Source organism: Falco cherrug, chromosome 15 (genome assembly GCF_023634085.1).
Source record: "Falco cherrug isolate bFalChe1 chromosome 15, bFalChe1.pri, whole genome shotgun sequence".
Lineage (NCBI taxonomy): Eukaryota > Metazoa > Chordata > Aves > Falconiformes > Falconidae > Falco > Falco cherrug.
Window position 1 is genome coordinate 3,056,667 of NC_073711.1, and position 121,896 is coordinate 3,178,562.

Consider the following 121,896-nt stretch of genomic DNA (forward strand, 5'->3'; position numbering starts at 1 on the left):
TCGGCGGGATGGGGGCCCCAGGAAGCCCCCCCAGCAGTGGCGCAGGGTCTGGGGTCTCCTCCTGAAGCCAGAGCCGTGCCACCAGAGACCAACACGCTGAGGATGACAGCAAAATGGGGGTGTCTGCGCTGGCCCCTGTGTCACACCTGGGCGTGGGGGTGGTGGGGCAGAGCCACATCGCTGTGACCGTGGGGCCAGCATGTTGCCTCATGCAGGTTTTCCCCATTGCATCTCCTCCGGTGACAGCCGTGCCCCCCGATGTCCCTGGAGCTGCTCCAGGACCAGCTGTGTTAGAGGGTTTCTGGCATGGAGGAAGCCGTGGGACCCACAAGGCTTGTGCCAAGCGGCCGACGGAGCAGAGGGCGCGATGGCCCCGTAATTCCCTCTTCAAGGGCATAGTGTTGCCAGCATGAATAATTCCCAAACACTTGGGGAGCTTGTGTGGTTGGGCTTGATGGAGCCATGGCTGCTTGGAGGGCACAGGGATGGCAGGAGGGAGCCTTCCTGGTGCTGTCAGTGCAACGGTGGCAGGAGGGCACCCAAAACCATGCTCTTCTGCAATGCCTGCCGAGAGGCGGCAGGCTGGTACCCAGCAGATTCGGGGCTCCCCCGGTGCCATCCTCCTTTTATATTTCACGGTGGGATTTGTGAAGGGGAAAGGATGCTCCTTTCTGAAACCCAGCGCTGCTGGGAGCCCATTAAGGAGCTCTTCAAACCCCACTCTTGCAGGAGAGAACAAGTACGACCCTTTCTGGAGAGCATGGCTGAGGGCCGGAGGTTTCTCCCCTCTCTCCTTCCCACCATTAAGAGGCACCAAATTCTCTTGATTCAAAGGAAAAAGTGTGAGTGGGCAAGCTGCATCCCCAGCAGGAGCCGCGGGGCTAAATATAGCCCATTTACACAGAATGAGAGCGTTGCGGTGAAACAGCATCGATGAGCGCTATGGTGGTAATTAGCAGTTCCCTAATGAAGAACTGGGAAAGCAGGGGGTGTCCCGGGGGAGAGCAGCGCCTCTGCCAAGCATTGTGCAAATGGTGGGGGGTTACCGATGGCAGCAGGGGTCTGCAGGGATGGGCCTGGCAGAATTCCCCCCATCACCCCTGTAGAAGTGGCCGGGAGCCTCCTCTGGGACTGAACCAGGGAATAAATCCCCCCATCCAGCACGGGAGAGAGGAAGGTGAAGCAAAGGGCCAAGGGTCCGAGCGGGCACCCCTGGGAGGTGCCTGACTGTGGGACGGGGATGCCCCTCAGCAATGACATGCAGCGGGGAGAAAGGCTGGCAAGCACCGAGCCGGGAGGAGATGGGTCCCAGGGACCTTGGCAGCTGGCCTTGGTGACCCGGTGGCCTCATTTCCAAAGGGGACAAAGCCACAGCTCCCCCGGCGCTGCCAATATCGCACTTTTGCAAGTGAGGGCACCGGCTGCGTTGCAAAGGGATCAGCCCTGGCACTCCCAGGAGCCGCATGTTTTCCTAGGATATAGAGGGCCCCGGGAGGGATGGGTATTTAACGAGCTGGTGGCAGGGAGCTCATCAGTGTCTCCTTCCATCACTGCAAAGCCACCACAGCCCCTGCAGCTCCCCATTTCCCCGTGGTACCCAAGCCCAATGTCAAGCACTGCACTCATCTGTATCCCTCCCTGGTCCCCGCCACCTCCCAGCCCTGTGATGTCCCCAAACTCAAGCTTGTCCCACACTCGGGGATCTGCCCGGGCATCCCTGCACCTCCACGGCTGGGGAAATAACCGGGCATATTTTGACACATAACTGTGTCAAAAAGTTAAGAGTGAAGGGGAGTTTGGCCGGGAATTGTTTGGAGTTGTGTTTTTTCTGTCACAAGCAGTGATTAGGGTAACGAAGGGATCCTCTCCCCTCTGGTGCCATCCCTATAGCAACCAGCAGCCTCTTCCCGTTAAACAAGTGACTCATCAAACGTGATTACACTGGTATCAGGGAAGATGATTGTGACTTCTAGCTCTGACAAGAGAGCTGAGTTTCAGGAGAAAAAAAAAATTAAAAATAAGGCAAATAGCTCAAAACTGGATGGGAAGGTGCAGTCCCATGTCTCATCCTTCCCATCTGTCCCACCACTCTTGCCCTGCTTGGGGACTCCCAGGTGGTAAATAAAAAGGCAGATCAGATGCAAACAGCCTCTGCGCTGCGAAGCGTGAATCCCTTGTGGCTTGGTGCTGGCGGTGGGACCGGCACTGCGAAGTGAAATCCCCTGTGGCTCTCTGCCGGCGGGCGGTGGGTGCAGGACATCAGTGACCATGGGGTGACACGTCCCTGGGGCCAGGCACGACCTGTGCCGTGCACCCTGCTTCTGTCTGTGCCATGCATCATGTTCCTGTCCATGCCATGAGCCCTGTTTCTGCCCATGCCACGCATCATGTTTCTGCCAAGGCCACACATCGTTCATCGTTCCCTCACCATGCGAGGGAAACTGCTGCTCTGGTCCCCGAAACTCCCACCAAGACCTACCTCCTCAATCCCTTCAATTTGGCAGGTTTAAAGTATTTGGAGGGTCTTTCCCCACTGCTAGTTCACTACTTTCTCGCTTTCTCTGCCAAGTGCCTTTCTACCATAAATTCAGCGCGGGAGTCTTGGGGGGATGATGTTTCTCAGCCAAGTGACCTCCAGCAGCGCTGTGGGGAGAGGCACAGCACAGCTCTGGGGTAAAGTCCCCAGGGCAGAGGGAAATCCTTTGGGAATAGAGGCTTTCCTGGTTTAAACCCCAGCCTGGAGGATGGAGAAGGCAGATTCCCAGTATATTTAGCAGCTCCCCACTCCAGCTGGGTGTTCGCACTCCTGGAAATGTCTCTTTTACCCTGGGAAAATCCCCTCCTACTGAGACGCAGCTCTGGGCAGTGGTGCCCAAGGAGAAAACATAATGTCCGGGGGGGGAAAACACCTCCATACATCCAAAATCCAGGTGTGTCCGGCTCAGGCTGAAGGTTGGGATGAGAGCCAGGTTGCTGGTGAGCCTGGCTCCCCCAGCAGCCATAGCCTGCAGCAAGGCTGCCTGCAAATGCCAAATGCCCCCCCATGCCTGGGGACAGGCAGGGACCGTCACCACCCCTACTGAAATATTCACGGGCACAAATGGCATCACCTGCATAATTGGTAAGGGAAGGACCTCACGCCTGCGCCCTGGGCTGGGGGAGCAACCCAGCCTTTCGGACGCAGGGGGCTGAAACCTGCCTTTTCCGTGTTGTTTCTGCTACTAAGAATTTTAAGGGCAACCGGGCATTTTTAGCTCCTTTTGGGACTCATCCTGCTGGGCTGGGCAGGGCTCTGGCTTGGGCACACAGGCAGTGGGAGGGCGGGGGGAGGCAGCATCTCACTCAAGCCCCAGGGGAGCTGCTCCTGTCGGCTCCCGGCTCTTGGCTTTACCCCGTTATAACTCTCCCTAACTCAAGCTGGGTTTTTTTTCCAAGCCAAGCAGTTGCTTTATACAAATTATTTCACTTACCAGCAAGCAGCTGTGACCTTTTTCCAACAAAGTCCTAGCCTACCCCATATTTCAGACCAAGGCTCTGGACCTGGGAAATGTGGTCCCCAGCCTAATTCCAGGGAATGTGCCTGTGCTTGGGAGATGCTCAGTGGGGAGCCCGGTGCCATGACTCCACGTAGGATCCTGTTTAAATGTCAGAAGCCAGAGTTAAAATCAATAAATAGAGAAGACCGGCTGTGCTTGGGCGAGGGGGTGTTGGAGCTGCCTTTTGCTCGACTTCAAAGCTGAGAACTTGTTCCCCGGGTTTTATGAAACATGATGTCCTTCCTGCTTAGCAGGAAAGGAACTGGGGAGGCTCGAGGTGCTTTGAGTGCTGCCGTGGGGGGCTTCTCCCCACCGGGTGGGCTACCTAACGCCCCTCTGTGCTGGTTCATTGGGAGGGATCAGCACAGGGGTTTAGCGCTTGCAATGGAGCAACAAATCCATCCCCACCAGCACGCGGTGGCTGCAGATTTCTTTCGGTGCTGATGTATCATCGGCTCCAGGGCAGCCAATGGCTTTGCTGCATGGACCTGGGACCTTCCTGGTCCTCAGACCTGCATCTTTGCCCAGTTCAAGTGTTACAGTGGTCCCAGTGTGGGTGCAACAGCCAAGCTCCTCCGGAGCAGCTCGCTCCAAGCCTGGTTTTGGAAAGCTCATGTTGGTGGCAGCAGGTGGCGGGGAGACCAGCAGGGAGGGAAGGCTGCCCTGCACTCGGCTGCAAGACGACTCCAGGTTTTGTGGGCTTTTTAAGAATCTTTCTTATTTTGCTCCTTCCAAACCCACAGAAAAACTTCCTTACCTCTGTGCTGCATCAGGTAACTTAGGTTATTGCTAATTACTAATTATCACAATTGTTTGCCTTAATATTTTGCCTTGCATCCTCTCTCAGTGCACTCTCCCAGTGTTGCCTATGGCTTGATGAATGGCAGCATGGGGGAAACACAGTTACTCCTGATGAGGTAGCCAGCCAGAGCACCAAATTCAGCCTGGGAGAAAGAGGAAAACATGGTGCAAAAGCCCTTTATTTCAGAAAAAACACCCTGCCTCAGAAGCCCTGCTCACTAGAGCTGAGGTGACATATGGCGGCACAGTGCGTGCCAGCAAAGGTGCTTCAAAACGTGTTCCTCTGGCTCAGGAAAGCAGTGAGCTTAAGGATTTGGAGCAAAATTGAGAGGAGAAGTCAGAGCGAGCCTTCAAATCATGCAGGGCTGCTCCTTCCCTCCTGGCACAGCTTGGCATTGCCCCTGCTCGTTTGCCCTGGGGGTCCTGTCCCCGTGCAGGTGCCATTTGGGTCCTGTCCCCGCACACGCACCAGTGGGGTCCTGTCCCTGAGCACGTGGCCATAGGGCCCTGTCCCCATGCCAGCGGGATGCAGGGATGCAGGCTGTCCTCAAGCAGGGGTGGTCCTGGGAGCCCAAACCTGCTGCTGGAGCCTGGCTGGGCCCGGCCCCAGCGATGGGAACCCCAACAGCCCCCTGGGCCAAACCCACCGAAGCAGTTCTGTGCCAGCCGGGGTGCAGCGCACTCCACGTCCCTGCTGTTAGCTGCCCCATGTCCTCCCCTTGGTGCCCGCATTCCTCTGAGGCTGCCGCTAAATGGGGGAGACTCCCAGCAGCGGGATGGCTAATTGCAACAGTGCAGCGAGACACGGTGGCCCCACCATCCCCACCCTGGACGACACCGAGAGAGCTCATTCTGCTGCAGGGAGATCTCACACATCCCCACAGCATGGGGCAGGCTGGGACCTGTGTTCCCTGGTGCTGCAAAAGCCAACTATCCATCCACAGCTCTCGGAGAGGTAAAAATAAGGTTGCAACGGTGCTGCTGCAAGCAGGATGGCAGAGGTCACTTCTGCAAGGGGGGCCCTCCAACGGGCCTGTTCCAGCTACCTGTGAGTGATTTTTCAGCCAAATCAACTGGTTTTTGGCAGAGCCAGATGATTTTACAAGTCAGGCTCCTGCCTGCCTGCCTCCACCGCCTCCACTGCCTGGGTTTGACATCAGCACCTCAACCTCCAAGGCCACCACGGAGCCCAAGTCCTTCCTCCCACCAGGCTGCAGCATCCCAGCCCGGCTGCAGCCCGGCAGCCGAAGCAGCACCAGGAGAAGTCTCCGCTCTGCAGCAGCAGCAGTGAGAAAATGGCCTCATTTCCACCCTGTAGCCGCAAAGATTATGCAAAGCCTTTGAATGTAGGACTTCACGCGCTCTCCAGCGGCGCACGGCCCCCGACAGCCCCATTTTGGGGAGGCTGGCGGGCGCCGCATGCTTGTTTGCCACCCTGATTAGTCAGCACTGCTAATTATAGCTGCGCTTTTCCTTCTTATAGCTCTTCAAGCACCGTTGGAGTAATAGGGAACAACAGAGGCGCTGAAATAAGGCTGTGTCCGCTCGCTGCGGAAAAGATGCCAGTTTAAATACGGGGATGAATTTCCAGCAGCGTGGCTTTGCGCACCCGTCTTGGGGGTCTCCAGGCAATGAACACATGGGATTGCCAGCTCGGCCATGGGATGCTCTGGCAGGAGTGGGAGCTAGGGTGGGAAAATCTTGTGTGATGCAGGGAATAATGATGCTTCCCCAAAGAAAAGGAATAATGCTGATTTTAATGCTTTTAGAGAAGAAAGTGATGGAAAATTGCACCATATCTATTTTATCAAATGTATCCCAGGCATGGTTTTATTACAGCCCACGATGGATAGTGAAGGATGCCCAGACAGGCTCCCTGCACAGTCACAGAGCTGGGGCAGCACCTGGGAAGCCCTGTGGCATTGCCAGCCATCAGCGGTGGCACGGGGCTCGCCGCGTAGCCCAGGGGAACTAAACCCAGCTGCCCGCTGGCTCGGTCGCCTGTGGTTTTTAGGGCATTTCAGTTGCTGTTTGCAAAACCAACACACAGTGGCAAAAATGCTGCCAGACCATCCGCTTCTGCAGATCATTGGCATCGTAGTTAATCCTCTCAGTGAGCTCGGTACCACCCGTTACGTCTATTAAACAGCAGCCCTTGTCCAAACTCCGGTTACCAGCTCTGCCTTGGATGGCCAGGTCATTGGCAACTGCCACCCCATAACCCACCCAGGCATTCGTTAGCTGCCTCTTAAGGCCACCTAATCACCCCACAGACCCGCCTATAGAAATAGCTGCAGTGAAGCAAGTCAGAGATGGGGACAGACATTCAGCGGCTCCCGAGTTCATCCCCTGCCTGCCAGGCAGCCACATTCCCAGCCACTTGGTTTTTAACCAAAAAAACACCTTTTTTAAGGCAGGATGAGACCCAAGCCCTGCTGTGGGTTGACAGCACCCCACATCCCCACGGGGCAGTGCCGGGGGAGGACCGTGTGTGGTGTTTAGCACTGAGCTTCCTCCCAAGGGCCAAACGCCAAGGAGGAAGATGAGAAATGAAGATAGGACACGACAAGGGAAAGCCTTCTCCTTGATGAATGGGATTCCTGGGTGACGATGGTGGCCTCTCGCTGTGTAATTACAGTGTCAGCCTTTTGCTGGTGTCTTTGATTAGCTTTGATTTTTACTCCTCACTATTGAGGCTGTAATTTGAATATAGATAAAGCATACTTAATATATTGTCAAAATGTTCTTGTAGATACCCAGGGAGCTCAGAACATTATATGCAACTATAAAAGGCAGGTGTTCAAATATTACAGTTATGAAGTGTAGTAGCACGTCCTCACAGATGCAACACCGCTTGCACTCGGGGCAGCTTGGGAGGTGGTGTGCCTTGGTTTAAAAATGACCAGATAATGTCATTTTTGTCACCAGTGCCTTAAGGACACCACGACACTCCTGGGGTGCCCCAGCAGCCCTGGCACAATTTCCCCTTTCAGACAGACGTGCCAGCCCCTGTGCAGCTGCTGAATCCTGTAGAGTGGTGCCCAGCATAGGCACCGGCTCCGCTGAGAGGGCATCCTGGAATATCCTCCTCGGTATGGGACCAAAGGGAGAGGAGGACAGAGATGTGTCGGCACAGCCCTGAGAGCTCCTCCAGCCCATTTTGCCACCCGGAGGAGAGACCCTGGGTGAGGATGCAGCCTTCAGCAGCCAGCCCCGGGGCCATGGTACCCAGGCGTGGGGCTGCTTGCGCAGTGGGACAGCAGCAGCAGAGTTGCGCCTGCTGAGGTTGGGCTGTTTGCAGGGTCCGGGCAGAGCCCGGCTGCAGCACGGGGGAGAGAAGCAGGGAAAGCTTCAGGTTCCTGCCTGTGCCTCCTGGCGTGCCGCCAGCCCGATGCACCGCTGTGCACATGGGGGAGCACAGCGCCATGAACCCCAAAAAGATTGATCAGAGACATGGAGCCACTCCTCACTGGGCTGTCGCAGGAGGGCCGGCAGCCCCGATCGCTGGGTGAGAAGCCCGTTGTGATGGGTGCACGGGAAGGGGCATGTCTGGAGCAGAGGGGACAATACCTGCCGGGGACTGGCACTTGCCGAAGGATGTAGGAAACGCATCCTGGGGTTGTGCCAGACGTGTGGTGGGATGTTGAGGGGAGGAACCAAAGGTGGGGAAGGGAGGCAGCAGGGTGGTTTGGGACTACCAGGGCCAGACTGGGGACCCGGCCATCAACCAAGAGACCCAGGTGTTTGAGAGAACCTCTGCGACTGAGACCACTGGAGGGGTTGAATGCTGGAGGGAACGGGAGGCCCAAGCCAACTGCCGGTGGGACCATGGGGTTTGGGGGTCAGCTGAGACCTGTTGGTGTATGTGTGTCCATGCAAGAGGCAGTTACAGACGAGAGAAACCATGGACCAGACTTGGGTAACTGGGTGTCTGAGGGCACTTACTGGGGGGATGCGCGATGCGCCTACACGTCCCTGTCCCTGCTCAGCCTTGCTGCTGGCAGGAGCGGGGGGCTGGCACTGCAGCAGCCCCCCTCTGCCAGGCAGAGGATTTGGCAGCATCTGGTGGGGATGGCCCTGCTGCTCAGACCTGCAGCTGCTCGTGGCCCATCAGCCTGGCTGGGCTGAGGCCACCCGCACTTATCTCAGCCTGGGAGCCCTGGGTGGGCTGTGCCCCTGCAGAGCCCCTCGCACGGCCCTCACATCTCTGCTGCGAGAGCTCAATCTGGCCCATCTCTTGCACCCACCTCCTGGCAGAAGCAGCTGCCGATGGGAGTCAATCAAAGCTCCTCGCCCGCCTCCCCTTTCCCAGGCAGTGCGTAATTACTGGGAGCGGGAGCGAATTCATTCAGCTCTTTGCTCAGATTTCCTCCACCCCTTTTCATGCTGCTCATGTCACTCAGCACACAACGGCGCGCAGTCACGCGGCTGGCAGCCCCAGGTAGATGACGATTCCAGTCCCCTGGGACGGGGCTTGGCCTGATTAAGAATCCAGATGCTCCTAACTGGGGCGACTGGGTTCAGCCCAAACCTCTAATATTCACCTAAATATCTTTGCGCATCAGGAGCTGGAAATCCTTCCCAACATTGAGCTCGCTGCACTGCATAGCCACAGTCTGGAAGAGAGAGGGGGATGAAAGAGTAAAGCTGGAGTGTTATGAAACCAGTAGGGAAGGGGGGAGAAGATGTAGCTGAGATACTGTGTATCTGGGAGCTGAGCATCCCTGCTTTGAAGATCCTGCTCCTGTGCTGAATCGTGGAGCCATTTGTGGCCAGAAAAATAATCGTGTCTTTGGGATTTGTTCCTTTTCAGGCTGATCCTTTTCCAAACAGTCAGGAAGGAAGCCTTGAGAGGGGGTGGGTGCCGCAGTGCAGGGAGAGGGACAGACCCCCATACCCATGGTCCTTGGGCTGGTCCCCCCGTGCAGGAGGGCAGGTGCCAGACTGGGCAGCCCATGCGATGCTCCCAGGTGTTGATCCTCCTCATCCTGGCTTTTACGGTGGCTGGAGGGAAGCCCATGAGGGGCGAAGGCTCTGGGGTGTGAAATCCCCCCCGCGGAGGGATACATCTGCCCCAGCCCGGTTGCGCAGGGCCCCCCGAGCACCCTCGGCTGCCGGCTCCTGGGGGTGCAGGGGAAGCGGCGCTGCCATCCCTGGGTGTTGCCCTTGACAAGCAGGGCAGCCATGCCGCGCCATGCCGGATCACCCCTGTTCCCTTCAGCTCCCCGCATCCCTTGGCACAAACGATAAAAATAAACCTCACCCGGCCGCCTTTGCGAGCTGCCGGGGCCTGGCTGGCGCCCAAGCTGCATCCGCAGGACGCAGGTGCAGAGGGCCCCGACCTTGGGGAGGTGCATCGGGGTGGCGGGAGAGCTCATGAATGAACGCGGGGCGGGTGCAGGCATGGGTGCGTGCGGGTGCGTGCGGGCGCGCGCACCCCCTCGTGCCCGCGGGTGTGGATGTGGATGTGGAGCAGGGAGCCAGCCTTGTTGTTATTCTGATCACAGCGGCTCTGATTCACAGACTTGGATCATGAATATAAGTGAAGACTTTGACGTCAGAGTTGAGATTTATCAGCAGATCCAATGGGGCAGGAATATTAAGTGCAAGTCGATGCCAGCTATCTGCCAACGTTATTAGCAATGCTCGCCGAGGAATGAGGCTTAACACCAAGGACTGGAAGGACTGGGAAGGAAAAAAATAAAAACACGGGGGGAAGCAAGCTGATCCTCGAGCATTAAAGCCAGGTAAAACAACAAGCCCCGGTGGTGGCGGCTGCCCCCCGGGCTGGGCTGCATGCAGGAAGGGGCGATGCTGGCAGCGGGCTGCGGGCAGAGCCCCCCTCCCCTCCTCCGACCTTCACACCTGCCCGGCCCGGGGAGGGGGGGGCAGGATTTACCCTGCCAGGGGGACCGCGCCGAGCAGGGCAGCATCTTGCAGCTGTTGTCAGCTGGCTGGGAGCATCTTGCACCAGTCTCCTCCAAAGGCGGGGAAGGGAGGGAGGCAGGAGAAAGTTAACGCAGGCTGTCCCTCGCCGCTGCCCCCCCCTCGCACCCGCGGCTCCGCATACATGCGGGCTGGCCTATTAATAGTATTTATTTTTACTCACTGCGCGCAAAAAAGAAAGGGCTGCGGGGGGTGCGGGGCGGGTGGTGCGGGGCCTTTGCGCTATAAATAGGCGGCAAAAGGTACCCGCGCCCCGGGGGAGGGAGGGGGACGGGTGCGCAGCCCTGCGGCTCCTGCGCGGGGCAGAGCGCATGGGGGCTGCGGCCGGCGGCGGGGCGCGGAGCCGTGCCCGGCCTCAGCCCGGCGGGAGCGGCGGGAGCCGGCGGCCGGGGCGCCCCCGGCGCGGGGTGCGTGCGGTGGGGGGTGCGGCGGACCCCGGCCCGGGGTGGGGGGGGCACCTCCCGGGGAAGCTGCAGTGGGGCAGGGGGAGGCGGCCGGGGATGCGGCGGGCGGGGGCGGCCCGGTGCGGGGCTGCTGCGGGGGGTCCCGGGGCTCCGGGCGGGGTGGGTGGCTCCGGAGCGCGGTGCGGGGCTCCGGGGGGCTGCCCGGGCTCGGGGCGGGGGTCGGTGCAGGGATCCCCGGGCTCAGTGCGGGGCTCGGTGCGGGGATCCAGCGGGGCTCCGTGCCGCGCTCCCCGGGCTCGGTGCGGGGCTCGGTGCGGGGGTCCCCGGGCCCGGGGCGGGGCTCGGGGCGGAGGTCCTGGGGTTCGGTGCGGGGCTCCCCTGCCTCGTTGCGGAGCTCGGCGCCTGTCCCCGCCGTCCGGTGCCCGTGTCCGCCGGCGGCGCCCCTGACCGCGTCCCTCTGCCTCTCTCCCCAGCGATGCTGCACGGCCCCGCCGCCATGGGGGAGCCGTGGCAGCCGCAGCCGCAGCAGCAGCAGCGGCTCCCGGGGCTCGGCAACGGCTCGGAGCCCAGCGCCTGGCCCTCGGCGGCGGGCGGCCCGGGCACGGCGGCGCCGGGCGGCGGCGGCGGGGCCGGGGGGACCGTCAGCCCCTGGGACATCGCGCTGTGCGCCACGGGGACGGCGGTGGCGGGGGAGAACGCGCTGGTGCTGGCCGTGCTGTTCTACACGCCGAGCCTGCGGGCACCCATGTTCCTGCTGATCGGCAGCCTGGCCCTGGCCGACCTGCTGGCGGGGCTGGGGCTGGTGGCCAACTTCGCCGTGCGGTACCTGCTGCGGCCGCCCAGCGAGGCTGCGGAGCTGGGGGCGGCGGGGCTGCTGCTGGCCGCCTTCTCCGCCTCCGTCTGCAGCCTGCTGGCCATCACCGTGGACCGCTACCTGTCGCTGTACAACGCGCTCACCTACCACAGCGAGCGCACGCTGGGCTTTACCTGCGCCATGGTGCTGCTGATGTGGCTGCTGTGCCTGGGCGTGGGGCTGCTGCCCCTCCTGGGCTGGAACTGCCTGCGGGACCAGAGCGCCTGCAGCATCCTGCGGCCCGTCACCAAGGACAACGCGGCGGTGCTGGCCGTCACCTTCCTGCTCCTCTTCGCCCTCATGATGCAGCTCTACCTGCAGATCTGCAAGATCGCCTTCCGGCACGCCCAGCAGATCGCCGTGCAGCACCAGTTCATCGCCACGGCGCAGGCCACCTCCACCCGCAAAGGGCTCTCCACCCTCTCGCTCATCCTCGGCACCTTCGCCCTGTGCTGGATCCCCTTCGCCATCTACTCGCTGGTGGCCGATTCCAGCTACCCCGTGGTCTACACCTACTCCCTGGCGCTGCCCGCCACCTGCAACTCCCTCATCAACCCCATCATCTACGCCTTCAGAAACCCAGACATCCAGAAGTCGCTCTGGCTGGCCTGCTGCGGGTGCATCCCTTCCACGCTCTCCTCCAGACCAAGGACATCCAGCGACGTGTGAGGACTGAGCACGGAGCGAGAGGCGCTCCCTTGCTCTCCTCCTCCTCCTCCTTTTCCCCTCTGTTATCGTTTCCTACCGGGAGGAACACCCCGGGCCAGCACATCTCGTTCCATGAAAAGATGGCCAAAAAGAGAAAAAAGGAAAAGGGAAAAAGAAGGGGGAAAGAAAGAGAGAGAGTAGAATGATAATGGTTTCCTTTTAGAAATGTTATTTTCTTACACATTTTATTTTTTATTTAAAAACACAAAACACCAAAAAAAAAAAAAAAAAAAAAAAGAAAAGAAAAAAGAAAGGATCCTCGTACGATGGCGTTTGTCTCCTCTCGGGGTAAGGAGCCAGGGGAGCAGAGGGCTTGCCAGCCCTGGCCAGGTGGCTTCCACCTCTCCGGGACATGTCCCATGAGTGGCAGCCACTGGGAGCCACAGGAACCAGGGTGGAAGGGTATTGGTTTTCCCCCTGGCGGGGCTGGTCCCCACATGTGGGGTTGTTGTGCGGGGTGCCCATCCTCCTAAAATCAGGTCTTGCAATGCTATGCAATAATTTGGGATGGGGGGAGGGGGAGGGGGGGGCAGAGAGCTTTGGCTCGGCAGGTGGGCAGGGGAGCGCAGGGATCCTGGGGGTGGTGGGGTGGAGGGGACCTTGGGGGACACACACAATGTCTCTCTGTTTCTATGTCATCTGTGAAGCACTTTGAGAACCTGTGGGGTGAAAGGCGCGCTTTAGGGGGTGGCTGCTGTTTTGGGCTGTTGCAGGGATGGGGTACCTGGGGAATCCATTCCCCCCCCCCAAAAAAAACCCCAAACCAACAAACCAAGGTGACTGTGGGTGGGATGAGGGTTCATGGTGTGCAGGGGGTGACAGCAGCTGGGGCGCCTGCACCCCAAGGCTCTGGGGAGCTGAGGAAGGGCTCCCCTGCCTGGTGTGGGGCCCTGGGGTGATGCACTCCCCCAGCTGCGCTCACTTCCACACTGATTGTTTACATGGGGTGGGATTTTCATCCAAAGACGGGTCTGGGCTTGCTGGGGTCCCCAATGGGAAGCCACTGGAATCACACATGTTATTCTGGATGCTGCCAGTTTTACTTGCTTCATTAGAGAAGCTACGGTACCCTCACATTCCTCTACTGTATCATGTGCTTTGTGGTGTTAGTGAGACCATGATGAAGTGTCCTTTATCTTGTGCTTTCTTTTGGCCGAGAAGTGGAATAGTGCATTCACTTAAAAAGCAAGCAAGAAACCAAGCAACCTTCAGAAAGGTGGCAGGGCTTGGGGGTGAAACATCTTGGGTGGCTTTGGGCAGAGGTGGTGGATGCTCTTCTGGGACCCGGCATGGGAACAGCTCAGTGGTTGCACCAGGATCCCCCCTGCCAGCTGAGCCTGGTGTCCCAAACATGCTGCTCTCCTTTAGAAAGATGCTGTGGTCTCCAGCATCCAAAATGCCACTTTTCAAAGCAGGAGCCAGGTTCTGCCGCACTGTGGGCAAAACCGATGAAGGTTCCTGTCACCACAATCCGACGGCACCTCCGCCGCCAGACCACAGCGTGTGTACACCGTAGTTCCATGGAAAACAGAAATGTTCTTGCTTTGTGAGGCTGTAGTGGTTACAAAGCCACTTTATGGCTGGATACAGACACAAGTGTTTTCTCTCTGGATCCATGCAATGAATTTCTCGCTCCTCAGAGCTAAGTGCACATGAGAAAGCTATGACTGTCCAAAGTGTGCCTGGGGCTTGGATTTAATGTCTACCTTTGAAAGGTGGCCAGTCTCTCTTTTTTTAAAAAAAAAATTCCTTTCTCTTTTGGATACCTTGGGCAATGGGCAGTAGGCACAATGTCAAATCAGCGTCATTGTCAAATTGATTGTCAAATCAAATATTTAAACGTAAATATATAAGAGAGAGAGTAATATATATAAAAAACTTTTCTCTGCTCATTGTAGTACTTCTGGCTTCTGTAAGCACAGCCAAGTCCCTGCAGTTCCTTAATGTGAAAACTCCAGACAGGTTTAGTTCAAACCATTTTTGAAACATTGTGAACATTGTGAAATGTTTTTATACAACCGTGTCAAGAAGACAGTATTTGTTTCTCTGGGCAGCTCATTTTGTATCTTTAAATGAAATGTAGTATTAACTTACCAGCTCTAGAGAAACCTTGACAGAAAAAAAGTTGCATTTTCTTGGCTTTCCAGTCAATTCCCTATTGCTGAAGATTTTGATTTTAGCAATGTTCTTTTTGGAGTTTAATTGTATCCTTGAAATTTGTCTCAGTTGGAGGGACCCACTGATGAGCTTTGACAAAGGCATACAAGAGCCAGTGGAAAATAATTTTCCCCTGGCCCTCCACAGTAGTAGGAAAAAGATTTGGGATGTGAGGAGCTAAAGCGGAGGATACAGTCCCTGCCGGACAGCTGGGCTGGAGAGGAGGTGGAGATGTCCTCGCTGAAATGCCTGGGGCTCACCCAAGCACATTTACAGCAGCTGTGGAAGGAGAACTGCTGCCTGAATTCTGCTCCTTGCACCAAGGAGACTTTTATTCTGCTGCACTAATCCAACTCGCAGTCAGTACCAAGATGTGGCACAAGTATATTGTGTCCTTAGATTTAGTAAATAAATTAAATGCATTTTCTAGGTGTTTTTTCCTTTGCTGTTTTTCCTCTCCTTTTTTATCAGTGGAAAGAGGGGAAACCAAGGAGAAGTGAGAAAGGAGATAAACAGGTATAAGTTCACCTGCCAGGCATTGTGTTGTGGAAATCTCTGACCATTTAACCACACCTTTGCTTTGGTTTTGGTTTTTAGTTTGGTTTTTTCATCAAGAAAATCTTTTACTGGAAAAAGTCTTGAGTGACAATGTTGGACATCAGTGAAGATGTAGGATGTTGGATGTTGGAGCCTCCTGATGCTGGACATCAGGTGAGCTAACTTAAAACCTTAAAATACTTACCAAGTCGGTAATGCTGTGTGCGGGGTGGGAATGCCCTGGGGTTTGGCGTCCTTCAGAGCCGGCTTTGGGATGTGTCTAGTACGGAATACGGGGCCTGGCTTTGGATGAGGTTGTGTTGCCATAAACAAGGAGCAGCTCCCGTGAACGTAATGGTATCACATGTGGATGGGGCACCAATGACAAGAGGAGCACTGGAAAACAGAAAGGGTTTTCCCAGCACAGTGAATCCTCTGTGGATTCACTGTGGATCCCAAACAGCTGCAAACATGGTGGAAAGAGCCAAGCAGCCCTCGTCTAGCTCCTGGGCATCACGAAAAAGACAAAGAGCAACCAGAGTACAACCCATTGCTCTCCATTTTCTGGCGTTGAATGTATTCATAAGCCTCCTCCGGCTGGGGTTCTGAAGTCACAAGTCATTAGAAAAGTAGAGGTCTACAAAAGCCATTGCTTTAATTATTGTGCTTTTCAGATGGGCTACAAGGGGACAGTGGTAGTTCTGCGAAGCACAAGGTCTTTAGCTGGTGGAAATTTACATGTGTCCTTTGATTTCCACCAAGCCTCTGTGGCCATGCCAGGTGGGAACCGGACCTGCTTGGAGAGGGCTGGTTAGCTTTTAGTTGGGAAGACCTCTGTGTCCTCACCCTGGCGAACAGCCCGGATCTTGCCATTGTTCCTTCAAAGACTGAGCTTTGAAAATAGCTTTTGATAAAAATGTGAAAGGCCAGCGCCTGGTCCTGCTTACACTTGTGTCACTACTGGAACCTACAGGAGCTGGTCTAGCTCTACAACAGCAGAAACAGGCAGAAAATTGGTGCTGAGCAATTGTATGAGGTATCTAACCAGCCCCAAGCCTATGGCAGAGACCAGCATAGCCAGAGAAATGAATCTGCTGCTTTTTTGGTTGATTTACTTACAGGTTTCTGCTTGCCTTTGGCTTTTCTACCATGAGTTGGTGGCGAGCAGAATATAGATATGAAATATTTTCTGTGTCGGTGGCTGGCTGTTTTGGTCAAGGTGATGAGGGAAGGGCAAAGATGAGGAAGAAAGAGAAAACATTCCTCAAATAGGCTGTGCGAAGGCCAGGGATGCTGTTGGACGGGACATAACCACAGCTGCACGGACGCCCTGAGTTTTGTGGAGATGTGCTGGGGTGGGTGCAAGCTTGTGCATTTACAACAAGCCCTTGTCCCTGTCTCAGCATGGTTCAACTGAGAAATTTTTAAAAAAGGCTAATAAAATGTATAGACCCAGCAACAAAGTTGCCTTTTTTTTTTTTTTCTTTTTTCTTTCTTTTCATTTTGTCCTATTTGGGACTTTGAGCTGTGAAAATGTCTCTTTTCAGCCAACTTAATTTCAGTAACCAGCAGTAAATATCTCAAGGATCAAAGTCCTGATGTGGCAGCCACAATTTGCTCATCTCAAACAAAGAGTTGGAATTGATCTTTGAATAAAAACCCAAGAAACCATTACTGTTCTCAGTAGGTGATGAAGTACCTCTTTCTTGTAGAAGCATCAAATTTGGGGTGGGGAGGCCTTAAAAAGCCATTGATCTTGGTAATCGCTTGTATTGATGTGTACTGACCAGCATCGACAACTCACGTAATTGTTTGCAATTAATTAACAGTTCACTTTAATTGTCAGGAATAATTGTTCGATGCACATTGTAATCCTTGTAACCCCTTTCATTCACACACAACTTTTTCTCTTGGTGAGGCAGTCACGCTGCTGTACAGCTGACAGCTTCACTTGGGCCATTTGTACCTTTTCTGTTAACGATGTCATTGCCTGCTGCAAAATCCCCTGAAAGCCACCCTTCCCACTGTCCCTGCAACCCTGGGAATGCAGCTTTCCCATTCCCATTGGAAAACTCTGCAACACAGAGCATTACAGAAATAAAACGGATTTTTGGTAGGGAAGACCCAAATCAGAACGGGTGGTCCAAAACTCTTTTGTCCCTCACTTTGAGGGATGTGAATAAATTGTCTCCAAATCCAAGGGGAAGAGTTGCCTTCACAAACTCTCCTTGGTGTTGAGTGGAACTGTGTCTAAACCGAGGTTATTCCTTCACAATTTGAGCACGCTGCAGCGGGCAGGGTGCTGGATGTCCGACAGCGCATCCATCAATGGATGCTGAAATCACAAGCACAGGTTATGACCTTATTGCAGGATCTGAGAGTTGGAAAACACCTGGCTTGTCCCTGGAAAAGCTCTTTTCCAGCTGGGTGGTATCTGGCTGAGGATGAGAGGCAGTGATGGTCACTGCTGGCAAAGCCAGCGTCCTTTCGAGGCTGCTGCAGCCTGGCCTCTTGGCTCTGCCTCACCTCTCCTCTGCACCGCGCAGTGACAAGGACTGGGTTCCTTCCTGATGTCCCTCATGTGTAGGTCAGAATCAGGCCCCAGGCAGGATAAACAGCATCCTTGCTAGAGAGCGGATCCTCTAGCTTGGAGGGACGGATGAGTTTCTGGTGGCAAAGCTCAGTGCGAGACAGCCAGGCTGGGTGGCCCGGGGCCAGATCCTGCCCTGTGGCCACCAGTGCAGCACTGAGCCGCCCTCCCGAGCTCTGAGGGGCAGGTCAGCCCGGCCAGGCGTCGGGCAGTGTCTGGCAGAGTCGCCTTCAGCAGCGCAGACGGACAGAGTGGGCAGATCACTGACCTTCCCCATCCTGCCTCCCACCCTCTCCGCTTCCCCAGGAGCAAGGCCATTTCCACAGCCATCAGGACAGCAGCTTATTTTGATGTAAGTGTTTTCATTAGCTTTTTAACTTGACTGGGAAAGTTGATCTCAAAGAAAAATGTACAATTATCATTCAATTATGGTTAAATCAAGTCCCTTCAATGCACTTTAAGAACGAGTGAAAACAAATCAATGCTGTTATTGCACTGTATCTCTATTGTGTATAATATTATACATTCATCTGTAAGAGTAATTTATTTTTATTACTGTAAATAAAACTGTTAAAGTGATTTGTCAAAAGGATATCCAAAAATGGGGGGAGGGGGTGTGAAATTAAAACATTTTAAGATCTGGGCTCCTGCCCCAGGTATGTGCCATACTGTGCGTGTCTGTGTTTTTATTTCAGCTGAAGCAACTCTAGCACAGGTTTCTACTTCCCCTCACCCAGGGTCTGTGTTTCCACCTGGATTGCGATGAGCTGGTCGAGGATAAGAACTGCTCGAAACATTGGTGGTAGGTTGGGAAGGAACAGCTCCTGCTGCTCGGAGCCTCCGAGCACAACGATGGAGCCTTCTCCCTCAGCAAGCCATCCTCTGCCCTCTGATTACTCAAGCGGTCAGGGATTAAATACCCGTGGGAGTGAATTGATCTTTGAAAGCTGGTTTCTCCAAATGAAGTGTTACAGAGATATCACAGCTTTCTGCCGCTTCTTCTGTGCCCTGGCCTCTAATAGAGAAGGGAGCATCACAGGGCTGATAACGCATAGCAAATGAACCCAGAGAGGGCAAGCCGACAAAAAGCTGAAGCCAAATCTACTTTATCCTCTTAAAATCTTTATTTTTTAATTTTTTTTTTAATAAGCACATGCATAAAGTGTCAACAGTTTGGGATTAAGATGACATTTTTTGAACAAATGTAGTTACAAGCGGTGCTTCGGGTCGTTTCGAGTTTCCTCTCTACACTGTACAGAAGAAAGCTCGTGTTGCGACCGACGCAGTCCCTACCTTTCCATCATCGTGTCACGACAGGCAGAACCCACAACACTGGGGAGAAATACACTTGTTCACACGTAGCAACTGGGTACGGTAGATAGATACAAGCAGCAACATCTACTCACCTATTGACTAAGTGCACATGGTTAAAAGACCCCATTAGACAGTGAACATCTCCTTTTTTAATGTCAACTATATAATAATGGAAATCAAGTTACGGCCTGTAACGGGTGACCCTCGGGACAGATGCCCTTCTCCCGTCAGCTGCTTCTATCAAACAGCAAGTCAAAGGAAATATGGGTAATACTTCTGCCAGTATTAACAAATGAGCCTTTTTGGGGCAGCCCCACCGATGCTGAGCACCCCGGGAAGCCAGCCACAAGGTGCCACCAGGCTGGCACCTCCCTGTCCCTGCAGAGCTGGAGCCAACCTCCGTAAGGACCGGCCACAGCCCTGGCTCCAGGCTGTATGCATCATCGGCTGGTGCCAGAAGGGGAGAAAACTGCTTTTAAAATGCTTGGCTCAAGCTGCCTGCTCCCAGATGTTCTGTTTTAGGAGGTCTGGTTGCCCCAGTGCTCCAGGAGGTCTGCCTAGTTTGTATCTGCTGAGTTTGGGTAGTGCAGAGGGGGTTTTGGGGTGTCTGGGGTGCTCCCAGCCCAGCCTGGATTAGCCTTGGTCCCCGGGCTGCCGGGTACAGGGAGCAGGGGATGGTCCTCACCTGCCTTCATTGCCACCCAAAATAATGCTCCATCAGTGCCTGGCCCCAGCCAGAGGTGTTGGTGTCCCACAACAAAGTGGTGACGGGGTTTGTTCCCTCCCTGCAGGCCCACCATGTCCTCTTGGGGACTGTCCCGTGCCAAAGGTGCAACGTTTGCACGTGCACCCGGAGATGTGTGGTTGGCGGAGCAGGTTTTCCTTGAGTTGGCCACCACTGGAGTAAGCTGCTCCCAAAACTACCCCTGCGCAGCTGTGGGGGTAAAAGCCTGTGCACAAGGAAGGAGGAATCCCAGCGGATGCCTCGGGGTCTGGGCAGGTCCAGGTTTCCACCCAGGTGAGGACAAGCTGAGCACCAGAAACGCTTGGAAATGCTCTGCCCTGCCCCAGCTCAGTGAGCCCCCCCACCCCGGGAGCCCCCCGCTCCTCGGCCATGCCACGGGGACCTCCAGAAAAGGCACTTGTGTCAGTAAGGAGCTGCCACACTGCCGTGGCCCCGTGGCTCTCCCAACGGGAACGCTGGCCCCAGCCCCACGCGTGACACAGCCGCAAGCGGAGGAGAGGGAAGCACCAGCAACGCTTCGGCACCAGCCCCAGCTCATGCTGGGGACATCCCATTTCAGATTCCCCCAGGCAAGTCAAGCAGCCCCAAAATGAAGGAAGTCTATTGAGAAGAGGAGCCGTCAGCCCCAAAACGCTCCTGAAAGTGCATTTTGGAGAAAAAGGTTTCTTTTTGATGGGGGTTTTCTTTCTTTTCCCTAATCTGCTCTGATCTGAGTTGAAAGGCACCACAAAGAGAGGCCACATTCGTGGAACACTGGCCAGAACTAAAGGTAGACCTGAAACATCTCAGTAGAAAAATAACTTTAGGGGGTGGGGGTGAAGCTTATAACAGTAAGGATTTTGGAGACCTGGCAGGACGGTGCCGAAGATGCTCTTGCTGCCAGCGGGAAATCAACAGCTCCTCAACAGGCACCACAGTCAGGTCACCAGGCTCAAAGTCCACTTTGATTCCAACGCAAGACTTTTATGGTTGTTTTTTTCATGGCAAGAAGTGACTTTCTGTGGAGTAAGTGTTCCCAGCTGAGGCGTCAGGCACACTCAAGCATGGGTAACAGGTGAAAAATATTGGGATTTGAAAAACCTGAGCTAGGGTGGGAGCTTCAGGTACAAAAGCACCTCCCTACAGTGGCAGGAGATCCATCTCCTTCTTGTGCTGTGGGCTGCTGTGCTGTTTGCTCTGTTCCTAAAACCTGGTTTCTTAGGAACTGAGTTTGGCAAGTGGCTGTGGTGATAACTGCTCTGGTTTTTAGTGGCTTGCTGGGAAGCAACGCTGGGTCTGGCCTTCCCTCAGCATCCGGGGGAAAGAGACTGAACTGATTTTCTTTCTGGAAATGACATGTAAGTTGTCTGCTTGTTAGTTTTGTAATGCATGTTTTTTGTTTGGATCCTTCAGCTGAGCTACCCCAAATCAAGGGGTATCTTTTAAATTGTTCACCTTAAGGTACCAGCATGGTTCACATGCTGCAGTCTGTGGACCGTGAGTGGTCTGGAGGAGCAGACTGCTGGAGCTGCTGCCTTCTAACTATTGAAATGTGGCAGTAACAGCTGCCCATCCTGATCTTCTGTGGTTAGTTCCCATCCTTCCCTCTCAGGTGTTTATTCTGTAGTGCAGCTTATTCTTATTGTATTCAAGGGTCAACACCAAAACCAGCAAATGGGCACCAAAGCTAAGGGAGAACATGAGCAGGCTGCCCTGGCTGATGGGCAATGCTCTGGGGCTGTAACCTGCTGGGGCAGATCCAACGAGTAGTAGTGCTGCTGCAACCCCAGAGGGGATGAGGCAGAACTACAAACACGCCAGGTTTGAAGAGATGTCCTGAGGACACCTCCACCATGCCCTGGCCCAACGCAGGGTCACAGACAGTGCTCCTTTCTGGTGTTTGCCTACCTGCTTCTCAAAGCCCTCCATGGAGAGCCTCTGTGACCTGCTTCAGGGTTTCTCCATCTTTACCTCAAGAAAGCTTTCCCTGAGATCTGATTCGAGTCCTTTCTGTCACAGCGCAATCCTGTGCCTTGTGCTGCAGCCCAACATGGGCACAGAGCACAGGTCTGTCCTCCCCACCGCCCTCCGTGGCTTTGCAGGGGGCTTCACCTACCGCAGGGTTTTCCTATACAGAGTGGTGGGAGCATAACCAACTGAAAAATGCCAGTCTATTTTCTTTCTGGTTTGTTTCCTCCCCTCTATACTTGAAGACGTGCTATGCAGCTGAGTGCTAGAACTGCCATGGGGCTGAAAGTCCCCCAGGGCTAGCCCAGTCCCCTGGCATTGCCACCGTGGGAGAGGTGTGCAGGGAAGGGCTCACTTCATGCACACTTGGGCTCACAAGACCCTGAACACACTGATAACAGCAAATCTAAGCCTGTTCCCAGCAGGAACGAAAGACTAGAGGGATCTCTGGCTGCTGTTCTGGAAGGTGGCACCTGTGGGAAGGTATCTATTGGGAGAGATGCCCGTGGGAGGATGAAGCATCAGTGATCTACCATCATGTAGTGCTATGGAGGTGTCTGTGGCCTCAGGGTCCTGTACCAATGTCAGACAGACATTAATATTGACGTTGCACCAACACTGCCTTCAGGGGATACTGTGGCCAAGTATGTCCCAACCAGGTCTTGCCTGGGGATTGCCCAGAGAAAGAGCCCATCCCTTGCTGCAGGCTCTGCCTCAGCCTAGTGACAACACCAGGATGGAGTCCTCCTTTGGGAATATTCTAGTGTCCTCTTCCCACCCTGCTTGTGGGAATGGTACTGAAAGCTTTGGGGCACCCCCCACCCCCAACTGATGTTCTTGACTGTTTGGGGTTTTTTTTTTCCTTTCCTCCCCCAGCAAAATGCAGGCATCATTCTTGCCTGGAGAAAGCAAAGCTTGAGTGAATGATCCTAGAAAACCTAGGGTTTGTTAAAGGAAGATCAGATTCACAAAAAACCCACCCCTTTGACTCTCAAAAAGATCAAAATATTTCAAAGTCTTGGCTTGGGTACAAGTGCCTGAAGGAGGATGCTTTGTATGAGCTTAGAGGCCATGGCATGAATTGCATGGGCAGCTCCAAGCGGTGGCAGGTAGGTGCAACGGTGTGCCTGGGCATGGGTCCTGTCACACGGTCATCCCAGGGGAGCACAGCTGTGTGGGGACTGGGAAAGGCTCACACGGAGGGCATGGTGACCCATTCGGAAACAAAACCAGCATGTCTTGGCACTCCTGTATTTTGCTCAGGCACTTTTGCGTGGGGATAGTGAAGGGACAGGAGAGCCCCACCACTGCCTGTCAGCGGGGGGATGCAGTTGTGGTACTGGTCATGGGGTCACCTAAGGAAGGGACAGCAGTCCTCAAAGTGCTGCTGCCCAGTTGAGGGTAAATTCATGGGCGAGTGAGCATTTGAGGCTTCTAAAGTGCAGTGCAGGTTATATGGTGTTTGCTGTAAACTGTAAACTCCTCAGGACAAAGTCCTTGCCCCCCCCCCCCTTTTTTTTTTTAAAAAAAAATACCTGTAAAGTGACATGCCAGCAGAGAAAACCTTACCCTGAAGTAACAATTACTACTACAGGAAAACAGGAATCATGGTGAAAGAAACAGCCTAAGCTCCCCTTGCCAGCATCCCACAACAGGGAGTGCTTCCCATGGCCCTCCATGGTCCACCCACAAGGAAATGGCATGGTGTTCCTGCTGGCCACGCACCCCTGGAAAGCACCATCCAAAATACCACCTCCAGTGCTACAGCCTGCCTCCCTCCGAGGGAAACTTCCACTTCTCGTTAAAGCTGCGGTGTTAATTCAGGCTCTGTTCCCAGGGGAGCGTGCAAAGCCTCTGTTCAGGCTGTTGGGTGTCTTGAAAGGGAGACAGAGATGGAAAAGTTGCTGGGAGGAAACCTGAGGGCTCTTAGGTGAAGGAAGCTCTCTGGAGAAGCCATGTTCAGCCTTACGTCTGTCACCAGAATAAAACCTTCCCAAGATAAAACAGCTGCAAAAGCAGGAGCTCTCATAGGATGTGATGCTTGCTCCTCTCTAGGTGTCTGCCCAGGGTGGAAAGTTAGAAACTAGCCAATCCTTTTTTCCTTCAGGACACTGATCCTCTAAGAGCTGCCAGGCTCAACAGCGAGCTCCAATGTTCACTCAAAATCAAGGAGACCCTGAGGGTGCAAGGCCAGGATGAGTGAACACTGGCAGACTTCCACCAACCTTCATAAAACTTGAGCAAGACCAGACTTCACACCTGATGTAGCCTTCACAGGCAACGACTGGTGTACCACAGGCACGGTGGTCCCCGTAATGTCCCTCTTCAGATAAATCAGCGATTGTCCAAGAGGTTTCTGATGGACCTCAAGGACTGTGGCCTTCTGTTAATATCTCTAAGCAGAACCAAACCGGCTTATTTACTCTTTTGCCAACTCCAGCCCAATTCATTTGCATGCACCCGGAATACGCTTCCCCCTGTTGGCGGTCATATTTATTATTTTTAATCTATGCCCATAAATTGGCAAGTAGGAGAAAGCAGATAAAATGGAAAGAGGAACTCTCGAGAGATCGGTTGGGCTCATTAAATGTTTGGCACTCTGTGATTATCTGTTGGCAATGAAATGCCACCGCTATATTTTAACATGGAACATGAAACCTTAATGTACAGGAGCATCTATCTCCTCAGCCCACTTCTGGTACACTTGAGAGAGGAGAAATTCAATCATCTGCGACCTGGATTGTATTTTTAATGGCTGCTAAGCTAGATAAAATATTTGAATATTCACTTTTATATCAGCCCACGTGAGGATTTGAGCATTTTGGGTTGTGTAATGCAGCATGGCCTATTTCTGGAAGAGTATAAGGAAATAGGCACATATGTACAAAATATCGAGTATGCAGCATATGGGTCAGCCAGCCAGTGTTAATTAGTATTGCACAACCAATTCCAGCAGAGCTAACCCAGCCCAGCCAAGGACTTAGTGTCACTTGTGCTGGATTTCATAGGTCACCTGGGCAAAAAATAGATGAATACACCTAAAATAAAGATGGTCATCCTCAAACACGGCTGAGTCTCCCAAGCAAAGGCACTGAGGATGTTGGCCCACCAGCACAGCTGGCTTTGCAGGAATGGCAGTGTCATGAGATTGGGGTGCTCAGTGCCACCTCATGCTTGCCTGCCTCATGGTGCTGCCAGCAGAGAGCTGGGAAGAGCAAGGTGTGCCATGATCAGACCAGAAATGGGTGTCTCCAGCCCACCCTGACTATACAGGTTACTTCTCCATCAGCTACAGAAGAATCCTGAGCAATGAGCTCTGATGTAGACATCTCACTGGGGAGAGGCTACCTGTGGGATCGGCCCCATCCCTGGTATCAAGATAGCTTCAGTGGAGCTGAGGTGGTTCAGATCCCTGGAAGAGCTGGATTGTGATGTCTTCAAGCAATGGGCAATGCTGGGAGGTTACGGTCCTGCTGACTTGCTTTGGAGTTGAGCGTGCGGAATGGGCTTGGGTTATTGGGGGCTGGGAAGCGGAGAGGATGGTGCAAGAACATGGTGTGAGGAAATGGGGGTGAGCCTTGCTACTTGCACCCCTGAGGCTTCTAGCTGTGCACCTGCTCCGCGGATGAGGCTGTGCACGGGGCAGGCAAGGCCTGAGTTATGTGATTGTCACGCGCTTTTCCACGCAACGGCATTGACCCTGATAGTAGCACGGGTTGACTGACTGCTGCCAGTCCCGAGCATAGCAAAGTTGCTGTGAGGTGACAGGGAAGCAGGGGGCTGCAGGGACAGTCCTGACCTGCCATGCACCAACGGAGTCCTACCAGAATGGCCAGTTTCATGTGACACACACAAAGCAACTAGTGCATGAAAAGAAGGGACACAGTCTTCTAGGGGCACTCTGCTCTTCTCCAGTTCCCACCAGAATCAGCTCAGCTTTACAGAACTGGGGCAGTCATGGACCTCAGGGATGAGCCAGCCCCATATGTCCCAGAGCCCCGTCCCTGCCTGCATGTGCTGGTGGGACTCCTTGGCTCTGCCCGAGTGCCGGCGGGGTCCCTGCGGCCGATTCTGCAGCCCTTTGACCCCCGTAACAGGCAGAAGCCCTCTGCTGTTCTCTCTCACAAAGGATTATTACTCTTCCTAATTATCCAAATAAACACTTGCCCTGCTCTTCACATACAAACAGTATTATGGTCATGTCTATTATTAATAACAGGTGACTGCTTAAACGATGCTCTGGATTTTCACAAGCCTTTCTCCTAGCTTGCTCCTGGCCGAGGAAAGCCCACCCCAGGGGTGCCCTCCCGGCTGCCAGCGCCAGGTTGTGGCCAGCAGCTGCTGGTCCTCTGCATCTCAGAGGGTCAGCACCAGAAACGAGAGCTCTCAATGAGCACCCAGCATCAGGAATTCCCTGCTCACCTGTGGCGCATCGTGTCTCCCTGCCTCCTTTGGTCAATCCTGTTTTACCTGGGTGTTGCAGATGAGCTATTCCATGCATCCCATTGCTCTGCTGCCTCTTGCCTGCCCTGCCTGCTCTGCCCTGCCTGCCTGCACAGCGAGACAGGAGATGCCAAGCCTCCCTGCCAGCCTCCCAGCAGCCATGCGTGGGACCCGGAATTGATCCGTACAGCTAATCCCAGGCTGCTGGGTCTTCCTCACGCTGGGAGAGCTTGCCCATCAACAGGCAGAGTGGGACGAGCACCTGAGCACCTTAAACAGCATCAGCGCTGTCGAGATGAGGAATTCTGGGGTTAAATTTGAGGATTTTATTTGCAGTTCCTGCTCTAACAATCAGCCCTGCTGAAGCCAAGGGGATTTTTCCCTAAGGAAAGGGGGGCTGAACCCCAAACCCTTCCCCATCCATCCTTCCCCTCTCCCACACCCACACTGCTCCTCCGTTCGAGCCCCCCGCTTGGAACCACAGCTTGCAGCCCAGACCTGGAGATGCTGGAGATGCGGGAGGTGTCATGTCCAAGGGACAAGAGGCCACTTTGTGTCACTCAGTGGAAGGGAGGGGCTATTTCTCAGCAGCTGGGTAGGGGGCTCATCACATCTCGCCACGAAGGGTTTCTTGCTGGGGGAAACGAGCAGATGCCTGGGGCATTGTTCAACACCAGTATTTCTCAGGACGAATTTAGGGATCAGCCTTTGAGCCTGCTGGGTCCCAGCTATATCCTCCCACCTCCTTTATAGGGCTGGTCATTTATGGTCAAAATTCTACCTTTGTAGCCACCAACTACACAGTTGCTGGGGGAGCGGGGGAGGTGGGCTCAGAGCCCAGCTCCTCCCCAGAAGAGATGCAACATGGGGACTTGGTTTTCCTCCCTTCGGGGACTGGTGGTATATGGGAACACAAGAGAGGACCTGGGGACACTGTTGGGCAAGTCCACGGTTGGTCCTGGCCCATTTTCTGCTGGTGGGAGCCTCTCCCTGTCTCCGCAGGCTCTTACCCTGACTGTGGTATCTTCCATACTCCCCACCCCTTTGCTCTGCCTTCCTGTGCCTCCTCCCTTTGCGGCTGTGTGAAAAGCCTTCGATGAATCACACTCTATTTTGATGAGCAAAGTGGTATTTTCAGCGCCGTGGTGGGGGCCCCCCTCGCCAGGCTCCCCCAGCAGCGCCCGCCTGTGGGGTAAGGGACGGGGCAGGATCAGGCCAGGGGCAAGTAGTGCCTGGGTCCGAGCTGATCTCAGTTGTACGGGTGCAGTCTGTGGGGCTGCAAAGTGCAAGTTGAGGGTTTACCTAAAAGCAGCATTTTGTCTAATTCATTTTTTTTTTTTTTTTCAAATAACACTGAAATGGCGTAGCGCTAAGACCAAGGAGAGTTGGGCTTGGGGAAGCTCCCAGGACACCTATGCTCCTTTGCTGGCAGCCCCTTCCCCCGCCCCGAGGACACCACACATCGTAGCTTTCAAAGCCCAGACAAGCGCTGGGTTTCCCTGCCAGCTGCAGAAGCCTTGCTTTCACCCCTTTCTCCCAGAAAACTGGTCCTAAGGATGGAAACAGGCTCAGGTCACCACCGCCTTGTTCTTCTGCAGGGAGCGACAGCATGATGGTGACCTTCCCGACATGACTGCCACAAAACGTGGTGCGCTGCTTTATGGGGAAGGCGGCTCCTGCTCACACGCAGCTCTCGGAGCTGCCTGACTCTACTACAGGTGCCGGCGGCGGAGCATCCCCAAACCCAGTGCGCGGCCATCGCTGCGCACCCATGGTGGCACCGGCTGTGCAAACAGGCTGCTTCTCCAGGAGCTTCTCGTTAACACGTTTAACATCGAGCTGGAAAAGCACTACTGCCTCTGGCTATCCCTTCTCTAGCAAAGCACACTCAGGGCTAGTCTCTGGTCTTGCTCCAGGTGTAAACCTGGAGTAATCCTATTAACCTGCCTTCAGAGTATTTTGGAAGTCATTAAATGTGAAGGTGCTGCTAATTTCTGGTCTCACTGCCTCCGAGGTGTATCCTACCAGTGCTGCTGCTGCCCGAAGGGTTTTTGACATAGTGTAAAAGCAAAGCTCCTGAATGAGCGGGGCCGCCTGCGCTTGTTGGCATTGACGTTGGGGAAGGTGCCTATACACACCTGGCATGGAGCCGGGGAGCTCCGCGCCAGCCCAGCCCCGGGGCCCCTCAGTCTGACCACTCGTTATCATCCAGCTCGGAGTCGTCGTCGGACTCGCTGTACTCCACTGCGATCCGGCGGGACAGGATCGTCGCCACGTCATTGCCCACGGGTTCTTTTTTGGCCTCTTGTTCCCATTGCTCCTGGACTTTCCGGAGTTGAATTCCTGTGGTCGGAAAGGGGGGAAGGCTTTAGGGGCAATGTGCCCAGCACCCATGGGTGCACCCAATGTGCAGCATCCCCCCAGTCAAAAGTATGGGCTGAAAGGAGATGGCTGCAGCCTGCCTGCAGGAAGATGCATGCGATTACCAAGATATATGAGATAAGAATGAGATGCGTGCGATTATACAGCTATATAATAGAATACAGCTCCTCCTCTGCTTCCACTCAACCTGAAGAGGCTGAACCTTCTTGAGGGTTAAATCTACTGTTTGAGCTGAAGATCTGCAGGAAGGGGAAATGGGAGACCTTGGAGCACATCATCTGCTACAGCCTGGATGGTGGCCACACTCACGGGAGCTGCTGCTCATCCCTGTGGGGCTCCGTACTGCCTCTGGCAACGGGTTTTCCCCACCTCCTGCACCCCCCTGCCCTGCATTTCTTTCCCTCCCCAGGTCCCACCTGCCTGCCACCATCTTCACGCACCACCTGGCCACCTGGGGCTCACCTGGCACTCAGCGAAGCCACCACCACCCAACTCCACACCAAGAGGTGTTTTGCCACAGCGCTGGGAACCTGCCCATCCCCCTCCCCCCGCCACCAGCCCCACGCTCACCCCTGCGGATGGCTGCCAGCAGGTCGCTCCGGGCATCGCTCATGGGCATCAGTGGGATCTGCGCCTTCCGGGGCTCCACGGCGGGTGCTGGGGGTGATGCCGAGTGCGCCGGAGAGGCGGCAACGGCGGGGGGCCCCGGTGGTGGTGGTGGTGGGGCCACTGGGGGTCCCATGGGGCCGGCCTGCGGCGGAGAGGCAGAGTAGGGGCCAGGGGGTGCGGGGGGCGGTGAGGGTGCGTAGGAGGTGGGGGCAGCCGAGCCGGGGGCCAGGGCAGGGGGAGCCGAGATGGGGCTGTCGAAGGCGGTCTGGGCGGAGGGGATGACGGGCGGCGGGGGTGGTGGGGCAGGCGGCACAAAGTACTCTGCCATCGGCACCGGCTGCGGGCTGCAACAGAAGGGCAATAGCTGTGTCAGCAGCACAAGGAATGATGGCACCCATCACCCACCCCAGGCCCCCGGCTGGCTCTGCTGTGGCTTGGTTTGCTCTGGACCCCCATGTAAGCTCTGTCCCAAGGTCATGGAGTTGGGGGGACTCTGCCAGTGGGCTGGGCTATGGGGCATGCGGTGGTGGGAAGGCAGCCAACACCCCAGGGGAAAAAAACCATCCCCTCCATCCCCCTTGTCCCCTTATCTGGGATGAGGTTACCCCAAAAGTGCTCCTGACTCATTTGGCCTCGGGTTTTGGACCACAGCAGCTGCAGAGAAGGGCTCTCCCCGCTACATCAGCCCAGAAATAGGGGGTCAGGCCCCCCCCCCAAGCCCCCCTTCCCCTGGGCATCCCTCTGTCAGAAGAGGAGAGGCAAGCTGGAGTCCTACCCGTAATCCTTGACTAAGTGAGGTCTCGGCCCATTGAGGATAGCCTCTGGGGGCTGCGGCACGTGGGGCTGCTGGAGGCGGTTGAGGCTGTTCTGCCGGCTGCCCGCTGCCGGGCGATAGACGTGCTCCTGGGGGGGGGCAGCCGCCAGCACCCCCTCCTTGTGCTCCGCTGGGGCCAGGTGGGATGCTGGGGCCAGCAGCTGTGCGGGGTGGTTGGGGCTCGCCGGGTACGAGTGGTCGGCTGCATCCGACGCGTAAGATCTGTGGCACAGGAAAACCCAACCGTCGTACTCCTGGGACGGGGGTTGGCTGGGCTGGGGTATGTGGGTTTGGGAGTATTTTGGGGTTGAGACAACAAAACAAAGAATGGCCACAAAAATATAGATATATGAGCAAGCAGAGAGGTAGTGGAGGGGAGGAGGACACAAATACAGCTGAACCAGTCTCTTCCCTTAGCTGCTAAATGGAAAGTGTTCCGACCATCCCAACACCAAGGCTGCTCCTGAGGTCCAGGAGGCGACCCTGGGGGCACCAGCTGTCCATGAAGCTACCGTGGGTTTATGGCTTCTCACCCCAACCCTGCTGTGGGCAACACGTCCCCCCCAAAGACGGAGAAACCAAGGGAGAGCCGGTGAGCTAAATGCATAGTAGGTAAAACCTGCCTATTATCTGGGGACAGTGATCCTTCCGATGACGCCATGTGATAGGGGGATGGTGAGAACCTGTTATCGGGTCGGAACTCTTTATCATACGCCATCATGTTCCACTCCAGGCGCCGGTTGCGGGCTTTCCTCACTTTCTTCACCTCCCGAGTGGAGTCCTCCACCAGCCGCTGCTCCTGAGGGCAAAGACAAGCCACGGCTCCATCTCCAGCCTGCCTCCTCCGGACCATGAGCGGTACCCAGGGAGCATCACCCCGCCCTGCGAGATGCACCCACCATGAGGGCGGGGGAGTGTGCGGGATGCACCAGAAAAGCGACTGGCCCCCAGGTCCCAGGCAGCCCCGGCTCCAGCCCCTGCAGTGTCCCCTGCCTGCCCGTTACCTTCTGCCTGCGCTTCTCCTTTCTCTTATCTTCCGTCGCCTGCAACATTTTCTCCTTCCATAAGTTGAAGAAGTAGGAGGGGTCAGTGTAGAATTTGAGGCCATCCTTTTTGTCATCCCTGCCGGGTTGGGAAGGGAAAAGGATTATCAGCCAAGGGAAGAGACCCCCCTTCCCCTGCACAGGGGGGTTTGGTGTGACCATGGCCATAAGCTGTTGCCCCACCACGAACATGTCCAGCACAGTGGTCACTACCTGCAGACCACTGTGTGGGGCCACTCATCCCAAGCACCCTACAAAATGGGGATGGTGACACAGCAACTGGAAAAAACAGCCTCTCAGCCCTCACCAAGCAGCAAATGGGGTGCACACACTGATGCCTCCACTGGAAAGGGTCCCCCTGAATCCCCCAGGATCCCCTTGGTCCCCTCAAGGAGCAATATGCCAGCCACCCTACCTGTAGGGCGTGAGGATGTTGAGCGGCGGGGGCTTGTCGCAGCGCTGGTACATCTCCATCACCGGATTGGGGATGGAGTTGCGAGACACCACCTGCTGGTTCTGCACCGTGGAGCTCTTGAAGGCTTTCCGCATGTTGATGTCCTGCAGTGAAACTGGGGGCACGGGAGGGACAGAGGATGCAGGGGTGGCCTCAGCCCCTCAAACCAGGCATGGCGGGTGGCCTGGCCCTGAGCATGTCTCCCACCCGCTTGCACCCGGCTGTCACCCCAAAACAGCCCCAGCCCCTCACCTTCCTCCACGGTGGAGTCCAGCTGTGTCACCTTGATGACCAGCAGGTCCACTCTCTCCTGCAGTGAGTTCATCCGCATGTAGAAGCTGTTGGCTTCGTTGAACAGCTCGCCGAAGATGTCCTCGGCGTGCCTGCCTGGCAGAGGGCAACACGCACCCGTCAGGGGCACCGGTGGCAGGCAGGCAGCCCTCTCCCAGCCCGTCCCCTGGGCCACCCACCTCCCCGCCAGCTCTGCGGGGCTCTCTCCCCAGCCTTGTTCTGTTGGGAGCTGAGCCTCAGCCTCCCCCAGACCTGGCAAAGGGCTGCACGGAGGGAAGGGAGTACAAAGCACCCCCCCTTCTCCTGCCCTCTCCTCTGCACACAAGCATCCTTTTCAGGGCGAGCAGGACCCTCGGGAGGCACTGAACCAGCGCAGTCCGTGCCCCAGAAAGCCTTTGGATCTACCAGGACATCTGCAGCCAAAAACCCACCATCACACCACATGACCTGTGGAAACCCAGCCCTGCAGGTGGAAAACCACGAGCAGGGCAGCAGGGAGAAGCTGTGGTTTGTTTGACTTGAGCAGTTTTTTTCCTGCAGGGCTTGGTGCATCGCTGCGATAGCTCTTTATTCGGGTTATTATTATCACAGGGCTGCGTGGGGCGCCTGGCAGAGCATTGCTGACACCTGCAGGCTACAGCACCCAGCCCAGCACCCCAGCTCCTTGAGGCTTCCTCCAAACCCACGTACCAAACAGCTCCCGAGGTCAAAGCGCTTTTGGTATCTGCTCAGCCTGTCACCCAGCTTGGCCATTTGTATTTAATTTCCTTTTTCCCTGGATGAGGTAGCCACAGCCTGAGCACCCATGGGTGCTGCTCATGTGAGATGCCATGCTTCCAGCAGCTCCCTAAATATAGGTTCTATTTTTCTGGGAGTATTTTAGAGAATAATCTAGTTCTGGAGGTGGGGAAAGAGGGAGAGCCTGCGCGTCTCTCTCTATTTTAAGTTGATATTCAGCAGTGAAATAGGTTGCCCCTATTAAACCTTCACACTGGTGTGCACGGTGCTCTCATCCTCCCCTTTTCTGCTGAAATCAGTCCCAGGGCAGGAAGACAGCTGAGGATTTAGACCTTTTATATAGACCTCTCTTCCTTATAAAGCTCTAAGATTAAAAAGAATAGGTTGGGGTTTTTTAATCTTCACCTGACCTTCCTATTTCTGGCCAAGTCGAGAAGCAAGGGGCCCACAAAGGCTTTCCATCCCCCATAGCACAGAGCAGCCATGGGAGCAAAATGGGTCTTAAAAACATCACCAGGTTCCCCCTTGGGGCTTGGCCCTGAGCATCCTCCTTTTAAAATATTTATATTATATAAATTCATATTTATATTTAAATTTATAATTTGTTATTATATATTTATAATTTTTAATATTTATAACTCCCCCTGAATTAGGGATGGCTGCAGTCTGCACAGCCCCTGTTTCTCTGTGACTGGAACTGGACCATAGCATCTCACCAGCATCCCACCAGTATCCCAGCATCCCATCAGCATCCCCCCACCCTGTTGCCACCCCACACCAATTCGCTGTGACTTACTGAGGCTGCCCAGCTGCTTGATGATGGCAGCCAGTGTGCTGTTGGTGACACACTCCAGCTCACTCGTTACCCCCTCGGGAAGAGCCCCCCGGCATAGATGCCGGGGCTCGATATTCCTCTTCACCAGCGGCATGCTGCCGGCGAGCCCTCACGCCTCTCCTGGGCAAAGGAGAAAGGAAGGAAAAAAAAAAGAAAATACCCAGTTTTTACCAATCACTGATTTTTGTCGCTGTTTCCTTTGGCCTCTGCCTGGGGCACTGATCCTGCCCGTGCTGGGCACGGTGGGTGCAGCCTGTGCTGCAGCAGCAGGGCTCTTCCAAGCAGGGGATGCTCCGTGGTGCAAACCTCCAGATGCCAGTGAGTTCACGGATGCCAGGGTGGAGGTGAGGACCATGCCAGGGCCCTGTCCCTGCTGTTGTGCTCTGCTGAAGCCAACGTGCCCGGGGACCCTTTCTCCCTTACCTTCCTGGAGCTGTGCTTAAACTAGGAGCAAATCCCCATGTGCTGCAGCCCTTCAGCCAGCCCTGAAAAGCCTCATCCAAGCCAAACAGTGGCCAGAAGCGAGCAAGCGCTTGTAATGCCATTATTTCCAGCTCAGTGCAAAGCTCTCCGGGGTTTTATCTGTGCACACACTACACCGAGGCAAGCTGCCACCGCCAGCTCACCCCTGCCCTCCACAGCATCCCTGTGCGGCCCCACAGCATCCCTGCGTGCCCCCCGGCTCTGCCGCCGGTCCCACCTGAACTGGGGATGCTTTATTTTCTATGGGGCTCAAGGAGATGTAGGGAGATGCCTGGACCCAACAGCTTCACCTCCGGCGAGAGCACCCGTTGGGAGGTGAGGAAGGATGAAGGATAGGCACAGTGGGGTAGAAGGTGGGGGTGCTGGGGGCAGGTTACCCCACTGATGTAAAGGGCGAGTGATGTGAAACAGGCTGAGCAAGGAGGGGAAAAAAAAAGAAAAAAGGAGCATTTATTAACCATGGTGGCGTCTCCTGGGATGCTGCAGCCTGGGACTGGGACATGGGCAGGCACAAAGCAGGCCGTGACCCCGCAGGCTGGCACAAGAGGGTCTTAGGTGATATGAGCGCATCAGGACTCTGCTCTGCTCCCAATGCAAAGGCAAACTGATGGCTTTAGCACTGAAATCACTGTGAATTGGATCTCAGGACTGGAGAGCACGAACAGCCTTCCCAGGTCCTGAATGCAGCAAGCTGAATCCCCCCGTTTCACATCCCAGGCACCCCCAACCACCCCATCTTTCACAAAAACCCTCTGCTTCGGCAGTAAAGGAAAACCAGCTTCTGAGCGGAGCCGTTAATAGCTGGGAGTGGAGCAGCCAGGCACCAACAACGGAGCCAGCAATTCTGACCATGAATGGAGCCAGCAATCTGCAGAGTTCACATTTTTTGGCCCCGGGAGCGTTAGACAGAACAGTTTCCCATTGATAGCAACCGGCCAGTGCTCCCGTCCCCCCACCAGCACCACCAGCTCCTCCGCAGTTTTCAAATGCAAATGCAAGCTCTCTCCATGAAAGAGTCCAAAACTTGTTTCTAAATCATTCATATCGAGCTTCCCAAAGGGCTGATTGTGCTCCCAGATCTGTACATACAGGGGGGAGAACGCTGGGCGCTGCTCTGCCCCAGGGCAATCGGGGCACTGTGGGAAGGACCCCAGCCCTGAACCCTCCTTTGGGTTGCACGATGCTTTGGGCTCAGAGCAAACCACATGTCCTCTGGCGCTTCCCAAAGTCACTGTATATGGATGGCGGGGATGGTACTGTTCCTGGCTCCCAAAACCCCAAACAGGTTATTTTTCACCTGGGAAAAATGGCACAGAGTTTGCAGGGGAGGCCCTGGATGTCCGCTGATGGATTTCTGCTCTGGCCATGTTCAGGCACCCCCTGAACACCCCGCCTCCCGGGCTGCATAAAGAGATAAGCAATGCTGGGAGATTCACCCCAAGCTTGCTTTGAGCCAGTTTTATGTGTCCCCCCCAAATCCACACTCAGAGGTTGAGCCCCAGCACATCCCCACGGGGGGCTCCCCCCAAGCAGTGGCTGCAGGGACAGCAGGGCACGGGGCAGAACGGTTAACGAGCTGCTTGGGCCCAGCAATTAGAAACGGGAAACAAAGAGCCATTCTCAGCATCTGCCTGGGACACAGCCACCGGCACCCTGGGCTTTCTGTCCCCACGCAGGGGGCCTGGGAGGAACCAGGGCCATCCGTGCCTGCGTCCCTCATGGGGACTCCAGAGGGGAATGAAAAAAAAAGGATCTGAGGTCTGAAACTTCCCAGCAGGGACAGGCTTGAAGAGGGGCAGAAGGTGAGTACATGGTCTGATAACAGCATTTGAGACCATGCCGTGGGAGAGCATCCCTGGAGAAGAAAGTTCCCTTTAACCTCCCCCACAATAAGCCCTAACAAGACTCAGAGCTTGCAGCAGAAGAAGCCAAGGAGGAGTTAGGCACACATTTTTAAGCTAGGGTAGCCAGGACAGGCAACTTTGGCTGAGCCATGGGAGAAGCTGCCTTTTAACCTCCCCAGCTGATGGCTGCTAGCAGGAACCCAGGGATCAGAAACCTTGCCATGCCCTCCTGCGACAGGTGCCACCTCAACCTGCTGGAACAGCATCCCTCATGCACCAGTGGCACCAAACCTCTGACTTCTGGGTTGAAAACCCAACTTTTGACCTAAAACCTGCGACCTAAGGCCTGGCCTAATGCAGGGGATCACAACGTGTTGGGTGGGGATGGGCTACACGGAACCCCACAGGCACCAACCGCATTTCTGTCCTCACCAGTGCATCTTGCTCACACCCACCAAGAGGCCATGCACAAATCCTGAGTGCTGGCAGCTTGGCCTGAGCCCAGTGAAGGGATGCTCAGTTATGCTCAGTGCTGCTTCTGCACATATTTGGGGTAATTTCCAAGGCTTTGAGGGGGTGATTTTGGTGGCAGGTCCTCAGACCTTCAGGAAAAGGCTCCCAGGAGCAGGGACCTGCCAGGCACAGAGGTGCCAGGTGCAAGGGGGAGAAGCCTGAACATGGACAGAGTTAGGCCAAGAGCAATTAATCATTTCTTCCATACACATGGCCATACCAGAGCCCACCTCAGTGCTCAGCACCATGGCCCAATCCACTGTGTGCACTGGGCTTGGCTGTGACGGCTGTGGCACCCCCAGTACAGCCCAGCTGGGCATTGCCAGGCAACCAGTAAAGCAACATCTCAGCAGCTGCAGGGCCAAATTGCCATCTTCCATGGGCACTGCTAGCCCTTGATGGCCCTGAGCAGCGTCACCTGGGACCCCCACCCATGGGCCCAGGAGGTTATTTAAGCTCAGCTAGGGTGCTAGCCCTGCCTCAAAGGATGCTGCTGGCCTGCAGCCCTGCTCCTGGCCATGCCCTGTTGGACCTCATCCCTGCAAGCAGCTCCTACCCCAGGTGGGTCCCTTAGGTGGGTGCTGGCACCCTGGGCAAGTCCTGGGTTTGGCATCATCTTCAGGGTGGGTGTCCCTGTCCCCTTTGGCTCCTGCCTCCTGGTCACTTGATTCTGGCTGTATCTGGGGCTGCTAGCAGACCCTGCTGCCTGCTCTGCCTGCTGCTTGCTGGCCCTGGGGGCAGTGACGGTGAGGTCCTGCGCTGGGGTCACCCTGGGCTCCCACTCATCTTCCCCTTGTTGCCGCTGGCCCTGCTGCACCCCAGCAAGGGCAGAGGTGGTGAGGCTGGGGCAGCACCTTGCTCGCTTAATGTGGGGGCCTTGTCCTTGTGCTGCAGAGCGCAGCGAGGGCAGGGGCAGCTGGGGGTACATCAGTGCTGCTGGCGGGGGAGACTTGATCCAGGGCAGGTGGGATGCCTGGTCTTGGTGTCCATGCTCAGGTTGGACGTCAGGAAGGGTCTTCCACCTTGCCGGGCTGCTCCAGGTTTGGTGTAAGGTGTCTGACCCTGCCCAGACAGCCCTGGGCTGGGCTCTGCTGCAGAACACCTGCTCTGGCACGGGGAGTGTGAGAAGGAGTTCCTGAAGTCCTCCCTTGGGATACATGTGTCTGTCCTTGCTGGTGATGGATGCCTGTAGGTGGGATAAGCTCTCACCATCTTGCCCTGCTGCTGCCCTCCTCTCCCACTGCAGCTCAGGAGACACACCAGCCCTTGAGGGTTCAGGTCTTTCTTTCCTCTCTAGCTGAGAGTGCGTTAGGAGACACAGCTGATGGCTCCACAGCTGCAGGGAGACCCCAGCCCCAGCCAGCAGTGTTGCCCTGCCCGGCTCAGCACAGCCCCCCTGCTCCCACCTTTCAGCTGCTTTGGGATAACTGTGCAAGCCCTGACGATTCTTCATCTTCAAAGCCCCGCTCAGGTTTAAGTGGTTATACAGGCTTTTCCAACCACCCACAGCAAGGTTTGCTTCTCTTTTTATTCCTCATGCAATGGCCCCGGTTGCTTTCGGTGCTTGGCTGCTCCATGGATGTGGGACTGAAAGGTACAACCTCAACCAGCCAAACCTTCTGCTGACCTGAGCCTTCCCATTTCTCTGCATGTCTACGGGTCGTTTGTTGTAGGGTGAGCATCTCTTCTGCTGGGTCTGGGGACAGCAGCCAGGTTCTGGTATCGCTTACATGGACTAAAATCCATGAGGTGTTGCTGTCTCCTGAGTGGAAGCGAAGAGCCCTCAGTGGGATAACGCCAGTGTCAGGCTGCAGGAGGAGAACTGGAGCCACAAACCCAGCAGGAATTTCCTGGAGGTGGAAGGCAGGAGGAGTGGGACAGACCAGGAGCTTCCCCAGAGCCACTGTCATGGTACAGGTACACTGGGGGGGAGCTCTTCCATCACTCTGCCTCTCCCCAGCTGCTGAGAAAGTTGATAACTCTGAATCTTGTTGTACTGGGAAAAGTCACTAGTGAAAGGCAGCGGTGACAGTCTCAGCTGTCAGGCCAAGGAGAGACTCGCTGCTGCTGCTGGTAACTAGAAAGCGCCCACTTCTCCCTGGTGCATAGCTGCTTCCTGGGGTAGCACACCACTGTTTCCACAATGCATCTGTCAAAGCTCCTCAGCATCCTACCAAGGTGGTGGCACTGACTCCCCCGAGCTGCCTGTCCTCTGGGACACTCATCGGGCTGCTCAGCCCAGGTCCCCACCATCGCCCTGTCTAGCAGGGGCAGCCCACAGCAGCCAGCACAGGGAACGCAGGCCAGCTCACAGCCCCCTCTGGTCTGCAACGAGCCGTGGCTGCTGCTCATGGCCACAGATCCACCCCAGCATCTGCTGTATCCTACCCAGGCTGGGCATTAGCTTGTGCAGATGAAGCCTTCCAACGGCTTTCCAAACCAAGCAGAGGAGCTTGGAAGGGAACCGCATCCAGCTCGCTGCTGCCCGAATAAATACCAGCTGAGATGCCCAGGCAGGGGAGGTGAGGAGACCAGAAATAAAGTTTACCTTCTGCCCCAAGAAGCTGATTTCTCCCAAGGAACAACCAGCAAATTGAACGCAGCATCCCAACCCCTGGAGCTGCTGGTGCTGCTGAAAGGCAGCCCCTGCTTTCCCAGGCGGCACAAGAGGGCTGGGAGACAAGAGCAGGACTGCCAGCCCCATCCCTGCGGACCAAGATGCTGGCACACAGGTGACCCCTACAGCTGGCCCCTTCCAGATGTCATCCTTCATCTCAGCAGCCATCACATCTGGCAGCTTAAGTCCTTGGGGTCCATCAGGGGCAGAAAAGCAGCTCTTGTTTTGTAAGAGGTCCAAAAAATGGAGTTTCATGTCCTGCCATTGCTCCTTATATTCTTTGCAAGAGCCTTTCATGTACATAACTGTCTCCTCACCTCCACTGCACCCCAAACCCACTCGCCCTCTCCATCTGAGCAGGGGATTGAGCTGTGACTTGCAAAGCCACGCTGGATTCCTGCGCTGGGGTCCAAAGTGGCCTGAAGGATCATGCATGCTCTGGATGGCTCTGCAAGGAGGAATGGGCTTGATGACAGCATGTTTCTCAGGTGCTGGCTAATCTCCATGAGAGATTTTTGATTTGGTGAGTACCTGATACCTGCAGCATCAGCCCCAGTGCCCTGCTTCATATTGCAGGGAACATTGAGAGAGAAATTCCCCTGCTGCCACCCTCCCTCACCGAGCCAAGGTGGGACAGAAGGCAATTTTAGGGTTTGCTTTCTGTAGCTGGGTGTCCCTACAGGAAAAACCTGGATGGGGAATGGAGTCATGGCAGAGGTGAGCCAGGCTGGGCTGGGCACGATGTCCAGCTTGCAAAAACAAATTGGCCGTCGATGTACCTTCAATACCTCATGTGACAGTACTGAAGCATGGCACCCATGCATCACACCTGGATGGCTGGTGAAGGAGCAGCTGAGCTTGTACAAGACAGCCATGGGAAATCTAATTCATCATGTGTCAGATGGCCAAGAAAACCCTGAGCTTGGATTTGGGGAGAACGCAGGCAAGTGTGCAGTGACACAGCCACACCGAAGGCTGGAGTTTGGGTCAGCTCCTCTGCTAAGCCCCGTTCTGGGCCGGGTTTTGGTAAGTCCGTTCACTCGGCCCTTGCAATCGAAGCTCTTGCCTGAGCTGGGCTCCCCAAGGCGCTGCTGAGCCCTGGGGACCAGACGCTGCCAGGAACCGGAGGCTTTTGCAAGGGAGCAAAAGCTTTGGTTGGATGCCAGGAGCCAGAGTAGCACAAAAACCCAGAGTGGTATATTGAAAATCTATTATCCTTGAACAAAAGCTGAAAAAGCTTACAAATGAATATCAAAAGAACAAGACACTCCAGATCTCGCAGTGCCTGTTCAGGATGGCAACCCATGCTCTGGTGCAGGGAATGGCGGGGTGGGGAAGGGCTGTGGGGGCTGGTGGGAGACAAAGACACAAGGCAGTCCCGAAATATTGATAGGAGGTAATAAAAAAAGCTGACTCTGGAGTCAGGAAGAGGACAAGAGGAGGAAGTGACACTCAGCTGGGCTTGACAGTGCTTGAAGGAGCTTGTTCTGTGGAGTTTGGCAAACAGACCTGGTATGGGAGAGGGCTGGGAAGGATCCCTGGGGTGTGCAGTGTTTCTGAGCAGACAGACATGAGAGGTAGCTGCAAAAGCAGCAGGCTTTTGAGCTGTTGATTTGTGGAGCTCTGCCATAGAGCATGCTGGAAATCCAGGCAGGAGGGTTCAAGGAATAACAGGACAAATCTGCAGAGGACAGATGGGGCCACCAGCAGCTACCTAATGGTTGAGGGGCAACATCTGGCTCTGGTGGACCTAAACTCCTGCTTCTCACCCTTGGATGTTTGGCTGATGTGGGCCATGAACAGCCTCGGGAGGGAGAGCAAAGCCTATAGGGGCTGAAGCTTTGGTGTCTCAGGGAAAAAAATCAAACAACAAACCTAGGAAAAACTGTGCAGGTGGCTCTTTGCAATGCAGAGAAAACTGCTTGCTAAGAGCTGGACCAGATCTGCTGATTTACTTCACACAAAATGGAGTGTGATCTGCACTGCAACGACTCGTTGCTCTAATTTACAAAATGCATCTGTGACCACTTTTTAATTTGTTGCTAGCCCAAATGACTGTGAACACTACCAGCATGACAAATGTCATTGCTTTGTGTGAAGCTGATAATCACTCTAGAGCTATTGTCCAAAGGTTAATTAAATATATTTAAACTGGCTGGATCTCAAGCATTTCCCTTGCTTAAAATAAACCAGAGGGCAGATCTTCAGTGAGAATAAACTCACGATTGCACTGAGGCTGATGGGCATGTGAGAAGCAATGCCACTGCCTGTCCCCTCCCTGAGACCTCTGCATCCTGGAGGATTCTGGCTTTACAAATGGGCTGAGGCCACAGAAAGCCTCCCAGCCCCATCCCAAGTGAGCGAGAACGGTTGGCACATCTCACAGCAAAGCATGGGGTGGCAAAACCCCTCGGGGGCTGAAAAGCCCCTAGGACATGGGATGTTTCTGGCTCCCCATCTGCAGGCTGTCGGCTTGGGGGAATCTGGAAGCTGAGGCTGTGGACTCACTGCCCCCACAGCACAGATGAAATGAGTTGAGAGGTCTCAGCCCTGACCCTGGGCTGCATGGAGGTGTATTTGCTGTCGGCCAAGAACACGCTGGGGCTGAGCTGCAGGGAAAGGGTCAGGCCCTCCAGCCAAAGGGAGGAGGGAGCTGGATGTCTGGCCGGCCCTGGGGCATTGCTGCCTGGGTTGGGGTTGAGTTGGTGACCTGTGCCCCGCTGGGAAGGCACATCACCCACCCCGGCTGGGAACGCTGCCCGCACCTCTCCTCCAGTCCATCTGCAGCTCTCCTCCTCTGCTAGCTCAGCCAAAGGCAGCTCTACCACGGCTAACAACTGCCAGCAGGCTTCAGCGTGCGAACACTTCACAGCAAAGTGCAACAGAACGTTAAATCACAGCTAAAAATATTCCTGAAGAGTTTTATTAGTAAATGCCACAGTTTGTGTGGAATTTCCCCCCCCCCCCTTCTACTGCAAAATGTTTCAGCTCTAGGAACAGCACTTGACTAAATTGCCTCTAAATCACAAACGCCTCTGAAGGCTGGGCTCTGCAACGCCAGCCTTCCCCAGAACGCCTGCTTAGGAGGAGGCCATAAATGCAAGTGCCTCGCTACCTTGGGGTTGGTATAAAAAGCTCGTCCTGCTGCGTGTCTGCTTTAAAACAAACAGGTTCTTTAACATGGTGGTTTCTTTTTTATCTCCATGTTTCTTTCCAGGTATGCAACTAGCAAATGCTGTCAATTGGTATGTCGGTTTTCAGGCAGTTGTTTTCCCTGGGTTTTCATTGATGTGGGTTTTGGGTTCTGTTGCTTGGTTTCTCAGAAGTGGGGAGCCCTCGGTGCCCCCCAGTCACGGAGCTGTGGGCCGCTTCATCGGGTCCTTCCCATCCCACAGAAGCTGCTGCCAGCCCCGGCACCACCACCTTTTGGCTCTGTCTCTGCTGTGCATACAAACTAAATCCATGCAAATGCAGTTCCCCGATACTCTAATGCTGAAGGGAGAAAGGGGTGGAAAAAAAGGTGTGGATGAAACCATGTGTGATCCTCCTCTGTCATCCTTCGGCTGCTCCCTGTGTGGCTCCTGTGCTGGGAGCACCTGGAGCAGCGATGCCTGCCTTATGCGGTGGTGGGAACAGCCAGCCGTACAGATCCCGCTGGCCCAGGAATCATGTGTTGTTTTTAATGACTCTCTATCACCAAAGGAAAATCTTCAATGACATTTTTTTTTCCCTTTTGTGCTCAGCTCATTAACAGAAGGAGCGAGCTTGCTCACTGGCAGTTTGTGTGAGCAGGACGCTGCTGAACAAACCAGCCTTATTCTCCCCAATATAGAAGGCGCTTTGATAAACCCAGGAAGCCCTCGGCGAGCGGCAAGGGTCCTTCTGGAAACCCGGCACTCACTGCCTTTGGGAGCAGCCGCAGGACCAGCATCTCCAGCCCTCCCAGCCAGCTCAGATGTGGTTCCCTGCCGAGGCTGTGCTGGGTGCTGGGCAGCCCCTTCCCAGGCTGATGGGGCCACTTTGCTCACCGGTGCTGTACGTGTAGCCCTGCAAAAATCTGGGTGCGACCGGGGGGTGCAGGCACAGCTCCTGCCGAGGAGCTGCCTGCATCCCCTCTGCTCACAGAGATGTGCAAAATGCTGCAGCTCCTGCCCGTGGGGTGCAGCTCAGAGGGTGGCTTTTTGGATGAGCAGCTCTGCAAAAAGCATTCTTGCTTTTTTTTTTATATATATATATTTTTTTTTTTTTTAATTTTAACACTTTTGGCTTGAGGGCTGTTCGTAACTTGTCAAGATCTTGGCATTCGCAGTTGATTTGTCATCCACCATAAAATGGAGGATGAGCATCTTTGGTTCAGAACTGGGCCAAGGGAGATGACAGCTCAAAGCAAAATATGCTTCATCTCGAGTTTTCTCTGTGGGCTTCAGCTCCTCGGGAAAGGAGCGGACATTTGGGGTCTAAGTTGCATCACAGGCATTATGTGTAAGAGCCCTTGGCGTGCTCTGAGTTTGCGTTTGCGACAGAAGAGCATGGTGCACATTAACCTTCTAGCTGCCAGATGAAGTTTTGCTGGACCAATGCTGCCTTCAATCTCCCCTAATCACCAAGCTGTTCAACCTGTCACAGGGGGATGCTACTGAGATACAGAAATGCCATCAAAATTCCTTTTATTTTTTTTTAATGAAACTAGCAACCTTTCTAAAATTCAGGCAACGAGATGCAGCAAACAAGGGGTGTGCCTTGGCACGCTGAAGTTTTGAAGATGAATTATTAATTCTGCCATTGCCAATCTACCCATACATCCAGGTCCTGTGCTCCCCTCCTCCGGCTCGTGTCCGGCAGCCGGCTGCTGTACGCCAGGCAGCTGCAGACAAAGCAACCACAAAACTACACTAAAAAGCATCTTAATCCATAGGTATTTTATCACGCTGACACCACCACGAGGCAGCAAGAACTCGAGTTTTAAGTGATAAAATTCAAGCTCCCTGCAAGTAGCTGAATCACTGAGCATGGAGGCCCAGGCTCTGCACCCTTGGTGGGGGGTGGGTGGGCTGCCTGCAGCCTGCCTGGGGGGCTGCCCTGGACTGGGGGGGGTGTCCAAAACCCAGTGAGGGCTGGGGGGGTGGGGCATGCATGGCAGGTGCCACCAGGCTTCTGCCCCACTTGGCCCTGTCCTCTCCACTTCCCTGGCCCCACAGCAGGCTGCAGCACCTAGCTGCCCATGCCCCCAGCACCATCCAGCCAGGGGGTGATGAGCCCTGCCCTACCCTGCTTATAGGTGCCTCTTCCTGCACAGACAACAGCGGGCCCAGCTTCTGCTCCCCAGTGATGTAAAAATGAAAAGCAGCAGTGGATCCTCTCTCCCGCCCCAAGATGCAAGGATGTAAGGTGATTCCCCCCACCCACCCCAATGGAAGAGTGCAAAGCAGCCTGGTACCCACCTCTCCATGCGGGAATGCAAAGTGACAGCACTCCCCCTGCCATACAAGGGTGCAAGGAGATCTGACCCCCCCCTTGCAAGGCTCTAAAGCTGATAGGATTCCTCCATACAAGATGCAATGGCCCCTGCTCCCCCCGACCTACACAAGGATGCAAAGAGGTCCAGAACATCATGATGCAAATGTGCTAAGTGGTTTGGGAGGGTCGTGTGTCCAACCCCCCCCCCCCCCCCCCCCCCAAGGCGCAAAGCAGCCTGACTCCCTCCTCTCCATGCAAAGGTGTAAAACGGTGGAGGACCGCCCCCCCCCCCCCCCCCCGAATAGGTGCAAAGTGATGAGGGACCCCCTCACGCAAGGATGCAGAGCAGCTGGACAACTCCCAAGGCAAGGATGCAAAGCGACATGCACCCACCCCCCACCCACGGATGCAAAGCTGTGGGGGACACCCCTGCAATACAGGGATGGAAAGCGGCCCGGACCCCCCGTGCAAGGATGCAAAGCAGTGGAGACACCCCCTCCCCATGCAAGGATGCCAAGCGGCCCACCCCCCCCCCCCGCAAGGATGCCGAGCGGTGAGGGACCCTCTCCCTGCAAGGATGCCTGCCCCCCCCAACGATGCAAAGCCCAGAGGACCCAAATAAAACGGCGGCAAAGCGCCTCCGCGAGGGTGTCGTGTGTCCCCCCCGGCAAACTCACACACGCGGAGGGAGACCCCCCACCTTCCCCAGGGCGCGCACATTCCCGCATCCCTCCGCGCTCACCTCCGCCGGCTCTGCGCGGGGCGGGGGCTCCGCGGCGGCCCCGCGGGGCTGTGCAGGGCTGCGGCGGCCGCCGCGCTCCCGCTGCGCGCCTCTCCGCGCCGCTCCGCAGTGCGCGCACGGCGCATGTGCCCCCTCGCCACCGCCTCCGCCCCGCTCCGCCCCGCTCCGCACGGGCGGCCCCGGTGCGCGGGGCCGGGCGGCCCCCAGCGCCCTCCCTTATAACTTTTTTTTTAATAAATACCTAATTTCCCATAGTTTTTCAACCTGGACTTGCAATAAGCTGGGGGGTTAGACCATCCCGATGGAAATCCCTCGGGCGGCGAGGTGAGGAGCTGGAAGGATGCTCCGGTAGGAGGGGGGCGGTTGGAGCATCCTCCTCCCGGGGCTGGCATCGCCCCCGGCTCCTCCGTGCTGGCCCCGCGCCTGGCCCGGCCCCGGGCTCGCAGGTGGGAGCGGGGGGAGCCGTGATCCGGCGGCAGCCGAGGCTGCGAACCGGAGCGAGCAGCTCCTTCCCCGCCCCAGCCCCCTACCGTCACCCACCGCTGGGCACACGGGGGTGCCCCGGGCCCCGCGGCCCGGTGTGATATCCTCACTGAGGGCGAGGGGACCGAGGGTCCCCCTGGGCACGTTTGCAGGTGCCACCCGGCTGGGCCGTGCTGACCTGCTGGGGGCGGGGGGCTGCCGGGGCGCTGGGCTGAGGGGCGATGGCCGAGGCCGGTGGTGTGAGGCTCAGCACCGCTCCGTGCCCGGGGGGACACCAGCCCCAGGCAGCTGGGGGCAGGGGGCTGGGAACTGCCGGCGGGAAAGGGTCTGGGGGGGCGGCTGGATGTGACCCGCAAGGTGCCCAGGTGGCCAAGGCCAACAGCACCCTGGCTGGTAGCCGAAACAGCGTGGCCAGCAGGAGCAGGGCAGTGACTGTCCCTCGGCGCTGGTGCGGCCGCCCCTCGAGCCCTGGGGGCAGGTTTGGGCCCCACAGGGCAGGGGGGGCACTGGGGGGCTGGAGCGTGTCCAGCGCCGGGCAGGGGCCGGGGTGGGGGCACAAGGCTGATGGGGGTGGCGGGGGGAGCCGGGGGGTTCAGCCTGGAGAAAAGGAGGCTCAAGGGGGAACCTTCTCGCTCTCCACAACTACCTGAAAGGGGGGTGCAGCGAGGTGGGGGCCGGTCTCTTCTCCCAAGGAACAAGTGACAGGACAAGAGGAAACAGCCTCAGGTTGTGCCAGGGGAGGTTTAGTTGGGATACTGGGAAAAATGTCTTCACTGACAGGGTTGTCCAGCACTGGGACAGCCTGCCCAGGGAGGCGGTGGAGTCACCATCCCTGGGGATATTTAAAAAAACCTGCATAGATGTGGTGCTTGGGGACATGGTTTAGGGTGGACTTGGCTGTCCTGGTTTAAGGGTTGAACTCAATGATCTTAAAGGTCTTTTTGAACCTAAATGATTCTGTTATTCTATGCTATTGCCCAAGGATTTTCAGTCCTCTCCTTGGTCATGCCCCTGAGCCAGTGCTGGGCCACGCTGAGATGCCATTTAGTGCAACCACCTGCAAGGGCTTTGTCTCACTGCATGGGGCTCTGTGGCAGTGGGGCTGGAGGTCTGGGGCTGCCATCTCCAGAGTCCCTCTCTTTCCAGAGCCCACGGTGCTGCTTGGCCTCAGACCAGGTCAAAGCCTTCAGCTGGAGCTGACAGAACCCAAGCTGGGTGGTCCAGAAATGCCCGCCCCCCCTCAGGGCTGTGCCCTTCCAGGCCACTCCAGTCCACACAACCCCCCTGTCCAGGTTCTGTCCATGCTCCAGCCCCGGTGACTGGCCTGGATATTCCAGGCTGGCCAAGGAGTGCCATGAATGACTAGCTCAGGGGCCAGGACTGCAGGAAAACTGCACGGCTCTGCCTGTGCCAGCTGCGCATCCATGCCAGGGATGCCAGAAGAGTCAGGGCAGGCTCTGGTGACCCCCTACCCTCTCCTCAAACCCCTGGCTCTGCCCCTGCCCAACCGGGCAACCAAAGGGCATCTCTGGGCTGGCGGTGCAGCAGAGCAAGGCACCGCACAGAAGCAGCACATTGCTGTAAATCCAGCCGCTACTAGAGGGCAGAGCAAGCCAGGCGAGCCAGGTTTTGTAGCTGTGCAAGGAGCTGAGATGTGGGAAACCGTGTTTGCTTCCCCTTTCCCCTTCCACTAAGGCATGTGGGGGAAGGGGGAGAACTTCAGCAGCGCGAGGGATGATCTGTGACATGGTTTGAGGTTTGGAGTGGGATGACTCACGCTTTGATTTTTTTTTTAATTTTTTTTTTCAGAGTGCTCCAGGGCTGGATTAACCCGTATTGGTAAGGAAGGCACTGCGGTAAGCAAGGTGGAGAAAGTGGGGTAAAGCTCCCTGTTCTCCAGCACATCAGGCTCCTGTACCCCCAGCACTGCTGCGACTGCTCCCGGTCCTCGGCAAGGAGAGAAAACAGGAACATCAAGAAAAGAACACAACAGAAAACGTCCTGTATGGTGGTGGTATCCCGAAAGGGACAGCTGCTACCTTCTGCTAACCCGCTAGGCTGGACCTAGGGGTCTGGCCCAAGGCTGTGTCCCATCCCAGTGCCCGTCTCTTTCACAGGCAGCAGCGTAAGGGCAGCTTTAACGTGCTCAGGCAGGTTTGCAGCCTGCGCCAGCCCCGGCCACTGCACCCTCACACCAACCCACCCGTGGGTGCCCTGGGGACCTCCCTCCGCTGGCCAGGGCAGCTTGGCCACTCAGGCTGGCTGCTTCGGATTCAGCCTGGGCTTCCTTGGCTGGCTGTGCTGTCCCCATGCTGGTGCATGAGCTGGTGCTACCCGAGGTGTTTTCATCTCAAAAAATGAAATAAAAGTTTTCCCTGACCCTCACAGAGGCAGAAGCGCAGCCAGTCAGGGTGAGACAGGCTGATGCTCTTTCCAGGACCAACACCACCTTGTCACAGGGACAGGGATTCGGATTACTTGCCTTTGGCCGGGGGGTGTGAGCAGCCCCTCTGCCATAGCCCACTGCATCCAAGGTGAGCTGCCACCCCTGCCTGCCACCGTCCGTCATACCCAGCCCTTGCTTGGAGCAGCTCCGGGGCTCTTTGTGCTGCCAGAGCCGGCAGGAGCAAGTCAGCACGTCATGAAGCTGCAGACTGCAAAGAGAAAATCTGATGGGTGTCACAACCACTTTGGGCCTCAGCCCCAGGAGCCCCCGGTCCATCTCCTGTACCACCTGGGCGAGCGTGCTCACAGCTTGGAGAGCATGGGCAAACGAGCAGGCAGGGTGCCCGGGGTGGCCCATGCAGCTTGGCCATCTGGTTGCCACACTGCAGGGATGGGCAGGGAAAGGCAGCATGCCAGGGAGCATAGGCTTTGCTGCTGTGTGTGGGGACCTCTGCTGTCTCACCGCAGCCTCAGAGGGTGGCCAGGCCATGGGTGAGGGGACATTTTGGCAGATGGTCTGTTGATGGGAGGTCCTTGCATATCTTCTCTGCCTCTTTCCGAACTCCACAGGTTAGGAAGTCCTTTTCCTGTGCCTTTTCCAGCGCTGTGGGAGGGGATGCTTTGTGCCTGGTGTCCCTGCCATTGCCAGGGGTGCTGCAGTGTGGTTCGGGCAGGGTGCAGGCAGGCAGCAGCACCCTCAGCCCAGGGCCAGCCTTTGCCCAGGCTCTTCCCAGCTCTGTGCACAGCAGGTGTGGGGGTTTTACCCAAGATTTTTTTTTTCCTGTCCCACTTGTAGGCTGGGTTTTAGACCAGTTGTGCCCTCCTGCTCGAGCTCAGCTGCATGAACCAGCCACACTGATGCTTCTCTGCTCCCAGCGCTGCTCACCCTGGAGATGTTTGCACTGGCTTTGCTCTGAGCCATGGGGCAGGAGCAGGCAGCCCTCCTGGCCAAGCAGCTCGAAGAGATGCTTCAGGCTTGCCACGAACAGCGTGGGGCCAGCCCCGTGCCGTGCTGGAGGTGGGATGTGCCCCCCTGCTTCCAAACCGAGGAGCTGATGGGGAATTCACTCACTCTGTCCCTAGATAAATCATGCAATTATTTGTTACCACCACTAATTAAGGAACCACGGGAACAACTTATCCTGCAGGCACAACCAAAAACTTCTCTGCTAGTGATGCCCTGAACATCTCGAGGTTTTAACATACTTGAGGTCAATGATGGCTCCCGCATTGGAGACACCAGGGACAAGTAGGCACGCACCAGCACAGCAGCACTGAGGTAAGCACCCAGCCAAAAACCCTGCGACTCCAACCCTCCATCCCGCTCAGCTCAGCAAGCCAAGCCCCGTGCATCTGGAATCGGATACCAGGAGGCTGCCAAAACCTGGCTGCTCTTTGGTTTGGGTTGCAGACCCTCAGCTGGCGCAGGAGGAGGTGCTGGGTGCCATGCTGCTACTGCCGCACGTGCTCACCTACTGCACAGGCTGCTGCAAGGGGTGAGGTAATCCTGGGTAATTCCTGACTTCCCTGGAAATGCCTCCAGGCCACGATGATTATCGCTGTAATTAGCCTCTCTGATTTTTCTTGGTGTTCTATAAAATATTAATTTACAGCTGGATCCTTGCCTCCTTTGTGTGCCGGCTTGAGCTCTTCCCATCAGCAGAGCACCTCTGGCACCTCTCGCCAAGGTCCTGTGGGGTTACACGGAAGAGCCAGGCGGCTGCTGGCGGCTGGGTGGTGGTTGGGGTTGGTGGCTGTGGCCAGCAGCTTCCACTTCTCAGAGCAACACGTTCCTGTAGCTCCTGTTTCAAAGGAAAGATGCAAAACCAGTAAAACACTCACAAAAATGCCCTTCACACCTCTTCATCTGGACAGTGAAGGTGAGCAGGCAGCTAAACCACTCCAGAAGCCCTTTAATACAACATGCATCCACCCCGTTGCTCTGTTTGGGCCAGAAATAGGATTTTTGCTCAACTGCATGGTAAAGCAGGTGGGGCAGCAGCTGTGGCTGAACCAGACCACATTCCCCACCCGGCCTGCAGCTGCTGGAGTGAACATGGTGCTCTGATTTCCACCATTCAAATGAAGCCAAACGTGGGGCTCAAAGGTGCCCTGAAAATCCACTGCTCACACCAGCACTTTTAAGTTGCCTCATTTTTCAGCCAAACAAAGTAGCATCAACTTCAATCTTGCTAACAAGGTGGAAAATGCCATTTCTAGTATTTTGATTCCAAACATTGGGAAGGTGAGGCAGAGAGAGGATGCCATGGCATGGGTTTTGCCTTGGCCAGGTATTAGGGGTGGCAGCCCTGCCAGTGTCGAGGTTGCTCTCCTTTGAAGGCAGCACTAGCTGCACTGCAGGTCCCGGTACTCTCGCTGCCTTCTCACCGTGACAAGCCTTGGGCTCTGGACTCTGCTGTTGCAGCATCCCTGCCAGTGGGTGACTACTGCTGTGTCCCTTCAGGGTGCCCCTGTGTTGGTTATGCCTCTGGAATAATCTATTTGTTGTCTTTGTGAGGCCAGATCTAACAGCTGTCTTAACTACGGCTGGAATCCAAAGGGAAAAGTGTTGCTAATGACGGGAAGGGTGTGTGCCCCGCGTGCCAGTGTCTCTGCTGGGAGCTGCTCACTACCCGAGCTGTTTTCCTGGTACTTTCGGTCAAGCAGCAGATGACGTCAGCGACATTTTGTCCTCACGATGGCCCTACATGTCCCCGTCCTGCTGTGTAAAACCTACTGAAACAAAGCCAGGTTGCGAAGCCACTAGGATTTTGTATTCTCCTCCAAGGCCACGTCCCGCCGTTGACGCTTCCCAGGGTGTTTGCATAAGATATTTCCATTTGGTCACTCCTCCCCTTCTGCAAAACCAAACACATGCATTTTGTAGCTGCCAATCCCTTTGGCAGAGGCTCTGGCACCACATTTTGGAGACAAGCAACAAGCTGCTGACAGCCATGCTTTGCCCGAGCAACTGGAGGCCCATTGGCTGTGACACAAGGCGCTGCCTGCCAGCTCGCCAGGGTCATCGGATGTGGGTCCTGGAGAGCCTGGCTCAGCCGCAGCCCTCCGCCCACCCTTACCGAGCCAGCAGGCTGGGGGCTTTGAGGAAGGCTGTGCTGCAGATGCAGCAGGGTATTTTATCACAGTGCAACCAGGGAAAAGCAGCTTTATCTGTTTTTTCTCCTGGCATTTTGTTCAGTTTGTGGTTAGAGCTGCATCTGGGCATGATGCTTCAGTCTTACACCAGTGAGCAGAGCCGCTTCTGCCTGATGCTGCCAGAGCTTTCCAGGCCGCAGCTCCCTCCCGGCTGAAGCCTCCACCAGCTTGCCCGGCTCAGCCCTTTAACCCCAGCCTTCATCCAGCCCCCACCCCATGATTTTATCCCCTGCCTCACTGGTGTTCAGTCCAGCCCAGAAAGCTGCAGGGATGCCTGACACAGCCAGTGACAGCAAATGCTCTGTCAAGACGCCATGCGGCCAGCAGCCAGGAGAGATGCTGCTCGGTAGGGTTTGTGCGTTTAATATCAACCCTGCTGCTTCCCACTCCACAAGAACCTTCTGCAGCTCCGGAGGGGTGAAGCCTCCGTGAGATGGTGTATGCTATGGCCAGGGGCTCTCCCACCTCTCTCTCTGCTACTTTTAACCCAGCTCCAGCTCTGCTGCTGTGGGGAATCAGCATTTTGGGAGGCAGCTGCCCTGCGCACAGCCCGGGGTAGCCCACCCCCCTTTCCCTCTCAGACCGCAGGGGCTTAACCAAATAAAATCAGCCGGCCAGCAACCTCAGCCGGCCCTGTGGCGGAATAGCGCTGCGGCTCCCCGTGTCGGCAGAGGGCAGTGGAAGATGCTCCCAGCCCGCCGGAGCCTCCCGGCCACGCTGCGGCGGTGGGGATCCGGGGAGGAGCCTGCCGGGGAGGAAGGGCAGTGCAGGCGCAGTTCCTCCGCCGGGGGGGCGGCCCCAGCCCGGCACCGCCGCCGGGTGCCCAGCGGGCGGGGGGGTCTGGGCGGCTCGATCCGAGCGGGAGGGCGGGCGGAGAGGGCGCATCTCCCACCAGCTGCCCCCCAGCCCGGGTCCCGCCATGGCGCACGCAGGCTGCCGGGAGCCGGAGAGCCCCGCTCCGCATCCCTGGGGCGGGAAGCGGCGGCGGCGGCGGGGTAGTCCCGGAGCTGGCGGGGACCTGCGGGCAGGGGCAGGGCGGCGGGCCGAGGGGAGGTCCGATGTCCCCCGGGGGCTGCGCCAGGCTGGCGACTGCAGCAGCGGGCAAGCGCCTTCCACCGCGCAGCCCACCCGGTGCCGCTGTGCGGCGGTGGGAGAGGCGGGAGCGGGGGCTGCCCGCGCCCCCCCGCCGGCTCCGCACCCCCCCGCCGGCTCCGCACCCTCCCCGCCGGCTCCGCACCCTGCCTGAGCCCCCCCGCCGGCTCCGCACCCTGCCCGCCGCCGCGCCAGGCGCTGATAATTAATATCCCTGGAGGTAAAGAAAGAGCAGCGTGAGGTTGGGATGTATTATTTTACCCTGATAGGAATCTGACACCGACACAGCCATTAGGGTAAAGAAAGAATAATAACTTAGACTTGGCATATATGAAAGTGGAAATACCTTCAGCGTGTGAAAAGACAGGCTTTAATATATTGGTGGGTTTGTAATTATTTACTGAAAGAGGAGAAAAGGCAGCGCTTACTGCAGAAGGAGACAGAGGCGCGGGAGTGGCTTCCCGCCGGCTTCGCATGGCCACCGCTAGCCGGGCCGGGCTCCAGCGCCGGGGTGGCCACGGGTGACCGGGGCCCGGGGGACGCCTCGCGGCTGGCATCGAGCCACAGCGTCCCCGCCCCGCCACCCCGCATTGCGAGGCTGCCGGGGCTCGGAGCTGCTGTCCCCCAAAACGCTCTCGGGGACCTGCCGGGCCAGGGGATGCCGGCGAGCCCTGAATCCCACCGGCAGGCGGTGGCATCGCCCCCCTGGCGGCGCTGGGCTCTGCCGCCCGCCCTGCTCGCTGCCGCCGCTTCGCGCACCGGGGCGGCGGGGAGCCGCAGCATCACCCCGCCGCGGCCGTCGAGGGCCCCCCTGGCCGGCGGGCAGCTTCGTCCCGCGGGATGCTCCGGCAGCCGGGCCGAGGGGGGGCCGGGGCTCTCCCGCGCCGGGGGGACGGCCGGTGGCTCCGGCGGCGCGGCGGGGGCGGTGCTGGCGGCGGCCCGCCCCGGGGCTGCGCCCGCCGCGGGATGCGGCGGCGGCGGGGCGGCGCGGCGGCCCGACGGGCGATGCGGGGCCGCGGCCGGGCCCGGGGCCGCCTCTGAGCCCCGCGGGCGGGCGGCGAGCGCGGTCGACGTCGGGGAATCGCCGCCCGCAGCGCGCCGGGCCCCGGGGGGGTGGGGAGCGGCGGGCGGCCCCCGCCGCAGGTAGGGACCGGGGGGCCGAGCGGCGCGATGGAGGAGGAGGAGGAGGATGGAGGCGGCGGAGGGGAGGCGGGGAGTGAGGCTGCGGCAGGAGGGGGCGGGCGGGGGGGGCCGGCCGGGGGGGGCGGCGGGCATGTGGGACCGGCTGCGGGGCAGTCGGGCGGCGGGCGGCGGCCGGAGCGCGGCCGCGATGGCGCAGCGCGGCGAGAAGGGGCCGGCGGCGGCGGGCGAGGGCGAGCCGCGGGCCGGGGCCGGCGCCGGGGCCGGGGCCGAGCGGGGGCCGAGCGGGGCCGCCGCGCCCTTCCAGCCCCCCGAGGGCGGCTTCGGCTGGGTGGTGGTCTTCGCCGCCGCCTGGTGCAACGGCTCCATCTTCGGCATCCACAACTCCTTCGGGATCCTCTACATGATGCTGCAGAACGACCTGGGCGAGGGGGAGAAGGACCCCGCGCTGGAGTTCAAAACAGGTACGGGCTCCCCGGCCCCTTCCCGGCCCGGGCGGGGCCGGCGAGGGGGCCCGGGCGGCCGCTCGGGGCTCGCACAGGCGGGGCGGGCAGCCCGGGTCGGGTCGGCGGGGCCGGGGCGGCTCTGCTGCCCGAGCGCTCCCGGAGGCGGCAGGGCTGCGAGCTCCTTCTGGGATGCGTTCGGCCGCGATCGCTCCCAGCCCCCGCCATCCTTGTAGCCGTGGCTATATTTATCTCCAACAGCATCATGTGTTTCTAAGCTCTTATGTACTCAATTAAAAGTAATTCATCTGAAAAGCACGCCCTTAGCTTCTCCTGCCTGGTGTGTTGTGGAGTGAGGAGAGCAGCGTTGGTGATCAGCTGGTGTGTGCGAGCCACCCCCTTGTATTTTTTATTATTATTATTGGTATCTTGTTGGGGGGGGGGGCTTTTGAGCTCTGGGTTTGCCTGCCGTATCTGCCGGCTCGCACCCGGGGGTGGCTGCAAGAGAGCATCTGCCTCACCAACACGCTTCTTCCGAGTTGTACGGCAGTGGGAAAGCTACGTGGGGCAGGTCTGGCAGCGCTGCCAGCACACTCGCACCCAGGCCAGCCAGGGTCTCCAGTGGCTAATCTCCCTTAATAGCAAGACCCACAAAGTGCACCCGGCTGGGTGTTTTGGTAGGACCTACAGGCTCAAGACCATGTAGTGTTGACACGGAGAAAAAGGATGTTTTTCGCTGCAAAGACCCCCGCTGTTTAAGTAGGCTTGGCAGGGGGGCATCAGCCTGCCGGGGTGGTGGCCCCAGTGGGTCCCTGACATGCTGGCATCGTGAGGCTCAGCCTTGTCCCACTTCTTGTATCCTCCCAGAGAAGATCATGCCCATCGTTGCGATGGACACCCATGGCCCGCCTTGCTTTTATCGGGCAGGTAGAGAGGCAAGCACTTGGTGTTGAGGGAACCTGCTCGTGGTGGTGTCCTCACCCGGGGTGGGACGTGGACAGCGGTCAGAAGCCAGAGTGGGAGTGTTGCAGAGAGAGGCCGTGCTGCAGGGTGCGTGAGGACCTTCAGGTCTTATTTTGGGGACCAGTGTTGCCTGCATTCCCTCCGTTCAGCTGTCTCATGACTGGTGATCACGACGATGAGCGCACCGGGATGAAATGCATTGCCGGAGAAACGGTGTGATCATGTAATTATGGGCAGTAACGGAGTGCCGCAGAGAGCTGCGGACGTGTGGCCGGTTGTAATTAGGGTGATTGATGGGCTGTAGGAGTGTGCAGTGTGATCCCCAGGAAGCTCATCACGTAGCTCTTGGTTTCCTGCTCCCTGTGATTGTATCTAGAAAGCCTAAGGCAGAGCTCTAAAGGTAGAAGCGTTAACAAAAGAAATTAAATACTGCAAGTTCTGGTGGTTTAAAGGCTCTGTGCCCAAGACGGAGGTTGCAGGAGTCAGCATCTGCCTCTTGCTCCTGCGATCTATTTATTTATGGCTATGACCGCACAGAGACCTTGAAAAAGAAAGGTGTGTGGGTGTGCGAGGTGAACCCGGGCTCAGTAATTAAATTGCCTGGGTGACGAATATATGCATTTTGGTCTGGGTGCTTAATGAAGAGAGGCCGTTCATAACCCCTGCACTGTGTGACACGCCAGCGGAGTGCTGCCTCTGTGCTCAGAGGTTGCGGTGCAGGGGCTCGGGCAGCGGAGGGGAGAGGTGGGGGTGATGGAGCCCATCTGCAGCAGGGAGCGCGGTACCTCGGGGGTTGCAGCTGCACCGTCTGGGGCCAAGGACAGCGAGGTGCAGTGTGGGGCCCCCCTCCAGCCCTTCCTTGCTTCCACCCCTCCCCACTCAGCGTTGCATAATTTCCCCACGGTGCTCGTTTGCGTGCAAACATAATCAGGAAAATATTATAGCTCCTTTCCAAGCGCTAAGTGATATGGCCTTCCTGAAAAGACCGGCGCTGTCTGTTTGTCCTCCAACACTGGTCTGCTCCTGCCAGCTGCAAGCAACAGCCGGGCCCCGGGCCCCCCCTTGTTCCCCATCAAGCAGGAGCAGGTCAGGGGAACAAGGACCCACTCCCTGCTCCAACTAGCATGCGGCCATGGGGACATCGCTTAGCCTTTTGGCTCTGCTCTTAAATCTCCGCTCCGTTCTCGGGAAGGTGGGTTTGTACCAAAGAGGGGGTTTGGAGGCAAGATGGGGAGTAATGCTGTAAGGCGGTCAGGCATCCCTTTAAAAATAGGGTTATGTTTATGCTAAAGCAGGTACTAGTCTGCACTAAACAATAGCCGCCCCAGCACATGGCTATAATTATCAAGGTTTATTTCTTGTTTGCATTGGTCACGTTTTCTCGCGTTTGATCTTGAGAAACGCAGGATCCGCGGAGTTCAGATTTGGGGTCAGGCTTTGAAAACAAACCCTCTCTCAACAATGCATTGAATGCATAGGCTCCTTTGTTTAAAGAAATATACTGCGCTGCGTATGTCAACAAGCAGCACCGGGCTGAGGCGGGCTGGCTGCTGGGACCACCGCGTGCCCCTGCACGGTGGGACACCAGAGCTGGGACTTTTACAAGGCACATTCTGTGCTTTGGGATTTGTTTTCTTTCGGGGGGAGTGGAGGGCTGGGGGGAATGCTGAGACTGGAATAAAAAAAAAACCCCAAAAACCCCATGTGAGCACTCAGCCAGGAAAAGAAATACTGGTCTCCTCTGCTGGAGAGGTGTTGAGTGATGCTTGAAAGTGTTTGCTGGGAGATGAATGGTGGTGTTTCCCTCTGGTTGTGCAAGGCTCATTCCGGTGACAAGGGAGCCATGGGACACGGCCGCTCCGATGCCAGTCCTGCCAGGTGCAGGCTGACACTGAGCCAAGGGACAGATGAACCATCCTGGCACGTTCATCTTCCCCAGCTCCAAAAGCCAATTTGAGTGGCAGAACAGTCCTGGTAAGCATTAACTGGGCCTTGACCCTCTTAAATCGATGACTGCTCTGCCGCTGCTTGGACACGCTCCCAACCTCGGGAGATGTGAGTGCAAGGGGAGCCTGGGCCAAGCCAGGGCTCTGCCCTCAGCCGAGCAGGTCCCACTTGCACCCAGGGCACCCCAGGGTCCTGGCGAGGGGCCCCACCTGCCCGGGGACTGCCAGGAGGGCAGCACTTCCTAGTGCATCTTGTTCCTTCAAATGCATCCTTGGTGCTGTGCTTGGACATCTGGCAAGCACTGGCAGGGCAGCCTGGAGAGGCATATTGATTTAAAAAAAAATGTTTATCTATCTGTTTCTTCTCCCCTCCTCTGCTTTGTGTCAATATCCCAGCTATAGATTAACTCTCTTTGCTTAATATTTAATGTTCGGTTGCTGGAATTAGGAGCTGCAAGCACTTGGAGGGATGGCCTCAGGAGCTGGTCTGGTTTGGCTGCAGCTCCTCTGAGTGTGTCCATGTGTCCAGCAGCGTCCTCTGGTCTGTGTGCAGGAGCCTGGGGAGCCGGTGCCCCGTTTTAGCCAAGTCACAGGAGCTGGGGAGCAGAGGCTGCTGGAGCGCCCCGTGCCCGGGGAAGCCGGGCTGGTGCATGGACCATAGCCCTTGGCTTATTGTACCTCTTTGTGGCCACAAGGCCAGGGCATAGCTGGTGTCAGTCACCTTTATGCCTGAATTCCCATCTGTTCTGGTGGAGAATTTCTTTGTGACCAGTGATTTCACATCCTTAGGATGGGTGAGCTTAGATGGACAAGGGTGTTTTTACACCAGCATCGTAATGAAGGCTTGGTGGGAAAAAGGGAGTTTGCTTCTTGGAGAGAATAAAGTGTTTCAGTGCTGATAGTGATAGATGGGGAGGAGAAGCCACGGGCTCCTCGCTGGGCCAAAGAAGAGTCCCAGGGTGGGTGAGCATGGCTGGAGCACTAGGCGCTGAGAAGGGAAACCCCAAAGAGAGTGTAAATCACAAGAGGTGATTCTTGGAAATGGTCCCAACTAAATTTCGGCGGTACTCCATGGCCCTAGTGAGACCAAACAGGGGCAGCTGCCACGAAACTGCACTTTATTTAGCCTGCTGTGATAAAAGACATCTACCCTAGGTGCTAGGTTTCAGCTTTGGGGAAGGTGAGGGCACCCTCACTGACACTCTTAAATACAAATTATGATCCGGTGATAGGTCTGAGATGGGTATCTGATGGGTATCATCACCCGGTGCTGGTGCTTGGGATGCTTCCATCTCCTAAAGGTGGTACGGTGATTGTCACCTTCTCACCCAAATCTGCAGGATTTGAGATTTTATTTATGGCCAGGGAGCTGCACTGGCCCCATTTCACAGATGCATTGGCCGAGGGTGCTGTGGACCTTCCTGGGTGCTTCCCTACATCCATCCAGGCTTCCAGCCCTGCTCCACATTTCCTAACCCCACAGAGGCATGCGCTGTCATGAGCAATAGTTATGTAGCCCAGACAAGGATGTAAATCCAGCAAAAAGAGCCCCCCCAAAAGCCTTTTATCACCCAGCCCTGTTGGCTGGGGAGTGCAAAGGGCACTGTGGAGCTTTCCCAGCTTTACTGGGAGTGTCATGCAGTGGGATGCCAGTGTGCCAGTGTGCCAGTGCTGGGCTTTCCCAGCTCAGCTTCTGCCTTGTTTGGAGCTGGAGCTTGTGATTGCACGGAAACAGGGGCAAATTTCTGAGGAACTGGGTTTTTGTCGCTTGAACTGAGTGCAAGGTGCCGTGTGAGATAAAGCAGCCTGAAAAGCAAACAAAACACAGCCGTGTCGTTAAACCTGGTTCTTGGGGCTGTCGGGAGTGATTAAGGTTATTAGGAGGCCGGAGTGCTGATTCTAAGGGAGGGTCTTGTTTTTAAAGACTGCAGGGGCCCTCTCAACCAGCACGCTTGACATTTTAGTGGTTTTTAATTTATCTTCAAGTGTCCTCTACCAGCCAGCGAAGGAGATGCTCCAGTCTCGGTTGTATTTCTCGGTGGCCATCATCCTCAAGTGGTGGTATCTCCCGTGATCTTGCTGCAGTATATGAAGAAGTGGTGCATGGGGTTGTGCCCTTGGTTTGGGTTTTTATTTTATTTTTTTCGTCCTTTCAGTTACAAGAAAACAAACAAAACCACCCCACCTTGCGGGGATTTGCTCGTAATTTAAACTAAGGTGCTGGGTTTCAGCTCCATTGTTGAGACTGGGAGGAGGAGGAGGGATTGGAGGGCAAAGGGGGTGGATGCTGCAGTGTGCAGAGCCGGGATGGATGCGGAAGCATGGGGTGAGACACAGTGTGGTGCAGCGCCGCAGGGCTGGGGGGATTAGCAACAAAGGAGCAGTTTCATTTTCCCTTTTTGGGGGAAATCCAGGAGTTTGACAAGTCACCCTTTAATCCCCTTAAAAACCATCAGCAGCTGGAAGCTGATCATCAGCTGGGGCGGTTGACGTCCAGCACCTTAAAATAGACCTGACCCATCAGGTTGGGTGAAACCCCGTAGCTGGGAGGCACCGCTGACCTTGCTGGCAGTGCCCGTTGGGCCGGCTGCACATAGCTCATGCAGGCGTTGTCACCTGTCTCCTGTCCCCGGGGCAGCTCCGCTGGCTCCCTCCCTCCTTATCCCACATGTTACAGACACATCCATTCACAGGGCACATCCAGCTTGTGGGGCGGCACCGTCGGGCACCCCAGCCGTCGGGCACCCCATCCCACCGTGTACCAGGCGAGTGGTGGGAGAAGCCATCTTCCCAAGAGTCTGGTGGTGTGATGGAGACCACCAGGCTGGTGGATGCGGAGCCAGGGCTGACGGATTCCCTGTAGGGTTTGTAGGACTGTTTGGGGAAGGAGGAGTAATCGGGTTTTCCACCATCCCAAGGCTGGTTTTGTATCCTGCAGTGCGATTCCCACTGGGGGCATGGGTGGTGGTAAACAAGGTCCGCTCCTGCCCTGCTGACGGGGAGCTAATCCCAGTGGGATGGTGGCACTGGTAGCTGCTGTGACTGGGGCCATTCGGATCAGTCAGCACTGTCTCAATATAGGGCCTGGGTAACCTTTTGCTTTTTTATCCTGGTGACTCCTTGGGACCTCTGCCAAAGCGGCGTGGCGCGCGTGCCAGCCGTGGAGTGACAGTGCAACTGGGTGAAGCGATGCGCGGGCTGATGGGGACCTCAGTGGCGCTTGGCTCAGTGCCATGGGCACTTGCTCTCACCCCCGCCTCCACGTGAGTTCCCAAAACAGCCCCCCCGCCCCTTGTTGGAAACAGCTGAGGCTTCACCCTGGCTCCGTAATTGGGGTTTTTCCCACTTTTGGCTGGCGTCCAGGTGCTGTAGGGAATTTTCTGGCATGTCACCAAATACCTTAGCCTCCCCAGCTCACTTTTTTTGGGATGATGACCCCTCAGGGGTTCCCTACAAGGCGGGCAGAGCACGGAGGAGAATGCCAGCACTTCCCAACTAGAACAGTGGCCATGCACCCACCCTTGCAGCCAGTGGTTTCCCTGGGGAATTGCTTTTCCCGGCTTTCCTCAACCACAAGCCCGTGTGTCCACGGCGTTGCCATACCTGCTCTGGCAATGAGGGGTGGGAGAACTGGGTACCCCCCATACGCCAATATGACACACATGCAGAAATGCTGCTGCACCCGTTACGGCAGGGATTTGCTGGGGTTTGCCTTCCTCTTCTTGAAGGATTGATTATTCCCTATTGCAAGGGAAGGAGATGCTGCCTGTTGGCATTCATCCCTGTGGAAGAATGCCCGGTGGAGAGGTGTGTGCCAGGCTGGGCATCACCCGGGGGCCCAGCCCAGCTCCCGCACCGGGGCGTTGCCCGTGCCTGCCGTGGGCACTGGGGAGCTCGGTTCACTCCGGGCTCTTTCCGTTCATCCACCCCGAGACAGTTGGGGCGGTTGCAAAACCCACATGACGTGTGCTGGGAATTGCTGCAACACGCTCGCAGGCGTGAGCCATTCCAGTCTCTCCCAGGCACCTTGTACAACAGGTCCTGCCAGCTGCCGGCGCAGGCAGGATGCGGGGCTGCCTGCGGCACCCTGCCTGCACCACTGCCTGCACTGCTGCCTGTACCGCTGTCTGCACCGCTGCCTGCTGGTGGCACTGGCTACAGGCAGCAAAGCTCCTGCCCCTGCCTCATCCTCTGTCGAGCTGAGCCGGCGGGGCAGGGATGCAGCTGTGGTGTGGAGGATGGCATAGCCCTGGGTTGCGTTAACACATTTTCAGGCTTTTTTTTCCCCTCTTGCCCTTTTATTTGTAGAACCCTAAAAATTTACCTGATGCAAGAGCCCCCACCCCCAGCACATCCCTTGAGAGACAGAGCAGGGTGAAGCATGGGGAAAAGCCCTCAGGAGTAGCTGCCAGGTCGCAGCCCCATGCCGGTGGCAGTTGCTTCGCCAGGACTCATCTTGGGCATGCCTGGCAGCTGTGCCGTGCCACCCACTGCCCTCCGTGTGAGGAGCAGCTCCGGGTGCTCCGAGCCACCTCCTGGACTCGCTGGCACTGGCAAGAGGACAGAGGTGGCATGCTGGCAAGCTCAGCCCCATCATCCCTTGGCTCTGCACACCCCAGGGGAACTCCAGCCTGGAGGTATCCTGTCCCTTCGTCCCTGCATCCCACAGGGCATAGGCAGGGGAGCATGGTACCACACCACTGTAGCACAAGATCCCGGCGCCGTGTCCCCGTGCAGGCACCTCAGTACGAGATGGAGATGGTATTTTGGGGCTGCCGGTGCTGGCAGCGTGGCTTTGGGAGCATCTGCTCTGCAAAACCCGATGGTGGAGGAGGCAAGCTCACTGGACCCTGTTTCTCCCCATCTTTGGGGCATTTTTTGGCTCTGGGTTTGGATTTAGCTGCCTGGTGATGTTTTTTTGCTTGCTGTCCCTGGTGCAGAGCAGGAGCAGGGCTGGCAGCTGGCCTTGCCGGGGTGGGAAGCTCCGTGTGCTGCTGGAGCGGCATGGGTGCTCGCTGCGTGGGCTGACTTGTTGGGGTTCGCCCCAGGCACACAGCCGGGCCCTCCTAGGGAGGAGAAACAACCCTCCCGCAGTGCCTGCAGCAAAGGAACCTGCTTTGAGCACCCACCCGTTACCCTGTCCCCAGGGACCAGCTGGGACAGGGACCCCCAGGGCACGCAGCCCCCCCAGCCTTGCCCAGCGGCATCCCCAAAAGCCCCTTTCTTGGCCATCTCACATCAGGCACCAAAACGAAGCTTTTGTTTGCAGCTCTTGGCCTTAATCTGTACGCCTGCAGATCCTGTGCGTAAAAGGGAGATGAAATCCTTCCCTCTTGGGGGGATGTTGCGTGAGCGGGTGTTGGTGCTTGCCAAGGAGTCAGGCGTTTCGGCCGGAGGGTTTGTACAAACCCCGCGTGAAGCAGTGGGAGCTCGCTTAATAAAGCTGGAGCCTGCCGAGGTGGAAATCAAATCTAATGGCAGCTCCTCAAGTGAGGGTTGTGCCTCCTGTGCACCGTCTGAATCGGGTCTGGTGGAAAAAAAATCATCTGTGATTAAAGATTGACGGTAATTACATAATGGGTATGCACCAGATGATGCCCAGACAAGCTCCTTCCTGGGATTTCCCAACTTTTGGAGTGTTTAACTTTGCAATCATCCTAAAGTGCTTCTACCATGGGGGGGGGGGTAATTATTGATATTACGGCAGCACCCGGTGCAGTTGCACAAGGCTCAGCAGCAGCACCGTGGCTGCTGGAGCCAGGTTTGTGGGCAAGCTTGCACCTTCTGATAGCCGGGGTGGCTCTGGAGCACGGTCAGGTGCTGGCAAGGGATCTCCCCATTCCATACCCAGCATTGCAACAGCAGAAAAGAAAAAAAAAAAAATAAAGAGAGGAAAGCTGCTTTTTGGGTCTGTCGGTGAAGCGAGCAGGGCAGCTGGGGCCATGTGCTTACTCTGTGACCAGCCGATGACGAAGAGGCAACGTCAGGATGTTCTTGATGGCAGGCCAGCTATTAATCCATGTATTTTAGCAAAACCCCCAGTTTATTTCTTAAGGTTTGTGTAAGCAATGGAAGCGGGGAGCACTGGGGGCGGGGGGAGCTTGTCTGGGATTAAACTCGCCTGAAAGCCAAGCACGCCAAGCTCGTGAGCCCGGGGAGAGCTTAATTAAAGTCAAAGGAGAAGCGTTTCCAAGAAAATAATACGGGGTATTTAAACGGGATATTTTTGTTCTGGGCCCAGAATGTCTCCTTTCCCTCTTCGGTGTCAGCTTTAATAAAACAAAATGAGATCTCCAAGAAAAACAAATTGGAGCTCTTAAAAGGCGCTGCGGAGATAAAAATCAGTAACACTGTTGCTGGTAACACCTTGGGTTATTAAAACGGAAAGAATGCTAACGATGCGATTTGCATTGGCCTTTCTTGTGGCTGCCCCCGGCGGGAGCCTGCTCGCCCTGGGAGGGGGACATGGGCACCCCTCACCGTGGCCTCTGGGCTGGGGTGGGAGCACAGGGAGCGGGCGGCTTCTCTGGTCCGGCAGATTGGGGCATAGCTGGGAGGTGGTCATGCGGGGGGGATTTTGGAGGGCTTCATGTTCCTTTCCTAAGGCTGGTGAATAGTGCTGTGCTGAAAACTCGCAGGTCAGGAGTGGCGCTGAGGTAAAATATGAAAAAGCTTGAAAAAATGGCAAGAATCAGGATTGAGGGGACACCAAACTTAAAAAAGGAAATTAAATCAGGGCTGATCTTGTTGGAAAGGATGCCATAGCCCAGCGAGCTCTTTCAGAGGTGACGAATATGGAGCAAGAGAAGATGGCCTCAAGTTGTGCCAGGGGAAGTTTATGCTGGGTATTAGGGAAAATTTCTTGACCGAAAGGGTTGTCCAGCACTGGGACAGGAGCCCAGGGATGTGGTGGAGTCACCATCCCTGGAGGGATTTAAAAGACGTGTAGATGTGGCACCTGGGGTTTAGTGGTGGCCTTGGCAGTGCTGGGTTAATGGTTGGACTTGCTGATCTTAAAGGTCTTTTCCAACCTAAATTGATTCCATGAAAATACCCAGCTGGACTTATTATGGCCTGAGGACTGCTGGGTGCGGCTTTGTTCGGCACGCTGAGCCAGCGGGCTGGGGAACAAGGGTCAAGTCCTCTAAAACCAGTGCCCTGAGCTGGCTGGTACAGCTCAGCGTGCCACATCCCATACCGAAGGGCTGCTCTCCAGTGCCCAGGCTGCCGGCAGGCTCTCCCAGCTGCACGGCCACAGGGTGCTCCCCCGGATTGCTGAAGCAGGGATGTGGGAGGGCTGGGGAGCAGCTGATGACGTAGTTTTGCACTTTGGTCCCTCAACTGTCTGCTTCTACCTTCCTGCAGGCAGAGTGGGTTAAAAGCTGCTCCTTTTTCCTATGGGCTTCCATGCTGGCCAGAGCTGGCTGTCTCCTGGTTGGAAGCTGGCAGATGCCTCCAGTGCCTTCCTGGGATGCCACCTGTGTCTGCGGGGATGGGACTGGTGCGCAGGCATGAGCGTGATGCTGCTGACCCAGCTTCGGGGTGAGGAAGCTGGTGCTGCCAAGGGGTCCTCTCTGCCCATCTGTCTGCCAAGCAGGAAGATGCTTTTGTACACGGTGGCTTTAAAATGCCTGGCATGATGCTGTCTGCCCCGTAAACCCAACCTGGGATGGGGGTGCAGAGGCCAGCTCCTGCCTCCCTGCCCTGCCTAACCCCATCAGATAAGGCAATTACAGTTTATCACTTAATTGGAGAGTATAATAATACCAGAGTGTTATTGAGATAGGACGTTGCCAAGGGATGAATATCAGTGGTGTTGGGTTCTTGGTTTTTTTTCTTTTCTTTTTTCAAAATAAACTCAGTGGGGCCTTGGCGCTGCTGGAGGTGTGAGGTCTTCACAGGGCTCCTCTTGCCCCTACCCCACCGCGGCCCCTGCCTGCGGGGAAATTCAACATCAAATAAAAGCCATGCTGACCGCCCCGGTGCCAGGGAAGCTTGCCCACAGTTGGTGAGAAACCAGCCTGTGAGGGGAAAGGGTGAGGACTCACAGGGATGTTGTCGACCGCTTTCTGGATGGCTTTTCCTTTGCACCTTGGGCATGTGGTTTCCATCCCTTGCAGGTTTTTCCTGCCCTGCTTGGCAGTTGCACGGTGCATGCTTGCTGCTGCACGTGGGCATCGGGCTGATGCTGCGTGGCTGGGTGTCCTGGGGAGGGAGAGCGGGGTGTGCATCCGAAAAAGCCCTTGAACAAGGCTTTTGTGCTCTCGGTGTCATGTATGAAATGATCTACCAGTGCCCCTGCACTGAGATGGGCAAAGGAAAATTTCATATTTGGCAACATTCATATTGGCAATATCCATCTTGCCCAGCTTGCTGCAGCTGGTGTGGGAGAGGTGAGCAAGGTATCGGCCCTGATACCTGGAGCTTTGCTTGTCTCTGACCTGCAGGGTCCTGGTGTTCCACTGTCCCCACAGAACCCTGTGGCCATCAGAGCGGCTACATGCTGCTGGCATCGGGATTTGAGGCGTTTCCCTGCCCAGACTGGACTGGCTGGAGATTTTCTGCCTTGAAAATGGGGATTTTCTAGATCCATATTGGTGTAGGGTGGGTTTCTTGCTAAGGACTGAAGTTTTGCCATGTTTGCCCTGACATCTGCAGGGTGGGGTGATAAAACCTCAGGATGTCTGGGGACAAGGGATGGAGCCACAGCCTTTCAGCTGGGAGAGCCTGGCCCTTGCAATCTTCATTTTGGGAGAGGGCCTTTGTTAGGGGAGATCCATGTAAAATCAAATATGTTGCCCAAAGCTAAGAAATCACGGCAATTTTTTTAATTATTTTTTTTTAAGCTGTTAAACTCTGCCCTGCTTCAGTTCATCAACCAAAGCCTGAACCAAACAGCCCGGAGTGGAGGTACTTCAGGTCCTGATTTGACCTCTGCTACTGGCTGTTAACCCTCGCTCGCCCATCCCAAGCTACACGCCAAGATAAGATTAGCCCAGATAAGATTAGCCCGTCTGGATTTCAGAGCCTGTTTCCCTCCCTTGGGGCAGCATCCCTCTGAGCCCAGGTTTCCCAGTCACCCCGTTTTCAGTCCCTACAGACCCCATTTGTGCCCCACTAGCCTCATCAAGCAAAACAGGCCACAGAAAAAAAGCAGAAAGCATTTTTTACAGCAGGGTGGCGGAGAGTTTTTCTGCCCAGTGAAGGCGATTGCTTAGACTTTTATTGCAGGGTAAAGAGGCATGGAGGAAAATAACACCAAACCAAAAAGCTGTTGGGAGGATGATGCCAGGCAGAGCAGCACAAAAAGCAACGTCTTTGAGGGTTTTAATGTTTCTTCTGCTTCCAAAGCAGGAATTAGCTGTTGCAAAATATCAGGCATTGCTGGGTGATGTTGGCCCCCTGGCCACACGCCGACACTTTTTGCAGCAGATAGCTCTTTCTTTTATCACACAGCTGTGCCGGGGCAAAGCTCAGGCTTTGTCTGAGCATTTGAATTCGGGAGGATGATGAAGAGCAGACAAAGCAGGATGCCAGGGCTGGTGTGCAAGCAGCAGGTTGTTGGCTGGTTTCCCCATTAGTCAGGGCTGGTGACGAGTCAATCTCCTTTTCCATTTTCTTATGAATGAATCAGTTTTGGCTCAGCCCGATGGTCAGACTGGTTAAGCGAGAAGCAGCTGGTATTAGTCTCATTAGCAATGGAGACAGAAGCAAGCCTCTCCCTGGCTCTGCAAATGCCACGTGATCCCCAGCCCGCAGCCACTGTCTCAGTGCCCAGCAGGACTGGCAGCAGTGTGGGAGACCCCAAACCCCAGCTGATGGGGGTCTGGCTTCTTCATCACCCCATTCCCTTACACCTCTGTGCCCCTCCCGGTTCCTCGACACACTGAAGCTTCATGGCCAGGTCGAACCCAGTCGTGCATGCCAACAGGGATCTGCATCCCGTGCCTTCTGCTGTTCTAGTGCATCTCTCCTTGGCCAGTGCCACAGCACAGATCTTTTTCTGGGGGGGAAATATCGGCTTCAGGGTGCCTGTGATTGCTGCTGAGCTGCAGCTGGGGAGCACAGCTCGGCTGCATTTACCGTTCCAGTTCCAAGGCAGCCACAGCTCAGAGTTGGTCCTTGGCCAACAGAAAGGGCTTGACATCTTGCTGTGACTTTGGCTGTAGCAGTTGGGATTTGGGAACCCTTCCTGCCCAGGGCAGGGACCTGGGGAAGGGATGTGCAGGCAGCAGTGAGCTGCAGGCTGCCTCTGCTCGGCCCCATGGTGCAGATTTACCCCGGTGGCACTCGACACCTCTCCCCCGCGGGGGGAGAGGCAGCCACAGTGCCACTGCCATGTGCGTGTACCAGCTCGTTGCAGCCAAGCCAGGCTTTGGAAGGGAGAGCCCCATGTTGGGGTCATTGCAGAGATTGAGCAATCTGATGGTGCTTCGGCAAAGGGACCATCCCCAGTGCTGTCACAGAGCAGCTGATGGCTGGTGTCCTCCAGCAGACTTCCACGGTCTGGTGCTGGGGCAAGTGGTGGGGTTAGATCCACCCTGTGCTCGGGGCTTTGCATCCCAGGGCTGTCTGTGGTCCCTCACATCCCTCCTTACCCCCAAATCCTGGGCAGCTTCAGCTCTATGCCACTGGAACTGCTTGGCCCCTGCTTTTCCCTTTGCCCCTGGGCAAGGATGGGTTTCATGGGAGAAACTGGAGCTCAGACGCTTGAAAACAGCCTGGGGACTGCAGCGTGTTACCTACAGAAATCCCACACCTGGCACCTGTGGAAACAGTAATTTTGATTCCTGCCCCTATCCCAAAATGCAGTATTTCCATGGAGAGGAAGAGGAGGCTCCCTGGCCACAGGGGCAGGATGTATGGCTTTTAGATCTGAATTGCAGGAGAACCCAAACTTACCCTGTAACCGATAGAAACCATCATTAACCTGCCCTGTTATTTATTCTGATTGCAAAGCCCTTGATGCAGCAAAAAGGAAGGCATTTGTCCGGGGAAGCATATTAATGTTTTACTGGGCTTCAAAACACTTTGCTGCCGAGGCACTTTGTATGGTACGGGCTGTCCCCAGTTCCCCTCGGCCTCGTTAAACATTGCGCGGCTGTGAGGAAGGCTCGGCGTGGCTCTGCCCGCAGCCCTCATGTGGGCTAAAGCCCTCAGGGGTTGCTTTTTTAATATATATGTATATGTGTGTGTATACACAGATGCACACAGGCGTGTATATATATGCACATGTAGGTATATATGTGTGTGTATGTGTATTATGGATCCCCATTCAAGGTGTATTGGCAGGAGCTGGAGGGCTGGGGGCTGGGATGCTGATGGGAGATGCGGGGCTGGGTACCATCCTGCGCAGGAAACCCCGATGCCTCCTCCGTGGCTTTTCTCCTCCCGCCTGGAGCATCAAAGGGCAGGGCTGGCCCTTCCCGCACCGCGGGGCAGCTGCCGAAGCCACCCAGTGTCTGAAAAACTTTCAAATGAGAGCAGGTCAGCCAAAAGTAACAGCCCATTGGCAAAGGGGTATAACCTGTTTCTTGTTTGGGGGGGTGGGGATTAAATAAAATAGAATAGCACTGTTCTTTAGTTTCCTTTAGCTATCAGATTTGCTTAATTACAGCATAGTCTATTTTCCTGAGATATCCAGTTGTTCTGAAATGTGTGCTTTAAGGTAAGGAAGCTCCAAGAGATTGAAATCACATGGATATTTTACCCCTCTTGTGGCCTCTGAATGTTTGGTTTAATGACGATACGCAAGTCTTCTGTCCTTTTGGGACTTTTTTTCCCCCACCGGTAGGCTCCAGGAGCACTATCCCAAGGTGTCAGTATCCCAGGGGAAACTCTCTGGCACTGGAGGAAGAAGTAATTGCCTGATGGCCACCAGAAGAGCCCAGCTCTTCCATCATGGAGCCCTCTGGCCACCTAGACGTGGCTGGGGCAGCCCGAGATGCCGTGGCTGCGTGCCCGCTCGAGAGCTCTGCTCAACCTGCTTCCAAACAGCTTTTCTTTGTTTATTTTGATTTTTGAAGATATGTGCTCAACAGAGGAGACTCCCCAGTGGATCCCCCACTGTGGTCAGTCATCACCTTGTGCTGTCCCTTGCACTGATGGGGGGGTTGGGGCTGGGGCTGAGCTTCGGGGTGGTGTAGTGGGAGAGCCCAGGTGAAGAGGCCATAGCAGGGAGGTGTTATCCTTTGTGAACAGAGCTCGAGGCAAAACAACTTCATTGTTGACTGGCACAGCCTGGAGAGGGGCCTCCCTTCGGAAAGCACCCGCAGCAGCCGCTGCTGCCGCCTAGATTTTCCCTTTCATACTTCTAGCCCCGTGCAGAGTCTGGTATTGGGCGGACTTGTGTCTTCAGGGAAACTGGGGCCTTGTTGGGTGTAAGCAAATAGGTAACATAACTGAAATATTTTGGTAATATTTGGGTGGGCGGCTCTGCTCGGGTGCCGGAGGGGAGGCATCGCTACCTCCCCAGCGCTCTGCCTTTTGGGGTGCTTGCCCCAGGGGGGCTCAGGCTGAGGTTGCCACAGCATTTTTATCCCCTGGAGCCTGGGGGGTGCTGGGGGATGGTTAGAGGCTGCGGGGTGGCTGGAGGGAGGATGCTGCCGTGCAGCACCGTGGCGGGGCAGAGCCAGTGGTGCCAGCGGTGCACGTGGCTGCCACTGGGAGAAACATGGGGGATGCTTTCTTCCAACCTCACTCATCCTCAGGGTGCCCCAGCCTTGGCCAATGGGTGCTTGGGAGATTTGACTCTTCCCACGCCATCCCCATCCCCCCAGAGGAAGGCTGCTGGCAGGTCCCCGCCCTGCTCCCCACAGCACATGCGCCCAGCCAGGGCACAGCTCTGCTCCCCAGTGCTTTCCAAAGCATCAAACAGCCTTCAGGGTTCACAAGACAGCGGGTGGCTGTGGGCGGTGGTGAGGACACCCCAACATGGGGCTGGGGTGATGCAGCCACTGGGGGTGGCAGGAGCCGTCCCTCCCCGCGGGGCTCCCCTGAGCTGGGTGTTTTGGGGAGCTGCCTATACAGGCTTGGGGTGCAAAGTGACAAGAGCCAGGCACTGTATTGCACTGGAGAGGAGGGGAAGGGACAATTAATTATTAATTGGTCCCCAAGGGGGATGTGGGAAGGTGTCTGCACTGAGCACCACACACTGGGAAAGGGTTGGGCTGCCTGGGAGATGTGGCGGGGAGGAGGGGGCATGATGTGCAGTGCTGAAGCCTGGGCTGGGGTCATTCCTGCTAGAGGTGGGAAGGTGCATCACTGCCTTCAGCTCCCTGAAAAGTTGCAAAAAAAGGTCATAAAGCTATTCCCTCTGTCCAGCGAGGGACAGGTTGCAAAGTGATGCTTTGGAATTTTGCAGCAAGGAAGGTGTTGGCTGGGAGAAGTCCCTGGAGTGCAAGAAGATCAGCTCTGGTCTAGGGGAGGGTCGGAGATGCCCATCACCAGAGAGTTTGGAGAAAAGGCTGGGCAGAAGTCTGCCAAGGCTGGGAGGAGACCATAGATGCTCTGCAATGGCACCTATTTGTCTGACACATGGTGGCTTAAGTGCCTGGGCCAGGTGAGACACTGTGGCCAGGGTTCCCGGGTTTGGTCTCAGGCATGCTGTGGCTCTCCCCTTAATGGTCAGGGCTGGCAAAGGGCTGGAAGTGTTTTTCGCTGGAGTATCCCTTAATTAACTGGAAGGGAAGGCTGTCAAGCACCCAACTCGGGGTGGGGTGGAGAAATCTCCATGAGCCTGTGACCAGCCCAACATTTTGCCCCCTTTTATTTTTCCCAGCCTCTTTGTTTTCTCTTGAAAAAAGGGTGTTTTTCTCTCTCCTTCCATTTAACTGCTATTTATTTGCTGGTAAGTGGAAGGAATTCAGCTGGGATCAGCCTGGCTCCTGCCAGCAACTGGAGTTGAAAAGTTTCTGGGGGGGAGATGTAAGAGCAGAGCAGGGGGGTTGTTTTCCACCCACCGCCAGTCCCCGCTCTGTGGGTCCCTGTGTCACAGCCAGCCAGGTTGGGTGGGTTTAATTCTTCTCTTTTTACTGGGATGTTGACAAGTGCCTGTGGGATTTGCGGAGGGAGGAGCATGGACCCGGGCCGGAGGGTTTCTTCTCGCCATTAATGGGAAACAGAAGATGGCTCAGGAGAAATTTGGCAAAGAGGGAAGCTTTTCTGTCTCTTACAGCTTGGAAAAAAGCATCCTTTCTCACCCCAGCCTCCCCGCAGAAGGCGGAGGGTTCCCAAACACAGCCCAGGCAGGGTTTGCTGGCGGGGGGAGAGGAGACAGACAGTGCCCGGTGATTTCACAAGGGATGGAGCAGTCTTGGGCCACCAGCCACGTTTGGGGAGCGGTACCCAACCTGCCTTCTGTCAGGGGCTGAGGGCTGTCCCACCTTCTCTCTGAGGCATCAAGGGGTTGGGATGCCTCAGGTGCTTTCACCTGGGCACATTGGGAGTTTCTGGGGTCCTGCAGCCATGTCTTGGGTATAATGTCACCAGGTAGATGGAGATGCGATGCCAGCAGGGTTTGCACTGGGTGTAGGCACCCGTAGGGATGCACACAGATGCCGTGCCTGGCCGGGAGATGAACCACTGACCTTGGCATAAAGGGCCCTGTTGGCATTGTACCCTCAGCCCAGCCTGCGAGCTGCGGCGCTGCTTTGCTGTCTGCTGTGCCACGCGCTGGCCAGGAGCCATGAGCTCTGCATCCCGGCAGGGTACCACAGAGCCAGCCGAGCTGCCCTGAGCCGGGGAAATGCCATAACAGCCACGTGCATGGGATGGCTGGCAGGGTGCTGGAGCCCAGGTAAGCGTGGGGCAGGGGGTCAGGTGCCCCCAGAGTTGCCCTCCTGCCCTTTTGGGGTTTCAGGGGTCCCCCCAAAAGTGGCAGCACTTATCTGGGTCCCAGGCTGGGAAGTGGTGGCTGGTGCTGGCTGGCCATGTGCCCCAGTGCAGCTGGCCCAGCCCTGGCGCCAGTAGCAGGCTTGGAAGGGCTGGCAGGCTGCCCCTCACTTTGGTCATGCCCTCACAGGTGCCCACCCACTTGCATCCTCCCTGCCCTGTTTGCAAACATGTTTTTGCCTTGGGTGGTCGAACATGTCTTGTGGAGCGGTCTCTTGGGGCTGGTGGTCTCCAAAGGAAGATAAAGCAGTGGGGTGAATTCCTGAACCTCCACAACCCCTGTCTCCCAGATGCACTGTCCTCCCAGCTGTCTATGGGCTGCAGGAACTGGTTACCAGTATGAGTCTACCAGTTACCAGAAGTGGCTGTGGTGTGGATTTGGAGGAGATGACACATTTTTGGGCTGAGGGCAGGGGAAGGGTGGCCCCACTGCCCTGTTGAGGAGAGGAGGATGGCCATGGCAAGGTGTGAGTGCTGAGCTGTTCCCAAGCTTGTACAAGTGACTGGAGGAGGTTAATTATAGCCAAAGCCCAGTGAAGTTTGGTCAGGTCATGGTTTTTTTCAAAGGCTTAAAATTTCAGACGTGCAGCAGCCAGTGGCTGGGATCATGGCTGACCCACACTGTCCCACTGGAGTTAATCATTGCTGTTGGCTCCAGGACCCACCTGGCTTCGGCAATGGGAACTGTTTCCTCAAGAACACAGGGTGAGGAGCCAGCACATGGAACCCCCAACCTTCCAGGGCGCACTGGGCTGGGGAGAGCCAGGCCCCCTGACCCTCACCATAACCCTGAGCCTCACCCAAATCCTAACACTGACCTAGACCCAACCCCTAATCCTGATCCTGACCCTGACCCTCACCCAGACCTTGACCTTTTGCTCTCCCTTTCACTTTGTAAGGTAGATACTGTGTTTGTTGCCCTCTTGGAAGCAATGTGGTCACCCAGAGAGGGGCAACCTGGAGCAGCCGCTTGGGAGCCCTCGCTCTCACCACTCACTCCGATGAGGGGCACTGTGCTGCTATTGGGGCTGGACTGGGGAAAGACCTGGTCAGCTTTGGTCACCCAGTCCCAGCTGGGACATCCCTGGGAGATGCTGGTCCAGCCCTGAGCTGCTATGCTAGGAGATGTGGCCATTGCACGCCAGGAGTGTGTAAATCCCAAATTGCTCCAAAATAAGCCCAGGAAAATAAGGCCAGACACTTGGGGTCTGGCCCCCATCTGCTTGCCTCGCCGAGGGTAGGGTCTCCAAAATGGGACTGGGGACTGCTGGTGGTTTCCCCAGTGTGTTTCCCCCACCCTCCCGCTGCTGAGCTGCCAGATAAACATGGGCACTCCTGTCCTTCGGGTGTCACGCTGCATTGCAGGGGTGACATCCGAGGGCCATCACAGGTAGGGAGAAAAAATACATTAAAAAAAAGGAAACATGGAAAAAATCAGGAGGAAGGCCTGGGTTTGGCATCGCACGTTCGAGTGAGTGCTGGGAGCTGTGGGGCAGCTGGACCCCAGGCTGGTGCCTGCAGTGCTGCGCTCGCTGCTGGTCTTCCTGATGCTGGAAGGTGGCTTTTTATATATATATATATATATATGTATAAAAATACTTTCTTCTCCCTGTGGGTGTGTTTTGAAAAGGGGCTTGGGAACAATGAGGATTAACAAGCAGATAGAGAATTAAATGCAGGGTTTGAGTCTTCAAATGTGTGCACATTTCTGAGCGCATGTTTGTGCCAAGATAAACTCCGTCAGGAATAAACATCATTTTACATGAAAGGCTAATTACAGATTGGCGCTCCGCAGGTGGGAGGAGGGAATTTTCACCAATTAAAATGGAACTTTTCTGTTTTTCATAAAATTGGTGGATTAAAACACAGCCAGGGGCTGGTGAGGTTGACAGTGTGATGGAAGGGGGGGATGCTTGGCCCCGGGATGTGCTTTTTTTCCCCCCAGTACTAAAGAGACTCTGCCAGTTCATTTGGGCAGGAGCTGCTTGAGGGCACTGGTTTTAGCCAATAACAGTTGAAACCCAAGAGCTTCCCTCAGGGCGTGCAGCACTGGGCTTCTCACCCAGGGAGCTGGGACATGGGCAGGCTTGGTCTGATCCAGCATCACTTGGAGTCAGCCAGCCTCAGGAGGGATTGGGGTGACAAGGTCCCCAGCCTCCTCAAGGATGTAGATCATGGAAAGACACTTGGATGGGACATGGTGGATGGGCGCCCATGTTGGGATGAAGTTGTTGCAACTGTAGCTCCTATTTGTTGAGTAACTTTAGTGTGTGGTAGGTGAATCATCTCGCAAAAATTGTATGCCAGAAGGCGATGCAGAGAAGAAAAACCTTCCCAGCCTGCTGAGGGGAGCTCTGGGAAGAAAACTCCAGGCTGGGCACATGGTGGGTTTCAGCTGCAGAGCACATGCTGCCTTGTTGCTTTTGGATGGGTTTCACAAGAATTTGCATTTCTGGACCTGCTCTGGAGCCTCAGAGGCCGAGCGGGAACTGGGCTGTGGATGGGGAGGACGTGCTGCGGCTCAGACACGAGCTTGAACGCCATTTTGCTCTAACCAGGGTCGGATTTTATGGTTTTGGAATGAAATGATGCAAAATGTGTCTGAGGCTGAGTTTCTCCGAGATGTTCCGCGCATGAACCTCAGGCAAACACTCTTGTGCCTGCTGCTTGCCAAGTAAAACCACAGATTTGTCTCCATCTCTACTTAATGTGGCCGCAGGGCAGCTAATATTGGGACTTTTCTCTCACATAAGCTGGTATCTGTCACTTAGTGGTTACAGGAGGTGGCCTGGGCATCATGTCTTAAAAGTCCCCTGCGTCCTTGAGAGTGAGGGAAGGCAGAGAAGTCCGATCAGGAGAGATGTGGTGTTTTTTTAAAAAGCGAAATACATTCCCAGCCTGCTGTGCTCCTGAACCAGTTAAAAACTGATTTTTTAAAAGTCCTCTAAGGCACAGACTGGATGGATGCTTGCTGGGTCTGGTCACTGAGAAGCTGTTGCGTTATCCATGGTCATGGGACCATGCCGTGACGACAGTAGCTGCCACTTCTCCTACGACATTCACATTTTTCCTTAGTCCATCCTAATACTGCCAAGAACGGGGCACTGAAAGGGTCTTAAGTCAGACCTGGCCTTGAATAATTCCATTTATTCCAATTTTCAGGCTGTTGTGGAATTGTTTTCAAAAAAAGGGAGGGGGGAGACGTCAGTCAAACCTGATAAAGGAGGACTTTGTTCTGAAGCTTTAGGGTATGGTACCAAGCAGGACTTGCTATACAATTAATGAGTTTATCTGGCTTTTAGCTGCACGTGATGCACGGTGGCTGCCACCGCACCGCTCCACCACCACCTCTCATCCAGAGGAGCCTGGCTTCTCCCCAGCTTCACTTTGCTGCTCCTCAGCTTCGCTTTGCTGCTCTTTAGCTTTATTTCTTTTCCTGCCGTGCATCGTGGTGGCCTCCTCAGATGTGACTTTGTGTCTGCCTTTATTGAAGCCTTGACCAACCCTCCCCGGCATGGGCTCGGTCTGCAGGGGGTGTTGAGCACATGGGGCCAAGCCGTTGGGGGTGTTGCAGGCTTTACTTTGAGCGAGCAAGAGGATGACGCAAATAGCTTTGTAAGAGCTGAAGATAAAACAGCTGCTTCATTTTCGCTGCAGATGTGCCGTGGGCGGCACACATTAGCTCCGCGGGGCGGGGGCTGCAGCCGTCCGCTTCCCCACAGTGTCTGCGTGGGCAGGGCCACCAGGTTCCTTGGGCTCCCAGGCCACCCGAAAAGGGAGTCGGGGGGTGCTGGGAAGGGCTTGGAAGACGTGTGACAAGGTTTGCCATGCTAGTGGGGCTTCCCTGACGCCCAAAACCACGAGTCCAGAAATCACTTATTTCTTGGAGGAGTGGTGCAGCTGGGGAGCGGGAGGTGGATCACCTTTGGCTGCCCCATCTTTCTGAGCGGTGCTGAGTGCCTGGGGCAGGTGACCCTCTGCAGCATGTCCCCGTCCCCTCCAGCGGCCACCCGGTCCCAGCCGCGCGGTGCGAGCAGGAGAAGCCGCGGGAAGCGAGGGAAGACACTTCCTCCAGCGGCGGATCTGAGGTCACCTCCTGGCCCTTGATCCCTCCAGTCCAGGGTATTTGGGTCAGCGGGGAAGCACAGCTGAGAGCGACGTCCCTTCCTTCTTTCTCCCTGGAGATTAATTTTTAAAGGAACAAATAGGCTTGGCCACAAGTGCGACGCAGTACGGGTTTTTTAATGATGTTTTTTGGAACAATGAGCTAAATACCATGGGGGTTTGGATCTGCGTCTCGGAGCAGTGATGTTTTCCCGTGTTGTTGTTTCTCACCTTCCTGCGCCCACCTTGCTCTGCTCTCAGAAATCTTTTTCTGCTCAGGAAGATATCGTCAAGGAAGGAGCTTTTCATCCTTTTGGGATGGCCTTGCTCAAAAGAAAGCTGACCTGGTGTCTGGTGCATGGGACCCACCTGGACCAACCCCGGGGTCCCTGCCCACCTCTTGCTGCCATGAACATGTGGCCATGGTGCTCACAGCCCTCCGTGGCCCCTCGGCATCGCCAGCCCCGTTGAGGTCCTGACCCACATGTGCCAGTCCTCCTCTGCCATGGGGTCCCCAGCAGCATTGTCACTCACTGGTAGGAGGACGACCTGGTGGCCAAGGCACACGCAGTCCCAGAGCTGCTCCACTGTGGGCACAGCTTGATGATGCTTGGCTGGTGAGCAAATGGGTCACCTCCTCAGTTTTTACTCTGTCTTGAGCCCAGAATGAGTGGTGCTGGGGAGGAAGGCTTGGCTTGGCCATGTTACCCACATCTCCTGCACCACTGTTACCCTTGGAGGTCTTCAGCCATGGCATTCCCCTGTCCGTGTTGAGGCCAGATTGCTTTGGCTCTGCCACAGGCCAACAGTTCGGCGATCTTGGTTAAGTCAAGGTGGGAAGGAGCTATCTGCAGAGCTTTACCCTGGGTGATCATGCTGTGGGAGGGCTGCTGGTGGGATGCTCTCCTCGGTCAACCTCTGTGCTCCAGCCATGGAGCTCTTCCCATACCCCAGAGCATCTCCAGGACCACCAGGAAGGTCCCATCAGCTCTGGAGGAAGCCAGGGCTGCAGGTGGCCTGGGCTCAGGGGGCAGCTGGGGCTGCTGCTGTCCCCCAGCCCCCTATGGTGCTGCCGGAGAAAGTGGAGAGGAGTAGGGGGTGTGCACCTGGGGGGTCATGGCTCTCCAGCTGCTGCTTTATTGCCCTCAGGAGGGGCTGTGGGTGGGAGCAGGGTTGCATGGATGTGGCTGGCTTTGGTGTAACTCGTAGTGCCGAGCAGGGTCAGCGGAGAGGTGGCTGTCGGGGAGGGACAGCACGTGTTGAGCCGCCTCTAATATAGCCAGCCCCCAGCTCAGAAGTCATCTTCACTCCCCCTTGCAAAAGGAGAGTACTTTAAATGCCCTTTTTTTTTTTTTTTTTTTTTACTGTAAAAGTGTTTTCTGAAGCGTGTGGTGTTTCTGCATAGGCATCCCTTGCGGGGGGATGTCTTTTGGCTGTCGCCAGCCTGGCCGCCCCATGGCACCCAGTCAGGCAGCTCCAAACCCGCCCCCTTCAGTGGGCGCTCCCAGGGGGTGGTTGGACTCACGGCACCTTGAGACTCGATCAAGTCTTAACCCGACTCCTGTCCAAGTTCTGCGCAGCTCTTGAGCTCCTTCCAACCCCATCCTCAGCTGGATTCGCTCCATCGTTTCTTTTAGGATCTGCTTGATCGCACTCACCGCTGATAAGGCTTCGTGCCTCTTGTGGGGGCTTGTCTTTGTGTGCTTCAGTATCTCACCCAGGTTATCAGCCACATGGGGTTGCGAGGTGTGGCTGGGCTAGGAATTAACCATCTCATCCAAACCCCGTGGAAATCAGAAGCAAAGATTCCCCGTTTTTTTCTTTCTTTCTTTTTTTTTTTTTTCCTGTGGGCTTTAAATCAAGTCACAACTTCTCCAGCATCGGAGGAGCTGCCGAAGGGAAGCCCTGACTCAAGCTGGTTCAGCCCTGACTGGTTTCCACGGGGGGAATGGCTGCCTCTGCCCTTCATGTCAAGGAAAGTCCAGGAGAAGCTTCAATACTGCATTACACAGATTGCCAAAAACAAACCCTTCATCCCCTGGGGCGGTTCCAGGCACTCTGGCTCCGTGTCCAGAGTGGTGGGTTTGGGGCTACACTTCACCTGAGCCCCATTTTTTCCCCAACTCGTGGTTTTCTGCCACGGCTGCTCCCCAGCCTTGCCCTGACTCAGGTGGACGGCGATAGCTGCTGTCACGCTGGGACAGCACGGCGGGGACAAAGCGAGTCACCAGCTGGCGGGGGGCTGTGTCCCTGTGGATCACAGCGGGGCCGGAGCCGGGGCTGGGGCGGCTTGCTCCTGCCCCCAGATTTTGCCGAGGTTTCCTTCCAGCGCTGGAGCTCGCCCAGCCCTCCCGGCTTCCCAGGGCTTCGCTGGGAAGCGCTGGGAAGACAAAACCCCGCTCTGGAAGTGAGGCTATTGTTCTTACTAATTTTAACTTGATGTTCTTCCCCAAGCCTATTTTTATTCATTGCTTGTGGTAAGCCCTTTCTCTAAGGTAGAGCAATTTGCCACGGGACTCTTTTTTTTTTTTTTTTTTTTGTGTGTGTGTGTGTGTGTGTTTACCGATTTTAATTGAGTGATATCTCCTTTTTACAAACCCAAAGCTGGAGGAGCTTTTAAGCGCCCATTGCTGAGCCTTTCGCCCTGGGTTTGCTTTGATCTCTGCAGGTGAGTGTGCATTTGTGGGGCCAGAGATTGATACTGCTTATTTGCATGTAAATCTCCGGGTTATTAAGATCCGAATCTGGCCCTTTAAATTTAATACTTTGCTTTATGCTTTTATTTCCGCGTTTCTTAAAGTAATTTCCAAAAATAACAAACTTCAAACATGACGGGACCATCTAACGTTTTACTGCCTTGGCTGGAGTAGAAGGAACATTTCTGGAAGTATATTATCCAATTTAACGAGCCTTTCCCATCTTGGCTTTGCTCCCACCCTTCACCCCCTCTTGGAGTTGTTTTGGACGGCTCTTTGGAGCTGTGCCACCTAATCCCATTAGAAGGACTTTCATTACACTGTGCCTTGTGTTTATAACCAAGAAAATCAGCCGGAGAGGGGGGTCCTCTCCCTCTCCCTCTCCCTTGTGCATTTCGCCTGGTGTTGAGACAAGAGCCTGGCGAGTCCCACGACGTTCCCGCGCAGCCCTTGCTTTTCTTTTTCTTGCTCCACTCTGCATTTATTAAGAAAGACTTTGGAGTAAATTGGGTCCTTGCAAACTTATAATTAATTTGGAAGGGTCAGTTCTTCCCAAGCTAGTGAGGGCTTCTTTGTGTGGTCCATTTTGAAAGCCAGAGGTTGGAGAGGCTGTTATATAGCCAGGATTTGCTTTTAATAGGGACCTGGCTATTTTCTGAAGATCTCATGGCTCTTGAAGTTTGGGTTGTTTTTGTGCGGGGCTGTGCTAAAAGGGTTTGCAGAGCGCTTGGTTTGGGTGCAAAAAAAATCCCAACAACCCTAAGAAAGGAATAAAAAAACCAAGCACATGTCCTGGGGTCTGTGTGGGTCAGATCATGCTTGCTAGCCTAGAGCCAGTGCCTGGAGCTGGGAGATGCTCCACGAGATCCCTCGGCTTGGGTGCTGGGTAGGGCTGGGGGCCCCTTGTCTGTCCATCCATCCTGCCCTGCCTCGTGCCCCTCCGAGGGACCTCTTGCTTCTCCTCAGAGCTGTTAGACTGAGATTTTTTTCCTTACCACATTGCTTTTCTTGAAAGCCTGCCTTTCCTCCCAAAACCAGGCACAGAAACCATTAAAGAGAGAAGGTGGAGGGCAGGGAGAAGATGACAGGGTGAAATAATCTGTGAATAATAAAATTTTCTGAAAAAAGACTGACGGACAGACAGACTGTGGTTTTCTCCAGAGGTGGGTTGGGAGGAAACATGAGATCACGGTCCTTCTTGTGCATCTCCTGGCAGGGCCTGGGGGATAATCTAACCTGGCCCAACCCGCGTGTCTCCCATCGGCTCAGCTGCAAGGGGAAATCCCGCTGAATGTGGGACAAGTGGGAGGTGAGGCAGCCCTGGCTCTGGGCGGGGGGCAGCAGTGACGGGTGAGTGGGGTACCTGGAAACGCAGAGCTCTATGTGACATTAGGAAACTCTTCATAGCCAAAGCCAGGGAGCAGAGGGCTCTGGGGAGCTCAGGAGGCTTTTGGCTGTGGAGATGTCCCCTGTGGATGAGGCATCAGTGGAGGCATCATTACATGCAGAGCAAGGGCCGTTGGAAAAAAGTGTTGAAAGCTGGGCGGCTTCCCTAGCACACGTGTGAACCCAGCGGAGGGGAATGAAGGGAAAACCTGGCTGTGCCGCTGTCACACGGGCCAACAGCGAGACGCTGCAGATCGCACTCCATCCGTGACGCCGGCAGGCAGCATGGGTGGTAACTGTGTTACTTATGAGCTGTGCTGTTAATTAAGGGTGTGATGGGGCTGCCTCTCTGCCGAGACTGCCTTCAAAGCTGGGGCTGGTCCCTGACTGTTCCCTTCCTGGCCCCCGTTTGATGTCCCACCCTGACCGTCGCCTTTCTTCTCTCTCTCCCTAGCATGGGTCGGCTCCTTGGCCATGGGCATGATTTTTTTCTGCTCTCCCATCGTCAGCATCTTCACCGACCGGATCGGCTGCAGGACCACGGCAGCCTCGGGAGCTGCCATCGCCTTCATTGGACTTCTCTCCAGCTCCTTCACCAAGTAAGTCTGCAGAGAGGCCATCCAGCCCTTCAGCGAGCTCCTCTTCCTCACTTTCCCTGCAACCCCCCTCCCTACACATTGCTGCTGCCTTTTGGGGCACAGCAGGTGGTTTCCATCCCGAGGAGAGATCTCCTGGCATCCCTACAGCCCACGTGCAGCCCGTGTGTGCTCAGCCTGTTTCACTCCAAGTTGAACCAAGTTGTTCTTTTGTCCTTACATAACAAGAGAGCGAATTTTACCTGAGTGAGGGACTTTATTTTATGAGATTTCAGCCCTCAGGTCCTTCATTTGATCTTTAAAACAGGCAGCAAGAAGTTGGCACGCTCCTTGCAGGCAGCTCCAAAGAGATGCTTGTGGACAAAACAGTTCTTTGCAACTAATTTCATATTTGGTACTGAAAGTAAATTAATGTTAAAATAATATTTGGTGGGTTACACCTAGCAAGAGGGAGTTTCCATGCAGGGCAGCTGGGGAGAGGGATGCGGATGGGGTTTGGAGCAGTTTGTGCTCTTCCCGTGCCGGCTCGGGTGTTTGCAGCATGTGGGGCAATTGCTACTCCTCGTTTTCCACAGCTGATCCTGTGCCAATGAATTTCTGCTGGGAGAAGCTTGCGATGTGCATTTGGATGACAGGTGTACCTGATTTGATATGAGAGTCTTTCCAACCCAAAAAATCTTTGTGGGAACAGAAAGAGGTCACCTCTGTGGTCCTTTATGCGACTCTTGTTAGGTGGAGTGTCGAAGGCAATATGGAGACACACTCCAAAGCATCATTTACCCCAGTTTTTCTGAATAGCTTTGGGTTGGATTTCAGTTCAAATCAATATTGTTTTAATTAAAATGCTTCAAGAAGTGGGATTTTTAAAGCCAAGTACACAGTTTCCCGGAGGGCGACTTGCTTGCGCTGTGCTTCTCCCGGCCCACCCTGCCTGCGCAGGGCAATGGGATGCCAGCTGCCTTTGACCTCCATCAGCGAGAGCCTCATGCTTGCCCCAGCCCTGATTCCCTGTGGATGTGTGCTGTGTGATGGGTCCCCGAGTCCCCAGCTGCAGGACCCCCCCTGTTACGCTGGGAGGGGGTCACAGCTTCTGAACCACCTGGCAAAGCCCCAGGGACTAGGGCAGATTGCAGTCAGGGCACTTGGGATGCTAAAGCCGTCTTGGTCTGCGGCACAGGCAGTGGCGTGGAAGGAACCACCCTCTGCTCCTTCCTCCACAGATGCCACCCCTTTGTATTTCAAAAGATAATAGTTATCGGAGAAAGTACAGTTGGTCCTGAGGAAAAGTATGCCCAGGCTCCTGGCAGTGAGCTCGCAGGCGCTTCCCATGTAATCTTGCTTTCCTTCTAATCAGCAAGGCTTGGACTTCCCCCCACCCCCCCTTTTCTAAAGTGTTTGTGCAAAAGAAAAGAACTCTGGGGACCACATCGCTGCCAGTGGCTTGTTATGTTGGGCTCAAAAAAAAATTAAAAAAAAAAATATCAAACAGCACAGGCAGAGAAGAATATTTTATCCAGGAGAGCTTCAGAGCTGAAATCCCCGTTCGCTGCCTTCTCGCTCTCAGTTCACATTCCTTTGGCTGCCTTTAAGGGAGCACAGAGCCCCTCCGCAGCTGGACCGCAGCGAGGGACGCTGCCTGCGGCACAGCCGAGCTGGAGCCGGAGGAAGAGCAGCAGCGGGGCTGCGGGATTTTGGCACTGCTCCATCTGGATGGAGAAGGCCAATCCCGAAATTTGGAGCTAGCGGCTCCTGCTCGCCCAGAACAATGCAGAAGCCTTGTTTTTTTGTCCCCTTTGCCAACTCCCCCAGCTGCAGCTGGAGGTGACCCCCCCCAGTGCCGGCTGGGCTACACGCACCCGATTCTCCAAAAGTGGTTTGCTTTGTCCAGGCGGAGCCGCAGTGGTCCCAGCACTGTGCCGAGATGATCCAACCCCCCCAGCTGCTCAGCCTGCCCAGCAGGACCCCAGCGCCCAGCTCACGCTCAGTGCCTCCTACTCGCAAAACATTGGGAGTTTTGTATGGAAAACACTGAACAAACAAAATCCACTGAAGAGCAGAGCTCTGGGGAAGGCTGAAGTTTTCTGGATGGGGTGGAGGGACGGCTTTTCCTCTCTTCACAGTCTTGCACCGGGTGTCCCCTGTGCTCGTAATCAGCTCTTATGCGCCCTTAAGAAGGGAGAAATCCCGCTTCACCTTCCCCTCGGTTTTAGGGGGGATATGTTAGCGTGAGGAGTGGGAGGTGATGGCCAGTTCAGCAGGCCTGTCTTCATATGCCTCCCAATGCCTCCCCAACCCTCCTCTTCTGCACCATTAAGTGTTCTGTAGTGGGATTTGAGTCCCTTTTCACCTGCCTCTCCTTCCCCACTGCAATTTCTGCCTGGTTTCTCCCACAGAGAGAAATCCCCCAACCTCTGCCAGCCGGGCTGAGCCAGGGCCATTTGCATGGTGAGCTGTAACTGAGAGGCAGCCACTGAGCGAAACCTCCTCGTCCCAGGAGACACCGTTATCCATGTGAGACCTCACTAGCCGAGGGAGACAATACCACCCTTCCCACCGGAGAGCAGCTTGGCTGATTCCCAGCGAGCAGGGTGGGAAATCCTGGATAAAAAGCATGGCCAAAAGGAGCCCCATCTCATGCAGGGGTGTCTTAGCGTCAACAGGGAGCAGATGGGAACCGCAGCATTTGTCTCCACTTATCCACCACATCAGCTTAGCGGCACTACCAAAGCTGGTGTGACCCAGCTGAGATGGCTGGGGCTGGTGCGTGGGCGGCTGGAGACAGGCTGCACAGCCCAGCTGCTTGCCTGGCTCCTGCAGAGGGGCTCTGATGTGGCTTCGTTCTGGAGTAGCTGGAAATCGCCTTTCATGACAGTCATTTGTCTTTGAGCCACTGGGTACAGCAAGCACGTTCTGCTTTCTGCTTGGCTAGCTAGAGAGACGAGCGCGTAATGGAAGAAATGATGTGCTTGTAAATGTTTTCTCCACTTCAAACTGCTCCATTAGATCTGGGCTGCCGTCTCCTTGTTCACTTCGTGAACAGCACTCACTATTTCACAAGTCCTTCTGTGTGTTGGAGTAAGGACCCCGTTCGTGCAGCATCACTTGCCGGGTGAGCTGCCCAAACGTTCCCATCGCCCTCTCCTCCCATGCAGCATTTTGTGGCAGACTTTTGCAGCTGAATGTATTGCACAGGGGTGAAGAAAAAAATCCTTCATCTGGAGAGAAACACAATGGGCTATTTGCACCGCCTAACTTTAGGCTCCTTTCTCAGCTGCTTCTATTGGGAAAACTGGGCTGGCAGTTGGGAAGCAGCTCCTTCCAAGGGCTCTCAGGACTTTCCACCTGTTCTGTAGAGCAGCCATTTTGCTTCCTCCTCGAGTGCAGCCACCAATGTAAGGTACAAATGAGTTCTATTAACTGTCTAATTGAAGCTCCCAGAGGAGCTTAAAGAAGAGCAACTTAATTAACCAGCCTGAAGCCTGGGCAGAAGTGCAATGTTTCCTTCCTAAGTGCCTAATAACCAGCAGGGTTGGTGCCTTCTGCTTTCAAACACTGGGTGCAGAATGTTTTCAGTTAGTCCTTTCAGTGGGAAAAAAATGGATTTCTAGCTAAAAATAACCCACCCTGCCTACCTTAGAAAAATCTTGCTTGCTGTAATTTAAAAACCATTCAAGTTCGGTCAACTTCCCAAGGAGGGCATCTCCTCTATGCAGAAAGCACTGCCCAGCTAGACTTCATTTTCCCAAAGATTTAATGTGCCAGCTGTGAAATGAGGATAATCCTTGCTTTGGCTAGGGAATAAGCTCCTCAAGGTCAGACTGTCTGTGTAGCACCTGTGGTATGCGGGGCCTGGCTCTTGACTCCAGGTTTTGCAGGACCATGGGGGTGAAGGCTCCCTTACCTCTGCGTAACGTAACCACCTCAATGTGGTTTTTTCCCCACTAGGTCTCTGGAAGTTCGTTATTTCACGTACGGGATCCTCTTTGGCTGCGGCAGCTCCTTTGCCTTCCAGCCCTCGCTGGTCATCCTTGGTCACTACTTCAAGCGCCGCCTTGGCTTGGCCAACGGCATCGTGGCCGGTGGCAGCTGCCTCATCTCCGTGCCGCTCCCCTTCTTCCTGAAGATGGTTGGGAAGGCCATTGGGCTGGCGCACACTTTCCAAGTACTCAGTGCCTTAATGCTCATCCAGATATTCTTGTCCCTGACCTATCGGCCCATCCTGCCGCCTTCTTGTGACTCTCAGCACGATGGGCAGGACAAGCTGGGCAGCCGGAGCGTGCGGCAGCAGTGCTGGTCCCAGACACGCAAGTACTTTAACTTGAGGGTTTTCCGGAGAAAGACCTATCGGATTTGGGCCTTTGGGATTGCTACTGCTGTGCTGGGATATCTCGTACCTTACATGAACCTGGTAAGAGCCTTGGCTGGGACTGGAAGGGGAGGGAGGTCCCTTGGCTCGGGGTGGAAGGGTTCCTCCGTGCGAGCGCGGGGGAGGTGGGGAGGTGGAGGCAGGCAGTAGGGACAGAGCCACCAAAAGCTGCGAAGCTAAGAAACTGCTGCAAGCACGTCCTGTAAACAGGACTAGTGGTGGGAGGAGACAGCTTTTTGATGCCTCTGTTGCCCTCTGTGCCAGGGTGGGCAGGGCGGTCGCAGCTCCTGAGGACCAGCATCGCTAGCAGGAGAGGCGGGGGCTGTACGGTCTGGGGCGGGTGGAGGCGGTGTGTGCAGGTCAGCGTGGTGCGGGTGTGGGGGTCACACAACCACCCCAGAGCCATGAGCCCTCTGCGGGAAGCCTTGTGCCTTCTCGGGATATGAGAGGGATTAACTTACTCGATTCACGTCCTTGTGTCCTTCCCTCCATCCTAGGTGAAATACGTGGAGAAGCGATTTCAAGAAACCAAGAAGGACTGGATCCTCCTGGTTTGCCTCGGGGCCATGTCAGGGCTGGGGCGCTTGGTTTCAGGCCGCATTGGTGACTGCATTCCCGGGCTGAAGAAGATTTACCTGCAGGTATGTTGTGTCCAACCCACCGCGTAGCTGCTGGCGGGTGAGGGGACAGCACCCCTAAATCAGTGTCCACACTCTGCTTAATAACTGGCAACCACAGATCACAAATCCTTTACTGACCATTACCTCACACCCTTGTCTGCTGTTAGCGAAGACAATTTATTGTAGAAGGGTTACAGAGATCTCGTTACTCACTTGACCTGAGGTCTCAGTGTTCGTTCAGCAATCCAGCTCTGTGGTCCCAACTCCTCCCAAACTGCTGGACACCCTCTCACCTTCTTGTGGTTTTTGAAAAACAAACTGCTGAAATCTAGCAGCTAATCCAGCAGCTAATCCTTCCTAAAGCTTCTTAAAAGGTTATTTTGAAGGGCCTCTCCGAGACAAGAGCAGAGGATGGATGGCATTGCTGGGTCCAGAGGAGGGGGCAATGTCAGTGACTTGTTCAGCGTCATCTTCATGAGACAATTCCTGCTGCACATCCCCACTCATCCTGCACCCCGCTGACATGCCCACTTTTGTCTCCCCAGGTTGCATCCTTCATGCTGTTGGGCATCCTGTGCATGATGATCCCCCAGTGCCAAGGGTTTGAGGGCGTCATTGTCATCTGCCTCTTCCTCGGCCTTTGTGATGGCTTCTTCACCACCATCATGGCCCCCATTGCCTTCGAGCTGGTGGGGCCCATGCAGGCATCCCAGGCCATAGGGTACCTCATGGGGCTGATGGCTGTGCCCATGACCGCGGGTACGCCGATAGCAGGTTGGTAGCACCGCCGTGCCGGACCTGGAGCCAGCTGTTGGGAGGGAGCAGATGCTTGTAGAGGCTTTCACCCATGGTGGTAATTTGGCATGAGACCAGACATACAGTTTTGAATTTTATGGCTTATCATGTCACGTGGGGGTTTCAAGTACAGAGGTAGCATCAGTCCATACTACGTCCTGTAGCATTTCAGGGCCTTTCTTCAGGCTGATGAAAGATGACCAGCAGGGGAACAGTGAGAGCAACCCAAGATCACATTAACTGAATTCTGTTTGAAGCCGAGCTAAAAATTGGCAGATACCAGTTTTCTAGAAGTCCTTTTAGATATCTGGGGACTAATTGCCAATCGGCGAGTTCAGCCCCTGGACTGTTGAATAAGCTAAAGCTGTATAAGCACCTCTGATCTTTCTGCTTCTGGCAGCAAAATTCAGTTTGACGCCCTTGGGAAGGAACGTGGGGCTTGCAAACGTCTCACTGCGAGGGTTTGCTGGGCACGGGGCTGGCTGAAGGGGCTCGTTCCCTGGCCGTAATCCTCAGGCAAACGTCTGCGCAGCAGAGAACTCAGAGGGATTTTCCAGTGCCAATAAATGGCGATGTGTTATTCTCCAGGGATGCCTGTCTGTGTCAGAACTTGCCGAGCTAACAAGTGCAGAACCTCATTGGTTTTTAAGGGATCGGTTAGTTTGGAACTGGCAGCATGTATTTCTCAGCCGACATCCCCATGCCGATAACGTACCTGTAAACAAAGTGGGGCTTCCAGGTGGAGGCAATCCGCAGAGGAACAGCCCCTGCCTGCTTTTCCTATTGCCTCCTGGCCGGGAAGGCGCTAGGAAAAGCCACCCAAAATGTCTGGTTGTTTAACACTGTCTCAGCCTGCATGTGGGGTTGTTTGAGCTGGGTCTGGTTGTGTCCTGCTCTGGTTAAACACGGAGCATGGCTGAGGCTTTCCTTCTCAGCTTCTTCGCTACACCATGTTGGCTGTTCACATCCTTCAATCCAGGGCATTAAAACTCCAAGGAATGCCATGGAAAAAAAAGATTGTTTTAAAAACCCAAATCTCCGCAATTCTGGTGGTTGAAGCAAGTTGCAGCTCTCACTTAAGGGAGCAGACAAGTCAGACTGACATGTCTATAACCACTGTTGTTCTCTTTCAGGATACCTCAATGATTATTTTGGGAATTACGACGCGGCCTTTTATTTTGCCGGAGTCCCCCCCATCATCGGTGGCTTGGTGCTCTCCGTTGTCCCGCTGGTCCATCAGAGGATGCTGAAGAAGCAGCGCCTGGATTCTGGCAAAGACAAGATGCTGGTCTCGGAGGCAGTGGTGAATGGGGAGCTGCTGCCCGGCTGCCCTGCCTCCGAGGCACACATGTGACGCCTCCCAAGCACACGTGTGACGCCTCCGAAGCACACATGTGACGCCGCTCGCCACACTGTCGCCACCAGCAGCCTCTCCATAGCCCAAGCACAGGCCCTTTTCTAGATGGACCATGATTCTCAATGATCGCAGATGCACTATGTTTGTAAAGGAAAAAAACAAACAACAAAAAGTTCTTCTAGTTAAAGGCTTTTAACTAGCAGAAACGCTCTTTTTCAGGACAGTTTTGATTTCAAAGCCACCTTTTTTTTTTCCTCTAACCCATTTTTCTAAGGAGAACTCTCACCAGGATTCAAACTTGATCGATCTCCTGCTCCTCTCCCCAGTTTTCTATACATCACGACAGAGGTTTACAGCTAATTAATGCCTTTCTGAAGCAGGTGGAGCTTGTTGCACCTTGCAGCTGTCGGTCCTTCTCCTCCGGTGTCATGTCCAAGCCAGGCAGCCACCTTCCCGTCCAGCACCAGAGGCTGTTTGGGAGCCAGCAGCTCTGAAGGAGGAAACACTGCTTTAGTCCGATGCACAAACCAAATAAATGGTCGGCGAGTCCCACTTTAATCTTCTCTCCTCTTTTTCTGCTGCTCTCCCACACACCCAGGGAGCTGCAGCTGGGACGATGGGGAGCTCATCCAGCTCGGGGGCTGCCACCCTCATCAGACGGAGCCACGTGGGAGCATCCTTCTGCAAAACATGCCTTAAAAATGCCTGGACAAGACCAGCAGGTCCCTTGGCCACTTGCTGCCTCCGTTTTTTCATCCAGCAACTAGCGATTGGGCTCCTGAGGTACAAAGGAGAGGGGCAGCTCCCAGCGCAGCCCACAGCGGCTGGCTCTGCAAGGTGAAAACCGTGGCCAAGCCGATGAGTCGGGCGTTTGGGAGGCATCAGGGCACGCAGCGCTGGGACAGAGCCCCACGTGGCATCGTTCTCTCCGTGCTGGGCAGTGGCTTCGCTGCTGGGCGTAGGGGCACCCGCAGGTGCAGGGATGCAGCTGGCTCAGGGCACAGGGTGTCACCGCTCTTTTGCGGGGCCAGTTGTGTATTATGCAGCAATAACCACGAGTCAGTATTGGCGGGGGAAGCCCAGCGTTTCCAGAAGGTTTAAAAGCCCCGGCAGTGTTTAACTTGTAGCTTGTGCGTTGCTGTGCAGGGTCAGTGCCATGCCTGGGGGGAAAGAGCTCAAGAAAATCACCCAGCCCGTGGGTACCCACCACACAGAGTGAAGGCAGAGCTCAGCCTTGTGTAGAAATTAATCATCTCCAGGCTAATGAGCGTGGCATCGCTAATGAGCATGGCACAGAGCAAGGGAAGTCCTCCTGCCCCGGTGGGTCCCCGAACGAGGTGCCGGCTGGGACCGGGGTACCTTTTCCTGGGAGTAACAACCCAGGAGAGAGCAAGAAACAAAGCTCACATTCATCCTGGCTGCAAAACCATCTTTCATTGGGTTTTCATTTTTAATTCACCTACCATTAAAAAATGAGTAGCCTAAAGAGGGACGTGTGCCATGGGAATCATCCCTTGGTCCCCAGGCAAGTGTGGGGGTTTGTAACACCGAGACAAATCTTTGCTGTGGAAACTTGGTTTCAGTGGCGGCCCCCTCCCGCGGGCAGCAGCGGGACCGTTGTAAATAGGCTCAGGATCCTGCATGCCCCTCTGGCCCTGTTTGTAATCTGTGTTGGCTAATGCATTGTAAGGTCTTGTGGTCTTGTGGCCCTTCTGTCCCCGTATGAGCCAGAAGTTTAACTGGTGTGTTGTGACGTGTCTGTTTATGACTATAAAATGAGATGTCCCGTCATCTCTTTCTTCGATACACTTTCCTGTGACTGTTATTACCCTTCGTTGGCCGTATTGCATCATCTGCTACGGCTCTGCTGCCCCGGGGCTCGGTTTAGGGCATGCATACACCCATACATTGTGGGGAGCCGAACCACAGAGCCCTGGCTCCAGCTGCGGTGGGATCTGCCAGGCTTAGCCTAGGGCAGGGCATTAAAGTGACGCTTTTCAGGTGGGAGTGTTGGCAGTGAGGCATCTTCAAAGTCACCTGACAGCTGAAGGGAAGAAATGTATTGCTTCGTAACTTCTTTTGTGAGTTTTGGGGCTTTTATTACATCGGGGGTTCTTTAAATCATGTTTTTGACCTTAATGTCCCCCGAAGGAGAGATTATGAGGGATTTAAATTCAAGAAGTAGCTTCTTCAGAGCAGCAAGAGGACCAGCAGAGCTGCCTCAAATCCATGTCTGGCCTGAGCGAGTGGCTGCATGGCAGAGCCCTCTGATGACTGCACCCAGCTTTGCACAAGACTTCGTTGCGGTAAAACCTCTCTGGCTCATTAGGCAATTTTTGGTTCTAATCCCAAATTTCTACAGATTTCCACTTGCCTTAAATGCTGCACCTGCCTGCAGAGGTCTTTGCCCTGGGAGGAGCCTGCATCCAGTGCAATGGATATTTAATGCTGCAGTGGCATCAGCCCAGCTCTGTGCCAGCCAGGAGCCAGTGCTCTTCCCAGGGGGGATGGTGGTGCCCACATCTGTCCCCCCTGAGTTTTGGTCTTTGCCCTCAGCTTTTATTATCAACTGTCTAGGAGATTTCGAGTGACGAGGTGCATTCAGGGCCACCCGAGTTTGGTTGAAGGAATCCATCCTTCATCCTATCCTGATCCAATGTCTGGTACCAGCCTCCCCAACCCACTCTCAGCATCTTTTGTCTGGTTGAGATCCTGCCCTTGGTCAAGACGAGGGCAGATCCTGCTGGGGGGAAGGCGTGTTTGAGCAACAGCAATGAAAGGTTCACCTCATCTGCAAACACAGATGGGAACAGGAAGGGCAAAGGTTGGAGCAGTCTGTCAACATGAAGAGGAGTATTTTGGGGGTTGTTTGTCAGCTAAATGCTGCTGATCTGTGTGTGGTTTGTCCCTTGAGTATCAGGCAGCTTGCAAGAATTTTTGCAGACTCGTGGCATGGCATGTGGGAGGTGGGATTGTGGTGATCTATAAACAGGGAGAACTTGCACTGGTCTCCAAAACATGCTTTTAGCCTGTTGTAGTCTGGTGCTATGACACCACATAGGTCCCTACCTGTTGTGAAAAAAAGCTTCATCCCCAAGCCCCTCCTGCTTCTTCCCATCAGGGTTCGCTCCTCCTGGCCCAGCACATCCATGTCCTCCTCTGGGCAGGCAAGGGCTGAGCAGGGGGCAGCGTTAATGGCAAAAACTACCTTTTACTCAGATTTCTAATTAAAAACCCAAAAATTCTCCCTCTGCTGCAAGTGCTGGGCTGTGATTCCTGCCCTGCTCCCTTGCTCCGGCAGGGGAAGGTGGAGCCTGACACTCCAGGCTTGGCCAGTTTTGGGAGCCAGCGAGGGCACTGGAGTGGGTTGAGTCCCTCGGGTGGGAAGGGGGTGGAAGGGGTTGGGGAGGGCCCAGCTTTGCCCCATGCCCGGGGTGTTTGGAGAGCTGCAGGCGTGCGCGTAGCCTTATGTAAGTGTACAGCAAGCAGGGGACGTGTCCCAGCAGCGCCCTGCTTGGGGCTTGGCTGGGGCTGCCTCTCTAGATCTTTAGCTTGAGGGTGTCCAAAACCAAGTTGTTGTCTTTTCTTCTTTTTTCTTTTTCTTTTTTTTTTTTTTTTTTTTTTTTCCCTGCTGCAGAGTGAGGCGCTGGGTTTAACTCCTCTCGCTCTGGCTGTGGGATGGAGCGGGACAGCCCAGCCGAGCTGGGGGGGCGGTTGTCCCAGTGACAGGAAGGCTAGCAGAGCAGCAGCTGCGGGAGCTGCCCGGGAAGTGCCATGATTCATGGCTTAGAGCTTTTGTGAGTTGTGAAACCAAGCTGGAACAATCTGCGGGAGCTGCTTCATTGCAGCGTGCCCTGCCCTGAGGTCCTGCAGCCAGGGCAGTGCACGCTTCGAAGTCGCATAGCTTAAATTCAACAAATTCCGGGCACTCATGGAACGTTTCCCAACATTTCCCCGCTGTGGAAGCCGTGGGAAGGCCACAACCTAATTGCCATCAAAGCTTGAGGGCTTCTGCAGGTGTGGTGCGGTACCGTGGGATTTGGGGACCCCCAGTTTCAAGACATTTTGGCTCTGCCTCCCACCACGGTGGTAGTCTGGGGCTGCCAGTTTGGCTGCGCTGGCAGTCAAGGAGCTCTGTAACCCTCCAGGCTGAGCTGCCTGGGCCAGAGGAGCCAGGACAGGGAGGTGGCCTGCAGCTGGGCAAGGACATTCCTGCTCTCCCATGCATGACAGTGCCACAGGGACATTTTACACGGCAATAGAGGGTCTCTTTTGGTGTTGGTACGTTGGTGCTAAGAGCGATTTGCTCTGGGCAGTCTGATTTGGTGCTGAGGATCACATCTACGCTTGCTTAGATCATTCTGGTTCAGCATCTCAGGAGGCTTAGGGTGGATCTTAACCCTGGCTGACATCTGCATCTATAGGTGGCCACGCCATCCTCAGAGTAACAACCTGAATAAAAGTGAACTTGGCCCAAACCCTCTGGATGCAGAGGGGGACAGACCGAACCAAGACCCTTGCCGTCCCTCCGTCCTTCACTGCAAACTGTTACCAGCTTTCACATGCCTCTGTCCCCAACAGTTTTGTTTTGGGGGTTACCTTGGTTATTTTAGCTTCAATAATTTTCGTGCTGGCAGTTTGCTTCTCCTTATCCAGCTGGAAGCAGACAACTGGAATGACTTTGAACGCCCCAGCTCCTTTGCCAAGGCAAGTGGGGCAGCCCCCTCCCGCTGCCAGAGCTGCTGCCTTTCTGCCACAAAAACCTGCACTCGGGCAGCTCTTTTGGGTGCTTTTGCTTAAATCTCAGCTGCCCTTGTAACTTGTGGGGAGAAGGATGTGACTGACCAGTGCTCCTGAAATACTCCTCCAATGTTCTCTGTGTAATGCCGGGTGGGAATGGAGCTGGCGCTGTAGAGGGGCTCCACCAGCAAGCAACGGAATAAAGCTGTTCCCTTTCTTTTCGAGAGCCCTTGGAAGGAAAGCAGCCGTGGGGATGGATGGAGCTGCCATCCCTGCGCAGCTCTGAGTGGGCTTTGCAGCTGAGCCCTGGGGGTGGCTGCAGGGGTGACCTTCCCCATGGCCAAGGGGCGAGCATCGCTCCGGGCGCTGTATCAGCTTGGCACAGCAGCTCTGCAGACTTTAGTCCTGGTGACAGCGAGGTTATTGCTGGGCTTTGGCGGGCTTATCCTGCACAACCCCTTTTGTGGGTGTTTTGCTGTTTTATTTTTGCAGATGTTGCAATGCCCTTAGTGCTCCCACCAAGGACGGACGCTGCGAGCGGCTCTGCATCTCCTCTCCCACCACAGCCCTGCCACCGTGGTGGCAGAACACCAGCACCGCCGACCGCAGGAGCGGGGCTGGGGTCCCCGCTCCCGGCAGGGGCAAGGCAGGAGAGGAAAGACACAGTCCCTCCCATTTTCTGCAAAACATGGCTTTGGAAGGAGGTTTTGTACCTCTAAAGTTTCTCCTTTTTTTGTAACATACTTCCCAACACTCACCCTGCGTCCACCTCCAACTGGCAAGGCAAGTGTAGCTCTTAACTGTAGCATTAGAGGCAAGACTTAGTGTCTATTTTACTAAGGAATGAAGCTTTTTTTTTTTCTTCTTTTTTGTACATTTTTAATTGTGGCGTGTAATACAAGTTGTTTACTGGAGCAGGTTTTTGTGTAGCCTTGATGCTCTGCTTCTAGCTGGTGATGGCCAGATTGCCTGAATGCACTTGGGTTCCATTCAAATCATTTTGGGAAAGAACACGACTTCTCGAGGCCTGAACTTTCCCAGCATATCCCATTTCAGCCATTTGAACCTGTTCAAGCCAGAGACAGGACTTTTCTGGGGAGGCTGAGGGCAATTAGGAAATTACCCCGTGCTCCCTCCCCTGCCCTGAAATCCAGCAGGACGAAGCCAAATATTTGCTTTCGGATGGGTGGATTTTGGAGCTGATTCCACATAAGAGCACCGAGGTGGAGGCTTGAATGCTGGCCGTTTCGGGTAACCCAGGAGACGGCTTTTTTTAAAGCAAGACCTCCAAGCCTGCTGCCATCACCCCCCAGTCAGTGGATCCCGATGCCGGTCAGTGGATCCCGATGCCGTGCCTTTCCCCAGCCCTGCTGCTGTCCGGGGCTGTCCTGGGCGGCATCAGCTCCAGCACCGATGGAAAAAATCCTGCCCACGGGTTTCCAGGGCAGGACGCATTGCTTTGCCCTGCCGATGTGCTGGTGATGCTCACCCTCGTGGTGTCTGTACCTACTAGAAAGACTCAGCAGAAGGCTGCAAGCACCATCAGTAGCTTTGCAACCCCATTTTTGGTTTTTTCCCTGTGCTCCCAGCTCTGACTCAGCAGGAGCTGTGCATGGCTCCGCACTGGGTCCTGTGAAGTGCCCGGGGCTGCTGGGCGCCCTGGGCAGACCAGCAGAGCCAGCAGCCACTCAATTCGATGCAAAAGTCAGACCCTGAAGTCTAAAATTATTCCTTTTATTTTTTTTTTTTTTGACATCTGCTCCTTGTAAGCGATTTATATTCCCTTAAAATTTTGTATCTGGAAGTAAAGTATTTGAATGTGTGTCTTAAAAGTATGACTATCCTTTCAAAATGTGAATTTCTGATTGTTGGTATACAAAAACAAAAACCTACCCCATATTAGCACATTTTTGTAATTAATGTTTTATGAATGTTGTTTAAAAAAATTGTGTAGAATAAAACCAGTTTAAAAAGAAAAGAGGTTGGTGCTGTGTCTCACCAGGTTTCCTCTCCCCGTGGTGCGTTGTGGGCACTGGCCCCCCGGCAGCTTCCCGGCTGCTGCCAACCCTCTGCTGGGTGCCTGCCCAGGGTGTCGAAGGAAAAGGGGCCAGAGAAGTGGCAGTTTAACGTGGGAATTATTTGTATCAAGTCTTTCATATACCTTGAGGAAAGACTTTGCCGAGGTCCTGGTGCCTGACTGGGGGGAAGAGCTTTCTGATGCCATGCAGAAGGGTGAGAGGAGGTAGAGGGTGGTCCTTGTCCCACTCAAGACATTGAAAACTGAAAATCATAAAGAAAGAAACCCCTGAGAGCATGCTGGTGACCAAAGTGGTGTCAGCGGTCGGGGTGAGCCCCCAGCGACCTGGACAGGTTTCCTTTCCGCTCCCCTGGGCACAGCTTTGGGGCTGGCTTTTATCAGCCGGCATCTTCGGGGGGGCTGTGGCTCACCGGCGTCTCTGCCCCACAGGGGCTCTCACACAGGGACAGCACCAGGGCTGGGTGGGTTTTGTAAACTTATTATTGTTAGTATTATTTCTTCCTTTTGGCAGCAGTTTGGGGGCACGGTGAGGCCTTCCGGGTATTAGTGCTGGTCACGGGAGAGCTAATCTCTTTTTGTCAATAAGAGCAGTTATGGGGGGGTTGAGGGCGGGAGAGAACAGGGATGATTATTTGTAAGTGAGGTTATGGTGGCTGTGAGACACTGAAAACAAGGCTTTTACCAAGGGCTTTATATTAATGATTTGTTTATGCTCCACGCTTTAATTGACATTAGATGAAAGCTGACATATGCATTAGTTTTATATAGCTCGGGCTTTTTTTTTCTCTAATGTGCATCTCAACCCTTTTTCAAGTTGAGGATATTTACTACAAATAGTATTTAAAAAAAAAACAAAAAACAACAAAAACCCACCAGGAGATAAGAGATGGTAAATAGAGATTCAAAGGGAATGAGGCTACAGCAAGGGTTTCCTCTGGAGGACTTCGTGCGGTGCGTGCAGGGACAGAGCAGGAGCGGCAACGCTGCAGCCCCATGCCGAGAGCAGAAAGCACCGTGCAGACACCTGGGGCTGCACAGCCCTTCATTTACAGGTAACAGAAAAAGCAATGCTCGCCTGGTATTACAACAATCTTCTTGGGATGGCTGCAAACTTGGGAGGGGACTTGGGAGGGTGTGATAAAAGGGGGCTGCACGCCCACGGGGGCACCCGAGAGGCAGTGGGGGGGAAGCCCCTGCCTGGCTGCTCCCAGCACCCCCAGGAGCATCAGCTCACCGTGGCCCATCTCCACATAAATAAATCCGTACATCTATATCTCTCTCCATAGGTGTGTTTGTGCATATGCCCGCTGGGAATCCCCGCTCAGCCCTGCTGCTGGCTGAGCCTGGGGCACGGAGCAGCAGCCGCCCTCTGCCAGGCTGCTGGATCCAGCCCGAATACACGGAAAGCTGAAAAAGTGAGGGGAAAAAAAAAAAAAGGATTTTGGATCAGAGAAAAACCCTGAGTTTTTTGAATAGAAAGGCTGTAAACTAGAAAAGACCAAACCCAACAACAACAACAAAAAATAATGAGGTTTTCATTACTGTAACGCAATAGTTAAGTATTTCTATATATAGTCATACATTAAAATTGAAATACTATGGATTAAAACAAGCTGATTATATATGTTTACATTTGCACTTACAAAATGCAAAATTCATGCTTTATATATTAAATATGAACCACATGTCAACGTTTTATATTAGTTTGGAAGTTATAAATTGAATATGGTTTTAGATATGTATATATGAATGACATATATGATATCTATAGTTGAATTTAGTCATTTTTTTAATTTATATATCTACACACACATACATATGTGTGCGTTGGGTGAGGCTGACCGCCTGCAAGGGTTACCGGGCGCTTGGAGGCCACGGGTGCATGCTGTGCCCAGCCGCTCTGCCGCTCCTCTCCCCACGGCTCTGGGCTGGGCTTGTTTTTTAAATTGTCTTCTTCTCCATCTGTTTTCTTTTTGCAGGACTTAAGCACTATAATCCTTAAAAAAAAACACCAACCAGTCAACAAACCCCATCTGCAATTTCCTTTGAAGGACTTGAAGGACGCACGGATGAGTGGCAGCTTTTTTTCTTCACCATCTCCAAATGCAAAGTTTTCCTAGAGCCATTGCTTTGCTGCCATTAATTAAAGCAATAATTGGGAAAAGATCCCTTCCCAGGGCTGTTCAGCTGCACCCAGGCTTGGCAGGGCTGCTGGGGGGGCTGTGGCTCAGGCAGCTGCGGGGGGCACCGGGCTGGGGCGTCATGGGACCCTGTGCCCTGAGCGTGGGGTGTGGGGGCTGGGATGTGTCACCCAAGGGGGAAGGAGCCCACGCAGGGTGCAGTGGGGGGCTGAGCGCTGGGGTGAGCTCAGGATGTGCTCCTTTCCTTCGGGCTGGATTGTGGGGGCTTTTTTTATTGCAATATGGGAAACCGCTTTAATACTGGCAGCAGGGCAAAGCAAGGGAGGAAATGATACATATGCTTAGATCTAAGGCAAATACAGCACAGGGGAGAGGGGGAAAAGAGAGCAGTAGAGCTGTGTGGCTGGGAGGGAGGGGAGAGCCCAGGTTCCCTGTGGTGCCACCGACACTGACCATGCAGCATCCCTGCGGTGGGAGGCAGCCCGAGCCCACCCGACGGTGCGGGAACGGAGAAACCCGTTGGGCTGCAAGAAGCGCTAATTGCTTTTGGACCCGCTTGCTCGTGCATGCTTTATCCTGGCCGAGGCTTGGGGGTATGCTTTTTTAATGCTCTTTTTTTTTTTTTTTTTTTTTTTTTGGCACAAGAGCTGCACTAAACAAGTCTCTCCCAATCACCTGCAGCCCCAGTCGATCCCACACTGGAAACACAAGCAGTGTTCGTGGGCTTTTTCGGCAGGGTTGTGTAAACAGCTCCTCCCAGGGCTGCGGGGTGGGGTACGAGCGGGGCCCTGTGCCTGTGTCCCCCGCCGCCCTCGCAGGCTCCAGCTATTGTTCTGCCTTGCACCTCTTCCGCCCAGGATTGGGATTTTATGGTTATAAATCTGTTGTCATCTCATCTGGAGAATTGTTCAGCCCCGGCATACGTGGCCAACACAGCATCGCCTCCATCAGCACCTGTGAGCCACCCGCTCGCCCCCCAGGGCCCTGGACCGTGGTCCCCAGGGCTCTCCTGGACCCGCTCTGCATCCTCACAACCAGACCCCCAGGGTCCTGTGCTTTTGCTCCCACCAGTATTCTTCTTCCACCTGTGCTGATGTTTTTACCAGTCCCACTGAGACAAGCACAGTTCAAAAGCCTTCTCTTTTTTTACCCTTCCTTAGTTTTCCTTCAGTTTAATTCACCTCTTTTCCTTTCCTTCCTCTGTCCTTCATCCCTTTCCATCATTTCCCAGCACTTGTCTTTCCCTCCTGGCCACGCCGCACACACGGGGCAGATTGGCCCAGCAGCACCAGCAGCACCAGCAGCACTGCCCAGATGCCAGCCAACAGTTCGCAGCGTCCCCCCCTCCACACAAGGATTTCAGTTTATTTAGATTTATCTTTACAAATTAAAACAAGACCACCCCAAAGGTGCCAGTAGCAAAGCCCGAGTCATTCTCCAATTTATTTAGGATTTATTTAGTTTATTTAGAAGTCAGCAGCACCTACAGAGATTAAACTACTTCCACTGCACATTTTCCTGCCTTTCACCTGCCTGGCGCTGCCCCCCCCCCCCCCCCCCCCCCCCCCCGCCTTGGCTGGCAGCGAGTGATGCTCAGGGCAGGCACGCAGCAGTCCCACCTGCCTTCATACCTTGGCAGAGATCCCTGCTCTGGGGTCAGGAGATGAACCCTGTGGGCTCCTGAAATAGCTTCGTTTCAAGAGCTTTCACACCCATCATGCCCTCCGGCAGCAGCAAAACCACCAGCCAGCCCGCGGGCAAGGTCTGGCTTTGCAGATGCAGGGCAAAACGTGGGGTTTCGGTCTGGGGCGGTGTCGTCAGGGCCGTTTCAGTGCTGTGGAAGGAAAGACTAGAGCGGGTATTAAAGCCAAGAAACTAAGCCAGGCACTTTGTGCTTCGTGGCATTTCATACGGGACCCAGCCCAGCAAGCAGAGCCACCGCTCCAGAGCAAAGCAGCACCGGCCTCAAACTTTCAGCCTGGAGAAATCACATTCTGCAAGTCCATTCCAAGAAATCAAAGCAGTACAAAAAAAAAAAATAAAAAATCATTGCTGCTAGTACCCAGGAGCCTGGCTGGCTCTGCTCCTGGCACTGCACGAGGCATCGCTCTGCCGGAGCCACCAGGAACCCACCACAGCCCCCATCCCGCTCCCACCGCACTGGCACAGGGATGCTGCCTTATAAGCTTTTTCCATGAAAATCCGAGACCCTGCTGGCGTAGGGTGCCAAAATTCAAGAAACCCTCCGCAAATACGGGATGACTCCTATTTTCTGAAGTAATCATTGCTGAGGGGACTTGACGCCTGGATTTTCACATGCTTGGCTTAACAGGGGATTTATTCAGGGGAACAGTTGGAGCATGCAGCATCAGCATCTCATTAACGTCAGAGACAATGCCCCTCCAGTTTAAGACTAAAAAATGGCTTCAGTTTTCCCTATGTAACTTTATTGTAACGGTTTAGGGAGCCACAACAGAGCTGAGTTCAGATTCATTATATTAAAAGCCCTGAAACAGGTTCAATCACACTTGAAACAGCTGGGAAGGGTGAGCGAGCAGCAGAGAGCCTTTGCTCTTCTCCCTGCATCTTTCCAACCACTCGATCCCACTGAGGAGCGGCCAGAAGAGCCCTCTCGGAGGTGAGAAGCCCCCAAATGCATGGTTATTGCTGCACCCATACAACCATAGAATAATTTAGGTTGGAAAAGACCTTTAAGATCATCAACCCCCATCGCTCTGGGATGGACAGGTTTGCCAAATACAACTTTTCTCCTCCCGCCCAGCAGCAGGACCAGCAAAGCAGCCAAACACATTCTGCTGTGAAGGTCTGGATCTGCCATGGAAATAGACTCCAAAGGGAGGTGCAGGGCAATGTAAAAGGTTACAGGGTTTAAGCACCGAGAGGGAGGAAAAAGGTTATATAAAGTTTTACAGGCCAGAACAAAGACCTCAAATATATTAAAAGAAAACAAACATAGGGATGAAGTCAGACATGAACATGCCTCAAGGTTGGTTTGGACTCTTTAAGCAGTTTGGGGGTTGATGGACAGTTTTTAAAGAACAAATACAGGGCTACCCCAACCGAAGGACTTCCTATGGGGAGATGTGGGGCTGGAGTCGGCGACCCAGCAAAGAGCTCCTGACACAGAAAGTGTGGGAACCACTTCATGAATGAAGTCACTGAAATAAAAGTTAACATTTGTGTTAAAGACTCCATTTCAGATTGAACTGTACACCTGCAGCGCAAGACAGACCACGGAGCTCGAGGGAATGGGGAAGACTCCACCTTTATCCAAGAGCTCTCCCCACGGAGTGAGGCTGGAGTAGAATCCCGACCTGACGCACGCTTGGGGAAGCCACGACTTTCCTCCGCGCAGAACAAGAGCATCACTCGCGGTGCTGCCAAGCATCGGCCCAGCTGCGATCCTGTGATCCTGCTACCCACCGCCCGCCGTGGCACCCAAAGCGCCGGGCGCTGCGTGTTCCCGAGCTACACATCACCTTCCTACCCCTTCCCTTCCCTCCATGCCATTACGCTCCTCCCGGGGAACGCCTCCCGCTTCCTACTCGAGGAACGGAGTTGAGGTGAGGGAAGCGCTGACAACAAAGATAGCTTCCCACGCCCTAAAAAATTTCCTTCCCACTCAAGTATTTGCACGTACATCAGCTACTAATTTTAGGACCAAGCTCTTTGCCGTACGTGAGAGCACCTCGTGCAAGCCGAGTGGGTTTCTGGGGAGACTCAGCCCTGACAGCCCCAGCACCGATGGGCACCCACAAACGTCACAGCGGGACTCGAGAGACAACTTGCCGACACTGCTTTGGTATCCCACGTTAGCCACTGATGGATTTACAGAAGTCTGGGACATCGTGAGATTTATTGCTTCAGTTTTATGTACTAAGGAGCAATAAATTCTTCCGAGAAGTTAACTCTGTACCATTCCAGCTCTTCCGTTTCTGACCAGCCTCAAGGAAAAAGGTGTAGAGAGGAAATAAATCCCTACCACATCCACCATCGTTTCCTCCAGCGCATTCCCACCATAAGAAGAATCAACTCAAGGAGTGATGATCAAGCACAAAATGAACACTTCATGCATTTTATTGAGTCTATTGAAATTTGCATTATGACATCTTACATAGGGAACACTCCTCCTAAATGTTAGCTATCAAATCTGGTCAGACTGTTGTCCAATGACCTCAGAGTACCATTTTGTATTAAACAAGTCCAGCATAAACAGATGTAAAGCACTGTACAAAAAAAATTAAAAAAAATAATAAAAAAAAGGAAACCTGTTACATTCTCAGGTGAATTCAGGGCTTCCCAACCAACAGCCTTACTAGCAGATAATGAAATTCAGGAAGGAGTCTCAGGTATTTTAGCTTAAGGGAACAAAACCAGATAAAACAACCAAAACAAATTCAATGGTATGTTTCCCTAAGAAAAATAAAAATAAAAATAGATGCCTCAAATCAAGAGGTTGGGAAGCCCTGGTATAACAGATGCACACTTTTTTTCTTTTTTAACACAACTTGTATGTACTTGGGTAAGTCACCACTGATTCTGTCTCTTCACTCTCCTTCTTCCCTCCCTAGTCAAGGACAAACAAACAAAAAGCCTAGTGTACGTAAGGGCTGGAAATATTTCTGAATTTGTTATAAATTCCCTGAAGGTGGCTCCAAGCCAAGCCTCATCCAAAGCACCTCCTGCTGGAGAAGGCAGCGGAGCAGGCAGATGCCTGTGCACCTCCTCAGCTCCACGCTCCCGTACAGACCCTTCCTCCAGCACCGCGGATGACTGATGAGAAATCCCAGACACCAGCGACATGAATGTACACGCTCCCGCAAAGGATCCCAACCAAGAGGTAAGGCTGTGGCTAAGCCGGCAGGACGCACTCTGTGCGGCAGCGCGACGGGGAAGCTGGCGCCGGCAGACTCGGCACCCCCCTCGCCGCGCTGCTCCAAGCCCAGAGCGCGGTGGTCGCCCCCAGCTGCATTCCTCTTCGCGTTATTATGAGACCACCGGGAACCTCCTCTTTGTGTAGGCGACTATTTCAAGATAAACATGGACTGCAGATATACCAGGGAAACAGTCCCTTGGACTCCCCGCATTTGCATAATCCAGACAAGTGAGGGGAAACTGGAATGACAGTCATTATGGTCCATTGTGCCAACTTCGGTGGGAAATCCATTCGTTGGCAAGTTGACACAATGGACAATTATGGCTCCTTCAAAGCCGGTAAGGTATCACGGCGGTGCAGCTGCCAGGCCTGCGCATCAATATTTCTCGCTAAACTTTTGAGTCATTTCTATGCCTGCAGTACCTACACTAATCAAATAATTTCTAAAACAGGTCAATTAACTGCCTACAAGTCCTCTGCAAAAAACCCCAACTTGTTCAACGAAATCAAAAAGTGCACGTGAAAGGGAAATCTAACAAACAAATGACTCTTCACAGTCTTTTTAATGGATAAAGCCCCAATTTAAAAAAAAAAAAAAAAAAAAAAAAGCATCCACCACTCTGTATCGCTTCACAATCTGAGTCAAACTATCAAACACACTCTTACACAAAAAATGCTGTGCATTCTAGGTTTTGGCCTTGTGACTGCTGTAATTGCTCTGTGCAGAGGCCCTGCGGGTACAGGTCTGTCCTGGCAGAAAGGAACGAAGCTCACACACCGGGCAGATACTCACAGCAGGAGCTTGGTAGTTCGCAGCTTGCAAAAGCCACCACCACAGCGACTGAGGCAGGCAATTACAAGGGACCTCATTCAAAAAATAAAGCAAAGCAACAGCCTTCAATGCAAAAGAAACCGCGCTGCTCCCGGGCTGGGGACAGCCCCGCCGGCGCTGCAGGAAGGCCGAGAGGCTCCCACACGGTGGCACTGCGAACCAGGCAGCTGATGCAACACCGCTGGCTGCCTCCTCAGACTCCCAATTTCTGTACAACCATGCCTTTGAAAATGGCAAAACTAGCCGGTTTAACCCTTCATACAGCTACAAGCACCAGTGAAGTGGCTGTATCCCTCTTGTAATACCAGGAAAGCATAAACTGAGGGAAGTAGTAAGTATAAACACTCAATACCAAAGTGATTCATAAACCATAAATTAGGCTATCTGTGAACCTTGTTAAATTACTCTTTCATATTTTGTTAGCAACTGAAGTGTTAATATCAGCTTTTCCTAACTCCCATCTAACTTTAAAAGAATAGAAATTGAATTACCACAGAGGCTGACAGATGACTCAGCTACATCAAGAGGTCTTTGCCGTATCAGCGATTTAATTTCCACCAACAAACCCCAGCGCCTTCAGCACGCTCGGCATCGGAAAAGGCATATAAAGCACTGAGAACGTTCAAGGTCTCCTGAACTGAGATGAAATTATTTGTTCTTGGTACCATTTGGGAAACCTCCAACATTTTATTAGTTGCTATTGTTACAGAAAGATAAATGTTAAGGCATGCCACTATTAAGCTATAACAAAACTGTAAAGTTGATTCTACCAACGTGAACAGTTACTGGAAACTCAGAACATTAAAAAGAAAGCTATGTTGAATGACACATATCACAGCCGTGCTTCACATTCATTAGCACTAGTGGGCTCCTTTCTTTCTGGTCACCAGCTTTAGTCCTCCAAGATGTACATCAGACTTTCAAAATCTAACATGGTATTCACGTAGAGAGGGGTTTCTTCCTTCTAATTCTATGCTCCAGTAAGTCAGTAAAGCTACTGGAAACCGAAACTGATACCATGTATTTGCTACGTGAACGCTACTGGAAGAAATGCAGAAGTGTCATTTTATTGAGGAAATTTTGGCAGAGCCCAGCACCTGAAATTAAGAGCTAACTTCCAGTTTTACAGTGGTGCATGTCAGAGGGAAAAATTCAAAACCATGAGCTTATTTATTCTTCTGTTCAAAAAGAATACAGGTATTCCCTCTGCCACAACGGCGTGTCCCACCAGGAGGAAAGCAAGCTCCATAGCCAGTCAGGGTTTCCCACTGAACCAAACACAAAATGCACACGCAGAAAAAATCCGGAATTTTGGGACATCGTGGAATCCTTAACTAGCTGATGAGATGTTAGAATGGCTTAGAGCAGAGACTATAGTTTATGCGACCACCACTATAAAACACCAAAAATGTGGTTTAATTAGGAAAAAAAGATAGGCCAGCTTTGGTTTTGTCATCTGAGGAACAAGCAACATTTCCCATATAGCCAGCAAGAGCAGTCCATATCCCTTCCTAACTACTGCCCTGGAGTTGAAGTAAATACTGCTTTCCCTGTTGCACATGTAAGCTAGAGGATAAAAAAAAAAAATATCATTAGAGAATAAAACAAAAGAATAGGTCACTGAGGGTGAAGGATGTTTTCCCCTGACACTGATGAGAGTTTAGGTACTTTTTCCAATTCTCAATTTCAGTATGCCACATATATAATATTAAAAGTATATTAATTTTAATCTGTCCAATCATCTATCCAATGAGACTATTGAGTTCATTGGGGTTTTTTTAATGGTATTCTTAGAATTGGCTACACATTTAAGTGCACTCCCATAATCAATTATGATTTTCAAACAACCTAACACACTAATAATCTGTTTTCCAGTTAATACTTATCTTTCTGTGGCACTTGTGTCACAGGCTACCAACACCACATATATCAGCATGTTCACTCAACAGATCCAGAGGTTACTAACAGTTGAAGCTGGTGGGGAAGAAAAAAAACACACACCCCCCGTCAATACTTGTCTGCTGAAGAGTTACACAGCGTTGCCTCAAAAATGGAAAGTGAAAGCTGACAGAAAAACGGGGCGTAAACCTCACTGAACAAACTGGTACATACCCATTTGTGCAACCATACCAAGAAATAACCAGCCATTAGAACAGTTTCTAATTTTTATCGTCTTTTCCTGGTGGCATTACTGAGCCAAAACACTGCAATTATAACATTTAATTTCCATTTTTTTAATGCAATTAAGATGTCTAATTCAACTGGTTTTATATTACAGTAGCTGTTCACATAAATAGTACAGATATGCACTGCTCTTGACAGGTACACAGTTACAAAAGCAGCTCTCTTGTATTAGTTTGCTCTCTGTGTGGTGGGTTTTGTATGAAAAGCATTCTTGATTTCTAAGCATGATACAATTTTAATTCTTAATGCGTTAGTACAACAGTGCATTGGAAAAGTACTGAGCTTCTACAAAAAAGCTTTACAATTTTAAAACAGATTTTTTCTTTTTATTTAAACAAGCATAGGCAATTCTTATATTTCCACAACAAGATAAATATCCCAATTAAGCTAACAGTTCACCCTACAGCGTGCCATAGTGATGGGGAAAGGGCTAACATTAGTGTTATTTACACAGACATGTCCAATATTAACCCAGTATGAAATTAAAAGTATGTTGAAGTGTGCAATTAAATTCAGTTTTCAGATAGTTGGATTTCTTGCAAAAATTCCTCTGCGACTCATGTACGTTTAGCTGGGATGACTTCTTGAAGAATTTCTCATAAGCACAATCTTGAGGACAAAACGTTTATTGGACTGGGATGGTAGGGGCTGGCTGGGTGGGGGAAAGAACTTGATACTCTTCACAAAGAACAAAATATTTTTAAGTGGGTAGATGTCTTTGGACACGTGAAATATAACACCCAAAACTGACTAGATCTTGAAAACTCTAATTAAAGAAATTTTCCAATTTTAAAACTTGAATTGAGAGAAAATGCTTTCATGAGGGAAGATTCACTCCAAGTCATTACTATACACTGAGATACCACTCAAAAAGTGGCCATAAAGGAAATGACTTCTTTGCCCATCACTATCACACTAGCTGCTTGGCCATAAATTTAGATCTCATTTAGACAACACTCTCTCTGTTACCAGAAGCTAAGACTGCTCTGCGACAAATGGGACAAGTGGAATTTTCTGATAACCAGCGATCAATGCAGTGGACATGATACTCGTGTGAACAAGGCAATTTACGGAGCTTGTTGCCTTCCGTGTACTCTGTAATACACACACTACAGGTTTTCAGAGCATCGCTCTCACCAAAATTCCTCATCGCTAGGTTGTCAATTTGTTCTTTGGTGAGTCCTCTTGGTTGGTCATCATCATCTTCGTTTAGTAGGAAAAATTGTGCTAGGCTAAGGAATGGTAGAGAACCACTTTCTTCAAAAGTGACCGATCCCCTTGTATTCCGACCTTCCCGTCTGGCACCAGACGTCGAACCACCTTCATTACCACCTTCATACACCTCCCCTGAGCCAACATCTGTATTTTCATTACTTGAAGTAGCACCACCTCCGTTCTGTGGCTCAGAAGCATCCATGTTCTGATTTGGAGTTGGGCCACTAGGATCTGCATCACTATCACTATACATAAAGTAACTCAGCTCTCCGAAGCCTGTCATTATCTGCCTTAGCATGGTCTGAATAGCAACTGATGTAGTCTCACTCAAGCCTGTGTTTAAGATCCTACGGATAGGAATCCTAATGGTACTGACATAAGTTCTCACTCCAGCCCGTTCTGAACGTGAAAACGTGCGCCTAAACCCTCCCCGTTCACTTTCGTAAGTGACTGTGTTGTTAGGTGTCTGGGACCTGGACCGTGTTCTGTTGGCTATGCTGTCTCTCTGCCGATACTCTCCTGGACGAACTCTTCTCACCTGAAGATCAAGTACTATAGTAGGAGGCCTCTGCCCAGGAGTTGCAGACTCACTGGTGCCGTTAGTTTCTGAAGAACCTGCTGCTTGAGGAACAGGTCTTGCTTCAGGGGTTGAAAACAGAACTGCATTTTCACTTGGCATCTCAGTCCCCACTGTATGCTGCCTTAACGTCACATGCTGCCTAGTTCTAGAGCTTCCCTCAGCTTCATTCACCGAGGAGTGGTCAAGTGTTTGAGATGATGTATTGTGATGAGACCTGCGAGGAGGCTCACTCACTGGATTAATAGGTGACCTACTTCTATCAGTCCTAGCCCGTGTTCTCCGCTGTTCTGGACTCCTACTTCTTGCTCTCCTCTGCCCTCTAGGAGGGGAAGCTTCCTCAGTTGTTAGCTCCTCTGAAGTGCTCCTTTCTGATCCAGGCTGTCTTACAGATGGTGATTCAGACCTTGGAATTTCAGAGTCACTTTGGCTGTTTTCCAAATCCTCCCCACTGGAAGGCTCTACAGATGGCTCATTCTCAGTTTCTGGATTTGTGTTCCCATTATTACGGTTGACATTTATTTCCAAACTGAATCTGAAGTCACCACTATTTGGGTTAGTCCGGCTCACTGCTCTCCAAGACTGGTTTCCTCGTTGCCCACTTCGTGTTGTATTTCCAGTCTGTCGGACTGAATTAAGCCAGTCTATTATAGAATCTCCATTTGAAACATCTTCTGCGGACTCTGCACCTGCGAAAAAGACAGGGAACTACCAAAATTAGAGTACTGAGCTAATTTTGGAGCCATCTTTTCCAAGAACATAATTGCTTGGTTTAACAAGTGACAATTTAGAAGCACATAATCCTACCGAGTGTTATTGTGGTTTCACACATAGCATCACAATTCTTATCTACCAGAGCTCTTTTCAGGGAGCAGGAGTGGACATTTTTTCTAATAGGTACAGATAGGCTGCAGCCATCACATCGCAAAACAAGTCAAAATAACACACATTGTTTATCGTAAGTAAACGGAAAGCCACGTTTCCTGTGTCATAACATCAATATTCTGTGTTTTCCCTTCTAAACAATTAAGTGATCTATCGACCCCTAAATAGAGAACTAAGTTTGTCTTGACCCTTCACTTAAGAACTGCTTTATAGCAAATCTATCTCACTAAAGAATGAACCCCAGTGGTAAGCTACAAGCTTCCTCCATCAATCTCTTCAGAAGGGTGATAACGAAAGCAATACACCATCTTTGGAAGGGAAGAATGGTGAACAAAAAGAGGGATTGCCAAAAAGCATCCCAGAAGGGAGCAGACAGAAAGGCAATCTTAAAAAAAAAACCACAACCCAAACAAAAAACCAAACAAAATCCCCACAAACCTAAATGCAACTTTATCTCGATGCAAGTAGCAGATGTATTATGAGTGAAATCTGTCCCAGACTGACCTCTGCAGCAGATATCAGATATAACGTTCACTTAGTTTTGAAACAAAGCTGACCTTGCACCTGCCTAGGTTTAACTTGTTCCACTCCTGCACTCAAGTTAAGGTCCGTATGGGGTGCTAAAGTTAAGAGTTTTCACAAATACTGTATATACCTCTATTCTCATCACTGTTTTGCTGTGGTGGACCTTCTTTAACTTGGTGTAGCCTTCTCAGCAACTCTTCTTCAGTAATTTCACCTTAGAAAATAAGCAAAATTTTCCAAAAATATTTCCAAATCATATGTATGGCAAGCATTATCAAAAGCTTCTAAAGAAGGCACAAGCCACCGCTTGTCTTTTTTCTAAATAAATCCTGCCATAATGAGACTGCCAAACAGGTTGCTAAGGAGAAGTTCAGACACTTCAGCACCATTGTCCCAAGTAAGCTTTGCTGAAGCTAAAAGATCCAAGTTTCAACCTATTCAAGACAGATGTGCTTTCTGGTTCTGTAACCTCCACAACTTAGCGGCAATTTTCATCATCCGATACCAACTGAATGGCTGTCCAGAGTAAAATATTTAAGGTAACACCTGCACATCACGAGAAAAAAGGCTTAAATTAGTTGAAGTAGTGTTTGAAATTAGAACCGGTTTGAATTAGGTATCATCTTATGAAGAGTCAATTTAAAGCAGGAAGCCAATTGAAAACTGACATAAAAATGCCCACACAGAACCTCACACCAGACTACTTATCCTTGTTACAAACACACCTCACCAGCACAAAATTTTCATACGATGCTTACAAGAGATTACTTTTCGATCAAAAATGTCTAAGGGTCCGTAACTGGAACTGGGTCAGCTCCAGGTGTTCCCACCGAGTTGTGCAAACACTAGACTTTTGTATTTGATGAACCCACATCATCCTAACTACCTCTCCACCAGTCAGGGGACTGCTCAGATTTGGGTACGTACAAATTAGTAAGAATGCATCATGGAACACAACTGCAGCACACAAGCTAAATGGGTGAAACAGTTTCAGGAGAACAAAAAATGACAAATTGCCTACAAGCAATTCTAATAAGATGTACATACACAAGCATTACCTACCTGGTGTTCCTAGCAAATTGTTATCTCTCATAAGCCTGTAGTCCTCTTCACTCAGGTTGTTTACAAACTGATAGAAAGCTTCTTCTCGATCTAACCGATCTAGCTGACTCTGACGTTGTGCTTCTGATTGATCAATATTTCCTTTATCACTAGAATCTGAACTTTCCATCTTGATGAGTGGAAGAGTACCTAAAAAGAAGAAAACAAACCTTCATACAATATAGTGAAATACGGCACGAAATTTAGACATGTTTAACCTGTACTATGCTCTCCATTGTTATCCTTAAATTTTGCGGGGTGGAGGTGGGGAAGAGTAGTTTGCTAATGAAGCTTCACTTAAGATGAGGTGCAGAACCACAGGGATCAAAAACAAAGTACTTCTCAAAGCATGAACCTCTTCAAGAAGTACAAACAAAACCTATGCCCATCATTATCAAATACTCAATAAAGAGGCAAGTGTTAACACATGGAATATCATCAGCTGTAAGCCTTAGTCCATCTTTACACAGTCGAGACTCTGCTTTTTACCATAAAATATTCCTAATACTGCAACTATGCCACAAAGCATGCCTTACAGTGCCATACAACAGTACAGTACATGGCATAAGCCACCCTTGACCATGTTCTCCAACACTAAAAGAACATGGGATTATACGTTCATCCCTTCTGCCTGCTAGAAGAAACGTCCTCTTCACCATTCAAATGAATTTTAACAGAATGAAGGGGTTATGAAGAATTCAAATATGGAAGACATAAGATGCTATGGAACACTATGTGTGCAACAAACCAAAAAAGCCCATTTGTTTCCTCATGCACTGGGCTTGCATGGTGAGGTTTTGGTAGCAGGGGGGCAGGCTACAGGAGTGACTTCTGTGAGAAGCTGCCAGAAGCTTCCCCCATGTCCGACAGAGCCCACACCAGCTGGTTCTGAGATAGAGCCACCACTGGCAGAGGCCGAGCCCATCAGTTACAGTGGGAGCACCTCTGGGGGAACACATTTAAGAAGGGGGAAAAAAAGTGCGCAAAAAAACCTGCAGCCGAAGAGAGCAAGGCCATGCGAGAGCATCAGTGCTGCAGGCACCTGGGTTGGGGCAGGGGGAGGCGGGGTGGGGGTCCAGGCACAGGAGCAGAGATCCCCCAGCCCACAGAGGAGCAGATACCTTCCTGCATATCCACCAGCCTGGGGAAGGCCCCACAAGAGAGCCGGGGGATGCCCACAGGGGGCTGTGACTCGTGGGCAGCCCGCACTGGACCAGCTCCTGGCAGGGGAGAGGAGCCCAGGCTGTCCTCCTCTGGCTCACAAGCTTTTCATTATATTTTCTCTCCCCTGCCCAGTGGGGAAGGGGAGTGACAGAGTGGCTTTGGTTGGCACCTGGTGTCCAGCCAGTGTCAAACCACACCTCAAAAAAGGAAAAGGATTTGTAAAATCAACTTTAGTTTCACGTCAAGAGAAGAATTTGCTTCCAAGTTTTAACTTTTACTGAATTACTGATGTTGATGACTAAAATTTCCAAGACAAAATTCCACGGTGTATATGTATACCAAGGATAACTACTGCTATAAGGAGCAGTCTTCTACATTGCATATTTTTTTAATGTGATCTTCTCCTTCTATTGTTTTTTACTCGGATGAGATCCTCAACAATGTCTCTTTCTCAAAAAAAAAAAATTAACCTATGAATGTCATATCTATATTTGATATTGTAACAAAATATATGCAAATGCAGGAGACATTCTGGCACTATTTGTGCCATGCAAATATATCAAATGAAGTTAAAATAATAACTAGTTTCCTTAATCACCATGCCTCCCTATTCACAACATCAAGAATTTTCCTGTACAACTGGTAGAATCTAGTTACTCAGAGAGGTGATTAGCAAGCTAATCCTCTGCATGCTAAAAAGCTCTGCAATAACATTCCCCATCAGAAAACATTCCTTTCATTTAAACCATACTTCATGTGACATGAAAATACTGGAAGAATAAAGCTTTTCTGCTTCTCACTGGAAAATTTCCAACACTTAGACATCTGTCTAGTGCAAAAAGCATCTTTTTTTGGTTTGTCAGCACAGCTGTCAAGTCAAGACTGCCCACAGTTTACATTAGTGCTTCTCCACAGAAGAGCAGCACTGCATGATCTCCAAGGGTAGTTTATTTCAGCTGCTATTGTGAAAATTAAAGTGCACTGACAACCTCAGTGTGTAACAGTAGAAAAATTCCACAGGATAGGACTTCTCATTATTGCAGAGTTGCAAATTAGAAAATAGCTATTCCAACCCTCTTTGTCTTGAATTCTGATGCAGTAGAACTTGTTTTTAAGTTAGTCATATTAAGGCACAAATGACTTGTTGCCACTCAGTAATAGAGCATGCGAGGCTACTGGTATTATTTGGGTCTGTGAATTTCTGCCATTTTACAGTTACTACCATTTCAAATGGAAGCCTATCAGCTTTCTCTGCATTGCTAAATCTCTGGTGCAATCTAAAGACTCCATGGCCTGTCTGAAGCCCTGCACACGACGTGCTGTCAAACACACCAATAAATTAAACCATTCACAGTAAAAGTTGTGCAATAGCTGCAGCAGGTATGTTCAATTCTGGGCTCAGGCATGAAATCTGTATGCCCTTCAAATCTCAGACATATTTCTAATGAGAACATAGCTTACTTGAAATTCAAACAACTTTTTACAAGCTTTCTGTAGCAGAATTATGACTCCAAGTTACTTCACTTAAATATATATTCATTCTCGAGAAGACACTAGAAATACAAGGACAGCTGCTTTTAAAAGAAACATCTGAATAAAGCCTCAAGTAGAATGAGAGACTTGCATCTAAAATAAAACCTTGAAGGATACATTAGTTCTCTGGGGATAAACACCAAAATCCCAAGCAGCACCTCTTTTTTTAGGACAATGAAACAAAGTTGACAATAAGATTAAGTCTGGAGATGACACCGGGTTAGGCAGGAGTGCTGACCTGCTGGGGGCGGGGGGCTGCCGGGGCACTGGGCTGAGGGGCGATGGCCGAGGCCGGTGGTGTGAGGCTCAGCACCGCTCCGTGCCCGGGGGGACACCAGCCCCAGGCAGCTGGGGGCAGGGGGCTGGGAACTGCCCGGCGGGAAAGGGTCTGGGGGGGCAGCTGGATGTGACCCGCAGGGTGCCCAGGTGGCCAAGGCCAACAGCACCCTGGCTGGTAGCCGAAACAGTGTGGCCAGCAGGAGCAGGGCAGTGACCGTCCCTCGGCGCTGGTGCGGCCGCCCCTTGAGCCCTGGGGGCAGGTTTGGGCCCCACAGGGCAGGGGGGGCACTGGGGGGCTGGAGCGTGTCCAGCGCCGGGCAGGGGCCGGGGTGGGGGCACAAGGCTGATGGGGGTGGCGGGGGGAGCCGGGGGGTTCAGCCTGGAGAAAAGGAGGCTCAGGGGGAACCTTCTCGCTCTCCACAACTACCTGGAAGGGGGGTGCAGCGAGGTGGGGCCGGTCTCTTCTCCCAAGGAACAAGTGACAGGACAAGAGGAAACAGCCTCAGGTTGTGCCAGGGGAGGTTTAGGTTGGGTGTTGGGAAAAAATTCTTCACTGACAGGGACACTACAGCCCAGGATGTAGTGGAGTCACCACCACTGGAGGGATTTAAAATACGTGTAGATATGGCACTTAGGGACATGGTTTAGTGGTGGACTTGGCAGTGCTGGGTTAATGGTTGGACTCGATCTTAAAGGTCTTTTCAAATCTAAATGATTCTATGGTAAGAAAATAAGGAAATGTAGTAAAATGCTAAGAGACAGGAACAGCATAAAGTTTTGTGAAATGTTTTCCCCCAAACAACTGCCACCTTGGTATTTATTGACTTTAAAACACATACACTGTCTCCATAAAGATGGCAATATTAACAGTTTGTAAGCATCAGACTAATTCTGCAACAGCTTTTTTAAAAGAAAATCGCACTATACGCACAAAACATGACATTTGTTTACTGCTTATGCTTTGAAATTTTCCTTTTAACTGCAAATTCTAGAGCTTGCTGGCACCTTAGCTATAGAATGTCTATTTGATTATAAGACCTTTGCTCATTCCATTCCAGAACATGAAGAGGCACCATTCTTGGTCAGGGAATAAACAAGAGCCAAAACAAGTGAAGTGGGGGGAAAAACCCAGATAATCTCCTCTTTACCCACAGACTGATGTACACTTCAACAGGTGATCCTTTAGGAAATACTCAGAATAAGTCAGTCAGTCTCGCTGTTTCCAGGTTTGCTCCTCTCTTCTTGTCCATCATCTCCTATCTTCCCTCTTAAACCATAAAATCAGCTATTGGTCAAGACTGAAAAGATGCTATTGCTAAGAAAAAAGCCTCAGAGGTGGGATCTTGAATTAAGACTTTAATTTACATTAGGAATATTTCTACTAGTGACAAACTCACTGTATTTCCCCTTTGCAAGTTACTGTAACAGATCACGCCAGCTCACTGTACCCCAATTTTAAGCTGTTTAGCTTTGATATCCTAGGAAACCTATGAATCTATATGGGATGTTTACACTGATGGAAAAACAGATGGCACAAACACATAAATGCACATCGATGCTTTCCCCCCTACCTTACTGTTGACAGCAAATGGGACAATACTCTTCAAACTAGAGCTCTGATATTATAACCAGTGAATGGATAATAGGATTTCTACCCCAAGGCTTCTGCTACTTTCTGTCTCTTCACTGTCCACTCAGCTATACGTCCACATTGTCCACTTTAAGCTTTGCCTCCCACCCTGCTGCACAGCACTACATTACCAGACTGAACTTACTAGAATATTTAGACTACTACTGCCTCAGCATGACTCCATAGATCCCATCTGGCTGTACAACAGGATTTCCACAGTGGCACTTACTATGTCATCTTGCTCCTATTTCAGCATGGTAGAGAACACGGCAGAAAACTTGAAAATCTGTCCGTCATTCAGGATTCTGCTCTCAGCTCATGCACTACAGAAAACTGCCTGGCTTAAGAAGCTGACTACAGTAACACAGGGAAATCTGATGAGAGAAAACTAACAGGTATATATTAACACAAGATAACCAACATCTGATTATCTAATAAGCAGCTATGCTTCAACTCTTTCTTTCTTCCAGTGGTTTAGTTCAACTCAAAGGCTTTGTTCTTATCCAAGTTAAAAGATTCAGAATTTCCTTCTTTAGTCCTTCCTCGTCAGCACTGAGTTGACAAAGGGTGGGGAAGGTCATACCTATGAGCAGGAAGTTCAGATCTGTTGGTTGTTGCTAACTTCACCGAGATATTCAGCAATGCAAACCTCTTTATGGGAAAATGGGGGGAGGGGGAGATCACCTAAAGGTTGCACAAAACAAGAGAATCACAGCTAGAATAAATTATTTTCTCTTTTACAAAAAAAAGATATTCTTTAGCAGCTGAATATCCAGACATATTAACTACAGTGAATTCTTAATTGGTGTTCCCATCCTTCCAGGAGTCAGCAAAGTATCTTCCCTGCAGTTATGCTTCAACAATCTCAGAGGTTTCAGAACACAACTGACTAGTTGTCTCTCCACTGCCACTGGAGACTGCAGGAGTAAAACCAGTAAGCCCACAAAAGGTATTGTTTGTTACATTCCTTTATTCAAAAGGAAGTAATGTCATGCTCTTTTGGTACTATATATTCCTTCAATAATGCAAAGTTAAAGTACAAGAAATATTTTACGTTTTCCCTTAAGCCACATCATGTGTAAACTAAATGCAATCAGTCATGAATTTATTACTACTTAAAAACAATCTAGTGGGCCAACAAGGAGTGATAAAACACTTGCCTTGTCCATTTACCTTCAACAGTAACATTGTGTATCTCCACACTGCTTAGCACTTACGGACTACAGAATTCTTCCCAGAGTACTAAGAGACATAAGGCACAGTGATAGATCACTAGCTCTTCCTCCTTCAAAAACGTGTAGTATCTCCTGACATTAGTTATCTGTACCAAATACCAAGACACTACCTTAACCTGCATTTCTGATTTTTTAAATAAAAAATAATACATAAAACATTAGAACTCTCATTAAACTAACCAGGTAAAACTTAGAAGACCTGACAAACTCAGAGATCGCTCATTTGCAGAGTTAAATGAAAAAGCAGTACCTTAAAGTTGTATTATTCATCAAATTTATGGGCAAGTCTGAAATTTTAACAGGACAAAGGCACTGAACTAAACTGCAGAAACAATGCAGATGCTCATGAGCTAGCTGTGCAAAAGAAGTTCTCTCTCAAATTCTCCCCATCTAGGTGTTACCAGTATTTTCAACGTTACATGAGAATTCGTAGTACCCTATATGTTACCTCATGTCCCAGCAACATAGTTAGTACCTTTGTATGAGCAAGAAGAAAAAAAGATGATGGTAATATGAGTTTCATTGATGTGCTCAGCAGAAGGCTAATTTCTCATTTATGATTCATAACCTCATCTTAATTAGGTACTTCAACCAGTAGATCACCTTCCTTCCAGTCTGCAGAAATTATCAAACCCTTCAACTAAAAGAAGTGACTCAGTAGTGGAAGCCAGAAATACTTATTTTCTGGTTTGGTTGTTAGAGATTAACTATTTTTTTTCTCCCTTGCCTTCACTGAACATACCTCAAAGGCACTTTAGCTCTACAGCAGAAGTACAACACAGCTGCCTGTTCAAAGCGCTTTCCATGAACTCTGACTTCAGCAGCTCTAACATACCATCCCGCTTGGCAGGACCAGCCCCAGCCAGCAGTCTCTCCAATTCCATTTCTCAAATGACACACAAACAGCAGCAAGAACAGGCAGTTCTGTTACCCTGGGTTCTTTAAGCGCAAACAGAACAAACTTCCTGTGCAGTATTCATCTGACCCACCCCACCTCCCAAGTACTAGATTTTCCTAGAAGAATTAAAAGTTGAAAAATAGTTTCCATGCCAGTCACTGTCCAATTTCTCAATCCCCAAAACTAGCAGAAAGTAAGACATTAAAGAAACTACATTTTCATCTTAAATATTTCATCATTCAAGTCTGCAAGCTCAAAAGCAGAAGCAAAAACTGTCAGTGAATCCTACCATTAAAGGAAAAAGATACCATAAAACAGTGAAATGAAACAGTTACCTATTTGCATTATACATGGAGCTTCATTATGTCAAGTTTGGTTTCTCTTCTTTTTGTGCAGGTGCACAAGTTTCCTTTTGTGATCACATCGAAGTCTTTGATAGCATAGGTACAATTCACTCATCTACATCTTAGATGGTAACAAGTAACAAACTTTCCTAGTTTTCAAAGTGGCATCGTGAATTTTGGATATACTCTCTTTTTTTCCCCTGCTATTTTTGCTTTATACTGACACCACTCTGAAGAACAATAGATCTATGCTCTTACTAGATTTCTGCTAAACTTACCACAAATTTTAAACACTCAAGAACTCCCTGTGTCCTCTTTGCCTCAAAAAAATATCATGGAACATGTACCACTTCCAGAAAGCTGAAGGAAAATTTTGTCTTCTATGAAGTGTGATGCGTGAACAGCTATAAAATTTAAATGCCAGCTTAACAAGGACTGTTAAACATTGATTCAGCTATTTCACTACACCAGTATGTTTCAAAGCAAAGGCCCTAAAACAAGATGTCATTCTGAACATATATTTTAAACAACAGACAGCAGATAATACTTCTGCAGAACAGTTGCAGAAAATTCCACACGATAAAAAAAAAAAAAAAAAAGGGGAAAACATTTCAACGGAACCAGCTGTTGGGATGAAGAAGAGAAAAACTCTTAGGTATATCAACAGCTCCTGAGAAGTCAGAAAAGTAAAGAAATCAGGGTACAGAATCTCAAGAGTCCTACAGCATCTAAGGCAGAGTAGCCATCTTACTGCATAAATTCCCAGCTCAAAGAGATCTAGTTAAAAAAGAAACTAATGACAATTTTGCAATGTCATCTTCTGTCTGAAAGGGTAGAGATTAGCAATTCCAGAACACTGAGAGCATGTGGAACTCATGTGGAAGACGAAGCTCTTAAAATAAAATGCCGTAAGAACTGCCAAAATGCAGAGCTTCACATTTTATCACCTGCACTTACTAAAACAACACTTCTCACATACAAATTGAAAATAAAATTAAGACAGTACTGCCTTTTACCCTCAAATTCAGAGGGTATCACAGAAGAGAAAGCTTAGCAGCATATACAAGGTGTAACAAGTTTCCAGCTCTGGAGTCTCATGAAGCGATGCTCTCTTCCTCCAGAAGTGAGCTTCCTGCTAGGTCAGCAAGCAGAATGCCCACTCTGAAGCTCAGAGGAAGAAGTAATGCTGCGCACAAGTAACCAGCATTGACACTGAAAGCAGTATACACAGGACTGACATCCAAGGAAGCTGTACCCATAAAACTACACGATGACCATCATTTAGTGTTCCGATTTCTAAAGAAACAGAACTTATGGTTGGCTTAGTGCTTTCACCAACCAGAACTCACTGAATTTCAATTAAAATAGAAAAACCCATCTTTAAATTTACTACCAAATCTCACTCTCGCCACAAAACTGCCAATACAACTACTACTGAAAGTAAAAGGCTGATAAAACAATGACAATCGCTACAATCATAACCCACACAGGAATTCTGATACATGGACTTTTGTTGTTGTTGTCTAGTGCCTAACAAATGTAGAAGTGAAAAATAAAGCAAAATTTATCTGAAGTTAACTGTATATCTGTAAGACTAGAATTCCATTACTGATGACACACTAAAGCAGGCAAGCTCAAACATTTTAACAAGACTACATGCATATACATCTTGCATACTGAAATTAAGAGTGCTCTAAGCAAAATGTTTTTAAGTTACAAAATTAAGAGAGAACGTGCGGTTTCCTGCATATTCAGTTATTGTTAGATGATTTTACGAGACTGTGAGCTCCACAGACCTCCTCGAGTAAAAAGCTGAGCTTCAGCACCACACATCAGCAAAAAGTTGCTAGCGAGTACCTCTTTAATACAAACCTGAACAGTTTGAAGCAGATGCGGGCTTGTGCGTTCAAGACCTTAACTGTAGCCAGGAACATGTGCAAAATCAAGATGGAGTCTCTGTGATGCTTCTGGCTATCCCTACTCACCATACAAAGGTCCTAACTAAGTTAATAAAACTGCTACACTGTTTAGAAGTATTCTTTTTGAGATGTACAAGGCCATCATAAAAATATTTTGAAGACAGAGACATGCATGTTTGGGTTTATCCCTTCAAGATTAATTTTTGCAAGCTCAAGCGTTTCTAAGTTTTTATCAAGACTTAGATTATGTCACAAAACCTTGGATAAATATCCAATAATCTTGTTTGGATTTGAATGTTTTAATGCATGGAAACAGAGTTCTCTACAAAAAAATTCAGAACAGCTTAGTAAGGTGTAAAGCTATATTGAATTGGACTTAACTGTAATCATTAGAGTCAAGTATATGAAGTCATAACATTGTGTTATGGCTGTGGAAAAAAAAAAAAAAAAGTACACCACCTCCTCTGCAACTAGAAGCATTCTACTAAGACCAAGGAACCTATTTTGATACATTCCTACAGGGAAGAGGAATAAAAGCACAAGTTAAGCAGGTATGTTAATATACAGGTGGTTTGAAAACATTGCCATTTAAGGTTCATGCTATCCATTCCTCTAGAAAGACCAGTGCAAATAAATAAATTTTAAAAGACAGACATATAGTGCAGACCAAACACTTGTAACACTTTTCCAGTACATCTTGGCTTGTCTATGAATTCAGTAATACGGAAACCAAATTTGACACAGATGACAACCACTACATGCTTGAAAAATGCTGGTGTGGTTATTTCAGTGACTAACATTTATGTAGTCAGAATTGCTGATGAGGAGAACAGTGTAGAAGTTATGCTTTAGTGGTCTAACATAACAAGAAGCCCTTAATTTTACAATGTGTGGTGCGTTTTCCCTTGTCAGGAGCAGGCAAGACATAATTCCAAACTGTAATTCTTTTAATTTCAAAACAGTAAACCTGTAGAGAATACAGTCAGTTTAACTGCTAGTGACCACTACAACAAAACTAAGCATCTGACACTCAATTAAGATAATTAACTGCATAAGAAGCAGTCAACTATTTTTAAAAAAAGACTTGACAATTCACTGCAATTAAAATTCAGGGACAAATTGGTGTCAGAGCTTCTTTAGCATTTTGACAATGATTTTCAACTTGAAATTAACTAGTACTGCCAATATGGACAGTCAATAAAATTCAGATGTGTGCCAGTACTACTGGGTTTGAATTCTTGTTTGAATCCTCATTTACAAGCTTCTATCCTCCCAAGAAATGGTGAGATAAACAAAACTATTATTAAAAAAAATATGAATCTGTATTTTTTGCTGTGAAACCTTCTGTCAGACTCCTACTACACACTAAAAATCAAGACACATAACAAACCTTAATAGCTACATTACATATATATATATTTACATACAGCTTAATATTGTTCCCCCCTTAATGCAGATCACTGAAGATAAAGTAACACATCTAGCTAGACTTCACAATGGTTTCAAATCACAGTAAAGAGAATCTTTAAATGCCTACAACAGTATCAAAAAGGGAAGGAGGAACTTCCACAGGAAAGTTAAAGTGACAGAGCAAAGACGACATGATTAACTGGAAAGAAACTAACAGAATAGGAATAACAAACATCACAGGTTTTAACAGGTCACAAGCTGGTCGAGACCCTTACAACAGATACAGTGAGATATGAAGAGTTCCTCTTGCCTGTCTCCCACAACACGGCTTCTTATCTCACGGGAAGAACAGATCGAAAACACCGTCCTGAAGAGCTGCGGTTCCTTAAGTAGACAGTGAACAGTACTGCCAGGCCCACGGTAATATAACTCGCACACACCCTTCACCCCTCCAAAAAAGAACTAGTTTCGATTCCTCCTCCAGCCCCAACAGATACCTGGAAGGTGGGGGTCCAGCAGCCCTGCCCGGGGGGGTGGAGCATAAACCCTCCCCCAGCTCCAAACGGAGGAGCAGGTTCGACCCGCTTCAGCGGGAGGCCCTGCCACACGCCCCAGGAGAAAGAGAAAGAGACCCCAGTGACAGAGCCCGGTCCATCCGGAGGAGACGGGGGCCGAGGATCCTCGCAGCGCCCGGGTCACACCCGCGCTCAGACCGCCATCACCGCCCCCAGCTCCATCACGGCACCCCGCTCCGCCTCTGCCGCGGGGCGGTTTCGGCCTCCCGAGCCCGGCAGAGCCAGAAGCCGCCTGCCCTGCCCGGGACCCCGCAGCCCGCACGGCGGGGACCCAGAGCTGGGGCTGAGGGGCCTCGCGGCCCCCGGCTGCCCCCGGCTCCGGGCGGGGGCCGCAGGCGCCGCCGCCTCCCCTGGGCCTGGGCCTCTCCCTTCTCCGGGCCATTTTGAGAGTCCGCCTCCAGCCTCAATACTCACCGCCCGCCGCCGCCGCCCGCCGCCGCCTCCCCAGCTCTCGGTCCGCTGCTCTCCCCGCTCCTCAGCGGGCTCAGTTCTAGCTCGTCCCGCTCCGTCCGTCCCCAAACAGCCGCAGCGTCGCCCGCCCTCCTCTCTCAGGCGGCCATTTTCTGCTCCATTGTTACCAAGGAACGGGAGCCCGGAAGTGGCCACCGACAAACGGAAGTGAAGACGCACGCGCCTCTGCGCAGGCGCTGCCACCGCCTCCGGCGTGGGGGGGTGAGCGCGGCCCAACGAGAGGAGCGTGGAGGACCGCGCGGCTAGAGCGGCCCCAGTGCCGAGGGGGCGCCGCCATTTTGAAGAGGGGCAAAGGCCGGGGGTTGTGGCCGGGTGGTATGGAGGAGAGGTGGCTGCTGGGGGTCTTCACGGCCACCCCTCAGCCCACGGCCTTCTGGGGCTCCGGGGACATGTGGAGTGTCTCAGGGCTCAGCTGTGCTCACCTGCGGTGCTGTTAGGGCACAGCAGCAGTAGGGCCATGTCCCCACAGGAGCCAGGCCTGGCGGTGTGGGGGCCATCTCACATCACCTCATGGTGCGCACAGGGCAGAGGTGCCGGCGGTGACCGACGTTTCCAAAGGCTGAGTTGAAAATTGGCAGTTAGTACTGGTGGCTGTCAGTGGGGACATTTGCCCTCCTAAACCGTGGCAGAGTTTCCTGCCTCATGCTGTGATTTCTTTGCTGCCTAACCTGGTGTTGCTTATTAAAGACAACTGTCACGCCATGCAAAAGCAGAGATCCCGCTTTTCCAATGTGAGCCTTGCGTAACTGAGCACCAGACTTCCCATGTTCTTTAAGGCCTGTTCTTCGGTTATTCCTTTCTGCAGTTCTTCCCCTCTCACCACTGAAACTATAAACGGCAGCTGTGTCTGTCTCCCTCATGGCATTCTGGCAGACAAGTGAAATCAGGAATCAGTAAGACATAGTGGGAAGAAAACTGTGGCTGAAAAGATACTGGAGATAACTGGGAGAGAAAAAAATATGGTCTCAGTTTTGAACCCAAGGGGGCTTGTGCCATACCGAGTATCAGTGCTAATTTAAGAAGAGGAAAAGTTAAAGCTCAGCAGACTTGCCTCCCATAAAGAACGGGAGGGACTCCCACAGAGTTTTGAAAGATCCTATTTTAACGCTTGAAATGTCTACCTTGCAAAGGACTTGCAAGGAATTCATCTTCACTTTCAAGCAAGATCCCATACATAGAGAAAAAAACATATTTCTGAGCATTTACATGGTTTCAGGAAACCCACAAGAAACCTTTGTTTATTCTTTTGACAGTTTATTATAATAATAGTGAGATTACTGTCAAGTTCAGGGGTGGGTTGCATTTAAAGATTGTTGAAACTGTTGCATAGGAAGATACAAGCCTGGCTTCTAATGTAAATGAAGTCCTTTTATATAGTCACAGTCTAAATTTCCCCCTTCGGACTTGAGAACTCTACAGTGTGTGTGCTAGAGAGAATGGAGGGGTCAGGTACAGGGAATATTTCTCATCAGTTTTACTTGCCACAGCATGGGACCAGGATATTTCTCATCAGTTTTACTTTTCACAGCATGGGACCAGGAAAGGAAGTAGCTTAGAAACTTATGGGACTGAAGTCCATGATGCCAAAACCATTAATAATGGAGAGCAGAAGCAGTCCCAGTTTCATACGGAGCAGATGTAGGCTCCCAACTATATTTTTCTTGAAATAACGGGAACATAAAGCATGGAAGTTTATTACAGCTGCAGAAGGTGATACTTGATACAGCATATAGCTGGAGTGACAGTGAGGTAGTACCTAATACAGCAAAAAACTTGCTTGCGGAAGGTCAACCTGTTTCATTTTTAAAAGCAAATTGGAGTTGGGAGACTGAGTTTAAATCAGATCAGTCCTTTGCATCATTGCTGCAATATAGATCCTGCATTACAGTTGGATTTACTGTAGGGTCAAACCATGACCTAATGTCGCTGGTTTGACTGTTCAATGTGAGTAAAATTGAAAAGTTAGGATGAGTAGATTTAATGTCACAAAGCAATTTTGCAGTTTTAGTGAACCAAAATA

General features: G+C 52.9%; 4 protein-coding genes across 11 annotated transcripts; 2 read left to right on the top strand and 2 right to left on the bottom strand.

Annotated features, from left to right (window-relative positions):
* The first annotated feature begins 9,778 nt into the window (after positions 1 to 9,778).
* On the top strand, positions 9,779 to 12,725 carry LOC106631350 (G-protein coupled receptor 12-like). The gene is made up of 2 exons (XM_014282171.3): positions 9,779 to 10,084; positions 11,161 to 12,725. The coding sequence occupies exon 2, from the start codon at positions 11,163 to 11,165 to the stop codon at positions 12,207 to 12,209; it is 1,047 nt and encodes a 348-aa protein (XP_014137646.2). The 5' UTR covers positions 9,779 to 10,084; positions 11,161 to 11,162; the 3' UTR covers positions 12,210 to 12,725.
* Positions 12,726 to 18,634: 5,909 nt separating this feature from the next.
* LOC102050638 (actin-binding protein WASF3-like) lies at positions 18,635 to 45,208 on the bottom strand. 3 transcript variants are annotated; one of them, XM_055727761.1, is made up of 9 exons: positions 45,045 to 45,208; positions 33,109 to 33,267; positions 31,536 to 31,670; positions 31,245 to 31,398; positions 30,791 to 30,908; positions 30,410 to 30,585; positions 29,748 to 30,008; positions 28,934 to 29,316; positions 18,635 to 28,324 (listed from the first exon to the last, which is right to left on the bottom strand). In XM_055727761.1, exons 2-9 carry the CDS (start codon positions 33,239 to 33,241, stop codon positions 28,167 to 28,169), a joined length of 1,518 nt encoding a protein of 505 aa, XP_055583736.1. In that variant the 5' UTR covers positions 33,242 to 33,267; positions 45,045 to 45,208; the 3' UTR covers positions 18,635 to 28,166. The 3 variants fall into 3 exon arrangements, with proteins under 3 accessions (XP_055583736.1, XP_055583737.1, XP_055583735.1); XM_055727762.1 differs by lacking the exon at positions 45,045 to 45,208 and adding an exon at positions 44,804 to 44,916 and having other exon boundaries at positions 30,470 to 30,585; XM_055727760.1 differs by lacking the exon at positions 45,045 to 45,208 and adding an exon at positions 44,804 to 44,916.
* An 8,029-nt stretch (positions 45,209 to 53,237) lies between these two features.
* SLC16A2 (solute carrier family 16 member 2) lies at positions 53,238 to 96,182 on the top strand. 3 transcript variants are annotated; one of them, XM_055727839.1, is made up of 8 exons: positions 53,238 to 53,583; positions 80,004 to 80,148; positions 84,091 to 84,553; positions 85,009 to 85,152; positions 85,677 to 85,905; positions 87,060 to 95,113; positions 95,348 to 95,476; positions 96,041 to 96,182. In XM_055727839.1, exons 1-6 carry the CDS (start codon positions 53,253 to 53,255, stop codon positions 87,278 to 87,280), a joined length of 1,533 nt encoding a protein of 510 aa, XP_055583814.1. In that variant the 5' UTR covers positions 53,238 to 53,252; the 3' UTR covers positions 87,281 to 95,113; positions 95,348 to 95,476; positions 96,041 to 96,182. The 3 variants fall into 3 exon arrangements, with proteins under 3 accessions (XP_055583814.1, XP_055583815.1, XP_005434503.2); XM_005434446.3 differs by lacking the exon at positions 53,238 to 53,583 and adding an exon at positions 78,117 to 78,135; XM_055727840.1 differs by lacking the exon at positions 95,348 to 95,476.
* Positions 96,183 to 100,282: 4,100 nt separating this feature from the next.
* RLIM (ring finger protein, LIM domain interacting) lies at positions 100,283 to 120,000 on the bottom strand. Of its 4 annotated transcripts, none has more exons than XM_055727834.1 (4): positions 119,820 to 120,000; positions 108,380 to 108,568; positions 107,448 to 107,531; positions 100,283 to 106,596 (listed from the first exon to the last, which is right to left on the bottom strand). In XM_055727834.1, exons 2-4 carry the CDS (start codon positions 108,546 to 108,548, stop codon positions 105,062 to 105,064), a joined length of 1,788 nt encoding a protein of 595 aa, XP_055583809.1. In that variant the 5' UTR covers positions 108,549 to 108,568; positions 119,820 to 120,000; the 3' UTR covers positions 100,283 to 105,061. The 4 variants fall into 4 exon arrangements, with proteins under 4 accessions (XP_055583809.1, XP_055583811.1, XP_055583810.1 ...); XM_055727836.1 differs by lacking the exon at positions 119,820 to 120,000 and adding an exon at positions 119,141 to 119,274; XM_055727835.1 differs by lacking the exon at positions 119,820 to 120,000 and adding an exon at positions 119,106 to 119,274.
* Positions 120,001 to 121,896: the final 1,896 nt, after the last annotated feature.

Excerpts from the sequence above, each read along its gene's own strand:
- LOC106631350 (XM_014282171.3), top strand. The coding sequence starts at position 11,163 with ATGCTGCACGGCCCCGCCGCCATGGGGGAGCCGTGGCAGCCGCAGCCG.
- LOC102050638 (XM_055727761.1), bottom strand. The coding sequence starts at position 33,241 with ATGCCGCTGGTGAAGAGGAATATCGAGCCCCGGCATCTATGCCGGGGG. Across the intron at positions 31,399-31,535 it reads GGACTCCACCGTGGAGGAAG|TTTCACTGCAGGACATCAAC; the intron begins GTGAGGGGCTGG and ends CCGTGCCCCCAG. Across the intron at positions 30,009-30,409 it reads TCACTGTCCCCAGATAATAG|ATCTTACGCGTCGGATGCAG; the intron begins GCAGGTTTTACC and ends CCTGTGCCACAG.
- SLC16A2 (XM_055727839.1), top strand. The coding sequence starts at position 53,253 with ATGTGGGACCGGCTGCGGGGCAGTCGGGCGGCGGGCGGCGGCCGGAGC. Across the intron at positions 53,584-80,003 it reads CGCGCTGGAGTTCAAAACAG|CATGGGTCGGCTCCTTGGCC; the intron begins GTACGGGCTCCC and ends CTCTCTCCCTAG. Across the intron at positions 85,153-85,676 it reads TGAAGAAGATTTACCTGCAG|GTTGCATCCTTCATGCTGTT; the intron begins GTATGTTGTGTC and ends TTGTCTCCCCAG.
- RLIM (XM_055727834.1), bottom strand. The coding sequence starts at position 108,548 with ATGGAAAGTTCAGATTCTAGTGATAAAGGAAATATTGATCAATCAGAA. Across the intron at positions 107,532-108,379 it reads CAATTTGCTAGGAACACCAG|GTGAAATTACTGAAGAAGAG; the intron begins GTAGGTAATGCT and ends TTATTTTCTAAG. Across the intron at positions 106,597-107,447 it reads AAACAGTGATGAGAATAGAG|GTGCAGAGTCCGCAGAAGAT; the intron begins GTATATACAGTA and ends TCTTTTTCGCAG.